Source organism: Enoplosus armatus, chromosome 2 (assembly GCF_043641665.1).
Source record: "Enoplosus armatus isolate fEnoArm2 chromosome 2, fEnoArm2.hap1, whole genome shotgun sequence".
NCBI lineage: Eukaryota > Metazoa > Chordata > Actinopteri > Centrarchiformes > Enoplosidae > Enoplosus > Enoplosus armatus.
The window spans coordinates 26,037,610-26,180,363 of record NC_092181.1 but is presented as its reverse complement, the minus strand read 5'-3'; the positions used below and the strand labels follow the sequence as shown (position 1 = coordinate 26,180,363).

At 41.8% G+C, this 142,754-nt stretch overlaps 9 protein-coding genes across 9 annotated transcripts in view; 6 read left to right on the top strand and 3 right to left on the bottom strand.

Annotated features, from left to right (window-relative positions):
* Window positions 1-7,267: 7,267 nt before the first annotated feature.
* LOC139293888 (mitoferrin-2-like) lies at window positions 7,268-16,816 on the bottom strand. The gene is made up of 4 exons (XM_070915555.1): window positions 16,363-16,816; window positions 11,559-11,787; window positions 11,289-11,345; window positions 7,268-10,415 (listed from the first exon to the last, which is right to left on the bottom strand). Exons 1-4 carry the CDS (start codon window positions 16,702-16,704, stop codon window positions 9,823-9,825), a joined length of 1,221 nt encoding a protein of 406 aa, XP_070771656.1. The 5' UTR covers window positions 16,705-16,816; the 3' UTR covers window positions 7,268-9,822.
* A 2,124-nt stretch (window positions 16,817-18,940) lies between these two features.
* On the top strand, window positions 18,941-26,374 carry LOC139293083 (ectonucleoside triphosphate diphosphohydrolase 7-like). Its single transcript, XM_070915374.1, has 13 exons — window positions 18,941-18,946; window positions 19,312-19,526; window positions 20,584-20,789; window positions 22,425-22,575; window positions 23,096-23,199; window positions 23,394-23,453; window positions 23,571-23,719; window positions 23,825-23,991; window positions 24,429-24,630; window positions 24,902-25,021; window positions 25,125-25,210; window positions 25,421-25,582; window positions 26,158-26,374. Exons 1-13 carry the CDS (start codon window positions 18,941-18,943, stop codon window positions 26,372-26,374), a joined length of 1,845 nt encoding a protein of 614 aa, XP_070771475.1.
* Window positions 26,375-33,632: 7,258 nt separating this feature from the next.
* LOC139293067 (CREB3 regulatory factor-like) lies at window positions 33,633-57,382 on the bottom strand. The gene is made up of 10 exons (XM_070915373.1): window positions 57,296-57,382; window positions 51,904-51,982; window positions 51,720-51,784; window positions 51,493-51,609; window positions 49,870-50,686; window positions 46,100-46,273; window positions 45,226-45,415; window positions 41,951-42,024; window positions 38,282-38,410; window positions 33,633-38,065 (listed from the first exon to the last, which is right to left on the bottom strand). Exons 3-10 carry the CDS (start codon window positions 51,726-51,728, stop codon window positions 37,950-37,952), a joined length of 1,626 nt encoding a protein of 541 aa, XP_070771474.1. The 5' UTR covers window positions 51,729-51,784; window positions 51,904-51,982; window positions 57,296-57,382; the 3' UTR covers window positions 33,633-37,949.
* Window positions 57,383-67,097: 9,715 nt separating this feature from the next.
* On the bottom strand, window positions 67,098-71,147 carry atpv0e2 (ATPase H+ transporting V0 subunit e2). The gene is made up of 3 exons (XM_070923862.1): window positions 71,044-71,147; window positions 69,852-69,899; window positions 67,098-67,191 (listed from the first exon to the last, which is right to left on the bottom strand). The coding sequence occupies exons 1-3, from the start codon at window positions 71,145-71,147 to the stop codon at window positions 67,098-67,100; spliced, it is 246 nt and encodes an 81-aa protein (XP_070779963.1).
* A 2,993-nt stretch (window positions 71,148-74,140) lies between these two features.
* LOC139298553 (stress-induced-phosphoprotein 1-like) lies at window positions 74,141-95,972 on the top strand. The gene is made up of 16 exons (XM_070921205.1): window positions 74,141-74,265; window positions 86,884-86,966; window positions 87,825-87,905; window positions 88,588-88,647; window positions 89,238-89,408; window positions 90,754-90,882; window positions 90,991-91,036; window positions 91,562-91,652; window positions 91,799-91,940; window positions 92,183-92,287; window positions 92,888-92,975; window positions 93,548-93,581; window positions 93,908-93,982; window positions 94,395-94,497; window positions 94,624-94,763; window positions 95,252-95,972. The coding sequence occupies exons 1-16, from the start codon at window positions 74,220-74,222 to the stop codon at window positions 95,376-95,378; spliced, it is 1,521 nt and encodes a 506-aa protein (XP_070777306.1). The 5' UTR covers window positions 74,141-74,219; the 3' UTR covers window positions 95,379-95,972.
* A 1,628-nt stretch (window positions 95,973-97,600) lies between these two features.
* Window positions 97,601-104,623, top strand: LOC139293051 (Fc receptor-like protein 2). The gene is made up of 11 exons (XM_070915372.1): window positions 97,601-97,655; window positions 98,941-99,291; window positions 99,426-99,638; window positions 99,747-100,100; window positions 101,167-101,424; window positions 102,033-102,287; window positions 103,252-103,512; window positions 103,742-103,823; window positions 103,917-103,977; window positions 104,209-104,426; window positions 104,557-104,623. Exons 1-11 carry the CDS (start codon window positions 97,601-97,603, stop codon window positions 104,621-104,623), a joined length of 2,175 nt encoding a protein of 724 aa, XP_070771473.1.
* Window positions 104,624-106,809: 2,186 nt separating this feature from the next.
* Window positions 106,810-114,679, top strand: LOC139293035 (Schwann cell myelin protein-like). The gene is made up of 12 exons (XM_070915371.1): window positions 106,810-106,924; window positions 108,215-108,571; window positions 108,673-108,903; window positions 109,076-109,429; window positions 109,687-109,893; window positions 110,826-111,083; window positions 111,456-111,716; window positions 112,050-112,310; window positions 112,793-112,874; window positions 112,967-113,027; window positions 114,146-114,366; window positions 114,481-114,679. The coding sequence occupies exons 1-12, from the start codon at window positions 106,810-106,812 to the stop codon at window positions 114,557-114,559; spliced, it is 2,487 nt and encodes an 828-aa protein (XP_070771472.1). The 3' UTR covers window positions 114,560-114,679.
* Window positions 114,680-116,816: 2,137 nt separating this feature from the next.
* LOC139293019 (Fc receptor-like protein 5) lies at window positions 116,817-133,782 on the top strand. The gene is made up of 20 exons (XM_070915370.1): window positions 116,817-116,829; window positions 117,460-117,541; window positions 117,807-117,826; window positions 120,559-120,915; window positions 121,007-121,240; window positions 121,594-121,950; window positions 122,288-122,512; window positions 122,660-122,917; window positions 123,132-123,392; window positions 124,270-124,530; window positions 124,629-124,876; window positions 125,681-125,852; window positions 128,965-129,312; window positions 129,445-129,672; window positions 130,438-130,692; window positions 131,229-131,489; window positions 132,249-132,330; window positions 132,435-132,495; window positions 132,877-133,049; window positions 133,140-133,782. Exons 1-20 carry the CDS (start codon window positions 116,817-116,819, stop codon window positions 133,168-133,170), a joined length of 3,927 nt encoding a protein of 1,308 aa, XP_070771471.1. The 3' UTR covers window positions 133,171-133,782.
* A 6,787-nt stretch (window positions 133,783-140,569) lies between these two features.
* LOC139293003 (B-cell receptor CD22-like) overlaps window positions 140,570-142,754 on the top strand; it is a 19,207-nt gene continuing 17,022 nt past the window's right edge. Inside the window, exons 1-3 of the mRNA XM_070915368.1 lie at window positions 140,570-140,690; window positions 142,082-142,432; window positions 142,528-142,754. The exon at window positions 142,528-142,754 is cut by the window's right edge and continues 28 nt beyond it. Of these exons, the coding sequence (XP_070771469.1) occupies window positions 140,624-140,690; window positions 142,082-142,432; window positions 142,528-142,754 (645 nt within the window). The 5' untranslated portion in view covers window positions 140,570-140,623. The remainder of the gene's footprint in view (window positions 140,691-142,081; window positions 142,433-142,527) is intronic.

Below are 142,754 nucleotides of genomic sequence, written 5' to 3'. Positions count from 1 at the left end.
ACCAAGTATAAAGTTACAGAAAATGGGACAAACCCAACTAAAGTAAAAGTATCTTGAAGGTAAATGAATAGAGTTGATAATTAAAAATTCCCACTCACTCACACAAACGTGCATCACAGTTTTTATGATTTGCTCCATCTGTTAGCTCGCTGATCTGTTTACACTCCAGCCAGTATACAGTGTGTGTGTGTGTGTGTGTGTGTGTGTGTGTGTGTGTGTGTGTGTGTGTGTGTCAGACTCTGATTTGTTGAACCACTCGTAGATTCTTTTAAACTGACTTCACATTTCTTTTAAATTGACACAGATTGAAAGGTGTGTGTTTCACCTGGGGGTCTTGGGGGGTCTTGGGGGGTCTTGAGGGGTCTTGGGGGGTTTGGGGAGGTGTGTGTGTGTGATCAAACACAGGTCACGCTGATACTAAACTGTGTGTACACGGCTCGATCTAGATGAGGCTCTTAATCTCTTAATCTAACCTCCACCAGCACCATTTGTTACAAGAAATCTCTGCTCTTAAGGATGTTTCCAAATGTTTATCATCAAGTCAAATTATATATATATATATTTTTATTTCAACAACACATAAAACCTCCGTGTTTATAAAACACTTACCTTGGCTCATCGTTGATTCATAAAACCTCCCAGTTGGCATTTACAGAACATTTGTACCCACATCAGTTAGTAAGCAGCACTCTTGGCCTCTGGTTGCACCCGTCACACACCCTGAAGGCAGATAATGATATTCTGTGGGAGTAGATGTGTACACAAGTGAGATACAATGAATTTATGACCTATTTTAATATTATTATTATTATTATTATTACCCTGAATCCATGTCCCAGAGGGGGGAAACATTAACCATTGTTAATGTGAATTGGCCTCAAAGACCTCAAGGAGTTTCCAGAACCTGGAAGAAAATGTCAGTTTTGTTTTCCTGTGATGTGAAAGTCAATCACAGCTGGAACGACTGAGCAAATAAAACAATCCATCCATTGGAAATGTTCCCTCTCTCATATCCCAGAGTGCAATTTGAAAAGAAAGAAAGAAGAAGAAACAAACAAACAAACAAACAAACAGTTTTTACAACTAAATCTGTGAATTCATAATGTGAAAGTTTTGATTTGGATACAAACACTTTGTCGATACTCTTAAAACACATATTATGTCTATTATCACGTGTGTTTTACGGTTAAACTTCATCATATTTTGGGGGGAGCAAAACATGAATCTTGATTAGACTTGAGATGCTGTAGGAACAGAAGAAAACATTACAACCAAACACCAGAGTTTGATTCTTATTATTCTGTTAAAGAGCAAGAAGTCACTGTTTTTTCTCTTACATGCTGTATAATTAACTATGAACAACAAACATGCACAGAAGCTCTGTGGAGAACTTAAAATGTTTGTTTTCCCATTTTAGAAAAATATAATGTTTCTGACCAAACATATTTTCTATGAGATCATTGCTAAAATCTTGAATCTCAACGTGTCACATTAAATGTTTGACGTCACAATTTCAGGAGACACTCTTCAAACGTTTTTTTTTAAAGAAAAACACAAAACAAACAATCAGCTAGTCCCTATCAGCCGACCATGTGAAGATAGTCATATTAAAATGTACATTATGTCTCTCGCAGGCTTGACTCTAACATGCTTTAGTTTAATTCAGTGTCCCACAGAAAACATTTAAGTGCTCTGTTGACTCTAATAAAAGGAAAAAGAATGTGTTAAAAGTTCCTCAGTCAGTTCGGAGAGTGTTTCTTGGCTCGCTCTCTGTTTCTGTCATAACACCCGCATGTGGTTGCAGAAGCTGCTGCATGTGCTGCTGCCTCCGCTCACACGGCTCGTGTGATTGGTCATCGGGGAGCAACGCTCCGCCCGTCAGAGGACGATCAATGAGCAGCTCAGGCTGCAGTACTGACAGGCCCGGACAGGCTGCATCCACGCACAGACACACTTCAACCTACAGCAGAGGCCCCACAACATGTATATTACAGTATTATTACTGCTACTACAACTCCTGTCACAGTACCACCACTACACACCCCTGCTTGTAATACTGCCATGATTACTGCTACAGCAGCTGCTTCGGCTGCAACTGCTGCTACCACTACTGCTATTCATGGCCGGATAACCTGCTAGAAAGTCCTGGGGTAAAAATTAGCTGCTGCTACCCTATTGACCCCCCCCCCTTTACCCCCACTCTCCAGCAATATGAACACGTTTTCTATGCTGGAATTGTTCCTGGACCCAGGACTCAGGGATCCTTCTCAAGATTAGGTGATAAAGCAGGACCTGCCTTAGTGGATTGAAACTATGCAAGGGGGCTGCCGCACTGGTGGGGGGGGGCACGGTGCTTCAGTGCACCAGTGTGACATAAACGATCCAGGAAGTCCAGTTTGAGAACAGATCTGTGAGGCTTCATCAGACACTAAAACACACAGTTTATAAAACTCACAGACAGGATTTTACAGCTGTTTCAGCACGAGGTGAACAGTAGAAATACAGCGTCCACTCTACAAAGTCATCTTACAGCAAAATCAATTCATCTCAATGAATTGAAATCAGTGGACTCGCTTACGGGGCGAAGTAATTCCATGCAAATTAGTTTTTTCAACTCGGGTGAACTTTGAGCTTGACCTTTGAGGGAGCCATCGTTGCTTATTAGCAGCGTTGCACCATCCACTTATATCTAACCTCCTCTGTCGGAGTACAAACGGCTCCACAGAAGAGCAATGGTTTGCAGACATTCATGAGACAGCAGTCTCATAACACAGCTAATAAGCTACGATAGCTTCCTCCATTTTGGACCTTCCAGCTCTCGTTCCATCAAAGCTCAGCTGTCAGGCTTTGCAAACACGTAGTGCAGATTTACTTCGCCCGCTGACTGCAGTGATTCCATTGGAATGAACTGATGTTGCCACCAAATTTCACTGTTTCAGATATTAGCGTTAGCGAGCCTAAGTCTCTTCCTAAAATGGCCGATGGTTTTTCTCCATTTAGTAGCCTGTTGCTGTTTCCTGCACTGCACAGGAACACTGCACTACACTATTAAACGGTCCAATTTAAAATCTAAATTTGTCCAGGCTGCTAAATTTCACAGTAAACCCGGTGCTGCTGTCTGTGGATCGCAGCCTGTGGGAGTTTGGCTCTTAAATGAGATATCCACCAATTGAAAATTTGACACCTACAAGCTTTAGTGTAAAGTGCTCTTCGGAGACTGCACAGTGTCTCCTGAGTCAGCTCACATGTAATGCTTACTGACGTCAGCGTAATAGATTTTGCAATGGACGTGGATGTTTGGAAATGTCTTCTTAACTGGTTTCCCGTGTCCCGGGATGGGAGACGGGAGGAAGGCCAGCCAAGAGAACGGCTTCGGCTCGTCCATCAGCCCGAGATATCTAAATATTTATCCTGTGATCCACATTTATCCATTCACTGGTGCAGCTTTCTGGGTCAAAAACGTTATGTTTTCTGGGAAGATACACGAGTATACAGTGTTTACCCAATGCTACCCACAGAGATTTATCCTAAACTGTCAGGGTTTACAATAACACACATAAATTGTGGTGAGTGTCTCACTAAAAATCATTAGAATCATTAATTTGAGTCCTGCACCAGCTGGGGAAATCTGGGCAGGAGAAGTGAATGAGTAACGCTTTCGCTTCCATCACTGATGCTGATGCTCTTTAGCAAGGCACATTTTTAAGAGGCAATTATTGGGCTTTCATCCATGGGCAGGCTGTGGCACAAAGAGTCCAACTCAAAGCAGTCAAGCGAGTGGCTGAGAATAAAAAGTACTTTTGATGCCCCACCCTGTCCATGGATATATTTATATTTGCATTTAGGCACTGTAGCACCTTGTTACATGCATCTGGTTAGCGTTCAGAAATCAGGATCTTGTGCACACAGAGCTGCAACTTATCTAAACAAACATCTACATGTGTTCTGTAGAAAAGTCACTTGTAAAACTGCTTATTTACACTGTTACTTCCCTTCAAAATGAATTTGTTTTTTCCTGGTGAACAGAAAGCCATGCAGTATATTTCACATCAAACCGACTCTTTGGTTCAGTTAGTTAGTTGTCTGCAGAAGTCATCCCAGCATTTTTACTTAATTCTACTTATTTGTACTAACAAAACACAAAGAAAGTAGCAAACGACCGCTAGAGGCTGCGTCTACACTGAAAGATCTGGATTGAAGTGACATTTTGTACAGATTTTCATGGTTCTCTGGGGATGAATCCTGCTGATTTTGGATGATCCTCTGATGCCCTGAGGTTGACATTTGTGTGTACACTGTGTTTAGTGCTAGTAAGAAAATGTTAAGTCACTAAACTAAGCTTGTGAACATGGCAAAAAAAAGAGAGAGAGAGTAACTGTACCATTCGATTTTAAAGGTGTGTACATGTTTTTTTTGGTCTGATGGTGGCAGACAGGGAATCACTAAAATGACTGGGATTGGTCCTCTGGGGATCATGAATATTCACACTACATTTGATAGAGATGTGGCCAGTAATGGAGAAGAACTAGTCGCTAAAGCTGGTGGCATTCTCATATTTTGTTTTAGTCAATATGAAAGATTTGAATCTCATCAGCCAACATGCCCGACAAATCTAGACTCAATTATGTGATAAAAGATGCACAAACGTGTGTAAACTGTATACTGCTTTGTTGTCAATGGAGTGTAACATATCACTGCACGGGAAAACACATTCATCATCCTCGGGGGGGTTCAGGGTGTGTTTCTTTGGAGTGGTCTGACTGTAAAACATGCAGGCACGTGGGGGCACTACCACTGCGACATGCCACATTGCTAAAGTGAATTATGATTAATGCTGTTTATACTAATCCTTACAGTTATATGAAGTGCTGTATCGCCTATATTTGTGTGACCTGCAGGCGGAGCGTCACCGATGGAGAGATTAGAAACTCATCCCACATTTAAACACCAACAAAAAAAAGACCATTTATCAAACCGAGAGGACGGTCGGGAAGCGTGTTGGTTTCAAATCTCGTCGTCTTCTGTCTTTTCCAGCTAAACATACACACATTTACTCTGTGGGTATTTGTGAAGAGGATGTGCAGAATGCGAGTTGGGTTTCCGTCATCTCGTTTGTCTTTTGTATTTCACCTACACACACGCCTGATGTTGACCTTGGCTCTGATCAGACCTGCTGCCATGCGCCCTCCAGACGAGGGCCTGACCTCTCTTGCCAAGACCTTCCTGTCGGACTAAATGGATCGCCTTACGTTTCAGAGCACCGACGCTGAAAAAGAACAACAGAGGGAGGAAAAGGGTGGCGGGGGGCGGGCGGGGGGGTGAAGTTAGACGAGAGACATGAAAGACAACATTTTAGCTTGTAGGCCGCAGGGAATGACAACAAACACGGGGCCTGGAGTGAAACAGGATCTGCTGCAGAGGGAAGGTGGAGGTGCTGCTTTCTGTCAGTCTGCTTGTGTCTCTCCGTGGAGGCCCGTCTGTCAGCTTTCAACCAGGCAGCACGGAGGCTTCATCTCTACAGAAAACTGCAGTTTATCTAAAGAAGGCCTGAGAGGACACTAAATCATTAGTTTGTGATCTCAACCAACTTTTGTTGTTCCGTCACCAATAAAGCAATTATTCTGCAACGCCGTTGTTGTTTTTGTTTATGAAGTGAACACAAATCGAGATCTGGAAATGATTACAAGATAAGTTATTTTGTTTATGTTTATGTCGAGAATATAACCACTTAGTTTAGTCCAGTACGCCCAAGAACTGAGCACATAAAAAAAGTTTTGTTATAGGGACAAAACTAAAGATTATTTATTATTATTTAACCTATCAGTAATTTTCATACATCAATTTATTCATTTGGTCCATAAAATAAATAAAAAAAAGTTAAAATCTCAAATCTCAAACTTGCATGTTTCGTCCGAACAACAGTCCACAAGATATTCACTTTGCAATAATACGGAACTGAACGAAGCAATTCTGCTTGATAAATGCCTCAAACAGTTGATCAATTATCATAATTGTTGTCAACTTTCTGCCAATCGATTAATCAACGTATTGTTTTAGCATTACAAAATAATAGTAAAAAAAACAAAAACTCTCTGCTTTGTCACCTCCGGCCTTCCGTAGATTCCATCAAGATCTTTTCTGCCTTGAGCAAAACACACAAAACACAAAACTACTGCTGCAAGTTGATATTGTCAGCTACTGTAAATCTTTTTTTACAACCTGGGATCTGACCATCATTCCTATTGCTGACATCTGTGCACACCAACCAACAGATTCGGCAGTGCTTGTGGCCGGAGTGGGCTGCCCCCGTGTTAGCGACACCTGCTGGTTGGTTGCGACGCCTGCGTTACACTTGTGCTGGCCGTCTTGCGCATGTTGTCGACTCAACATCTTTGAGAGTGTCCGATATTTATTAAGGCTCTGTATCGATCTCGACGCTCTCTTCGTACTGACCAAATCACTGTCAAAAACTGCCAAGTAGTGAAAGTTGGCATCGAACGTCTGCTCAGATTTGATCAGTTTCATTTTTGATGGAAGTAAAATGTTTGACTCTTTTGTTCAAGCAAAACATTTAACAATTCAGAACTTGGACTCTTTGTTTTAAATGGAAAAAAAGCGTTTTGTGAATCATGTTTATATTAAGTATGGTATCATTTTGTATAGGAACTGATTAAAAATGTAGTCCATAAAAGAAAAATGGTGACAGATGGTCAGAATTTCCTAATCTAAAAAGGTGATCAGTCCGATCACTCAAAACCCCAAAGACACTCAATTTACTATCACATGAGATGAAGAAAAGCAGCAAATACTGGAGCTGGAGCAAGGCAGCGTTTGCTTGATACATTTAATTGATTATCACAATTGCTGCCAATTAATCTTCTGTCAATAAATTGATCGACTTTCATTATTAGTATTGAAAATGTCCAAACAGCCCAGCCCCATTCTCGTCAGTTTGCACCCACTGCCATCTTTAACTTCATCAGTGTTTTTAATTTGCTTGTCAAAGTGTTGTTTTTGGGGTAAAGTTGTAACAAGCTTCTAGGGAAAGAAATTGTTCAACGTAACATAACTGATACCTCGGTAATAAAATTGAAAATGACATTAAAAGCCAAAGCAACCCTGACGATCTGGACTAAAATAAAAAACAGCAGAAGCTCAAGTTTAGAACTCTTGTGCCTGGAAAGAAAAAGTTCAACATGTCAAACACCTCTGGGGCTTTTTTTTTTTCTTGCATCCTTCTGAGGAAAAGTAAGACAAGTAGACAAACTGAAGTTCTCTCAGCGCTTGGAGAGCCAGCACCAAGAGAAGACCCTGCTTCTGCGAGGAGCTGCCTTAGCGAGTTTATTTACAATTCACAAAATACAGGTGTCGCTGTCAAACAGTGTTCAAGCATTTCACATTAGTGTCGTCATCTGACAAACCACCAGTTCCTCTCCTATTTCTCTCTCTATTGCTCTCAGTCTTTGGTTTCCTGTCTTGAAACTTGCCTTCACTCCTCCAATCATGTTTTCAATACTTTTTACCCAATTAATTTTTTCCTCACTCATATGGGCTGAATTTTAAAATAATCCAGGTTTTCCTTTGTTGCTACCTTCCAGGTGCGCTTTCTTCAAAAACTTGAATTTTTGCAGCGCGTTCTTGATAAAACTTGTACAGTTTCATACTTGTATAATTCAACATACAGGTTAGCTTCAAAACGTAGCTGGTTAGTGAGTTTGGGCTTATCTATATTTGTTCATATTCTTATATATATATATATATATATATATATATTTTATGTACAATTTAATCCTGTTTTATGGCTTCAAAACACAATATTACATCTCTATCTGAGGATCTCTTTGTAGTAGTTTGTGCGTTGGATGTACGGCGGCTAACTGAAGGCATGTGTAGAAGTTATTTTATTCTCTGCACTTGTTTTAATGTCAAAGTTCCTTTTTTTTTTCTCGTCCTAACAATGATAAAGAAGTTGCTGCTAAGTGCTAGGATGCTGTGCGGTTTTAAAGAAAAAAATTAAATAAAAGTAAACAAAAAAAAGTGATTGTCTGCAGTGAATATTCTTGCGTGTTTTGTTTTGACTGTAATAAAAGATTCTTGTTCCAAAACTCTTAAAATGCAGCGTGGGAAAAAATGCTTAGTTTATAAACACTTTTCTGCATGAAATATGAAAAGTTCCACTTTGTAAGAGTGTTTACATTTTGTTAACCAAGAAAAGCTGTAGCATTATTTTTTTTTACAGTGAATGTTTCAGATGCAGTATGTGGCATCTTCCATATGATGGATATGTTGGTTTAGAACAAAAAAATCTCTTGAAATTGACCAGTCTACAAGTCTGTAATGTGTACGCCACTCTAACGGCTCCGACCACAGACGACCTGCAGCCTGCAGATGAGCGTGGATCTGACAGCACTTGCAAAGATAACATGTTATAACTGCAATAACCTCTTTCATATTGTCCTTCAAAGAAATCTTACTGAGGAAAGAAACAACGCTAATTTACTTTGACCCAATTTTACTTTACGTTACTGCGTTTTCCCTCTGAAGGACGACACAAAGTGGACAGCTCAGTTAGGCCGAGTTGAGATCAAATCTGGTCACCGCTGAGCTCTATGAAACCCTATTTCCACTCATCCAGTCAGTCACACACACACACACACACCTCAAGTGTTGAATACTTGAGTATTTTAAATCCAAAACTAATTCTAACTTTCTTAAAAGAAAAAAAAAAAAAAGAGGATAAATTACAGGCCAACATAACTTTGAATTTGAGTAATTTCAAGTAATTCATTATATAACGAACTTAAATGTTTTTTGTTCCTTCCTCTGAATACCTCTGCTGTGTACAGTGACACTCAAACTAATTTGAAATTGCTGATTCTGTAACCTCCAGGTGTTTTTCCATTGTTTAGTACGGTGGTTGAGCTGTACGCCCCCCAGCGGTCAGAAGGAATATGGTAGCAATACTTTCCAGAAGTGCAACATGTGCAGTTAAGAGAGGGGCGTTAACCCAGTTCACAGTGCAGTTTAAGTACTTGGACAGGGATACATTTTTGTCTTGGCTCTGTGCGCAAACACACGGGACTGTAACTGTGAGGTTAAAGTGCCGACTTTGAGCTTTAAGGGTATTTGAGCCGTTTCCCCATCAGTGAAGGACTTCTAGCCCTTTTTATAAAGAATGCTACAGTTTCAACACAGTTCACTGGAAGTGAACGTAAACACCCTCAAATTAAAGCTCAAAGTCAGCACTTCATTTTTAATTTTTTTTTTAATCCAGTGTACTTGAGTTCAGGGCCAAAACAAAACGGTTTAAACACTAACAGACTGCACTTTAGGTGGTTAAGGGGAAGTGAGCATTTCTTTGATCAAAGAGCCAAAATCAACTTTACTTTTACTGTGTAACCCCCCATAAATCACTTCCTTTGTGAAAAGGAGTTTGTTGAGCTGAACACTAAAATGGAAAATAGTTTAAGCAACAGAATTTAGTGGGGTGAGTTTATGGAACCAGGACTGCCTGTCTGCAATGTCCAGGCCCTTTTCCTAGAGACGGGTATTGATGGACATTTTGTCAACCCCACATCTAATAATCAAGTATTCAAAACAAGCTGTCTCCTAACAGTTGTACGTGTCCTCACGCGCTATGAACTAGATCAGATCCAGTTTAACTGGAGTCAGTAAACAAAGTAAAAGTTGACTTTTTGCTCTAAAATTCTGGAACTTCACATGAACAAACCTTCAGATGTTTAGAAATCAATACCGATAACAGTGATCGGTACGGTGCAATAAACCTTTGTGTTGCCGATACACTATCCCACTGTCAGGTGTTCATTTGTCTCCGTCACGATCTCCACGCAGCCGTCTCTCATGCTGCCGCTTGGTGATGATATATTTGAAGAATTCATAGACGGACCAGCTGATGGCTGTGGAGGGCATCTGGTAGATGACCCGCGCTTGAACACCTTTGAAGAAGGCCGGCATGCCTCCCATCCTGTACACCGTCCGAAAAGCCTCGCCCAGACCAGAGATGTGGCGGCTGCCGGGGGCTGAGGCAGTGGCTGCCCCAACCGCTCCAGCTGCTGTCGCAGCCTCGGCCTGGATCACATGTATGGCCTGAGCCTCCTGTGTGTTGAGGAGGGTCTTGCAGACGTCGAGGGGAGTGGTGACGGCGGCGGCCAGGGCACCAGCCAGCGCGCCAGACACAACGTGGGAGGAAGGGTTGTACTGTCTGTGGGGGTTGAGGAGCTCCTGGAGGTACTCATAGGTCATGAAGTGGAGTGCCTGGAAGGGCACGTTCATAGTCAGCTGGGTGGTGTAGCTGCGGTAGAAAGCAGCCGAGCCCTCGTGCTTCAGCAAAGACCCCATACAGTCAAGCACGCCACGGTAAGGAGAGTTGAACATCTGCATTCGCTGTTTCACAACTGAAGAGGAGAAAGAGGGGAAGGAGAGGAAAGACACCAAGAACATATTGTGATCAGAATCAGAGAGGGAACTGAAAACAAGAACTGGAAGGAAGACAGGAAGGAGTATAACCTCTGCCTCAAAACAACAAGCACTGGGTGGGTGGATGAAGCAAGCAACACCGATCACGGATTCGGGATTATCATTTGCCGAAGTTGTCCGCAGTTGTCCTGCAACTTCACGCGAGTAAATACGCAAGGAAAAACAGATCTGTGAAATAAACAACATTTGGAAGTTCCATCTTTACACAAAGATGGTAGGTATTCTTCTTCCTGGAGGCGGGCCTTACTAAGACACCTGACAGAGATATTAACGTTTTAATCAGTGTCATTATATTGAAGTAAGTGAACACATGCGGACCATACATTTAATACAATGGCAACAATGGGTGGAATATGTGGGTCAAAAGTTCCATAAATAAACTAAAAACTAAGTCATCAATTGAACAATACAAACAAATTAGAATTATTAAACACCGTAATATCGAGGAATAACAGCAGGCCACCTTCATTTATCATATTCAATAAGATCTGATCACTTTTGAGTTCACCATAATGTGCTGCTAGTCTTATTATCTATAGCTACATATTTCATGTAATTATGTCACTCATAGACCGACAGCTCTACAGTAGCCGAGTCTGTAGCTCCACCAAGTGTCCTGATGGTAGAATAGCACCATCAGAGGGATTTATAACTGTCTCTGAAGGAGGTTGAGAGCGTCTATAAATACACCAACAGTAAGTCTTCACTGTGCAGAATGAATCGCTTGTGTGTGTGTGTTCGTGTGTGTGTGTGCGTGTCAGGTGAGCTGACATAAGAAGAGGAGGTTTTACCTTCGGCTGGGTTCATGATGGCGTCGTGCAGCACTGTGGCCATGCAGCCCGCCACTCCTGCAGAACAGAGACAACAGTGAAGAGGAAGTTAAAGCCTCAAACACGAGGAGATCAGGTTTCCTCCGTGTTTGCAAGCACTATTAACATTCATTTTCTTTCTATTCCATCAGTCAGAACTGTGGCATTTTAGTACAGTATGTAAATTTGAGCATCATGTATGAAGAGCATCATTTTCATTCAGGCGCATGCGTGTCTGTTGGCAGATCTTACCATTAGCAAAGTGGCTGTTGGCGCCGGGGTGAATGGCGTCACTGAGCGAAAACTTGATCTTCTCATAGCAGGCAAAGTAGAGCGCGTGTGCAGGCCCCGCCCCCACCGCCAGCACATTCACACCCCTGATTGGCCGCCAGACACCTTCAGTCCGCACAATCTGCCGCAGGGCGTCCATCACGTTCCTGTAGCGCGCTCCCGGCTCCGGGTGCAAGCTCTGCATACGCGTCTGGGGTGAGAGGGACAAACACAGACACATTAATAAATGAGATATTACTCCAAATTATTTTCATAGATCATCAGCAGGGTTCGTAGTCATAATTCCTAACTGTAAAGAACTAGTGAATTTTTTATAGGTATCTGATGTTCTCACAAAGAAAAGCTTATTGAGAACAGAACAATTTGCATTTCCAGCATCATCGAAACATGCAGACAAAAATCAGGATGTCAACAGTCCTAATAATACTCAAACAGCCACACGACTGATCTTATAACAGCAAAGTGCAAAAAATAGAAGTCAAAAAAAAGATCTATTGAGAGAAATACAAAACGTTTTTTACACTAACTTTAATCACAAGATATCTATAAAAAATACATCTGACAGGTGTGCTGTAATGTGTGAAGGGAAGTAAACATGACAAGACAGCATCTTGCACTTTGTCAAAGCCTTCAACTCAAACTGACAGTGTGGGGATTCTGTCCTGGGGCAAATATAACTCCTATTACAGTAAACAAGCAGTGTCTGTATCTTACTCTGACAGCCCGTCAACTAGAAATGACACTTGCGTCTATGTTTATTTAAAGGTTTATGACTGGGCCTCGACTTCAAACTCAGACAGAAACGACTGCATTCAAGTTGGCAACCACAAACCACAAATGAACCCAAGTGCTGCAACCAGGAAGTGGTGCAAATGAAAACATTCCTGACACTTGCATTGCTCAGATAAGCACTACTGTTTGCACTGTTGCCGTTTGTGTGCACGAGTGACTAAAGCGACAAAATACCACAACAATTCGAGTTCAAAAGTTCCAGACCAAGGTGGCGCAATCCTCGAACTTTTCATAACATGCAACATTTGAATTGCTCCAGCTTACATCATCTCCTCAGGGGTAAATATTTACAGCAGGGGAGGGAGCACGGATATTCATGGACATTCCCGCTCCCTGTTTCTGGGAAATGATAACTCACATGGAATGTGCTCAGTCATCCACAGTGAATTCAAGTCTTTTTTTCCCTTTTCTTTTGTTTTTGGAGCGTCAAGCCAAGAGACCCAGACAGTTGCGCCAAAAACAGAATCAGGTGTCAGTGAACAAAAGACAACACATAGGGCTTTGTGCTCGTGTCACTTTTCCCCTTTAGTGGCTCAATGAACCCACTATGGCTGCTCTAAACACCGGGAGGAAAATGAATAAAGCAAAAGTCCACAGAAACAATCCATGAGAAGTACCAGAGAGTCACTGGTCTATGGACGTTGACATAAAAATGTACATGTAACTTATTTTGGCTATGAGGAAGTACAGTAGTTGATGCTTGAATGCAAACAAGACGAGTGGTGCTATTTTAAAGCTGCATTTGTCAAGAAATAAAAATCACGAGGTCTGCCGTCATACAAACAACAGCTAAAAGGCAATTAGATGGAGCCATTGACCCACTCGTGTGACATATAGTGTTATGTATTACCAATTGCTAAGGGGAAGTGAAGAGGGCATGTTAAATATGTCTGAACAACACTTGTTTTTACATTTGGTAGCTTCATGCTCAAGATTTTTGTGCCTTCAAAATGTACTAAGCATTGTCAATTTGTTATCTTGTTGTGTACCAATATTTCAGTTACATCCCCCCCGCCATGTTGGAGGTTTGGCTTTGCCTTGACCTCCGAGACCGAAACAATGATCTCTGAGGGACTAATCTTCAACCTGGCTTAGTAACAAATGGTCCTTGAATTGATTGGATGACAAAGCGGTAATACTGTTAACATCTGCTATCCACAGCCTGGAGAGACACGTCTCTGCAGTCAAGTTGGTAAAGCAAATCTAATAAGTGAGATAACGGACAGTACGAATGTTTTATTTTTATCTTTGTGCCACATGTCGTATACTACTTCTTATTCCTGTTGGTGTCTCACCGGCCACTGTAACAGGGGTTGTTTTCTTTTAATTACAAGACAACCTGGTGCCCTTTATTTTTGTGCAGTATAAGAAAACAATTTACACACAGCAAGATAAACAGTTTGTTTTCTACAGACGCTCTTCTTATGCCCAAGTTTTATACTGGAGACATATTACATTGTGCTTTGCTAAAAGTCAATCAGATTGTTACAGGAAGCGAGACACATTTCTGCAAGGAGAAAAATCTCAGAAAAACACGTCTTTACAGACATTCAGTCACATCAGTTTCCTCATATTTACTGTGTCGCAGTGTCGTAGTTAAGTGCTACACCACACCTGTTTCAAGCTTTTGAAAAAAATATCTTGTCGCAATGTGTTAAAAGTTTGGTTTTACACACCCAAATCTCCAAACAAACTGTCAGAGGTCAGGTTGCATTGTGGGTAATGTAGGTTCCAGGTTTTGACAAGGAAGCAGAATGTGTTGAATAAAAAAAGATGATATCTCTGGTTCTGCTGCCTCAATTTTGATCCTTTTTTTAAAAACTGTCCATCATTAGTCCAACAATGTTATAGGAGGTCAAAGCTAAATTGGTGGAGTACTCATAAAGAGCAAATCAACACCAGCTGAAAATCCTTTTGCTAACATGAAGTGGTTGAAGTTCTCCCTGCAGTAAAGAAGGAGAGTATTCAGGGTGTGGTCAGTATACTTTCACAAAGCTATTGGATTTGGTCAGAGATGCAGCAGAGCTGAAACTGAAAGCTTGGTTTTAAGTTACTCTTTCCTTTGAAGACCTTCTAGCAATGAGGAAACAACTTCTGAAATTAGTGGAAAGACTGAACTAGTAGATAAAGATGTTGGCCAACCTGCTGTGGCAGCAACAGGAAACTAAGATTGTGAAAATAAAGAATTCCCAGGATTAAGGAAGCTGTCCACAAAACACTGCTATAAAGAAAAACCAAACAGACTTCCTTAAGTTAAAAGATTATTGGCCAAAGAAAATGTTGTAATGTACTTCCTCCTCCTAGTTTGACTTTGTGGCTGCCTGTTTCAGCCACAATCTGGACAGAAGGGGGAACAGCAATGTAAAAAGAAGTTACAATCACACCTACAGTTCACTTTGAATATGGCATTTCTTCAGTTTTACACTAAATGAATTCAGGTTTATGGTGCCAAAAAAGGGCACCAGGGTTAGTTTTGCCTAAATAAATGCTATTAACTGCGGAAGCTAATCATCAAGGAATTGGTAGTGAACAAGACCTTTGTTTGATTTAGGAACTTAACTTAAGTCTGGATAAAGAGCACTAATGTCTAAACATAACGAATGACCAGTTATCGACATCAAGACTACTCTGAGTTTGGTCTTGGTGTCAACAACTGCATTTTAACTAGTTAGGTTAATAATTTTGACACGTAATTTCTTATTCTAATTCATGGGTCCTTGGTGTAAAAGGGGTTGCAGTGTCAGCCCAACAGCTTTTGGTATTTTTTAGGATCATTTAGCCAAATCAACACGAAGTTCTGAGGAGCGTTAACTCGCCAAATGAGTAATGAGTGAGTCAGAGTGAGTGGCTAGCTTGGTCAGCTCATGTTCAGGCCCAATAAATCATTTGACACAGATAATCCGTGTTGCAATTCCAAACTAATACTGTACAGTCTGTGCTATTATGCTTCTCTTCATGGTATAATGTTTTCGCAGTTCGTGTACAGGAAATCAATTTCCGCTCTGTACAACAGGAAATAATAAACACAAATCACTAGAAGTAAGCTAAACTTTTCCCCCCCAAAAGATGAGCAGAGAGGGGTTAAGGTCAAATTTCAGAGATCTGTTACAAAGGGACCCCACAGACACAGCTGTCATATTACATAACAATTATCTCCTCAAATATTGCACTTACATAAGTTAGTATAACACCTTAAGTTCAAAGCACTACTCTTGATGCAGGAAAACTAAAATGAACAGGATGAACAATGAATCTGTGTCCACTCCCCTGTTGGTATGAAGTTTAGTTTTTATATTAGCGTGTATTGATGTGGCTGGGTAGCCATAAAACCATTCAGTTATGCCATCTATACTGGTTTACATTAAATACCTACAAGCAGAAATGGGTTGGTAAGACTCTCGACCGATGGTCTAGTGACTGACGACCCATCCGTGTTAATCATCTACTACTTCTATCTCCTCACAGTGAACTTTCTACATGACTTTCTCAGACAGTTTTCGCCACATTAAATCCTCAGTGATGTCCTCTGCTAATATATTTGGTACGTTGGACCGCTGACTGTCCGATAATGGAGGCATGTTAGCCAGAGGGAGCAATTGGTGCTTTTGCTGACGCTAGAGTAGTTAGCGTGCTAGCTAGGTAAGTGAGAGGAGACGCAACTGTCAAACATAACAGTTTTATGGTCACACAAACATACTCCTAAATGCAAGCTAAATTAAGTTAAACACACCCAGTCCACCCGTATTCAGATTTTCAATTAGACCACCTCGTGTTGCGTTGTTTCCTGTTTAAATAACGTTTGTTGGTTAGCTGACCTCTGTTAGCTTGTAGCCTAACGTTAATAGAGCTCAGGCTTGTATTGAGGCCTACGTTAGCTCGAGGTTTATGCAACCAGTGGCTGCGTTTAGTGTGACATGAACGGGGCCTGGACGTTTCAAAGTAAGCGGTGTGCTGCATATATTTGCTCTGATACCTTGACACAGTCGATGGGGTACATCAGGCAGTGCTCCATGATTCCAGCCACGGATCCTGCCAGCATGTGTGTGCTGGTGGCTACTCCCTGAGGCAGCCCTTCATAGTCTATTTCTGGTTCGACAGAGGTCGAGGTCTCCGGAGTCGCTCGATGCAACACTGGGGTAAAGTCCTGTTCCCCTGCCATTCTCGGAGAAAGAGACCCGACAATTCCCCCCGTGGCGTCCAGTAGCCTGCCGCCCAACCATCGAAACTCTGCCCCAGCTGCAGCGCTTGTGATCCGGCTGTCGACGCCCGGTGTTTCCACGGACGTTCGCCGGGACACGAAACCGTCCGCTTCCATTCAAGTGAGAAAGAGTTTAGTCCGTTAAGTCTATTCAAATCGACGACTCGGACGACTCGCCTGTATTCTTCCCGGCAGTTTAATCAGTGTCCCAGCCGGCCAGGTCAAGTCTTGGCGGGTTGCGGCAACTGCGCGTTCGGCAGCTGTGGAGTCCGGGAACCGGGAGTTGAGGCGGGTTGGGACCTTGGTGGGTTTGTCAGTGACTCACGCCAGACGTTAAAGCTGATTCGACCAGTCGACTGTCACTCACTGACAGTCCCTTCAATTGGTCAATTCTGTTTTAAAATGAGGCGGGCATGTAAAGTGGGCGGAGATTCAGCGTCAGTGGGTGTTGACAATTTTGTAACATCAGGATGTCACATGTATGTACCATGTTGTCTACGGGAAATGTTTTAAACAGGACGTCCCAAGTTGGAATTTTCACCTTAAAAATACATAGTTTGGGAGTTAAAATGTAGAATTAAAGGTCAAATATCTTAACTTGTCCACTTAATTATCTGAACGTATTTAAAACTGTTCACATTGTATGATCTAACATTTAGCCTAAGTAATGTAAAATAAAATTAGAGCAGGATATAAGCTTTTTCCTCATACACAACCCTCAGTAAATTAAAATTGACTAAATGTTTCAATAGTAGCAGCAATTATGAGGACACTGAGACAACTGCGTAGTTTGTTAATTTTGTGAATCTGATACTACTCCTTTTAGATACATTTTGGGATATGCTATTCACACTATATTCACATTGGCCTTATTGATATGTTAACTTCTATCTCTATACTCATAAAAATGTCTACTGTTGTGGTTGGACTCAATGAAGGGACTAATAACAATCATAAACTCTGGAAGTTGGCAAATCATTTACAGCATGTTCTCACGTCTCCACATGGTGGCATATGTTGCCTTCAGGTGTTGCCCGAGATCCCAAATAATCAATCCAAAATATGTAACGTTAGACAGGCTGTTATACTGTGTAGGCTGTAGCCTACATACGCCAGTTTATTGTGTGTATTGTTTATAATAGCATGTAAATATATATGATGCCACACACACACACACACACACACACACAGTTGCACCTATGATGCCACGCGTTTATACTATCAAGATAACAAGGTTCATTCGTTGTCATTTTACAACACAACACAGGATTTCACCAAGTTGTAGCCCCTTCATGCTACACACACATAGAACACATACAAATATTTAGATTTGAATAGAATAAAATAAAATAAAACAATATATGCAGGTACTCGCTATGATATTGCTATAATAAAGAAACGATATACATATATGGCAGTAGTACATTTTACCTTTTTACAATATCAATTAACCAGAAATACAGGTGCCTCTGATCAGTCAATAAGATGCATTAGTTTTCCAAATTACCGAATTTTACTGTACAATTTCCCCCCGGGGATCAATAAAGTATTTCTGATTCTGATTCTGATTCTGATTTCCAAAATTCTACCAGCATGAAGTTTTTGAAAGTCTTAAAAAATGACTTTATCAATGAAATCCAAATTCAGAATCCATCATGGAATAAAAAGTGGAAACATATTATAAACAAAAAAAAGCCAAAGAGTAGTGTATTTTATTCTCCCTAATTCCCAGTCACCACTTGTTCGGGCAGTGGTAGCTCACATGCTGAGTTTGATTTTTCCTACAGCACTTGAATGCAGCGGGCGCCCCTAGCCCCAGACACGTATGTGATGACGTAGCCACGCGGGCCGACCGGAAGTCCGTTGGATTCTTTAGTTCCTCTTCTTCGCCTCGTCGTCTTCTTAAATCTCCGTTAAGTACAGTGAGAGAAGAAAACATTTTATCGTCGTCTCTGTCGAAGGAGCAACGAATGTAACTGACGGACTGTACTGTCATGGCGGACGATAGGAATATCTAGGTACGTTTGTGTCAGAGAGTGATAGCATATGGATACACTAACGTTATCAATAGTTCACGAACGTATCGTTTAGCTCGTTTGTAACGGAACGGCTGCCCACTTAGCGTTACAAGCTACATTAACACGTACAATATTAGCCACTGTTGTAGCTAAGGCGGAACATGCAGCTATATAATGTACGCTTTGTGTGTTGTCCCAAAGGCCAGCTAATCTGTTTTTTTATGCAACAGTTTAATCTTATATAACTCAGAAATAAGCCCGTTACTCTTCCAATGGAAAAGAACTGGGGTAATACTAGATACTACAGCATTTTAGAAGGATGTCACACAAATATCATGGAGGTATACCATAAGGAGATTAGGCACAATACGGTCATTGTATAGATAGATTAGAGTAATGGAGTAGTTTATTGATACCACTTGGAAATTGCAGTGTTGCTACAAGCTACAAGCGGCGTTGAGCCTTTTCTCCATCTTCTTCGCTTCAGGCAGAAGAAAAGTCACAACTCTGGACAGTATCCCAGTCAGACTGCAGGCACCATGAGGTGACGACTGTGACATCTTGTGTTTTTGCCAACGTGGACATATGGCAAGGTAATAAACTGATAACGGCCTCTTCTATGAGATAATTCTTGAGAAGCCCTGATGTTTGGTGCTTCATGATGTGCACTGTCACTTGCCTGATTTAAGTCAGTCACGCTCCTCAGTTGTTGTTTACCGTCGTTTTTCGTTGTGTTCTCCACAGGATCACTTTTTCCTGCCTGCCGGCCTCCTGGTACTGCAGCGTGTCCCTGCTGTCTCTGGGCTGTGCTCCCAGGCAGAGACTGCTGCTGCTGCTCTTCATCACTTCCGCCCTCCTCCTGGTAACCTACCAGAGGCAGCAGTGGAGCCCACAGCGACGGCCCGGGGCCCGAGTCAACAAGTGAGTAGACAGGTTCACTGAAAACTGTTGGAACGAGGCGAGCCGGAGAGTTCTGCACAAATGTGATCTTCAGGACTTGTTATGTTTGAGCTGAGAGGCAGTCTGGCCTGTAAAAGCAAGTGTAAGGTGTCTGTCGAAAAGAACTACTAGGTCGCTGGTCGACATGCACCATCAGCAAGGATCAACAGTGGTTCCACAGCTGATAGATTTGAACAGGTTTTGCAAGTTTCATTGGCAGGAAAAGTGATCTTTCTTTGTAAAGTAATATACACAGAAGGACAAGGACTATTAGTTCATATGTAAATCAAACCGTAGGGTATTGTCACCTCACCATCCTGTGAGGCGACATGCTGTAACATGCTGTAACTGTGCCTGTATGATGAGAATAACTGACAGAGAGGAGGTGCTGGAATCACACATCACAACACTGCTCCAACAATAACACTAATTTGCAGTTTATTATTCAAGAAATATATCTTATTGATTAAAAAAAAACAAACATGCATCATGGACGATTTCGTCTTTGCATGTCATTGGCTGTTTTGTACACCCCCATCTCTTTCATGGGAACCTGAAAACATTTGTAGCTAGACTGGAAAGTTCTTGGTTGAGAGCCAGCTGATAACCAGCTGTGTGAGAACAGTTATCAAATTTGTTTTTGAAGCGTGGCAGCTCAAAGTGACTTGAACTCACTCTGTGTGACTGACTGCAGGTGCTTTCTTTAGAAACCAAGGACAGATAGAGATACAGAGATGACTTGTATCAGTTGTAGGTGCTCTGTAGTTTTATTTGCAGCTCCCTTACAACAGGTTCTGAGCATTTCTTAGTGTGTCTCTAGTATGTGTTGTTACACATTTTAGTTTAATCAGACATGGATGTTTTAGATCTCCTGTATCAATGTTGGTGTGGCCTGTGGGAAGCAAACCTGCAAGCCTTCCTGTTGCCAGACATTAAAATAAAACTATTCATCCATTCACTTCTTTTGAATACAGTAACCAAACACTGTTCATACACATATTCTTCTTCTCGTAATGTCTCTGTGTTTATTCTCCTCCAGGTACCTCTCCATCGCAGAGTCCATGGAGGCCACTGATGTCCTCAACCCGGCTCTGAATTATGGGATCGTGGTGGACTGTGGCAGCAGTGGCTCTCGGGTCTTTGTTTACTACTGGCCCCCCCACAACGGGAACCCTCACACCCTGCTGGACATCAGACAGATGAGGGACCGTGACCGTAAACCAGTTGTCAAGAAGATCAAACCTGGTGAGGAAGTGGAGCTCAGTTGTAGCTGAGTTTATCACAGACATTTTCTTTTTGTTTTTTGTCACGTGTCATCTGTAATTTTTCTCTTTGATCATCATGAAACTGTCACACGTGTTTGTGCTTCCTTGTCGAAGTATGTTAGATTTTTTTAGTGTTGGCTCTTGGCTTGCTGAGGACTAAAATCTTTATATTCATGCATGAATGTTTCTACTGTCCTTGGACAACTGTACTTCCTTTGTGCATTGTGCAGACTCATTCTTTCCAGTGCATTCTGGGAAAGAAAATCGAACAGTTTTTGATCAAGAATTAGCCAAGTCAAAAGCAGCAACTCTCAGTATCTCCATTTATTTAATTTCAGTGTTTTTAATCATCTAAACCAAACTTAAACCACGATTATATGTGCTGGGCAAATGCAGGAAAATGAGGACAAAATTTCTATGGAGATTTGGTCAAACATCATCTTTTAAACTTGTTGGAACAATCCCTGTTTTCTTATTGCGTGAGTTTACAATGGTGCCACTGAGACACAGATAGGTACTCAGAATTCACATTTTCTGTCCCTTTGCCTCACAGCCAAACAAGTGAAACACAGAGTTTGTGAAAGAGATAGGAAAGAGCATTCGTAGAAAACAGAAAGAAGGAAAAGTAATAGAAGAGAAAACAGGAAACACTCTGAGCTGTTTTCATTGTATGCCAAACTTACTTTCATCATGTTGAGTTGAGGAGAATTTCTGATGATGTTTGTTAATGAATTAGTTGTACCAGCAGAAAGGACCATTCAGTCCATGTGACTTTGTTTTATCTCAGTCACAACAAGCAGATTAGATACACTGGCTTTGTTCCAGGAGCAGCAGTTAAAGACTACGTGGCACTTTGAACCCTGGGACAAGATGTAACGACCTTCATGGAAGAACCAGTTCTTACTAATTAGTCAGATAATGCGATCGTGATCATTGGTTTTGGGAAGCTAGTGATCGTTCTGTTTCAACTCGAGCCCGACCGATAAATTGGCCTGGCTGATAGAGTTGGTTCAATTCAGAATTCAGAATGAAAGCTCTAAAAGCCTTCTGTACACGACCTGCTCACGGCTGACAGACACAGTTAGCGACTAGCTGGTGAACATAGTGCAGCATTTAGCAGCTACAGAGCCAGATAATGTCCCTCAGGCGTTGGTAGAGACCAAAAACGGAGCTAAAAGAGAGAGAATATTGGACTTACATTCACCAGGTGACACAAACACGACTCTAAATGAATTATAATGTTGTTCCGTAACTGCTGGATGTGTTAAGTGTTAGGTTCATCAAATCAACTTAAAAGGTGATGATATTGTCAGTGTTGTGTTCACAACTTGTCTCCACTGCCCCCAAGTGACCCGGAATTCATATATTGCAGGTTTAAATATCAATATCAGCATTGGCCTCAAAAACCCAGAACTGGTCAGGCTATAATGTCAAACAACACTTTCAGAGCTGCTGTCTGTTCCACGATGACATCTTATCTCGGCAGCTTTAAAGAGGGATCATTTCATTTCAGTGTGGACATTATAATTGTTGTTCTATATGTGTCCGTATAAATAACAAATGTGCATCTAGTTTTGTTTTGCACCTGAAACGTGTGTGTTGGTGGTCCTCTCAGGTATCTCCACCCTGGCAAAGACACCAACGCAGGCCAGCGAATACCTGGATCCTCTCCTCAGCTTCGCTGCCGCTCACGTCCCCAAGAGCAAACACAAAGAGACGCCTCTCTACATCCTCTGCACTGCTGGCATGAGGCTGCTGCCGGAGGGGTAGACAGAACAACCTGTGATAGTGTTGCATCCATTATTAAAAGTGATCCAATTAAATGATGTGATGTATTATTATGCACACTAGCTTAAAACGAATGCAGTCTGATACAACAGTCCTGCAATAAATCCTCCTTCATGAAGTTATAATGTTCAGTTTTTGTTGAGTTCAACTTTACAATCATTTTGGAGGTTTGTGGTGCTGTTGAACTGTCTTGCGTCATACTGAGAGGTGTTTCTGTTCTTTAGCCTGCTCCCAGTGACATAAATGGGGTGGACAGAATGATAGAAACATCCGTCAGTATAATGCAGTACAATTCAACAGCACCACAAACGCAACACCTCTCTCTCTTGTCTAATGAAGTATTTCTGATTCTGATTCTGATATTACAACCATGAAGTTGGGATTTATTGCAGGACTGTTGTATTAGACTGCACTAGTTTTAGCTAGGTGGACCTTGAGTGTCTATAGTAGCGTATATAACTTCATTTTGTGTTATATTTCTCGTTTCTCTACGTGCAGCCAGCAGGTGGACATTTTGGAGGACCTGGTCACTGATGTTCCCCTGGGGTTTGACTTTCTGTTTTCCCGTTCCCATGCTGAGGTCATCTCTGGGAAACAGGAAGGTGAGATGGCACGCTGGCTTACTATGTTGCTATTACTTACTGGCTTGAGTATATATTTACTGAATTAAGAGAATGTAACTCTCACTATGGCTGGAATTATCCTTGAACCTGTCATTTCTAACTGCTGCCTGCCTGTTTTTTGTGTCTCCCCATCGTGGTTGTGATAACATGTTCCTGTTGCCTCCACACTGAAGGAGTGTATGCATGGATTGGCATTAACTTTGTGTTGGGCCGCTTTGATCATGCTGATGAGGGTGAGTGTGATGGTGCAATGTTAGCAAGACGTATCTTCCTTCAGATGTGAAACACTCTTTTACAGTAGTAAAGTACAAAATTATGTAATAATACCATAATTCCTTCATCTTCCTCAGAGGACGCCACGGTTGAGGTGACAACGGGGTCTCAGAACCAGCAGCCAATCAGCAGGCGGCGCACAGTGGGCATCATGGATATGGGTGGAGCTTCACTGCAGATTGCCTATGAGGTGCCCAGTGCCATCACCTTCAGTTCACCACAAGAAGTAAGGAAGTGCAGTGAGACATCGGACGAATAATCAACCAGCGAGATCGTTTCTGTGCATCGACGTACGGAGTCGGCAGTAATGTGATGTCTCTGTGTTTTGTAGGAGGAGGCAGGGAAGAGTGTTCTCGCAGAGTTTAATCTGGGCTGCGATGTTGAGCACACACAACATGTTTACAGAGTCTACGTCACTACGTTCCTCGGCTTCGGAGGAAACATGGCCAGGCAGCGCTACGTGGACCAGCTGGTCAACAACACACTGGCCAAGAACAGGTTCAGACTCCCACTTTCATACCTTCAATGTGTTTATTGGGCCACTGTGCATGCCTCTATATGTTATTGCTGCTTAGGTAAGTTTATAATGAGAGAATTTGCTTCTGTGGTCAAAGGTTTTCAGAAGGGTTAGAACCAGAAAGGTTCAGCTGTGTTTTCCCCCTGGAAACAGCTCCCTCCTTCGGCTTTGAGCCATAAAGCAGAATGCATATTTTCTGTGAAATCCAGCCAGGTGGTACCTGATGTAAAACAAAATATAGTTTACAAGCTGGTCAGCACTGGCAGTCTGTTGTTTATGGCAATTATACTGATATCTCCAAATGTTTAATGTTTAATTAAATCTTGTAAAGATGCTGATGATGTCTATGGTAGATAATCCTATTACTGATTAAAAGTCTAAATGATGTAAATTTGTTTTCATGCTCCTGTTTCTCCAGGTTTCTAACCACCCAGACGGGCCTGAGTGAGGACAAACCGTACCTGGACCCTTGTCTGCCAGCCGGTCTGTCAGACTCAGTTGTGAGGGACAACCACACATTGTACCTGAGGGGTCAGGGGGACTGGACTCGGTGTCAAGAGGCCGTACGACCCTTCCTGGGCCTCCACAACGGCACCATGTCACCTGGGGGCGTCTACCAGGTACGGACCTTCATGTCAATACAAAGCTTTTATGACAGAGGAAGAATTTCTCTGAGCTGCATGATGCTGCACAGAAACTGAAAATAAGCTTAAAAAAAACCTGTTCATTACGATCCACTTCCTTCATTCAATATCTTGTTTTTAAAGGGGAGTTCTTTATTCATGAAGTCATATTGAAGTCACTGCTCACTGGACTCTCTGCGTTTGAGTCTTCTCAAAGCAGAAACGCCAGAAAATAACTTTTAATGCTTTGTTTTTAATGTGTTTTCAGGCTCCCATCAACTTCAGCAACAGCGAGTTCTACGGCTTCTCAGAGTTTTTTTACTGTACAGAGGACGTGCTGAGGTTAGGAGGACAGTATGACAGTGAGAAGTACTCCCGAGCTGCTGTGGTATGCAGACACACACCACTCACTCTTTTCATGAGTAACTTTACTGAAACTTAGTTTAGTTGTTCATAAAAAAGTTTACTGTGTTGGTTTTGTTTTTCTGCAGGACTACTGCTCCACCAAGTGGTCGACACTGAAACAGCGTCTGGACAACAAGCTTTTCTCTCAGCAGGCCGACATCAGCAGACTCAAGTAAGTTCATCTCTCTTCTCCAGATGTCTCAACACATCTACACATTTGCCTGTAGGTGGCGCTCATTGGCATGTCTACGTCTGCAGGTCTGAACAGCTGCTACTTTTCTTGCCTGTAGGTGGCGCAGGGTGGACTGATATTCACCGTCCCTCTGCAGACACCTGTTCTCTGATCCCTCTCTGACACGTCATCCCGCTCTTGTTAAACCAGGTATCAGTGCTTCAAGTCGGCCTGGATGTACGAGGTGTTGCACTCCGGCTTCCGTTTCCCCACCGACTACCCGAGTCTGAAAACAGCCCAGCTGGTTTATGACAAGGAGGTCCAGTGGACTCTGGGAGCCATCCTGTTTAAAACCCGCTTCCTGCCTCTCCGGTAACTCCATCAATACAACACACACATACACACGGACCAGGACAGCCCCTCCCGGTTAAATATATCATGCTTTCACCTCATAACACCGTCATCACAGTAGTTAGTGTTTAATCTGAATCGAGTCGCCTTTTAACCTCGAGGTTCAGGAAACAAATCACAATATGCATGTTTTTCAGAGGAATATGGAAAGTGTGACATAATGAAAGAAAATATAGTGACCCTCCATCTTCCATAATTATTATCATTAATTAATCATTATTATCTACCATCTTTTGACGCTGATGTACCGATTTTGAACGTTTTTGAATTTGAAAGTTACGCCTGTAATAACTTTTTAATCAATAAGCGGTGACTCTGCTTACTTTAGATAACGCTAGTCACTGACAGTCAAATGAAGAGGATGACTTTCCTACACAGGATCAATAAAGTAGCTTAAGCACCTCTGTTTAAACTTCTAAATAAAATGAATTTAGGCCTTTATGCTGTTACTATTGTTCTGTGAGGATTAGCGTTCATTAGAAACATGTGCCAGCCTGTCTGTTCATGTCGTCTGCTGCCCCTCCTGTCGTCTCCAGGGACCTGCAGCAGGAAACGTTGCGGCAGAGCCACCCCAGCTGGCTGCGCTCCTCCTTCGTCTACAACCACCACCTGTTCTCGCTCTGCATCCTGGTGGTGGTGCTGGCCATCCTGCTCTACATCCTGCGCCTGCGGAGGATCCACCAGCGGGAGCAGCGGCAGGCCGAGGCCCTGAACCTCCTCTGGGCTGAAGAGGGAGAGGCCCTCCTCCCCTGACAAAAATAAGTCCTGTAATGGGAGGTTACCTGCAGGGTCTTGTGTCCTCCATGACATATGTTTGACTCACCTGGAACCTGAGCTGAGCGTGTGACTTGGCCACTGAGGATATATAAGAAGAAGAAGATTTTACTGCGTGGAACAGCATCACCGAGACGGTTTAATGAGCCTGGAAATCAAACTCCTCTGTATACTGTTTGATCGTGCAGCTTTAAACACAGAGCCCATCTCAGACTGGAAAGATGTTCTCTGTGTACTCTTTCTTGGCATAACAGGACTGAACAACTGTCATTAGTTTGCTACCCATTTCTCCTGAAAGCCATGTTCGTGTGTAGGTAGTTAACCTGGATTCAGTGGACTGACACTTGTCGCAACTGCTGAGCGAGAAGACAGGTGGTAATAATCTCCGGCAGAGACAATCTAACATCAGAATATGGATTTTGTTGACCATTCAACATCCATTTAAGAGAAGCTTCTCTGAAGGCACGTAAGAAAGAAATGTGGCCCCATTAGGAGTCATTTCTTTCCATGAAAAATATTCATGTGCTAGAAAGGTCATTGCAACACCTGCTAGCAGCGTGGCTCTTATTGAAGGCCGTAGTAATCAGTCTGTCAGCAGTGAAAATGCATCTCAACCAATCCCAAGGCGATGGAGTTGGGCATCGACACTCATCTTCGCTAGAGAATTCATTCTAATGACTTCGGTGACTCCCGTCCATGTGTCCTGTTCATGACAGGATACCTCCAAAACAGATCCAGTTTGCCTCAGCTGGACTTTGAGATTAAGGCTAACACAGCAGGTCGTGTTCATGTCATGGAGATGGGAAAAGACTCCCATGTTTTTCACTTCAAGCGTTCACGTCATACAGAGCATTGACAATATAACATTAATTTAATTAACGATATAACCTTAAATGTGGGTTTAATTTACTTGAATGACAAACTACCAACGTCTTCTGGTACTTCTGTATCATAACGTGCAGAGTCGGATATATATCACACCTCGGATGGATTATTAAGTTAAAAAGTTAAAAACTGTTATTTATTACAGTCACTCCGATATGACGCGAGTGTGGAATAACATAACATGCTAAATATTAGCTTGTGAACATGCCAGCTGCACCACATGTTAATGCTAAACATTAACATGCTAATGTTAGCTTCTGGACTGTAACAGGACCGTGACTGAACTTTTAGCATGTTAGCGTGCTAATGTTGTCACTAAAATACCGTACAGGTGTTCAGGTAACAGCTTAACCTTTCATCTGGCGCCACCCTGAGGCCAAACCTCACATATTTGCCACAAGTGGTAAGGATCCAAAGTTTTCCCTCCTTTTTTTTTCTCTAGTTATTTAACAGCTTTGGCTTGAGGCTTGTTTCCTGGTTATATAAATGTCTCCTTCACTTCAACATGTACATGTGACCTTTGAGTAACAGATTTAAACTCGAACCTGCAAACTAAAGGTGAAGAAGGTGTCACTTTTAGTTTCACCTTAAATCTTAGGGATGAGTCACCTCCTCAGAATCCGTCCTCTACCTCCATCTAGCGGTTTCAATGATCACACTGGAGATGTGATTCAACGTTACGCTTCAGTGCGCGGTGATGTCACGGCGGAGTGCAGCAGTGCTTCTCTGCCATCAAAGAGAGCGTTTCATCTGCACCCCTGTTCGATCCCGATGGGAAGATTTCCTCGAAAGAAATCAGACCGATGATGTCAGCTGCAGAGCTCGGGACTCGCATTCTGCCTTGATACTTGAATGCCACTGTTGTCCTACCAAGACCCCCGTCCAGCACAGATTTTTATCAGCGCAAAGCCAGAGCCAAGAGGAATTTTAACTGAAATAAGCAGGGAGATCTGCCCAGTGTTTGGATGAAGGCGCTGAAAGCAGATGAAGACCCCCCCGGAGGCCTGATTTGAGCAGATTGCGTCTGATTTCTTCAATAACTCCATGAAAGGGAAGAAACTTGTCTTATGCCACTGGCCAAAATGTCAAAAATACAGAAAAGATCTCAATATGTGTTGAACATCTAATATGGTTTTCAAAATGAACTACTTTAAAGCCATTTTTGAGGGGGAAAAAAGCCTTACCCCGAGAAAAGTGGGTCTATTTTATTCTGTTTTTACTTCTACTGTAAATCATAGCTGTAAATGAAGCCACTGTTTTGGCTGTTATGTTGGCATTGTGTTATGTGCTGTCACACTGACAGAGCTGTGCAACAAACCATGACGATGCAAACGTGTGTCTGAGTAGCACCCGGTGAAACTTCGTGCGGAGTTAAATAATGTGTTGATCCCACAGTGGGATGATTTTTTTTTTTTATGTCCAAAATTCGGATTTGTAATTAATTTAGCTGCTTTCAATCAGAGGGGCGCGATCCATGAAACGAAATAATGACTGTTTGTTTTAAAGGAGTTTTGTAAGCCTGTAACTGTGGTGCTTACGTGAATGTTTAAGTTGTTAAAAGAGAGGAGGAAACAGTTTGGGAGCTTTCTACGACTTAAAAAAATGTGATTCCACTTGTGTTGAATATGTTCTGTACACACTCGTTCTCCTTTTTTCTTTTCTGTTCGTCTGACGCAGATGAGTTCTGACACGTCCTTGTCAAACTGTCAGTGTGTGTTTGTAACGTTCGTCTCCTCGTCTGTACTTCAAAAATACTTTTCCACTTGTGAATCCTGAACCAGTAACCGTACGAGTTTCTGAAATCTGAACGCTGACGGATTAATTTGTGTTTTATTTCCGACGCCCTCACATCCTTCACACTGTGAGGTCACCGTGGACCTCCGTCTGGTTCATCCCGATGTGGTCTACAGGATGTTCTGCTGCTCCTCTGATGTTTTGACTCCTGACAAGGGACCAGTGTTGGAGTGTGTCTTTCCAGAGCTGGGCATTGTGCAATGTTGAACTGTAATTCACTGAAGGGGACACTTGACTTTGATGTTTTTAATTGAGGTACCTTTTAACATCAATGTGAATGGAAACTATTCCAATCCAATAAAGGATCCTTTTGTAATAAAATCAGTTTTTGGTGTCGTCGCTATCGATCACCTGGCTCCACCAATCCAATGGCTTAACTCTGGGTATGAAGTCAGAAACCCTCGGTGTTGTGGTGAAAACAGGAATCTGACCTTTGAGAAAACAATCTCACCACAAGATCCATTTAGTGGTTCCTCTGGAGCTTTTGATCATAAAGTCTTAAAAGTGCTCGGGGGGGGAAAAAATGGAAATCTGAACATCTACTGACAACTGGCCATCTGCTGGTGAAGATGATCGAAAGCTCCAGAACTGCTACTAAATGGAACCTGTGATGAGAATGTTTCCAAAGGTCGAGAATGATCTACGAACCTGAATAATGTCGCCTAGTTTTATACCGAAATCTATTTATGCTTTAGATTAGAGATGTGGTTGAAGAGTCACTTCACCGTCATTACACGATGACACATTTTCTCACTTTGCGTCTAGTGGTGTCTGGCTTTGTAGATAGTTTTGACTTTATGTACGCAGGTTCAGAGATTTCATCTCTGAAGTGCTCGTCAGATGGTTCAATTGTGTCTGAACTTCTATTTTCATTTTTTCGAAACACTGAATGCCTTCCAGAAAAAGACTGAAAGTCATCCCTTCTTCTTTTTGAGTGTTGCTGCTCTGAACAGCTATGAACTCCTTTGCTTTCAGATTTCTGCCACCATCGGGGATTTTTCAGTTCCAACGAAAACTGTCCATAGTGAGCTTTGATGATGTGAGAACCACTAACACAATTCTAGCCACTTCCACCATACTGGGCAAATAAAACAAAAACTGTCCACATAGTTTGATCCCGTTAAAGGAAAGTGAAAAAACTGAGCTGACCTTTTAAAACAGATTTAGTGAGTTTAGCTCAGGGTAAACTGGAACAGGGAGTAAGTATAATGGTTGCTCCTCTGTAAGACAACACTGAGGGCTAAAATGCCCCAGCGCCTGAAGGAGGAGACTGATTAGCAGTTGGTCCTTTTCAACATAAAGCTGGTATGAGTTGGATCCTGCTGTGAGTCGTTGGCAGCCTGTAAAACAATCATTGCCAGTGCATGCCAAACCTTCCAAAGGGCCCATCCTCGCCTTCATTCCTTCAAGATGAAGTTATATAAAAGCTACTTTCATAACGGATGCAGTGACTCCGTGCGGCCTGCTGGTGGTGCTGTGCAGCATTTATGAGCCGGTGATCCCCACAGTGGAAACACACTTCCTGTCCTCTGCTGCTACAAGGTGCTGCAAGATGTAATGAACAAAGCAACACCTTAAATTTGATCACGCTGTCACCTCGCCGTCTCACACCTGAAACGCCGACTTTTCGTCAGAGAATGGATTATAATATATCAGAAAGGCTGATTTTGATCATATTCAATAATCAGTTTTACCTTCGTCACAGGGTTGATTTTAAGAAAATGTCACCACATACTTCAGCGAATCTTTTCTAAGCTGACACACTGCATGTTTAAAAGGAACACAGCCCCGTTTTTTTTTATTTTAAAAATATACTTTAATACAACAGCTGCATATAAATATTAAAATATACATTATACAGGTGTACAGTACACTCACACAAAACCAAAACAAAAAATATTAGGCTTCTATTTGTACGGCACTTCTTGTATTTTTTTTTTTTTTTTAATCATTTTTTGTACTATTTTCTTAAAGGTTACTTACTGACGAAGGAGTTGTACATAAAGATGTGTTAATGTGTTAACAGGTCCGAAGTATTACTGTAGTATTGTGATTACTGGGTTACAGAAAGACAGACGGGGGGGGGAGGGAGGGGGGGAGTAAGGGTTGCTGTACAGTATATGACATGGCATTGTGGAATGTTTGCTAGTCTCTTGATTTTCCTTTCCTTCCATTCAACGTGTTTTCAGATAGATTAAAGAACCAGCAGGGATGTGATTATTCAGTCTTTATTCTCTCCGCAGGACGTCTTTGTCAGAAAGTGTCATGTAATTTCTAACGAGACGCCGTGTCTTTGTCCTTTTCCCGCTCACATCCACAACCGGCCTTTAATCTCGACTCATCGAGCTCGACAGCAACGACTGACTCGGTTTTGGTTAAAGCCACGAGGCGTCCGTCTCTCAGCTGCCTCTCGTACATCAGGATTACATTTCAGATGCAGAGCTGAGCATCTGTGTTTCAAATCTCTGGCAATATTTCAAAACCCAAAGAGGTCTGTTAACCTTTTATCACCCACTCTTCTCCCAGGGGAACCTCGCAGCATGCAGAACCTCCACAGACTGCTGGCTGCATGAATGTGAACATGTAATATACATAAATATATTACTCTCTCATAAAATAAAACCCCCACTCCGGCCAAGAAAAAGTCCCTCACATAACACCCATAAACCCACAGATTGTAATTTTTACTGTTTTTGTACAAATTAAATGACATACAACAGGTTATTAGTGAGCTTTAGAAGTGCTGGCAGCTTTGCACAGAGCCAGGCTAGCTGTTTCCCCCTGTTTCCAGTCTTTATGCTAAGCTAAGCTAACCGGCTGCCGGCGGTAGCTTCATATTTAGCGGACAGATATGGGAGTGGTGTCGATCGTCTCATCGAACTCTCAGCACAAAAGGTTAGGTTTTGTTTATTAAGAGTTTAACAGTCATTAGGACAGTGTGGGTGTGGCTTTATCAGATTTGATTGACAGTGGCCAAACAAACCAAAAATTTAACGGCCTTCTGGGTTTTTGAACGACCGCCAGAGATTTACATTTCATAAAGACAGATGCTCAGCTCTGTGACGTGAACATAGTGATAAGACTTGAGAGGCTCAAACTGGAGCTAGCTTCAGCCAGCTTCCTCCACCTCAGCTTCACTGATAAGAAAACTCCATGTGGACCCGCAGGTCTAAACTGACACCTTCCCCCATCTGGCTCCTTCCCAGATGAAGGCTTCCAGGTCAGTGACAAAGGAGACGGGGGCATCAAGATGCAGGCCGCCACAGCAAGCGGCAGCGATTCCTCCTCCTCCTCCTCTGCAGCTGTCAGAGTGTGAAAGGGGGCGGAGGTGGTGGAGGAGATTAAAAGGTTTCAGATAAACTATTCCGAGGCCCTGGCTAAGTGCTGTTTCCCCCGGCCTCCTCTGCCCGGAGGCCCGTCGCCTTTGAAACCGGAGAAGCCTGAGTGTCTCCGACACTGTGATCGCTGTGGTAGAGAGGGGACGGGCACCCGGAGGTCAGCAGCGTCCCACCAGTGTAGGCTTACTGATGGGTCTATTCAGCCCGCCGGTCCACAACGCCTCAACGCCTGGTCCAAAAACCCCACTGCGCTCACGTGAAAGGTGGCGAGGGAGGGAGGCTCAACAGCTTCTCCCCGTCTTCGTCACTCCGGCGCTACATCTCCATTTGTCTTACTCGACTCAACTTAGTGTTCTCCTAAGCAGGGACTATTTTAGACCCTGGAAATCTTAACCCAAACATACCAGCGCAGGCACAAGTGGAGGGAAATGTCTGGATTTAACACAAGCAGCTGCTCAACGTCAAACCTTTCCAGCCAGTAACAGTCAGTTTATCTATTAATTGTCAATAAAATGTCCGTGAAAGATATTAAGATATTCAGTTTATAATGTCAAACAGAAGCAGATCCTCACATCACGGAGGCTGGAAACAGCTAATGTTTTTTAAATGACTTGAATGATTAATCGATTATCAAAATTGTTGCTTCGTTGATTGATTAACCCCAGATGCCTCCCCAATCGGGAGCTGCCCCGCCTTCCGGTTGTCACGTGTCCGTCACAGATCAGATGTCCACCAGAAGCATTTCAGAAGCGGAAATCTTTGGTGTTTTACGAGCAGAACGGAAACACAGGTAGCAGCTCATTTATAATCGATGTGGGTGTTTTAGTTACGGTACAACAACATCTTTACTTAATAGTTTATACTAGCTGAAGGAAAACAACATTTCTTATCCTGCGTCACAGACTTTGGAGACGTAATCAGTGAATTTTGGGAGATTTGCTTATTTACTTTTTTTGCCTGTAGTTAGATAAGAAGATTGAAACCACTTTCATGGGCGGGATAGCTTAGCTTAGCTTAGCTTAAAGACTGGAAACAGGGGGAAACAGCTAGCCTGCTCTGTCCAAAAGCACCCAAAGCTGACTAATACCACGGCCGGGTGCAGTGACTTCCTGGAGGCTTGTCATCACTGTCGGGTTCCAACCAGTGGAGACTCAAGGAAGTCAATCTAGCCAGCTGCCCCCCCCCCCCCCCCCCCCCCCGTTTCCAGTCTTTATGCTAAGCTAAGCTAACGGACTGCTGGCTGTAGCTGTTTATTCACCGCACAGACGTGACGTGGCGTCAATCTCTTCATCCAAGTGAACACGGGGATTTCTGAAAATGTCGAACTACTCCTTTAAATATTAACAATAAATATCGGTATTTATACAGACTTGCCAGTGAACTGTATTGGTGGACACTGGCACGTTGGCAGACGGGTGTTCGGTGGACATTGGGGATACTCAATTATTCGACTACTTGTTTCAGCACAACAGCCACAGGCAGAGGAAAGCAGGTCCTCCAGATACGGAGTAGTTATCCACTGAGGTGACTGACAGAAGAAAGCCTTGTGGGTCACAGCTAAATGTTACCGGACTTGAGTTAATGCATTAAAAACAGATTTCTTCATCCGCAGCCCTACTTAAACACTCGACGTCTAAGTGAGCTAAATCTCTTCTGTCTGTGTACATTCGACTTTGAGTGTGCTCTTAGGGGTTTCAAGCTGTCACCGTCCCCCAAAACAGCTGAGGTGGATCCAGCTTCCACTATGAGGACAGAGAAAAACTCTCTTACCCCATGACTTTCTCTTTCCCAGAAAGAGCCAGTGAGCACGTCAGTGACAGTTGCAGGACTGTTTACTTCTCTGGCCGTCGGTGACACCCAGCGAGGAAGTAACTCAGATAAGAATGATCCAGATTTGCAAAGTCATTGTCCATATTAGGTCAGAGTTGGCTATTTGTGAGCTGACAGCATCAGTTCTGTGTTCTTTAAATCCCAGCAGTTCTGTGTTTGACCTGGGCCAAGCTCACTCTGTAATGACCGTCATGAAAACAGCTACAGAAACGTGACCTAACAGCAGACATCTTTGGGTCATTCCAGTTTCCCCCCCCTCACATATCTGCCTCCTGCTTACAGGTACACACAAACAGAAACTTTCTGGGAAACTGATTCAGGAATGTGAGCAGAGACGTGGCCTTGCCAAAACTGGCCACTCCCCATTAAAGCTTTACAGTTAAAGGGATATTCCATGATACAAAAATGTTTCTTTAAAGAGGAACGATGCTACAGAATCAACTGAAGCACGAGCTCACTAGCTGCGTGAAATCCGGCGTTAGAAATGTCTTGTTTGTTGTTTGGATCTGTGGCAGGAATGCACCGTGTTACAACAGTTTTCTCTTCAGTTCAGTTTTTGGCATATAGATGAATGTACACAGCAGATGGTGTTTTGTGTTACGTAACACCACTTTGGAGGAAGGAACACATCAGGACAAACTTGTGCATTCAGAGCGGAATCCCTCTTAAACCCAAAGACCTCGTCCTCCTCCGGCGTGACAGATGGGTCGCACAGCATTTGAAACTTCAGCGATATGTACAGTTGTTTTCTGCTGTTTCCTCTCTTGTTGTTTGTTGTTGCGTGAGGGCATGTGAAGGAAGCTGCTGCCAGCATGAGATCCTGTGACTCTGCTGGCAGCGCCGCCGGCTTCCCAAGCCCCGAGAGAAAGTGGGAGGAGGGAGGAACCACGTCTCAGCAGCAGAAAGAGTGCAGAGTGCACCTTTAACCAACAGAGCTTTATTCTACTGGCCTCGGTGACATTGTCCAAGGATCGTCTGTCTTTTTCTTTACAGTGAAATGTTCACATGAAAACCTGACCAGGTTTCTGTGGTCTCAGTGACATCAGAGCCTCCTGCTGCTGCATCAGGCATCTTTTCCTGCAAAGCCACAGTCCATCTGTCTTTAACATCAGAGCTTACAAGCTCGGTTCACCAGCGGCAGAACAACGCCATGAAACCATTCCAGCTGAACGACAGGAATCCTCCGTTTACAGTACAGGTCTACACTCGAATGACCGTGAGCAACGTTTCCCAGAATTAAAAAGGAAACAGAAACTTAAACAGGAGCAAGAGAAAACTGCCTTGGACTCGTGTATCCACAGCTTTCAAAAATGACCACGAGCGAGACCTCAAGGAGGTGAAGAGTTTAAGGTTCACTGCTCCTCTCCTGGTTGAGACAGGAAATAGAGTTTCCATAGGAGGGGAACAGCGTGTTATAGAGCAGCAGCTTTGGAACGCAGCCCAGACGGGAGCTCGTCAAGGTTGAAAAACAAAAGGGGATTGCTTCTCCTCTACTTATATTTCCCAGAGATGATGTTCACAGAAACCGGTGCCAGCTACTGTTTCCGTGTATAGGTTTTAATCTGACAGAAAATATTTTGGTTTGGTTGACTTTTGGCTGAATGTGTGATAGGAGCTAACACAGGCCTGCAGTTTTTTTTTCTCCACTAAGTAAAGTCAAGTGAGGCCAAGCTCGGAGCAGTAGTCACGGGTTACACTTTACCTTGTAATAGGCTTTAAGATCAGGCATAATAACACAGGTCCCTGTGGCTTCAAGCTTCAGGCACTTCAGAAAGGCGTCATTATGCAAACAAACTGCCGATTACAACAGTACGTGTTCGCAGGCCAAAACCCAGTCAGCAGTTACTGCCTGATGCCTCCGCTCAGGTTTGCATTGCTTTTTATTCACCATCTCACAGTAGCACCATACCGAAACAAACCGAGACCGCCAGTCCGTCAAAAAGCGCTGAGCGCCCACAACAAGTCTCTCAATCAATATCTGTCTTCAGACAAAGGTGCCAAGAGTCTTTTTTTTTTTTTTCTCTTTTGGAGGATCTGAAGCCCTCTTCGAAGGTGCTTAGTTACTTTTACCACAGTGCAATTCAAAGGGTCCTTGACTTTTTTTTTTTATGTCCACATTTAGAGACCTTGGACAGGTTGGTCTTCAGCTTCAGCAAAGACCAAAGAAGAAAGGCAGATTTCCAAAACTCTCAAGACTGACACCCACCATGTGGGCCTGTGGCATTGCCAAATAACAACAAAACCATAATAAAAATACAAATCAAACTTATTTGCTTTCTAGATCTACAAGTGTTTTTCTCTATTTGTCATTGCAATTCAGGAAGGTGCGCTACATAATCAGGTCAGGGGTTGAGGAGAGGGCTTGGGGAAGGCATTGAGGACACTTCCCTTTTGTGGGTAAAAATAAAGCCACTGCAGATAAGCTAAAGGAGCACCAGGCTGCAGAGCTAAAAGGCTGACCAAAAACGAAACTGTCAGTCATTTCCTGTCTGTCACACCACGGCCTCTCAGGTCCATGATAGTAGTGCATTTAGGTGAGGGGGATTAAAGTCCGCTCAGTGACGTCATCCTTTAAGGATGCATGTGGGTAAACATGACAACAATCAAAATATTTCACTCATTTTTACTCCCCAAAACAAAATGATGTGTTTATGGTTGGCAGCATCTGAAGCAGTGAGAGGTTTTGGTGTCCGAGGGGTTCAGCAGTATCAGTTATCTTTGGTCAGTTTGAATTAAGGTGCAGTTTTCTCTTTCATTTTTAACTTTGCTTACATTTTGATGGGGTGAGGGGCTGTTAAAGAGGGGATGGAGGTGGGGGGGGGGTATTAAAGCTCCAAGGACTTTTCCACAACAAACAGGCTGTTGTTTCCACCAACAGCTGGTCTGGCATCAGGACTCCCATCACTTGTTGTGTGTCACAACACTTACTGACATTTCAGCTGCCGATGCAATCCGAATGGTATGCAGTGCTTCTATAGGAGCCCGGCCAAATAAAAAACAAAACAAAACACACACCCGCTTCTTTGTCCTCCAGGCCTGGGCTCCTCCCACTTCCTTATTTTAGCACTTCCTCTATCCTCAAATGCCCCCTCGCCCTCGGCTCACTACCGGTCCCCTGCCGGCAACTACGACCATCTACAAAACAGTGCAATGTCTATTCATAGGCACACTGGGATACAAATACAGCACACAGAGGGAGAGAGGAACACTATACACGCTCATACAGTATGTTACATGTCCAACACACACGCACACGCACACACACACACACACACACACACACACACACAGACAGACAGACAGACAGACAGACAGACAGACAGACAGACAGACAGACAGAACACAGAATACAGAGACGTCAGCAGCAGCAGCTCTGGCCTGGTGGTGGTTGTGGTGCAGCCTGCAGAGACAGAGCGGTGAAGACGGCTGCTGTTTGGAGGGCCAACAGGAGAGGACCAGGAGCAGGGTGGCAATTTACTCCCATTTTGTTTAGGCTACTCCTTCCTCCTCCTCCTCTTCCTCTTCTTCTTTCCCAGCATCTCCACCTCTTTGTCTCTTTGCTCTTACTCAAATGTGTATGTGAGAGTGGAGGCGGTGTAGAGAAGCTTGGTCAGGTCAGGTTGGTTGATGGTGCTGGGAGGCGAAGGCGTGGAAGAGGGAGAGGGAGGAGGAGGAGGAGGAGGAGGGGAGGGGGATGCTGGGTGAGTTTAACCCGCCTCCTCATCATCTCCCTGCGTGGGCTCTTTGCGCTGGTTCTGACCGCCTGCGCTGGCCGCCAAAATCCTCTGCACAAAGTCTTTGGTCCGCCCGGCAACTAAAGGACCTGCAGTTGTCATGGAAATAAATTAGGAAGTGTGACGGACAGAAAAGGACGACACAGAAATAACTCCTTACAAGAAGCCTACAAAACCTACAAAACACATTGTTTTAGTGATTGTCATGCTGCTTTCTTTGTTGTTAATTGTTGTGACAGCATTGTTCATCCAGGGATACATTAAGAAGGATTTGTATGGGGTGTTGGTGTGTTTGTGTTTCTCACCGCTGGACTCTCGGAGGATGTCTTCCAGGCGTTGGGTCATCCCTCGCTCGTCCGTGTCTTCTTCCTCGCTGCTCTCCACCCGCAGTCGGATCACCTCCTTGATCCGCAACAGAGCTCCCAACAGGTTCTCTGTGCGAGGAAAAAAAAAAAATCATCCTCAAAACACTTAATCAGCTCTATGGGGCAGAAAACCGATGCCGAAGCAGGTAGCCTGCAACTGAAAGTAGATGAAAAACACCTGCAATGACGTCACAGATTGAAAGTTTCAACCTGTGGAGAGCAGCGCCACGGCAATATGCTAGAAGCTACAAGGAGGTCTGGAAATTTATTGACATGTTCCAATACCACTGATGCCAAAAACAAGCCAAACTATACGTACAAGAAACAAAGAAAAGAGAGGATGTTTGTTTTACAGCGCAAAAAGGGGGAAGTACAGGGAAATAAAATGAAAGTAAACTTCAGCTCAAACTAAGAGAAGTGAAAGTGGAATGAGGTCAGAGAAGTGGGCTTGTGACCAGAAGGATAGATTTAGGTGGTGAAAGTGAAAGAGCTGCTGCTGAGGTGCCCTTGAGCATGACCCACCACCCCCAACTGCCCCCAGTGGAGCTGATCAGCGGTCAACAGATCACACTGGGCAGCTTCCAGGCGTGAATGTTGCGATGATGAGAGTGGGTGTTCCTGTTCCTGGATTAAATAAAGGTTTAAAAGCGCGTGTAGTCTTTGCAAAGTAAACGCGTTTCCTGTTTTCGTGCTGTGAAAAAAACCCTCAAAACAGTCCAGAGACACGTTCACATTAGAGCTGAAATGAGAAACTTTCATAATTTATTCATTTTTCCAGTAAAAAGCTCCAAACAGTCTTTGGTTCCAGCTTCTCCAATGTGAAGATTTTCTCTCCCTTTTTTAAATGTCACTGTAACCTTAATAGAAGAGGGACAAAACAAACACCTCTCTGGGAAACTGTGATGGATATTTTGGGGTATTTTACATCAACAATGAAGATAATGCAGTGTAGTGGTGACTGAGAACTTTTCCGGTTTGTTTACAGTTACATGATTTATGACGATGAGTTTCACATCATGCATCTTGACGGCAGAGAAGTGGAACATACAACATATTAATATGACAGGATTTGCTCGAGGTTTATCTCTGATGATACACGCCATCAGCACCTTCTGTGACTCTGGCTCCTCCCCCCTGTGGGGTCATGTGACCTGATGGCACCTTGACAACCCTCCTGTCAGTGTACATTAATCTCGTAAGGATCTGATTCCTCTGTTGTCCGGCGCTCGCCTCAGCAGGGAGTGTGTGTGTGTGTGTGTGTGTGTGTGTGTGTGTGTGTGTGTGTGTGTGTGTGGGTGAAGGACCACAGCAGGTCTGACTATTTCTTATTTTCTGAAACCCCCCAAACTCTATCTCTCACACACACACACACACTCACACACACTCACACACACTCACACACACACACACACACACACACACACACAACACACACACACACACACACACACACACACACACACACACACAGTAACTGCAGTCCGGAGGCTTCCCGGCACTGGCATGGTGCCAAAGTCCTACTTGTTTGAAGTTTCCTGTTGAATCTGCTGCTCAGCATGTAAAGTGTGTTTTGTATAAATGCAAATTACAGCGACGGACAGAGAGAGAGAGCGAGAGAGAGAGTCACAGGAGCGAGAGGAGGGAAAGAGGAAGCGAGGGGATGTGTGAGGTTAAGCCCTGTGTGTTTTGGCTTTCTGCCAGCAGGACAAAAAAAAAATAGCGGGAGCCACAACTAAAGCCTTCGCAATGAAATGCCGGTCCGGGATCAGGAATGACTGGAATGTTAAAAAATGGGAGGAAAAAAAAAGGAAAAGGACAAAGGAAGTCGGACGCTGTTTGCGGTTAAATTCAAAGACGCTGAATCAAACCAGACGAGGAGGAGGAGGAGGAGGAGGAGGAGGAGGCAGGATCAGGCTGACAGATTTGGCAGAGCAGAGGTGTTGATTATCAGGAACTAGGTGAAGTCACTCTTCTCAGATTTGTGTATGCTCCTCTGTGATCTTGTTATTATCATCTTTCCGCAGTAACCCCGTTTCTTAAACAAGGCCTCTTCAAAGTGGCCTTGAAAAGATGGTTTCTCCGTCGTTTGTAGCTCGATTTGTGTTTTATTCTTATTATAAAGAGAGGTGGGAACATGCCAGCTTTACCACTCGTGTTATTTGTTGTATTAACACGGCTACATTTCTGCTGAAGACATCTGATTTCTAATAAATACACTAAGTCTTAGTAAGTTATTTCTAAAATGTAGACAAATACAGTGAGACAAAACTGGGTGCTCTCTTCCTGCAACCCCTGTTCTTGAGTATTATTTTATGAAAAATAACATTAACCTTGAGGGAAAGAGAGCAGAAGCTCTACATCACACAGCAAACGTCAAATACTTCACGAGTGATGCTGCTGTTTGGACTCATCTAGACAAAGAGACAAAGCATCAGGGTCTGTCTGGTTCAGCGCAGGAGGTGACGGTGGTTGATCAATTCACAGATCGGAGCAGCACAACGCAAAGAAAAACAGAAAACAGGAAACAAACAGCTCAATAACACCATCAGTTAATTAATAACACGATTCCAGAGGCAAACCGCACCAGCAGAGAAGCACAAGCAGCACCAGGACGGCTCAGTCTGATAATCACCAGCAGGAAACACGTTTTACACAACGGAGTCTGCATCCAGCTGAAGTCAGTTTGACCGACCACTTCCCAGTTTCCAGAGGAAACATGTCATCAGTCCAAATGCTCCATGGAAAAAGATCCAGGTGGCTTTGCGTTGCCTGGTTGTGCAGAGGACTGATGGGTCGGGGAAGTCACATTGGACTGGTAATTATGGGTTGTCGGGTTGGATAGAAGCACGGCTGGTACTGACAATAAAGACAAGGGCACTAATGTGATATTGCATGATATCACAGTATGTCGAGATTAAATGAATTACAAAAGGTCAAAGACTGCTAACTGGATCAAACAACAGAGCTCAAATAACCCTCTTTCCAGCCTCTTCACGCTGGCTTCCAGTTAACTTCAGCATCGATTCAAAGCTTTTACTCATGACTGTAAAACACAACATGGTGGAGCTCCAGCATACATCTGTGAACTTTTATGTCTCTACCTGCACGCAACCTCAGATCTCACAACAAAACTTAACTAATGCCCCCCCCTCCCAGATCTAGACTTAAAACTAAAGGAGACCGTCTTCCTGTTGAGATTCATCTTGCAACCTCACATTTCACATCGCTATTAAAAACTCATTTTTATAAACTTGCAACTGTTTTGTTTAGTATTTCTTCTGCCATGGGGAGGAGTATATGTTATAATTTGTATAATTTGTGAAGCACTTTATAACGCTGTCTTGAAAGGTGCTAATTAAATAAAGGTATTATTATCATTATGTATATTAAGTAATAGTCTCTGACCTCAGTCGGTTCTCTCGTGGCCAGACTGACCGCAGTGCATTTCTGAGTTTATCTAATTTGATCTAACAAGTTTAATAAAGCCAACACATTGTACACATTTCTGAACAGAGAAAGAAGAACGTACTCCTTCAGTTGGAGTTAAAACATGAAAATCATCAAAACAGGAGTGAGATGTGTGGCATGTGTCCAGTCTGCAGTACTGACCGTACTCCTGGTTGAGCCCCCACAGCTTGATCTTGTTAGCTTCATGCTGGGCCTTCTTCTTCAGCCGGCAGGCCCTGGAAACAGAGAAGAAGAAGAAGAAGAGAGCACCGTCAGTCTCTGGCTGAGGAAACTCTGCTCTAGTGCTCCCATTCTCCACGTGATGCTGTTACTGCGTCTGCTGGTTCGCACTGAACCCAGCTGGAGAGCGACGAGTGGAGGATGCATTTCCACACTGTGAGGGAGATTGACTGGAAAGCTCCCTCATCGCTCCACTCCTCCAGCAACCGTTTGACACCCCGACTCTGAAGGCACACGGCCGGTTTGGTTTCAGAGTATTTGGGGTTGAAGAACGGCGGCAGAGAATGACTCAATCAATGCATGTTAAATATTAATGCGTCTCATGGGGACTATTCTCTGCAGCGGGCAGAGAATTTCTCTTTTCCTGTTGCTGTGAGTCAGCTAAATGAAACTCAAGGAAACAAAACACTTGCAGGCCAGTAGTAGTAGTTGGACAGAAAACTACTTCTGTGTTTCTCTGCATGTTGAAATGCTGGATTTTGCCTCTCAGCCACATTTTTCTCGTGTAAATTCCCAATTTGTACCATAATCCCTGCTGGTTTGAGGTGGATGTAGACGCCGACGCGATCATTTTTTTTGAATTTGTGATTGTGTTTCCCTACCTTCCCACAAGCCCCTAAACACACCATCATTATAGAGGTTTCATAAAACCCTGCTCTCAATTCAAAACCAAACAAAGCCCCAAAGAAGACATGCTGTTGGTTGTGATGGCTTACCTACAGCTGCAAATGGATTTAAGTGGCTGCCTGGAAGGAAAAATGGCTGCTGTGGTTTGTCTTTATGATACTTGGACGTGTATTCAAACCTGAGGCTTCACCTTTACCTTTTTGAGATCACACCTAGCAATCAATCACATGACGAGAGAAATAAAGACTCAGAAGTCGCACAGCTGATGTGGACAACGTTGCAGAAACAGATTAAAGGAATACTGCAACATTTTGGGAAACATGCTCATTTGCTTATTTCTACCACCAGCGAGTCCGGTCTCAAACCACACTGCAACTCTTTTGTGGAGCAACTTATACTCCAGCAGCGATACTGTACATTTAGACCGTGTGAAAAGCTAATATATCAGCTATAGATTGCTGCTTTTGTTCCATCAAAAAGGTCAGCACTGTGAAACCTGCAGGAAATGGGTCAACAGCACCAAATTACGTTTATCATGTCATCAAAGTTTACCAACATTTTTGCGCCTTTGTGAGCAAATCCACAGATTATGGACATTCAAAAGCAGTAGTGCAAAGTAATTTTGCTGCTATTACTGAGATTAAATCCCAAAACAATAACAATTGTTCAACATGTGTGTGTGTGTTCAGGACATGTTTAGCCTAGCTTAGCACAAAGACTGGAGGCCCGGGAAAACGTTGAAGAATAAACTGGGTTCTGGTCAGAGTTCAGGAATGTGAGACGCTGACAGCTTCACCACAAGACAAAACTTTTGAGTTAGCGTGTGCGGTCACTGTGGCTATCTGTTGTTGCTCCAGTGCACAAGCTAACTACTACATATCCAGCCACAGCAGATCAAGACAAAGCCTTCAAGAATAAGTGCCTCAACATTTAGTTCCACATCCCCCAACAAGGCTGCAGGTGCATGAAGTTCATTTAAGTGCCAAGCAAATGGTGAGGAAGTTCTCTCAGAAGAGGTTGGTCTTGCTTGAAGACAGAGAGACCACACAGGAGAAGTTGGATTGAGCGTTCCTGCCTCGCAGCGAGACGGCAGGACGAGTCGTCGTTCATTTGCAGATCGTAATGAACGAGAAGGTTCATATACATTGTGTTTATACAATAGCTTTAAGGCACCTTTGATGAGCTAGGCTAACACCTGCTTGCAGTCTTTGAGCTAAGCTAAGCCAAACATGCCTTGAACCAGCCTTTGCACTGAACACGCAGAGATTAAAATCGATAACAATCTCCTCACGTAACTCCCGCTAAGAAAGTAAACAATCATATTTTGCACAAACGACGGAGTATTCTTGTAACTAGATCAGTGACCAGGACGTGACCTTTGCACAGCCAACTGTGGAGGCACCACAGCGAAGAACTGGGCGACTGTTTTTCCTCTACGCCGCCTGAACGCCCCGGGCTCGTTTTTTTTTTGGTTTTTTTTGACAACATCGAGAAAAGGACGGGAGACTGGAGGCGGTTGGGATAATCCCACTGCTAACTTTGACCTGTTCTCAGGCAGCCACAGGAATGACAGTCCAAAGAGACGTGAATCTTCACAGAGGAAATTCCTGCATATTAAATTAAAGCATGAACTCAGTCACATTTCAGCATGAGCGACTTTAACTGTACGCTTCCCGTCTACCCTCACTGTAGCTTTCTCTTCACCCCCCCCTCAACTTTCTATCTGATGGTGTTTGTATCGTGTCTAATATATGTTTAGAATAATAAGATATTCCCAAAATCCCTCTCCTGTAATAATGGCTGTAATAATTCTCCCCCTCCCTCCCTCTCCGCACATGAACTCTCTATGACCCTCCTCTCCCTCCTCGTCTGCCTCCTCAAACCTGCCCTAATTTCCTCCTATTCAGCCTTTCATCCTGCTTCCTTCCATCTCATCTCCTCTGTTGTTTTCCTCAGCTTCCCTCCATCTTTCCCTCGTTTATTCCATCACGCTCAGGTCCAAAGTAAACTCATTAAAAAGGGCCAATCGACTCAAAAATACACTCCTGACCTAAATTTAAATCATTTGTGTTGTGTCTCTTTGAAAAGTCTTTAAATGTCATTTTAAAATGGATAAAAGCTTGTTATAGCAGCTTCCTCAGAGGTTGAGTTTTAAAAGGTCACCTTCAGTATGGGACACTGTGTTCCACTGTTGAAGAGTTGAAATCAAATGCTTCCTGACGCTGCAATTAAGACCATTTTCCAGCAAGTCGAATCAACAATGCCGTAAATTCCACTAAGATTAAATGATATCTCAATGTATTCTTCTCTCGATGTTTCCTCCAGAAACATTGCTAGAAGGTCGACTACTTCAATGCACCACGTATTTGAAAATCTCGACAGGGCTAAAGACTGCAGACACCAAACCACAGAGCCCCGCAGGATTCGCTTCTATTTTCTTCTGCAAACAATTTACAAACACTGAAAATCTCTCAAAATGCCCACTCATGCCGGACGAATCGATACAGAGAGCCTCCTGGGAGCTGACTTGGTGCAGAGGATGTAGGAGGGCAGTAAGTGGAGTCTGGTACCTGGAGGCCAGCTTATTCTTCTCCTTACGGGACCGAGCTCGGGCCACGGCGGGCAGGTCGTTGACCGGACCCATGCCGTCGATGGCGGCGTTGAGCTTCTGCAGCTGCTCCCCGATGTTGTGGAGCTTCTGGGGGTTTGGTGTCAAGTCGCTGGCGTCGGTCTTGCGAGCTTTGCGGCGCCCTTTTTTGCCTGGACAAAAGGACGATAGAATGAATTCAATACCGTTCTGTAGAAGCCTTTCAATCCTCTTTGGTTCACTCTTTTCAACACCCACCAGTGTTGCCTCCTCTTGTGCGGCCAAACATTGCTCAGATGCACCTAACTTAGTCTCAGTGAAAGGTTATAATATAAGAAGAAGAAGAAGAAATATGTGCATTTTTGAAGCAGTAGTTTGTGATTTTACTGTACCGGATTAGATTAATGGACTGTATCGTGTGGCTGCCACACTGCTGCACAGCTACAGTTGCTCCTGACTTAAACTCACTTATCAGGGAAATGCTGAAAAATTCAGATTTTGACATAAAAGTTGTATGTAGGGCACATGCCTGAGGGTCCCGATCCGATTTGTGTCACATGAGAGAAAAGAAATGGGACACTGCAGAGTGAATGTCTGTTTAATGACTCCTGCTGCTAAAAGGCTCTCATTCAGTGGCTCTCCAGCTTCACGTCTATGTGATTAGGGATGGAACTATCAATTAATCTATCAATTATCTTTGTGATTAATCAGTTCATCAAAGTGCCAAATCGCTTACTTTTACTGACCACACCAAAACAGATTATCTTTAGTGAGTAAATTAATCAAAACGTCCATAAATAAATTGTCTCGTTCGTTGCCTGATCTTTTCAGCACTATGAGAGCGAAGCGGTTCTCACCCTCTCTGCGGTACAGTGTGCTGGGAAGAGTGCTGGAGCTCCAGGACAGAGACCAGTGGACGTCTCCGCCCAGCTTCTTCTTTGTGGCCGACTCTCGAGCGCGCCGGTACTCCCAGAAACAGCGTCGCTTCGCCGGGCGCTCGCCTGGCTGCCTCACTGTCTCGGCCTCCACCTCTGAGGGGAAACACATCCAAACACTCAGCATTTTGAATTCGTACAGAAATGCAAATGCAGTAAAGGTTTTGCCGTTGTGTCACATGTGATTTCCATGATGTGAAAATGTTTAAAATTCAGACAACAATCATCCAACAAGGAGAAAAACTGCCCTTAAATGTGACACTAATGTAAAGCATGACTTTGGTTAGAGCCCAGCGAAGTGTTGGGGTGACAAAACGTTATTATGTCTTCAAAATGATCAGAAGTCATCCTCTGAGTGCCATGAATGTCTGTACCAAGTTTCATGGCAATCCATCAAACAGTGGTTGAGACATTTCCCTCTGATGTTGGCCCACCAGAGAGACATCACCGCTAATCTGGCTACAACAACAACAAAGTCAACCCTGTGACTTTGTTGTTGTTGTCAAAAGGTTTTACTGTCAGCACTTCACAAACGACAGTTTCTCTCTGGCTCTGGTTCTCATGTCCGATTCTTATCTTCTGTTTATATTTCACTGTGAAGCACACTGCACTCCATTACAATTAACTATGTATATAAGTGACAGAAGTGCTGAACCTTCAAAGAGTTTGTTTAAACTCTGATTGACCTGCGATAACATTTCATAACATCTCTCTCAGATTAGGGAGATTACTGTATCTCACTCTGCTGCAATCGCTTTGATTCCAGCAACACAACTAGAGTTCAATAAATAGAGTTTAATACCCATATTTTTGGCCTCTATCTGCCAACATTCAACATCTCTAAATTCTAACATTTTCAGTTCTGATTATTGTTTCCAAAATGTATTCTTAGCACGGCAGAAATGTAAAGCTTGACAAACGGCATTCAGAAAATGAAATATTTAATCAATGTGCCTTTTTTTGATCAAAGAAATAATAATTATTGAATGTAATCTGGTCCAGATGTTGTATCAATATCACTTGAGGTTTGGGACCTGCCATAGAGAACCAGTGATGCAATGATGCAAATACAAAAATCAATACTCCGGGCGGTTACATTAATATATGATGAGGAAAACAGACTCTCATCCATTGTTACGGAGGTGGACAACATTGACAGGAATATATAAGATGTTTAATAGAGGAGAAGTTAATATGACAGATGAACCCTAATCATAACTGACAGGTATTAATGTTTATGTTTGCCTGGTATGAAATCACGCTGTGAACCCTAATCCACAAACACATGCTGTATGTCCTAATGACAAAGCCACCACCGGCTAAAACTGTACGCATGTATGCTGTTTCAGAGGCAGACACCTACACGAGCACACAGACGTCACAGCAGATTAGCCTCAGGCGCGCAGAGCCATGAATAATGGTATCATAAATAATACAACATGCAAAGCTCCACCAGCAGGAGAAGAGAGGAGACGCGTCTTCAAACCCACCAGAGCCCAGTTAAAAGAAAATCAAAAAAAAAACAAACACGCTACAAATAATGAAAATAGCAGCGGGATTAAATCACACTGAAAGTTAATAACCATGAAGTCCTATCCTAGCCGTCATCCAGGGCCGTCTACGTTTACTTAGGTCACTTCTGGGGACGTCACATAGACTTACATTCATTTCCTGGAGACTTACCCTAACCTTAACCTTGACCGCTGAATCAAAAAATCTGCCTTCTTTTTTGGGGACACAGTCCCCAATTGGACAAGCCGTCCCCAATTAACTGGTCTTTGGTTTGAGATGTGTCCCCGAAGGTAGCCTAAGTCAGACACACACACACACACACACACACAGGCTTATGTAATGTCGTCTGGTCCAGTCTGCAGATAGCGCCATTGTCTGCACCCTCCCCTCAGCTCGATCTTTCGCTGCATGGCTCTTTTTCTTATTGTTTTATATATACACCCATAAACAATCACACACACACACACACACACACACACACACACACACACACACACACTATGCTTCCTAAACCCTCTGTCAAAGTCTCCTAAACTCACTCTCCCTCACACTCTCCCTCACACTTTTCCATCCATCACACAGCCCTTTTGTGATCGCCATGGGCTAATGGTAAGAATAGCTCGGCTGGACAAACACACACACACACACACACACACACACACACACACACACACACACACACACACAGCCACAACAATAGAGAGCGACAATGGTGTCTTGCGACCGTCGAAATACGACCCAGGCCGGTCGCATTACCATTACCTTGCAACAAGAGGCCTGAGATTTGTTTATCTAACGCGAGGACGATCAGAGAGAGAGAGAGAGAGAGAGAGAGAGAGAGCCTGGGAAAAGATGGTAATCTGAAGTGATGTCAATTTACATGTGTGTTATCTAATATACGTGTTTAGATTTCCTCTCCTGTGGTCTGGATGTGAAATCACCGCTGACTTTTAAGCCCTGTAGCAGAAGCTCTAAGCTAACAGCAACCAGCAACTTCATCTGTTCATTAATGTGGAATAATGCCGCTTTAATGTCCTAATGGATGTGTAGGAAAAAATGCACAACATCTTAAAACACAATTCAATGGAGGGGACGCTCCAGGCAATTATTGTTGTACTTCCATAAAGCTGGAGGACTCAAAAGAGAGAAAAGATTAAAAACAGAATTGTCAAAACTGATCCAGCAGAGGCTCAGATATCCTGACTTTTAGTATCAATTCATTGTTTGTCTATAAAATATGAGAAACTAATGAAAAATGCCCAGTTTCTTTTGTCCGACCAACAGTCGGCGATGACTCGATTAATCGATTGAAAAGAAAATGAGTTGCCAACTATTTTAATAATCTACATATATCGTTTCAGTCAAGGGTTTTTGAGGATTTGCTGCTTTTCTGGACCGTTGGTTGGACAAAAGAAGCAATGTGAAGGCGTCACTTTGGTCTCTGGGCAACATTTTATAGACTAAACGATTAATCGTGACGATAATTGCCAGATTAATCGATAATGAAAATAATCGTTAGTTGCAGCCCTACTTCAGTGTGATACAAGACAGAGCAGCATTTTCACTTAATAATTCAAACGATTAATCAATCATCAAAATAACTGCAGATTTGACTTATAAAGGTGTATAAGGCTTCAGCCCTCCTGTGTACCTAAACTATTTGTGAATGAGAGATAAGTGAGGTATAAAGAAATAATGAGGCAGGAAAAACAATATGTTTGGTAATGAGCCACCAGCTGAGTGCTGCAGTTTGTAGCTGGCATGTTTGTGTTGCTTTTGAAGCTACTTAAAAATCTGGTGCTACTGTAACGGTTGTTTAACGATCTGTACCAACTTTCATACCCTATTTAACATGTTCAACTACAAGCCCCCGCTCCCCGAACAAAGACAGAGCAGCGTGGCGGTTACAGATGGTATTTGAATACATGAAGAGGCTCCAACCCTCAAAGCCATTTCGTAACAGTGAAGCTGCAGCCACTGAAGCGGTATGTTGTCCGGGAATTACACCCGCAACTTTGGTATTTAATGTGCCTCTGCTCAGCCAACCAAGTCTGAGGTCTCGTCTGGACCTGAGACAGACTGAAATGGTTTCCGTGTGGGCCGACGGGCTGCTGGCAGCGCCGGGATGAGCTGAGATGTCCTCGCCACACAGATACAGACACACTGAGAGCAGAACTCACCACATTCAGTTTCTGAGGAGCTGGAGAGTTCAGCTTCCACCGCCGTCTCCTCCGCTCCCTCCTCTCCTTCTTCCTCCTCCTCTTCCTCCTCCTCCTCTTCTTCTTCTTCCTCCTCCTCCTCCTCCTCTTGCTCCTCGTCCTCGTCCTCCAGATCTAGCTCAGTCTTGGCCTGGCTCTCCTCCCTGCCCCGCACCTCCTGCTGTGTCTCCACCACCCGCACCCCCTCTGTCTGGGAGCTGTGACCGGGCCCTGCCCCCAGCTCCTCTCCCTGGCTCAGGGAGTAGTTGTGCTCCTCGCTGCAGTGCTCCAGAGCCAAACCTGCCGCCGCCGCTGCTGCCGCCACCACCTCCTCTTCCTCCTGCGCCACCTGATACACCTCCACTGTACGCTCCCTCGACATCCCCCCATCCTGTCCTCCTCCAGCCGCTCTTCCTGCAACACATAACTCCCTCTCTGTTGTCGTGGCAACAGAGATACGCCCCTCCTCCCTGCCTGCAGCAGTGGGCTGGACTTCCTGTGTGAAGGGAGGTGCCGTGTGTCTGTTCCTCCTCCTCCTCTCCTCTTCCTCTTCCTCCTCCTGCTCCTCCCGGCTTCTCCCCCAGCGGCCCATCAGGACGGCCTCCTCTGAGCAGGCCAGCAGCTCCCCTCCCACCCCGAGGCCCAGCTTGGTGTAGCGAGCCATCTCGTCCAGCGAAGACACGTCCCAGCGCTCCGGGTGCAGGTCCTCGCCGAAGCCGCCGTCGTCCACCAGGTCGCTTAGCAACTCAAAGGGCCGTTTCCTTGGCGATGCTGGGGAGCCCAGCATGAGGAGCACGCTCTAAAAGGGGACAGACAGATATTCAAATATGACTGACTTGAAAAACAAAAGTGTTACCAAATACTGTATTTACCATTACTCCTGTATCACATGTCAGCATGTACTATAACATCATTGGGGGGGGGGGGGACAGCTATTTTTGAATGTCTATGCTGTATGTAGCTCAATACACGAACAGTAATCAGTCCAGCTGCAGTTACACCATCTGAGGTCCGCGGCCATGACATCTTCTGTGGGCTCCCTTCTGAATTTTCAGTGATTTTGATAAAGTGAATTCTAAAATTAGACATTGCGTAGACCAAATGTTGTGTTCATTATTATAAAGGAGAGGCCTCCAAGTGACACGTCACAGTAGGAAAGGCGCAGGCGTAAATAACAAAATGAATGAATGCTGAATTCCATTTAGCTGCTCTGGCTTCAGTGTCCTGGCTCGACTGTGAGATCTGAATAGAATGGAGCCATTGTTAATGTTATTAGTAACACCTGTGCTTTTTCTTACTATAACAGGTGAAAATGACTCCCGTTAAAAAGGCTTATATCAAACATACCCAACCTAATGAAGAGGACTAATGCCGTGGGTCTTAATTCACTGGTTTTTCCACTCCTGGCCCTCGTACACTGATTCACACCTGACATGCCAGACTTTCAACAGGATGTGTGTGAATCCACTCTTGAGGCATATTGGTGAATTTGAGTTTAAATCTAAAATAAATCACACCACTAAAACTCCAGGCCATACTTTGATCTTCTCAAACAAGGGGCGTCTCAGTATGAGCCACGGGATTCCTGAAATTTACGGCTCTCACCTGGTCGTACTCAGTCCTGCCACCTTGTGGCGACATGGCCAGAGGGTAGGGACTCAGCAGACCCCTGTGCCCCCCGTAGGCCTCGCCAAACGCAGGCTCCATCCCATTCATACCCGGCTGAGAGGGAGGAAACACAGACACAAAGTGAGAAAGGAAGACCGTGGGGAGTATGATTCAGAGGTGATGGGTGACAGCGACTGCAGGTTTCAGCGGCGTTCCTACTTTACCTGAGGCATGCCCGAGGCGTGAGGGTGTCAGGTCGCAGTCACAACGTCAGTTCAAGCGAGTTCTGCTGCAAGAAACACAACCAGGTTCAGATTCGAACATCGAGAGATGAAACGAGGAGACGGGAGAGGAAAAGAAGAGTGGGAAGATTACAGGAGAGGAAGAGGAGGTGAGGATGTAATTTACCTAAAGGTTGAGAGTTGAGAGGGTCAAGGGGTGGAGCTCCTTTCACATGTCGCAGCCCTGCAGCTCTCAGCCTCCCAGCCTGGGGGGAGGAAGAAGTAGAGGAGGGACAGAGAAGGAGGAAATCAGACATGAGTTCAACAGAGGCCACAATACAAATTACATAGCAATAAAACAGTGAAAGTAAACACATCATTAAAGCAGGGAGAGACGTATGAGGATGATATCTGAGTCTCGAGTGTGAAGACAATATGGACACTGTTCAACACTTATTTTGTTTTACACCACAACTTTGTCAGTTGTCACTGAACTCAAGTTTGTTTGATCGGCACAATAAGAAGAGATGACAATAGGAAAGAAGATAAAATACAGTTTCGTTTTTTAAACCTTAGTGTGCTTTTTCTTGTATTCCATGCTTATGAAGTTTAACATTAATGAGGTTGGAGCTCTTTTTTGTCGGTTCAGCCGTGGCAGATATTGTTGCTTACATTAGCTGGCTAGTTTTTCTATTAATACATCTATTTATTCAACATGAAAAAAAAACCATGGTGCTGCTGCTGCCAGAAATGTAGGACATATCATTTCCTGAGAAAGACCTGCCAACAGTCAGCATTTAAAATAGCAAACGCAGAAGCTTTTATGCACTAGATAAAGGTTGAATTGTACTTTGCAGAGCAGCAAAGTATTCATGTAACATTTCTAGATGAACATGTGGATAATTACCAGCTAGCATTTGTCATTTCAGTACTATGTGCTGTTACTATCACAAGCTGCATCAAAGAATAACTTTTGTGTTAATTTGTTAAAAAATTACACAATCTGCACAGGAGGAAATAAGGAAACAATGAGGAGGCAGGAAAGGAGGAGAGTTTCGAAAAAATAAGGACAAAGATGACAACAGATTTCTCAGAGGCCAAAATCATCTCAGTGTTTGAGTTAAACCTCAATGGGAGGAGTAAAAAGCAGCTTTCTTGTTGTGTAGGTGCTGTAGTGAAAGGTCCAATCAAAAGGGTAAAGGGGCAGGAGAGGAGGAAGCTAATATTCTGAGAGCTAAACATTAGCGCTCCTCCAGTTCACTGGTAAATATGCTAAGCTACAGCAGCTAAGTTAGCCGAGTGAGAGGTTGAATTTAGCAGTATTAGCTTGTATCATGACTGCCATTCTTGTGAATGAACAAAAAAAAAAAAGAGAAGTCATAACCATTTATATTTTAGAGGTCCTTCTTTACCACACAGATTTTTATCTATTTCTTATATTGTCAACAAATCCCATGAAAAGACCAAAACGCTACTCAAACATAGTGCACTCGTTTGGGACTATTTTCAAAGGCGGATTAATCCACATTTGGTGCCGAGTATTTGGGGCAGCAGGACGGTGTGTGTGTGTGTGTGGGATTGAGTCAAAATACTACAGTGTGTGTGTGTTCATGGTGATGATGTCACCCAGTGCAACAGTGGGGCTCCCTGACGTGTTTTTAATGGTTTCTGGACAACAATGGAGCTCTATGGCACAGAGGAAGAAGACACATCAGGCTGTGATACACACACACACACAATACTTGATAATAGGATCAATTCATTGTTGGGTTTGGTCTTTTTGTGGCATTTCTTGACAGCCCTTTATCCTCATCCTTTAACCTAGCTGACTTCCTTCTTCGACTCCACCCAATACGGTTACACCCGGCCAATGAGATCTCCTCTGCCTGCGGAGCAGCTCTGCGTGAGTTAATGTTTGTGTAACCAAAACTCCAATTCTCCATTAGAGACGAGGCCACAGTGCAAACTACTGATCAGACCGAGCTCCTTTCAGACGGCGACATGATGAAACACTGAGCAACACTACTGCGTATACACACACACACACACACACACACACACACTGAGGGAACAATGCTGACCTACTGTTCAGTACCTGTGGAAAACCAGGAGAAAGCAGCTCACACTGACCCCGGTTCAGTGATTCGAGAACAATGCCATAATACGTTCTCTGTGGATTGACCTCAGGCACACAAGAATGAGGAAATGAGGATTGGCTGGGCGGTTATGACACTACCTTGGCATGCCACATGGAAAACTGGTATTTGGCACACAGAGCAAGCCAGCTACCAACATGCTGCGTACACAAACACTTATCAGACACATACAGTGCTTTGAAGTAGATAAAAAGCTGGTGGAAGGAATTAAATAATCCCAGCAAGCTAAGAAGGCACAAAGGATACACCTCTTTATCGTAGAGTTTCGGCAGTAGTGCTAAGAGCAGGAGCATTTTAGATACGACGCAGTGTAACTTTACACAGGGATTAAGACTATGTACATTTTATGTCAGATGTCTTCTTGTATCAACAGAACAAATTGCTTAGGTGCTGATTGTGAGTGTTTCTTTCCTTACAGAAAGAGACTTCTACATGCAAATATGTCCCTTAGTGCAAACATGAATGTAACATTCATGCAAACTCTTTCACCTCAATGATGCACTGTCCGCCATTTCCTTTAATCTCCTTTATCTGACTACATTGCTCTTCTAGGTATTTTCTCCAAGGTAAATTTACACAGCGAAGCTGATGCACCAAACAGAGTCTTATTTATATTTGCTCATACTCCGGCTGATATAGGGGGCCAGGCATGCCTCCGTACAATAACAATCCTGCAATCATTTATTGTGTGTTGGTTCAACATAGGCTTGGTCCAAAGGTCTCCGTGCTCATAAACACACTCTGACAGGTAGAGTTCACTGTAACAGGGAAACAAAAGGAAATTGCTTCAACTCAAACCACTGTGGGTCAATAACCACCAATAACCATTGGCTTTACGTTCAGCCAACAATCCATTTAGCCCTTTGTAAACAAGACTCCGCAAGCAAAGTGGATGCCAACACAACTGCGGCTTATGTAACGACTACACCAAATACATACTGACAAAACAAACACGTATGCATACGTTCACAGTGCGGTAAGATCGTGGCTCATGTTTGTGCATGACAGAAGCTACTTTTACTTGTTATATAGACCAATCCACAGAGGAGAGAGGAACGCCCTGTCAACATTACGAGTGTGGTCACATCCAGTGTACAGGTGTATTAGTAAAAATGACCCCATATCCCTGCAGCTTGTTATGTAAAACAGTGCAGGGTATTCAAATACAATTTGTATCACGCCACAATGTGCCGGACCAAAACGATGCTACAACCAAAGATTATGTTTATTTTCTCAACTGATCTAGCAATTGTTTGGTCTATAAAACGTCTGACAAAAAGGTAAAACGAGGTCATCACAATTTCCTCATCACAAAGTCCGAGGTGACGTCATTAAATTGCTTGTTTTGTCCAAACAAATATATTGTTTAGCATCACATAAGACAAAGAAAAGAACAAGAAACTGTATTAAACAATGAATCAATTATCAAAAATAGTTGTAGATTCATTCTAATTGGTATCCCAATAAGAGGTAAATGGTATATAAAAGTCAGTTTTTATACTTTATCATTAGTACTCTGAGGTGTGTGTTGATTCTCATAAGCTTTTAGTACTTTAAGGTGTTCCTATCCCATATGGTATCACTTCTTAGTGAAAACTTGTTTCTATCTAGTAACTTTCAAAATAAAAAGGTGTTATAGGATGACTGTAGCTGATTATAACGCACAAATTCCTTTCATCCGAACATGTGCCAAAAATATCTGAGAGTGGAAGCAAGTCATTCTGACAGTGGACCATGAGGCACATTTAGAGCATGGACAGTCTGACCAGACAATGAACCTTAAGCAGCTGGAGGCCTCTTTAGAAAAAAAACAAACCCTCCAGTATGATAGAGGACACCACGGTTACCGATGGATGGAGGTTACGCACGGAGAGGCGAGAACCGGGTTAGGAAAAAAGTAAATTAGGCAGGAGTCCATAAAGAGGCTGTGATGGCGGAGAGTGTGCCCGAAAACAGCGAGGAGGAGACGGGAGAGCAGGGGAGGAGGGACGGTCTGGCTGTCGGTCTGTCTGGGAGGCCAATTTGCCAAATTAAAGCTCCAAAAATCTGGGCGGCGGACAAAGCTCCGTCTCGCCTGGGAAATCTCCTTCTCTCCTCTAATTAAACAAAAAAAAAAGACTTGAATTACAGCAAAGAGGGGGGAAAAAGAACAAACACTATAAACGACCTGGATGCGCCCCCTGTCTCTCCTCTTCGTGTCCTTGGAGCTCCATTTCCCGTAACGATGGAGAGCCAAAGTGGCCCCGTCTGCCGCCCCTCGCCTCGCTCCGTGTCCATCCGGTGCGCGTCCCGCTCTCCCCGAAAAAAAACTCTCAATCTGCCGATAAACCGATCCGTGCAACAGAACTGGCGGGGCATGACGGTGCTGTGAGTCCGCACAGCTGGATAGAACAACAGCAGCGCATACAGAGGCAGAGCGGGGAAGGGAAGGTGCCATGGTGGCAGCCAGCAGTGTGTCCCGCATGGCACGGCGAGCGGAGGAGCCGCACTTCCACATGCAGACCCCCTTTTTCCATTTCATACTGCACAATCACAATTCATGCATTTTTATTTTTACTAAATAAAGCACAAATTCCTACCAAAAGCAGCCGCCACGCGTCGCGAAGTATCCAGCCGAGACAACAGGGATCCTTTCAGCGCAAGACAACAATAAAAATGGGGCGCAGCTGGCAGTGCCACCGGATGTCCAATATTAATTGTTAATACGGCCGATTTCTGAGCATGTGGATCAGCGTTTAACAGGTCCAGCAACATGCGGGTATAAAGTCTGTTTTCTGTCCGCACTCCCTCGGACTTTTATTAAATATCAAAGTTGACGCGAAGAATAAATCCCAGAACAAGTTTGGCTGCTGTTTGTCCACCTGCAGGTGCTGCTGCCGATCGGCGGTGGTAATGTTACAGGCCCAGGCAAGTTATAGCCTACTCAACATGACATGCAGGTTTATTACAATAAAACTGCAAAGTTTGCGAGGAAAAAAAAAACACACTGGGAGCGATTTTATCTTCCTACACATGCGCAGGAATATGGGGGCATATAAGCAAAACAATTTGGGCTAATACAAGTATAAATGTATAATGTGTCGTGAAAAAGGGGGTTTGTAGAAATGTAATAAGACACCGGTTTTAAAATACAAAGACGTTACCGATATTGGCGAATAATGTTTCCTGTGCTCCGGCTCATATTTCCAATCAATCCTTGGATATGGTGCATTTAAAATATTCCAAGTGTAGTTCTGTGCCATGCATGCTACTGTGTGTAAATCCGTGTGAAAGTAGCCATTTTTATCATAGAAGACCGTTAAAAGCCAACATAATTTCCTCTCTCTCTGTTCTAAATATTTGTCAATAACTTCTCACCCGTTGAACTCGACGCAAATGCGCATTTATTTGCCTATAGGCAGAAAGCTGCGAGGTGGGCTTTACCTTATCGCGTGTCCTCGGATGTCCCCTAGGAGTTAAGGCTCCTCCGGACCGGGGTAAAATGTCGGCCTCGGCCTCTCCAGATGATATTATTACGCACCATCCACAGAGAGGAGAGGAGCCCGCATGGACACCAGCAGCGGCCGCTCAGCCCAGAAAGCCCGTCCGACCTACAGCCACATGCAGGAAGTTAGTTTACAGTAGTACCGAGCTGGCCTGTATGGCGGATAAACGGGACAGAAAATATGGTTGTAGGACTGTTAAACACACCCCTCGCCTCCTCCTCCTCCTCCTCCACCACCTCCTCCTCCTCACGTCGCTCCCTCCCCTCCATTGGTGCAGGAGCCTACCGTTTAAGAGATGAGCGGGTGGGAGAATAACAGCAGTCATCTCTCCCTCCCTGAAGCTAATTCCTTTATTAATAAAAGTTTTACAGGCTTGCACGGACGACCCCCCCCCCCCCCCGTCTCCCCAACTCCTCCCCCCTTGTTTGACATGGTGCAGGAGGACACTTTCTCTACCGGTTCCGCGGTTTAAAGCCACTTTGGACAGAGAAGGAGACGCAGCCGTAAAGAGGGAGATGGAGGGCGTGTTGTACAGGCTATGGGCGCTCTTTGTTGATGTTGTTGTTGTTGTTGTTGTGTACCAGTGTTGTTGTTGTTTACGCAGGAGTTAGCTAGCTACATATTTCAGGGTTCGGCGGGCCGTAAAGGTGCAGGAAGGAGTTGTGAGTGACTGACCTGGTCGAAACGGGAAGTGTGTCAGCTGTAAAAACAGTTGCAGCTCTCATCGGCGGGTTGGGGGGCACTTGAGTTCACGAATAATCCCGTGGATCGACTGTCAATCTCGAGAGATTATCGTTTCAGACTTCTGGCCGGTGTTTCAAAATAAAGGTCGCGTTGAGCGATACAAAGCAAAACCTGAATATCCAAATTCAAATTCAAGTTTTAATTTACGTTGAGATTATTGGGTTTTTTTTTTTAAATGATAATGACGGTCTAGATAAATAGATTAAAAGTACAATTTAGCAGAAATTATAATTTAATTTAATAATAATTTACAAGATTTCAGTCATATTCATATAATATTTGTCAGTGTTTTCCTTATTTTTTTAAAGGATGGTTTTTTTTTTCTTGTTATACATACATGTCATCTTCCATCATATCTTCCAACAGCAATCAAGTATCATGATACATTTAAAATTGAATTTGTAAAATAGTCTTCCACAGAACTTGCATCAACAGGGTCTGATCATTGGCTCAAACATTATGATGCTGAAATGCAGGAAAACACAGAGGTGCATTTTACATCCCCCAGAACCTCATGACCACCTAGAAACCAATCTGGTGAAGGACATTTGTTAATAGGCTAGGTATACCTCAGAATGAGCAGAATTTGAGTATAGACAGTTTTATAACTGTTGCAAACATTTACCTCCTCCAGTGTTCAGTGTTTATAGGGAGTAGTTCTGCTATTGGTCCTATATTTATTGGTATAGGTATTGAATGAGCTTTGTTTTATAGAAGTTGATTTGTATGGCTTGAATAGTGATTGACATTGAATGAACAAGTATGTATTTTATATTAAACTATGCTAAACGTGACCTAAAAGCTTACCTTAACCATAAAGCCGGCATAATTTACCATAACCTTAAAATCTTTCGTCTTTTATTGTGAAAAGCATACTACCGTGTTTCCGGTTCTGTGCTCGTTGACTGTTGCTAGTTTGAAGCCAGTGAAAACGGATATGGTTTGTATCTACGACACGGCGTCGTCAGAGGGGCGGGGTCACACGACCCGTCTTTAAGGACACCGGGAGGAATGGGGCAGTGAACCCGCTGACCCCTGCAGGCCCCCGGGTTGCTTCAGACCAGAGCCCCGCTGGAACCGCTTCACCTCCTTACCGACATGTTTAACAACTTTAACAGCCACCATACAACTACTTAGTTGTTGTACTACTTAGAAGTTTACTTTTAGTTGAATAAAAGGGGCGAATCTATACCCTCATGAATAATAATGAGGTGGACAAAATATTAGAAACACCTCTCAGTATGATCATACAGTTGAATCAACACCTTTAAAACAACAAAAACTTCATTAATACTTTACGAAGGAAGGTTTTATTGCAGGGCTGTGCTAACTTTAACTAGGTGCACCTAACAAATTTGGAGTTTGGAGGTTATATATACAGTATATTCTAATAATAATACTATATTTATTTGTATCAGAGCACAACCAATACATCATCCGGGCATCCAATATTCACTGATTTTATCTTATCACAAATACTGCTTGTTGTAAGTAAAATAGAAGTACAGAATCGCTATGATATGTTTAGAAATGTATTTAATGTTCATCATGCAGCTTGGCCACACCTCAAACTGTACTTCATTTAAAATGTACTGTAGTTCAGTAAAGTTCAGATTTTTTTTTTATTTGAGTTATAGTTTCCTCATCTAAACTGTAGTATATTGTTGTATTCGTGATGTTGCTTATAGTTGTCATTAGTGTTGGATGATATGACGATAAATACCATGAGATAGAAATTAGTCAACTGTCTCTCGTGGACAAATCAATGAGCAGGACTGCTGGATATGAATAATGGATTTTTATTGATTTTTGCATCAATGTGATGTATAAGTATATTGAATGTTCTCTATCACATTATGTATCTATACATCATGATATACATATCAGTATGAAAATATGTATATCATGATCGATGACTTCAGTCATATCACCCACTCCTTATTGTTGCTCATAATAATTTAATTTCCAGTGAAAGTCATATCTGCTGTCATGCTTTTGAGATTCATTTTTAAACGGTAACATATCAAGTTCTCAGTCACAATCCTTTAATAACCACATTTATGAGATCTTTATCAAAATGTTGGCGTTATTTGTTTTATTTTTAAAAAAAGAAAATCGCCCAGTGTATTATTATTGGGTTATATTCAACTATCAAATATTCATACCGGTATCAGCCTAAAAATCCTTTATCTGTCAGGCTCTACTTATACAGTATATTTTTAAATTGCGAGATTAAAATATGCATCAACAGACTTGCAGCTGGTCCCTTGTGATGAAAAGATGTGTTATTCAGGCCAGCTCATATATCTGTTTGCATAAATATTGTTAAATCTTAATGTACTGTTGGAGAAAAGTAGGTTGTCATGGTGCATGAACACATTAAGCCACATTTTATGAATATTACAGAGGATAAGCTGTGGGGTGTTTGTGCTTATCTGTGTCTGTCAGTTAAAGCCTATATGTGTAGGCCTGTAGGCTATGTGTGTGTGTGTGCGCCCTTAAATAATGCGTATTAATTCGGCATATGTTTAAACAGAAATGTAGGCCAAGGCTTGGATATATTATACTTAAAGTACAATACCACTATTTTTGGTGTGTGGGCTCTTACAGAGAATCAGAGTGAATATAATATTATCTTTCTTTCTCAGTTGTGACACAAATCACTCTGACGGTCAATCAGTCACAAAAACAACAGCTGCTTTTTCAAAATGTCATATAGATTTTATGAGCTGTTTACTCATTAATCTGCATCCATAATGGCACTGCAGTGCTGCGCCACCTCTCATTTATTCATGTTTGTCCTCGTAGGTGCTAATGAAACGAGATTAATTTTTTAAAATGAAGATAAATGTAATCCAGAACAACAACTTCTGCTGAGCCTGCAGGCACCTTACTGCTACATTTTCTCCAACAGTAAATATTAATAATTGCACACATTCAACATGTTGGGTCATCATTTTGTTTCTGAACTGGGATTGCTAGCTGCTCTTGAACGTTCATTAAATTCACCACTCTGATAAAACGTTGATTTTAAGGAAACAGTTATGGTTCTTATTAAAATCTCATTAAAATTACAATGAACTAATGTCGTCCTGTGGATTAAAAATACATTGATGGAGGAAAAAGATTAAAGTTGAGGCCGTGTGTTAAGCTAACGTTAGCCCCGATGCAGGACCGCCATACTAACGTTACTTAATACGATCCTGTCGTGCTATCTAGCATTTGATGTTCAAAACGAACTCATCGGGGGAAAAGTAAACTTCTCAACGAAAGTCGGCAATAGTGTAAACTAACAAAAACACAGTTTACTCTGGTGGAATGAGAGTGATTTCCTTAGGAATCAAAACAGGGCAGGTAAGAAATAAATTCAAGATGGCAGATAATTTCTTCCTCGTTCACTGGCTGGAGTTCAGTCAGTGCAGCTAAAAATAAAAATAAAAATAAACTGTGAAATAAATTGAAATTCAAAGAACCCTCATTAAGTATGAACCCTGCAATGGAACTGCAATTTTGCAATTAGAAAACTTTAATTTATCAACTGTCTGCTAATCAGGTCTTAATTTAAATGTACCAGTTTCAGTGAAGTCCTAGTGTTATATGATGGTGTAAATTCACTTTTCTCTTGATTAAATTCTAGAAGAAACACTGAATCCTTGTTTTGTTTTGTCAAATTTATTGATGAATATTTGCTCAAATTATCAGCCATATTGGCAGCTTCAGTGAGCTACAGGACTTATAGACCATCATCTGATGCACACACATAAGTATATATTGATATTATTGTAAATATAGTTAATTCCTGAATGTGACAATGAAGTATTTGAATGGTCTTAAATCTTTGCGTATTGTGTTACAGGTCTCTTCCAGCAAAATGCCTGCACCTGACAGATGAGATGCGTGAGTGCCTTCCTGTGCTATTGTGAGAATCTCATGTTGGGGAGTCAACCTTGTCCTTGATTGCCAAGGTAACTTGAACAAACTGCCTCGGCCCTTCACCTGGGCCCCCTCCCTCTCACAGGCAGCGCAACAACATCGGCGGAGATCCAACCAGGAAGGTCGACAAGCATCATATTTATTTTTCTCTTTTGCACAAACACGCAGGACTCAAAGTGGTACAATTAACCTCCAACAAACCTAAGTTTTGGAGCGAAGTGTTAGTGCTAGTTTGTGTACTTGTTATTGTACCCTTGTTAGATAAGATTAAGTCTGTATCAGGGTAAAGGGTTCAGTTTAGATCTTTGTGAAACGCTGAGTCATGCAGAAAATCTTGATCCTCTAGTCAAATGGCATTGCAGTGTTTCTGTTGACACCACAGCATATAGGTGTGCACTGTGTATGTCTTTGTGTGTTTCATTCACAATGTAAACACGTATTCCAGCCCGCTCAGGAGGAATGTTAACAATGTCAACAGAGCAAAAAGATTGTATGAGACATTTCTTTTCTTTTTATTGGGTGTTCACATACGACAGCACTCACAGAAGCATTTACTTCACATAATACAAGGTCACATATAGGATCTCATCTCCACCCACCATCAGATCTGTGATTTAGTAGATTTTTGTAACCATGGTGACTCTTCACACACCAAAAGAAAATCTATCTCTATTTCCATCTACGTTGCCAGGAATATTTAACAGATAGACAGCAGCCAGTTATCAAAAGAACTGAACAGATACATAAGAAAAAGAAGAAACCCAAGATTTTGACATGTTTAGGGTCAGTTCACAGCCAGCGTGTTCGGAGGGGTTTATTTAAAGTGTGGCGTGTTCACTACTTTAGCTCAGTTTGAGAGAACAATGCCATTTGTTGTCACCGACACTGAATATGTGACTGTCCTGTTGCAAGCTAACTGTAACACGTTTCATTACGAGCGGGGTGGGGAATGTGATCCAAACCAACTACGGAAACAAACCCAAAACACAAGGGTTTATGGGTAAAATCCGATAGCCAGCAGTTAATGGTTGGAAAGCCTGACAGAAGAAAATAAAGTGAGAGCAAACCGCAGTCTGGACTGATGCGCATATTCAGCTTCTTCTTCCTGTGCTCTCCACTGGTATGAACAACAGAGACCTAAACACAACACTGAGCTTGACTCTCCGCCGGCGCCAACATCTCTAACCTGGAAGGTTGACAGGTTACCAAAACTCTGTCCAATAACTGAGCTTCTTACGAGTCCATGTGACTTTTGTTTACAAACTCTGGTTCACGTGAAATCACAACAGAGTGAAACTAAACACCAGTATTCTGCCAAGAAAAGCCTCTCCTTTGTTGTGTGTGATCAGGTGTGATCACAGTCTTGTTTGTATTCATGCTGTCACCACTCGTGTAACTGACTGTGTATCCACTTTTACATGCTCGCCACCACCACAACTACCGAAGAGGGCTGGAGGAAAAGATACAACGTAATTTGGTCTTTCTAAAAAGTAGCTGTATATTGATTTTGATTCTTTTTGGCTGAAGCAAAGTGGTTTTAGAGAGGAGGGCGAGGGTGGGGGTGGGGGGGGGGCTGAGTTAAGGAAGGAGGGAGGGAGGGGTTCTCAGGGTAGACGTAGTTGTGGTAGTGGCTTGCAGCTCAGACTCTTAAAGCATCGGGAGGAGGCAGGTGTGTCACATGTTTCAAAAAAGATCAACCTTTCTGAGGCAAGTTATGTAAGTGTAACCGCTGGAGAGGAAAGCTAAACCATGCTGTTACGCCGATGTACCCAAGAGCGACCACGAACGCTAGCAGTGTTAGCATCTGTTAATGTTCAGACTGCCACGAAGCACATCACCTTTCTGTTTCTCTGCCCGATGAGCTGGTGCTTTTGCGGCACAGATAGCTGACGGAGGAGACCACGGTCAACAGAAATAACCCTGACCTCTCGACCTCTTGACCTCTGGCGACTGACTTTTCCCAAACGCACACAAACTTGCTCCATACTCAAATGCATGTGCACAGACGAGCGTGCACGGGGCAGTACAGCTAGCACATGCTGTACTTGTTCACGAATATTAATTACTTGATTAGTCTTGTTCTTAGGACAATCTTACTTTCTAACGGCAGAAAATAAATCATTATGCATCTCTACAAACAACAAACGATGATATACAAATCTGATATACTGTTTGTCTTTGATTAAATATCCAACATCAGCCAGTCAGAAACATCCACCACTCATATGATGGAAGTTTCTAACAGATTACAGCTACTGAAAAACAGGCAATGAAAACACGCTTTTTGTTATTACATGTACTTTTTTCTTTGCTTTGTTTCCTGGTATATAGAAGCAGCTATATTCTCTCAGCGACTGAAAAGACGTGCGGGGTCACTCTGCCTTGAAGAGCTCCTAACCCCGAACGAATTCATTAGCTGAAGCTTAAATGAGGGATTCTGTGTAACTGCCACTTCAAACGGCTGATTCGAAGGGAAAATGTTTCAAACTAATTATTTTTTTGGGGGGGGGGGATGACATTTTTAAGAGAGTGGATTTTATCACCAAAATCTATCAGCAGCTACCAGCAGCTTCAATCCAAAAACACGTCCCTACAGTAACACCTACAGTACATCTGTACACAAGCAGGCGAGAACGGGCAGGATTTCATCAAAAGGGGTCGAGTGGAGAGGGACTGAATTGGGCGATGAGATCACCATGGCAACGAGGACCTCCGCGGTGTAGAGCATGAGGGGAATGTGGGAGGGAGTTTCATGCTGAAGTGGTCTAAAGTGGAGGGAATCGCTCTTCACTTTTATGGTTTTGGGAGATTCTCATGGCCGCGGTCCAAACACTCACAGTAATGAACTCTTCACACACACTCTCTCACACACACACACACCATTACATCACAGATAATAACAGTTATATAACAAGACCGCGTGGACACTGAGGTAATTACAATGCGCTTACATCAGTGCCCGCAGGCCAAATAAATACAAACACTTAGAAGTTCATGTTCCCTGATGGCAGCATCACAAAACCAAAAAATGTAAACAAACACAAAACAAACTAAAGTGTCTGAGGATTGCACATTTCAGAGATGGAAGATTAATATCTAATCCTAACAGAGGATGTTACGCTTTCACTGGAAATCCTTCTTATCAGTAACAGACAAAAAAAAAAAAAAAAACACTCAGCGCTTTCCTTACTTTTGTTCACGAATCATTAACTAAGTCACAACTTGCATTGTTTCGGGGTCACAAGACGAATTTAAGTTTATCCTCCTTGTTTTAAAAACCCACAACGTAGGTCTTCATAAACTCTACATCCTAAATCCCAGGTACTGTACATAAATGTAAATATTTCCAAAGATTGCAAAGAAAACTGACGATGACTTTTCAGTTGTCGTCTCATCAATTCTGCAGATCCGGGGAATGTTTAATGGTGAGGAAATAAGTTGAATGGTTAAGTTGAAATAAAAAGTCCAGCCGACCGCGGCGGGAGGAATGATGGGAGGCATCCCGTCACACCGCCCTGAAGCAGAAAGAAAAAGTAGGATTATCTTAAATGTCCTCAATGAGCATTGACTGTGACGGTCAAAGTAAGATGCGAGACAGCTCAGTAATCTAAAGTACTGCGTGGTCCAAAAGCACGAGTGGCTCAGAGCAAACATGCCTTTAAAAAAAGTGCATTTCAAGCAGCTCATTTTTTTCATGGAGTTAAAAAGATAAATATACACGGCTGAATGCTACTTCTGTCACTGTAGGCAGTTTAGAGGCAGAGATTTTTTTCCCCACAGAAAACTGGAGTGGTTTCAGATTTGCAAACATGCAAGTACAGTACGCAGCCCGAAGGATCAGATACTGTTGGTGCAAAGAAGCCAGCAGCCAGCAGAAAAGAAGATATACAAATGTATAATGGCTCTCATTTTCTTTCAAATCTCTGTATTTCTTCTTATAGTGTAGTCTCCTTTTAGTAATTCTTACGGATTCTCAGGACATCACATACATTTATCCATAAACATGGTACGAATACGCACCGATATGTTTGCATAAATTGGCACATAGCAAAGGTTTCTGAGATTTTATAATTTATAAAGATATCAGAATGAGAATCAGAAATACTTTATTGATGCCCGGGGGGGGACTTATACAGTACCGGTGCTCCCATTCGAGAGTAGAAAGTAGCATAAATTTAGAAGTAAGAGTATATACAAAAATAAGATATAAAAAATAAGAAATAGAAAATAAAAAATATACACATTTACAATATTTAAGTGAAAAATAAATGGTAAAATATATACATTGTATATGTATGTATGTATATATATATATATATATATATATATATATATATATATATGTACTGCACTTGTGACACTAAAAATAAATAATGAGGTAGTAGTTGCTGACAGAGGTGAATCAGATATATATTGTGATATAGCACAATATTCTATTATATATATATATATATATTATTTCTTTACTATTAGGTGAAATTATTTCGTGTTTGGGAAAATTAAGTATTGAATAATTGTTGCTAATAGTTTCAGCTTTACTCCTTCACTATTATTGATGACATCATGGTCAGTAGCTCTAAGCTGGAGCTGATTAGTCTGTGGAGCAAGAAAGAGACAATGACTGGATCAATACACTTTGGGAATGGAGTTACTGGCTTCAGGAGGTTCATTTTGAGACGTTGCTTTTACACAGACTTAAACTCAGTCATGGTGATTAAAAAAAATAAAAAAGGGGGGGGTTGTTGGCTTTTGTTTTGAAGGGGCCGTGTTCAATGTGTGGGTGCAGGCTAAGATCTAAATCTAAATCTGCAGCTTTTAATGTATTTTAGGGACATAATTCTACTCACAGTACTATATTCAATCTTTACATGTTTGAAAAGTTCACCAGATTGTTTTGTTTTTTAGTTTTTAGCTATCTGTTGTAGTTTACAGTGGATCTAGATGAACAGTGAGAACGGCTGGATGCGTCTTTCAGGTTAAACAACGAGTCATGCCAGGGAGCCAGTGATCCTTATGTTTAGATCGTGATCACAGGTTGCGTTCTTCTTCCAAACTCACCTTGTTTACTCCCAGAAGTAGCGCAGATACCATATAGTCTCATTCTTCAGCTGTGGGCCGAACAGAGGGTTGGTTTGGGCCAGAATGGCTATCAACCAACTGAGTAAAGACAGAAAGAGAGAAATGATGATTTTAAAGGCTTGTTGCTGTACTTTTTGGCAATACACCAACAGATCATATAACCATCACCACCATTACACATTACACACAGCACAGGAAACAGCTCAGCAACAAGTCCAAAGAGGACACATTATTTTATCAACCTGTTAATCCCACATGATTGTCTATTGCCTTGCAAAGCTGCTAATCAGTTCAACCTGCAGGCTGACCTGGATGCAGCTGTGTTTCCTTAACGACGTGGCAATCACCACTGTGAATTCACACACAATGAGACGCCGTGCAGATGGTTCAGAAGGTGTTCCCCGCTGGACTCGGCAGCTTCTCGTGCTCATGTTCAAAGTCTCTACAATGATGGTGGTGACACAGTGCTACTGTAACGTTTAGGTATTTCAATAGGCAGAAAGGAAAAGATGACCGTAAGCTTCTTCACTATTTACCGGACTTTAAGTCAGGCAGATTGTGGGCCACCTGTAACAAGGCTCAGCTTGGGTGAATCTACAAAAGGACCCTCAGATCACCTGTGTCATGTGCTTTTCAGGCAAAGTTTAGTCCTGTTGAGTCCTTCTGATGATAAACGCTATCCTGTGTAGCTTTGTTTGTGCTGCAAACTGTAAGCGCCTTCACCTGTTTCTCTTTCTGATTTTAGTAGTTTGATTCAAGCTAGTAGACGGTAGCAACTGTCACGCTAGCTTCATGTGATTATACCACTTGTTATTTAAAATGCTGTAACAGATTTATGGGTTGTTTGTCAATGGATGTAAATCTGATGGTAAGGTGTTCTGTGCTTATTTTTGCAAGCTAACAGGCTAAATGCTAATGCTACAAACGAAGGGAAGATGGCTACACTGGGTTTGACCCAACTGATTTAAGCACTGTTTTTTTTATCATTTTATTATTATTATTTCATCTTCATGCCAAATAAATAAATAAATATATAAATATATATATATATATATATATGTATTTTTGTGAATGTTTGTATTTCATTTGTAGAATCACAAACGGACAAGAACAGCAGGATTTCTGGAATTAATCTAAATTGAGAGGCGCATGTAAAGATTACAAGAAGTCTGCAATAAATGTCACATTTTCTAATTTTTCTTAACAGATAATCTGAATAGTTGTCAGTAACTGGCTTAAGGTCACGGTTGAATACAGTATAGATGCAGGACTTTTTCATTTCTTTAAAGTACAACACATAATAATAATCTATATATAATGTTAACAGCTTGTTCTAAGCCTTTTTTTACTATATTTTATGAGTTTTTTTAAATAGTTCCAACGTATAAAAGTGACAAAGCAAGAACAACAAGAGCTGATGCACACAACTTTAACAATACAGAGCTCAGAAGTAACAAATGATACCTTCATTTGTTGATAAGGCATGCTGTATGCTACATAAAAACATGGTCTTTAAGATATAACGTAAGTGATCCATATTATCCTTTACTCAGTGGTAAGTAATCCTAAAATTGCATATATTCTGCACCATAAATCAATCCGTATTTCATCATTATCCCTCTGCTTCTATTCAAGCTCCTCCTAAAGTTTAGAATCTACTATCGTCTGTGGTTTCTGTTAGTTAGTGAGGAGACAGTCACCCCCCCGAAGGAGCTGCGGCTCCCTCTAGTGGTGGGATGATAATCTCGTGTGCACATCCTACTTCTCCTGGCTCTCTGTTTCTTCATCACCTCATCTGCATAGTCATGGTTGCAACAAACATCCCTAACGTAGATCTTTTTCCAGGCTCTTTTGGGATCATTTTATTTCCCATTTCAAACTGCAGAATATTCCTGGCGATGGACCTCAGCTTTTTGTGTTCTTTGAGCCTGTTTTGGAGGTAAACTTCATCAGAAAGAAAAAGCTCAGTGTTTAGTAGTTTTTTTCAACACACAATCATCAAAATGCCTCCTCTGGCGCACCTTAAATCTATTATCTATCTTGTATCTACTGTCCAGATCCGTCACTTTCTCCTGCAGCTTGTTATTGTACAGAAGGAGCAGCAGAGCTGCTGATACTCCTCTCTTTGACTTGGCTAATAGCCTAGCCTTGAGCTTGTAAGGCTGCTGCGGTCTCAGTAAGCCTCTGAATAATATCGCGTTTCAGTGTATTTAGATTCATGTCTATTCATGTCTCTTGTAAGATCCACTTGGCAGTTGGCAGGAGCCTCATGCATGTCGTGTTTGAATTCTTGCAGATCCTTTGCGATTGATGTTAAATACTGGAGTGACTCGTCTCTTCCTCCCCTCCCAGCGGCCTATTCTCTTGCTAGAAACCCATTACAGTCATTTTTGGAGGTCTCCTTTTCATGTTGCTTGTTAAATGCTAATTTCCCTGCTTTTTTAAAGCCTTGAGACTTGTTATTGTTCTCCCCTTCTCATCATGCACAGTTACAGTCAATCGTCAATCTTCAAGTGAGAGACAATCGACTGAAACACAGTTTGTAACTTCTGTACGCTTACCGTAACATACAGCCTCACCAGACGCCATTTTATATTTCAAATACTGGAAAAGCCCAACTGTTTTTAAAGAAAGGCTACACTCACTGGTCGCTCATAAAGCTTTGGGAAAACATGCTGGAAAACAAGCAAAATGACAGCAGCTTCACTCTGAGGAAGAGGAGGAGAGTTTGTACTTACAATAAGTAACAGCAGACCGCCGTGAGGATGAGACTGGTGACAATCACACTGTCAAAGAAAACAGAGACGGAGTTACGTTCATGCATCTCTGTCCACACTCTGTAGTACTTCATTTACGTCTGTGGGATGCACAGGGTTACTTTTACCTTTTGATTTAGAATACTTTAATAAATAGCGCATTGATAATTCCTGCGGTATTAGTTAAGTCTACATGTCCCACTCCTAATTTAAAGTAGCAACGCACCAAACTGCATAGCCGTATAATAGGGCTGGGCGATGTGATGGTTTAAATATGTCAGCTGGCAGGGATTTTGCCAGAAAGTTTATACTGAGGTAGTTATTTCTGTAATCAGGGTCAGTGAGCAGGACTATGTTATGGAGATATTGCATTTAGAAAATTGTAGTACCTTGATTTCTCAGGTATTCTCTTTGCAGGATTATCCCAATACTGATATTTCTGTGTGCTTATTTGATCTATAACCAGTTTCTTGAATTACCACGTCCTTTACTATATCACAATACCTAATTATCAATAGCACAACATACAATCGCACATACTGTGAAAGACTTTTATCCATATCACCCACTCCCATCTTACAGTCTGTTTTTTAAATAAAATAAATAATGCAACAGTCATCCAGATAAATGCAGTGGAATATATCACGTGGACTAAGTGTCATGCAAAACAGAAACACATACAGGCTAACTGAAGAATTCCTGATAAAATAATGAACTAAATTCACTTATTTGGTAACTTGGCTGCACAGCCTGTGGACCACTGTGATGGCTTCAGCATCGCTGTTATTCCCATGAAGCCCACAAGACTCACCATTCAAAACCGAACATTAACAAAACTGTCTTCACATTATTCACCCAAATGATCTTTTCATGTTTATCTGTTACTGAATTGACCCTTTAACCTTACTGCCGTGTTGGGATGGATGGAGGGAGGGAGGGATGGATGGATGGATGGATGGACGCAAGATGACGCGCAGGGCCTCCATCACATCAGCAGGAGCACGCTCGTTGTATTTGTGAATATACTATGCAGCTGAATACAGAGCAAACACCGACTTTTAATGATTAAAAAAAAAGCCTAATATCTGGACTGTAATGTTAGTGTATACAATGAAAGGAAACGCCAAATAATCGCCGTAAATTGTAGCCAATTAACGGCAGCTAGATCACCTACCCTCGGTTGGGTCCTTTGGGCACTAAAAATGGAGCCACGACCCCCACCAGCGCCCATAACGTGGTGAAGCAGATCATCGGCAGGGCGAGAGAGTGAGAAACCATGGCTTCAGTCCTCAGAAAACCGCAGATATGGAAGAATTAATCTGTTCGTCCTCTTGGAAATAAAGCGCATCAATGGCTGCTGAGCCAGCCCGTCGCTTCCGCAATGTCCTCGCCCAATTAAGCGAATGCGACATATGATTGGTCCAGACCCAGGAGACGGCGGTTTCTGATTGGTGTAGCCGACTGTCTATCAGTATTACAGGGAGAGGGATTGGACGGATGTTTGTGCCAGCAGATTGCATTTTTTTTTTCATCTTCATTCCATCTGTGATTTTATTCCCTGAACAGGAAAAATCAAAACAATTAAACTATTTTACAGTCTTCAGCAGTTTTTCATTAAATTCAAATATTTAATGATTTATTCTTTTCTTTCATTTTCAGCAGTAAATACATGCCCGTGTTCTAAAATAATTGTTTAAAAAAAGAAACAAGCACAGTTCACATAGACGTACACATATGAGACTGCAGAGTTACATGCTGATCTTACAAATATGAACTCGTAATATCAGTCTCTTTCTCATTTCTTCGTTCTTAAACATATGAAGATATTTATTTCTCCCATGTTTATAGCCTGTTTATATGTTTATATAGTATTGTATAGTAAGTACAATAAGTCTCAAGCCTTTTTTGGACCTTAATCTGCATTTCTGTATCACGCAGCACACAATGCCACAACCACGACTTCCCTTGTAGCATTTAGTGTTAAGTTAATAATGCGATTTCTGCCAGTTTTTCATAAAAATGCTATTGGTGGTCCGACACTATAGTGCTGCTTACCAGTTTCTGTCTTGATAAAAAATACTTTTTGCATTCTGATGAGTTTTCAAATCTATGATGCACCTGATTGAGCAGTAATTTTATTCTCCGTGGCCCTTAACTTCCACTTTATTTTCTACTGCACCATGTTTTATTTAGTTTTACAACACAACGGTGAACTGACTAAGTTTTCACCCATCAACAGTATCAGCTTTGTCATGTAGTTACATATAGTGCTTTGTAAATTTAGATTTTATGGACTCTTTGCGGTGTAATCAGTGGCTTCATGTGGCTTTAAAATGGTCTCAATTGTGACAATATTACGTCTTAAGAAGTATTGAATTTGAAATAGCTGATATCTGCTTTAACTTTAACTTTAACACAGATGTGTTCAACACATAGCACACTAAATTATGCTATTAAAGAACAAGATGTGCAGGTACCGGGTTTGTAGAAATACACACATTGCATACTCCATCATACCCCCATCCATACACAACACCGTCTGATATCACCTGGGTGAAATGATGTGAAAGTATATAGATTTATTTGGAGTTCTGTGTCCTCTGGGTTGTTACATATCTATGGGGGAAAAAAGAAATGGGGTCACCCAAAACAACACTTCGTCATCACAATATAATGCAGAACAAACTGTTGATACCTAATGTTGATACCTTCAACACCACATGCAAAGGTGGCCTCTTTGTTGAACCTCCTCACTATACTGTGACAGTGCAGTATTACCACCCAGTGGACAAAAGTGCGGTCTACATTCCTTGTGCAGTTTCGTGCAATTCATGCCGGTCTTATCTATACCCACAAATATCCATTCCATCCAGACCAGAGACCACTGCTCTCCAGTTTTAAGTAGGTCAACTTGCCAGGAAATACCAGATGGCTTACAGTCTGTTGTTCCCAGGATATTTCTCATTACTTGGCTAGACTGGTTGATTTGTCCCTTATGGGAAAAAAAGAGACAAAGTTCTGAAGCAGTTGTGTTGAGTTTATGAGCTTTTTGGATTTAATAATTAATTATTGGAAAGTTTTCATATTTGATGAATTGTATGCTAACATCTTTGCATGTGGCGTACCTGCCTCTGCACTGAGTAATTAATTCCAGAGTGTGTACCATCTCCCTTTTCCCTATGATATATACTAATTTATACCAAATTACGGAGTTTTAACCAGAATCATCCAAAGAATTTTCAGATACAAATCAGTTCCTTTCTAGGAAATTACAGCAAACTGTGGGATCCATAAAAGTGTTACCAAAGATAAAATACATAAAAATAGAATAAAATGAAATGGAATACAAGGAGACAAAAAGACTAAACTATAGTTTCAGTGCAGCGATTCAGTTCAGTAATAAGTTGTGAAGAAAATAAAACTATAGTAGAGAAATGAATCAATGAAAGGCACAGCAGAACAGGAGCACTTTTAATTTAGAAAAGGACAGATTTAATTAGAAATTGCATTTACTGTCTAAATCCTAAATCATTTGATATTAAACTGTGGTTAATTTCTTCTTAATTCCCAGAGGTAGGCGATGATCCAATGATGGAAGGAAACTCCGCTGATACTGACTTTTCACATAATATAGTTTATTTGCATCAAAGATCAGGATCAACAGGCATGCGCATCTAGACCTGTGCAGCACCTGTAGCCGAATCAGTACTGCTGCCTCGAACACTGTTCAAACTCGTCTTTTATACCTTTAGGCATACATGGGGTCCTACAATAACACATGAGTCTGTAAACCTCTGTTTCCAATCTAGGGGTCAGGAAAAGAGGCCTCTCAGAATGACCTTTCCCCTACCCTGACCTCTATCGCATAAACTCCCACATAGCGAGGGAGACCACATCCAAACAGTAATAAATCTTATCAGTATGGGGCCCCAACATCTGCTAGTTGTTTACCTGGAACATTGCATACGTGGCAACTTTGTACTGCATATCTACTTTTATGATTAGTATCAAATAATACACATCAAAACCAAATGGAAAGTTATGATCAGAAGGATAATTTCAATCCTTGTGTGGTTTTACTGTGATGGTGCCGACCGGAAGTCCTCTTCAAATTCTGCCTGTCATTGTTTTATTGTGGAAGTGCCTTCCGGAAGTTGCGGTTGTCGTGTCGGCGGTTGGTTCGACGGCGGTGACTGGACGGGACCAACAGGCGAAATTTCACATGAACCGGCAGGCTCACCGGCGAGCTGTCAGCGCTAAATGAAGGCTGAAAACGTGTCGTACTTGTACGGTGTGACAGTTTAAGTTGTATTTAGAGTGTGGGCCGATCATGCTGGACGGTAAAACCTGATGAAGTTCACCAGAGATATCTGCCGGCTGCTGGGCTTAGGAGGCGGTGAGTAGAACTGCCAGTCAGCCGTTACCAACTTTTTGGTTTTTCAGTTAAGTTAGTGCCACAGGGTGTTATGTGGAGTTTAACGTTAGCAGCGATGTGTAATTTTATATCACAACCTCGGCCAGGTTGTGACAGCACTGATAACCCCATGCTGAAACATTTCACATAATAACCTCTAAATAACGTTAGACAAATGGATAAAAAAAGACAAGATTTAGAATATATACTGAGCATGTATGCTTGTGTTGTTTGCTAACAGCTAACTACATACAGTATATAGCTAATTTATCTGCTCACAGGTAAATGGCTAAAATGAATGAATGCCAATGACATTTAGTGGATTTTTATAGGGTTTTTTTTAATCTTACCTAATTAGCCTGGCAAAATATGAATTTCCAATGTTTACTTCACTGTATTTCGTTTTTGTTTGTGTTCTGGGGGAAGAAGAGACAGCTAGTTCTGGTTAAATGTCAGACTTTTTCATTATTTTAACACCCATATATTTGTTTTATATAGTGATTATAGCAAACTTTGGATGACAGTGACTGTGTACCACTTTCTTTTTAACTGCAACATGCAGTGTTTCCCAGTGAAAGGCTGATCCTATTTGCCTCTGCTGTAAGAGTGTAGAAGTTGATGCCACCAGAGCTAGCTTTAGCTTTAGCTCTGAGTTCATTAAAGCCCTGTTTTGGAGAAAAATGGTGATCACTGTTAACAGTAGTTTTTGCACCAACCCTTATGGTGCCTGTGTGTCATATGGGAATTACTGTAAATACAAGTTTTCAACTTCAGGGTGTTCATGTCAGCATTTAAGTCATAATAACAACAGGGAAATTCATGTTCTCTTACCAACATGAACCCCAACTAATCATCGCTGCAATGGCAAACTATAACCTGGCATTAACCTATAGTAAGCCCTTACTCCAACCATGGAGGTCAGCGCTAGGGGACATACTACTGGAGAGGGACTGTGATACAAGACCTGTTACTACTGAAGAACAGGACGGATATTTTGCAGCATATTTAGTTTTGGGCTGCTGTTATTGTGGTTTCTTTTTCTGTTTTGATACTGAAAAATGAATTTGATCAGAGCTAAATTGTGTTGGTGTTTAATATGTTTAGACTCAGCTGGCAGCAGCTCATAAAACCCAACCAAAAATATTTGACTGGCAAATGGGTTGTGCACTAACCCTGCAAGAATGTACAGAAACTGGTCTGACCACATGTGCAGTTTTAAGTCTCTCTTATGGTCAACCCTGAAAATACATCATGGAACGAAGGTTGAATTAAAGCTTTATTGAGATCTTAACAAAACCAAAATGTAATATTACACAAACTTTGTTTCTATATTCAAAATACAGTACATCCCCGACACTATTGAGTATTAATAACTACTGTTGATTTTGTTATTGAATGAATGTGGCTATTGAAGAAATTTACATCACCCAGTCTTGTCCCATGAAATAAGCATGTCCTAAAATAAAAGTCTCAAACATCTGTAATGGAAGTGCAGAGCTGGACAGGGTTAGCTGAAGGAGACTACAAATAAAACACAAATAAAATTGAAACACCTTGAAACAAAACAACACTCCTGTCACTGCACACAATCCTTCAGGACCAATTTGTTGACAGAAACTTGTAAATCATGCTAACAATGTTTATTTTTATTTTTTCAAATGACTAATAGCTTTAATGAGTAGTTGTGCAGTAAGCGGGTTATGTACAGGAAGCCGGTCATAGTAACAGGGAAATTATCTTCCATGGACATGACAATACATTTCTTGTCTGATGTAACATTAAAAAGTCAGCTGAAATCAGAAGCAATATCAGATGGAAGTGACTCATTTAAAAACAGTAAAAATCATCAGTCAAATGTTGACCTCTGGTGCCTGCAGCAGGATTTTGGTTTCTGGTTAGACAAACACCAACATCCTAACCACAGTCTGCTCTTCCTGTCATTTATTTCTTCCTGACACAAATTAGTTTTATTTCAAATCAGGGAGAGTTTCCTTCAGTGTTCATCATACCTCTTGTCCTTGGACTGTTTGGCTCTGGTACATCACTCTCCTCACTTTTCTCTCACTTCATCTCCTCACACGACTCAAGGCCAACTTACTAGCTTTTTGCATCGCTTTCAATCTCATGGTCTTCATCATTATTACAGCTTTAGAGTTTTAAAAACCTTTAGAGGTATGAAAGATGTGTCGATTTATCTCGATCGCTGATGCATTATGATCACTGACTCAAGGTCTGCTTCCTAGCTTTTTTTTCAGTGCTTTCAACTGCATCTCGGAGTCCTATTTAGTGGCGTTTGAGCTGTCACTTCACAAAACAACAGCACAGTTATAAATGCCAAAGTCTGTCTGTATGTATTTAACATACTGATAAACTTAAACATTTACCTCTAAGAGAGTTTGGTTCCATGAAGACTGTGAGATTCAGTTGAAAGCCCAGAAAAAAAGCTAGTAAGGTGACCTTTCATACCTCAAAGCGTTTTTAAAAAAAACTTTCCAGCTTGCGTGAATTGAAATCAGAATTATACAAGTAATTATGACATCTAGTAAAAGTTAGTGGGCCTCAGCAGACGTCAGGTGACCTCATGTGATCTCACCACACTTTGTCTTGTTTCAGCACAGAGCAAGTTGATGTCGCTGAGTCAGCGGGAGAGCACAGCCTGAACCTACACACCTTTATGTGTGTGTGTTTATGTTTCGGTGTCTTTGGGTGTGCCTGTGCATGTGTGTGAGCTCTGTTTGGTGACGAGGCCAGATGAGGGGCAGATGACACAGTGTCCGGGACAGACTTGAGCTTCCGTTTCCTTGAAATGATTTAGCTAATGAGAGAGAGACAGAGAGGCAGCCACGCCCTTTTAATGTTAATGCTATTGTTACAGTTTGTGTCAATGAAAATCAAATAACCTTTTGGTTTGTGTGTGCTATGCATGTAGCAAGGCTCTCTATGGTTTTTAATATTTAATTTGACTTTAGTTGTCATAGCTGTTGTTCATTCATTCATTTCTAACCTTTCTTTATTCAGGTAAGTTTCACTGAGAGGGCTGATTTGCTTGCCACTGAGCAGGTACACTGGGGGGGGGGGGATTGCTCAAGGGCAGCTCAGTGGTGGTAATGATGGTGGTGGCGCTCGCGTGTTTTAAAATATGTTGTATTTTGAGCTCTTGTGTAGGCGTTTAAAGACTCAGTAATTAATGACCATGTAAATTACAGGTATATTCACTTGTATATGTAATTAGAAGAGTTTGACTTTGGGGTGGGTGGTGAAAAAAATCCTCCAATACTGTATATGTAATTTAACTAAATATTAATATAATTGATATTCATTTTCTGGAAAATCAATTGAGGAATTGTTAATGAATAAAATAACCAGATGAACGTGTCTTTTATGGCTAATCCAGCAAATTAATTACCTCACAAACCAAAGTATTTCATCATATTAATCTAAAAATCATGTATTAATATAAAACTTTTTTTTGCAGTATATGTATTTATTTGTATATACAGTATATATACATATATATTTTTGTGCAAATTTTCAAATAGTGGCCTTTATTTGAGACAGGAAAGGGTTTGTTGCAGTGTTTGAAGATGGAGAAGGTCCACCTTATCTTAAAGAAAGACTTTCTCCACTGACATAAAAACGTATTTGCATGTACTTTTATGAAATATAACATTAACCTTTTTAGGAAAAATGGAGGAGCTATTTCACACAGAAAAGGCCATTATATTTAGCTTTGCTGTTGTCTAGGTCGTTAACGACTCATAAGATGAGATGTGTAGGAATCTGCGTTGCTTATCATGCTGCTTAAGTAAAGTCCTGCAGCATGTTGTCTGACCTTTACTTCTTATGTTTTGCAAGTATTTGTTTTATCATAGTTTAGTAAGAAGCCTCTGTTTTCTGAAGTGCTCCCATTGCTGCTGTTTGGTTTTAAAGCAAAGTCATCATTTCTTTCATCTTTTCTCACATTGAAACCCTTCCAGCAGTTCAGGGGGCGTAATGCCTTCACTTCCACCTAATAAAGTTGAGTTTAGCTTAATACTGAGAAAAACTGCACAATAGAATCAGTTGAAATTGTGTAAATGGTGTGTGAGAACAGTACTTCTGTCAAGCAGATCTGGAGTTAAAGTACTGATGGCCAGGCCTTACATGATGCACACTCACATCAGCCTCAGCGCCATAAATACAAAACATCACAGCCTCAATGTCAGCGTGTTGACAGCCAGCTCGTGGATCAGTGTCCTAATTTAGTCCTCCCTTCACTCTCCCCTGCCTCACCTCTTTTTGGATTCTCTCATAAAATGGAAGTGCTAGTTAGTGCTGCCGTTAAATTCACCCCCCAGTCACTGCCACGTCGTCTGCCTCCACCCCGACCAAGCACGTTGTGTAACACCAACCTTGCAGATAACGAAGCTCTCTCTCCTGCCCGGGCTGAAGAGACTGATAAGGCCTCTGGATTTAAATATCTCCAAGAGTCTTGACATTTCTAAGGCTGTGGTGACTGACGTTGCTCCCTCATCCATGTGTTTTCTTTGAGATGACTATCTCAGAAAACAGTACATCACTGAAAACACACACTGAATTGTTCATTCAGGCGTTCTCTTCCACATCTGCCCTTACTTGGGTCTCCATCAATGATCTTATAAATAATGTCAGTTCTAAAATTACACGTTATTGATGCAGTTGCCCCCTCTAAGGTAAAGGCAGTCACGCTAAACATGCTGGTGAAAATTAACGAAAGTGTGTCGAAAAGCTGAACTCGCGAAAAAACAAATCTCCGGGCACATTATAGCGTCTTTAAAGAGAGACTTTGCATTTATAACTGTCCTCGTCTGACATAATTACCAAAAACTATTGCACGTTTTAATTGCTGCTGTTGACGGGCTGACGCACCCCCCTGTGTCAGCAGCCCCTGAACCTGTATTCACTAAGTCATGCACTGAATTCGCTTTCTTCTTCACTGAGAAAAGTCTGAAAATGAGACAAGCTGTCGGTTCCTCCAGTATCCGGTATGAGGTCTGCATTGCTCTTGCGTCCACTTGAAACCAGTTCAACTAGCATGACACAATTTGATCAGCTTTGAAACCTTGGAAGAAATTGTCCAACATCTGAAATCCTCCTGCTGCCTTTGATAATCTGCCTACAGGCTTTTTCAAAAATGTTTTAACTGCATGGCATCAGATCTTCTGCAAATAGTCAACACACCTCTACTCTCAAGCTTTCCACAGGCTGCAGTTATTAAGCCATTCTTAAAAAACAACAATCTGGAACAAACTCTCAGAAAACTTGAGATCTGCTCCAACTCTCAGTTTGCCACTGCATGTTATTAAGTTAAACTAGGGACTCTATTCATATCTTGCACTGTACATTTTATTCAGTTTGATTTGTCTCATTTTACTTTAGCTTATTGTTATCTTCGGTTTTATTGTCTTACTCTTTTTAAAATCCTATTTATGTCTTTTTATATTGCCCTATGTTTCTTTCATATCTTTTCTTCTCTTAAGTGAAGCACAAATAAACTTGCCGTGCCTTGCTTAAAAAGATAAAGTACCTTGTGCATGTTTATTGTGATCAACAGCAAAACATTTTCCGACACCATACCACTGTATGCAAACAGTTCCGTATTATTAGAAGTTATGTGTATTACCATAATTATACATTTTATAAATTTTGGTGTATCGCATCAAAGTTTGAGGTCCTTCACGTGGCATTTTGAATATTAATATATTATATATATAATATATATTATTAATATCTGTTAAAAGTGTAGATCTAGTCCTTATTCTCTTCTTTTGCTTTTGAGAGGTGTGTGTGTTTAAAAGAGGGGAGGAAACTGTCAAGGCCACCCTGTCTGGGAGCCTTGAGAACCAGATTTCACCGCATTTGGCTTTCATATCAAACACATGGTTTGTTACTCAGAGCTTATTCTTGACTACCCCCCCCCCCCCCAACATTTTTGCAGTTGAAATAAAACAGCAGACATCAAGCCTCTTTACTTTAACGTCAGATGCAATCCATTATGCCAGTACTTAAGTCTGTTGACATTTTGTCAATTATGCATAAGGTCCCATGCAAATAGCTTTGTGCTGCTTGTGGAAACCTGGCAAGAGCTTTTTTGTTGTCCTTCATAGTTGTTGTGAAAGTTTCCATGGTGTATAATCTGCTGAGTAAATATGGTGAACCTGAGCTGAATGAAAACCAGTAAGACGTCACTGAATCATGTCAAAGTGATCGTCAGAGAGGTGTTTTTCAGTCGTCTTCTGACAGCAGCAGCTATTCAATCGAAATCTGGCAACAGATAAATACAAAAAGCTTCTGATTGTTCCCCTGGCCTGTTCTGTTGATGGCTTTGGGCTGGTCTGTATTAAAATGGTCATGGTAATTGTGATCAGAAATACTTGTGTGCTTGTGTGGATAAATGTGTGTGACTGTTTGGAAGCAATAAAAGTCAGACTTGCAGTGAAACTAACAATTATTCTTCCAGGAAAGTTGAATGAGCTGGTTTCCAGTAGGTGATGTCCTTTACATTCACAGACTGAACTCTTGACACACGTGGCATTATTGCATAGATGTGGGTTTTCTGTAGGTGAAGACTCAAAATGCTTAAACTTGACCGGAAAACGTATGCTTATCCCAAAGCTGTATGATGGTACGTTTGAAGGTACAGAGACGAAAGTAAAACGGAGCAGTTCAGGAGGAAGATAACAGCAACAACTTATCAAGACAGAATGAACAATCCACCGGACTGAAATTGTAGACTTGAAGATGTTTCGTCGCTCATCCAAGAGGCTTTTTTAGTTCTGCTGACGAGTGGGGAGTCCCAGGTATTTCTGTCTCCTGGAGTTGTTTACACCATGCTGTTACATGAGATGTGAAGGCCAGACGGCAGTGGATAATTTTGTCTCGACGTTCTACTTCCTGAATGAATGAGAACAATCTACAAGTGGAGGTTTTTCAGATGGGTTGGGCTCTGAGGCATCAAACACACACAGACACACACGTTCACAGTCAGCGCATGTTCTCTGTAAAAACACTCAAGGCCTAAAACTCACCATGTGTTCAGTCTGAAAGCACCTTAACCCTAACCCTAACCCACCTTACAGTCCACATGTTCCCACCCGGGAGCTGAAACCTACAGAGTTGAGAGCTTCTTTATGCCCACGGTACTAGGGATGAATACTGGGAATTGAGATCCTGGTATTTCCTGGTAATTCTTTCCAAAATCTGCGCCCATTTCCTGAGAATGTGATGTTGTGGCATGTGTCGTCTTGTATGTCTGTGTGCAACTGAGTGTTTGCAAACAACTGTATGTAGTGAAACAAAGGCCTTCTGCAAACCTCCAGCTGTCGTAGCTAAAGTCCAGCCTTGATATGACGTTACAGTGGGATCCACTTTGTAGCACCTGCTGTTTCTACTGTTCAGCTGTGTAGTGAAATATCTTTAAGAATAAGTGTGAAGCAAATGAAATCTGTAAATGAAATGACTCTGCAGGTAATTCAACGGTCTTAATCAAATCAGAGAGCAGAGTGGAGCCCGACAGATGGGTCATCGAGCGCATAGAAAGCAGTAACATTAAACTTTCAACGAAAAAAGCTCCCGTTTCTCAAAGCACCAAAGATAACTTCCCAAAATGGATGCGGCTGTTCAACAATAGTCTGAATGGGAGACCTCTGAATTGTTGAGTGCGTCAGCAACTTGAATAAACACCATTTTATGATTAATTATCTGCAGGTCAATTTATGGTGAGAAATCTCAGGATTTCTGGGAAAAGGGTGATATATTCCCTGGGAGTAATAATTTTAAAATCAGGGGGAAAACCTTCAGTACTATTGATTCACTCACACAGGTGTTTTCACTGAATTACCTAAGAAAGACCTCCTCTCAGGACTGTGTAGGTGTGTGCAGACTGTCCTTATTTGACCCCCCAGTGTTTTGTTCCAGCTGTTAAGAGATGACAACTTGTACCGTTATCTGTTTGTTCTTATGTCAAAGCTGCATGCTGGTCATAGCTGATCTCAGGCTAGTGATTTTAGACTGCATACCATCCACATTCTGCTTTTACGTTCAGTGAAACGGCGTTCAGTTTGAATCTGCTGCTGCATTAATGAGAGAGCACAATACATACTGTACAAAAGCTGGAGTATTCCATAGGTTCATGTGAGTGATTCTGTGTCGGGGAATGAGTTTCAGGAACAAACCTATAATTTGTAATGGGCTAAATGTGGATGATTATCCAAAACAAGCATGTTATTCTCTCAAACATCCTCCCTCCTTCCCTCCGGTTACTCCTCCTTTCCATCTGCCTTTGGTCTTGCTGTGAGTCAGGTGGTGTTGTGGCTCTTAATGCCAAACAGATTCAGTTTCTACTCATTCCAAAAGTTTCTGAACGAGCCGTCTATTCCTGGACAGAGTTTTCCCCCCCTCGCCTTTCATCTGTCAGCGTCGTGTGTTTGAGGGAAAAGAATGTTGGCTTGAGACCGAATAGATAAAAAGTACTTGTGGAGAGATGTACTGTCATTTATCCAGAACATGCCGCCTGTTTCTCAAAACCAGCAGTTTTATTTCATAAAAGCAATGCAGCCTGCTGATGAAAGTGATGTGTATTATTTGATACTAATCATAAAAGTAGTCTTTTCATAAAATGATATACAGTACAAAGTTGTCACGTATGCAATGTTCCAGTTAAATGACTAGCAGATGTTGGGGCCCCATACTGACAAGATTCATTATTGTTGGATGAAGTCTTCTTGGTATGTGGGAGTTATGGGGGTCTCTTTCCCCCTTTCCTCTTGGCTGCTGTCCAAATAACTTCTATATCATCGGTTTTGGGGTACTGAGGGACCCTAGGGAGATATAAGTTTACAGATTCATGAGTTATAGTAGGACCCCATGTATGCCTAAATGTATAAAAGACGAGCTTGAACAGTGTTCGGGGCAGCAGTACTGATTCGGCTACGGGTGCTGTACAGGTCAAGATGCGCATGCCTGTTGATCCTGATCTTTGACGCAAATAAAGAATATTATGTGAAAAGTCAGTATCAGCGGAGTTTCCTTCCATCATTGAATCATCGCCTACATCTGGGGAATGAAGAAGAAATTAACAACAAAAGCTTTTACACTTGGTACATGGTTCTAAACAATAATCCTGCTCGAGGCTTATCAATGCCTCTCTAATTAGCTGTTTAGAATTAGAACCCAGCTGATACTGGATCTGTAAGGCGAATACTAACATTTATATTTGATAAGTTAAACATTTTGATAAAGATCCCTTAAAGAATTCTGACCAAGATACAGTATGTACCGAGCTGCACATTTTACAGTTGAATAAACTTGTCAGTGTCTTATATTGGACAAACTATGTAATGGTGAGAGGTTTCTCACTCAAATGCAGTGCAAATTCTAGAAAATTGGCAAAGCAAATGCAAATATGTGAACGTGTTTCCATCAAACCTCAAACAATGGAAACAATGTAGAAAACGTGATTAAGATAATGCGTTCATGTTTGATGTATTAATCTGAGGGACGTTACACTCTCATCAGGCCACACACATCTGAGGTTTTCGCCTGTCGCTAATTTTAATCTCGTCAGTGAAACAGAAGCTTCAGTGGACGTTAAAGTCAAATACTTCACGTACGTCATGATTTATTCGCTAAATCTGTTTCCGTTGCACTTTGTCGCAATTTGCTGTCATCAATACACAACCTTTTTAACCTCAGCCAAACGAAAAACTAGTGCCGTTTCCATTCAGCAAATTAAAAATGTGGATAAAAACGCACTTATTGTTTCTAAATGACCTGAAACATCTGAGGGATTTCTAGTAGACGTAGCATGTCATATGGAACGGATGGGTCCTCTAGCAATTGCATGAAAACTACCGGCTGCTGTGTCTCTCTGGCTGCCTCTGGTGTGAATGCATGGCAACCGATCTGCTTCAGCAAAGTGAGCCCTCATCAGCTGAGTGTAAATTTACCACCATCCAAGTTCCGATAACCTAGCTGGGTTCTACCAAAGGCTGGATGGAAAATGTGTCAACTCACACCTTGAAAATAGAATGAATCTCAGTGGAATAACGTTGTGAAGTTGAAATTTAAACATGAATGAGAGCGAACTATTTCTCTGTAGAATATTTCAAGAATTCTTCCGGGTACCTGAGCACTATTTCTGTCCAGAGGCTCTGAGATATTTCTGGCATGGTGACCTCTTAGCGTGGTATGAGGGGCCACATTAACACCCACTAAAAACTCAATTCAATTCTCAATTCAAACACCCACTAAAGTTTCACCTTGGTTGGTTTGTGTGTTGTTAAATTATTAATTAATAATTGATACATCCTGACTGCTCAGATAGCTTTGATCAAACTGCTTTGTTACTTGTTTTTATAATTTGCAACTTTAATATTTTTTTATATTATAATATTATTATTATTATTATTTTTAAAATATTTTTGGAATAATTAATCTCTGACAACACATTACAGAAGCAGTGAGCAAAACATGTCAATGTTTGGATTCAAATCTTTCAATTGATTCCTTATTAATGACCCTCAAATATCAATGAATTATCAGAAAAATCTTGTGGCGTGCAAGATTTTCTAATTTTAACAATAATTTTATTTATGTTTGACATGAAATTAGTCAGATAGATTGTGCCCAAAAGACAAATAAACAGCCAGTTTGTGACAGCATGCATTAGGTGTAAAAAACATTTCTGAAGGATTGAACCTAAAGCCTTAAATCACAATATGTCAGTTCATCGCGTCTTTCTGTCAAGTGATGTCAGGTAAACTGGTGGCAGGCTATGAGCTAAACATAGTTAGCATGTTGACCAAACAAACATATAATTGGTCAAGTGGTTTAATCCGCTTACCAGTACAAAACAGACTGATGCGACGACTGGCAGAATAGAGCAGATAAAAAAAAAAAAAAAAAAGTTTTACATTTTAATAAATAAATGATAAACTAGAATTTGGTGAATTTATTGTCATTTAAATTTCAAACTGACACAGTTTGTGTCGACTGATAAGTGATGCTTTGTTGCACATGAATCATCACTCTTTAAAAAACAGCTGTTCATGCTGCTGGATGGGCTACTGGCCGCTGTGCAGATTATGCTGAGTGTACCATTGTGTGTCATTAAAGTAGTATATTAGTGCTTTTATTTGGGACAGACCATTACTTGTTTGAACAGACAACGTCTCTGGATAATATTTGTATAACAGCCTTTATTTGACTAAATGGGCTTTTATTTGAATATTTGCAGTGAATATGTTTTGTTGAATGGTGTACCTCCTGCTCTCTGAGCTAAACTGCTGCTCACAAAGCTGAATGTTTCCACACTCATTCTTCACCTCTGTTTCCATCATCCAATCACAGGCTGCCACGAGATCACCTGTGCAGTTTTGCATTGGAAATGTGTCACACACTCACACACACACACACACACACACTCTAAACAAGCAAACATTATGAAGACTCTCTGTGTCTTTAAAGAGATGCATTTAAACCTACTGCCAGAGAAACTGAGAGCAGGGAGGCGTGTTTATCTTTCCATGACATACCTTGTGTTTCATCTCTTACAGCAAAACACAGATGCCATGAATATATATTCATTGTGTGTGTGTATGTGTGTGTGTGTGTGTGTGTGTGTGTGTGTGTGTATGTATGTATATGTGTATATATACACATATACATGTATGTATACATTTGTTTTGAATGTAATACTATTTTTTTCATTACGAATGATAATATCATCTTAATAATTTGAGTGAAAAGTTGAATCTTTGAAAAATGTACAGGAATTTAAAAAGATCTTAGTGTTTTGGTATGCCCCCATAAATGTTTAATGGGTTGAGGTCAGGTGACTGTGGAGGAAAGACCATGACAGTCAGTCTTCTTTGGTCTTCAAGGTGTTCTTGCAAAACTTTGAGGTGTGTTTGGGGTCATCATCCTGCTGCAGCATGAATCCCTCTCCAAAAACTGCAAACCAGGCCTTGTTTCTCCTTCTGAGAAGTGGTTAGAAACTGCTACCCTTCTATCTCTCAGGGAACTAAGCTTGATGTATTGATCTTCTGATGGTGTGGTCACTTTTGGTCTGCCTGATCGTGCTTTGGATACAACTGATCCCGTTTCTGTAAAGCCTTGTTAGAGGTCCGTGCACTGCCTCCTCAGCAACACACCATGTCGTCTTGCCATGATTTGACGCTGAGAAAGCCCCTCTTTGCCCAGAATAGCAATTTGACTTCTGACACTTTCACTTAGTTTGGATGTCATGTTTCCCACTGTCACAATGCTACTTATTAAGCAATGATCTGCTGGGACTTGAGGCACAGCCATATTTATAACAGGTGAACACTGGCTTCGATGGAAGGGACACAACTCAAAGAAATCTGACCTTTGGTACGAAGGAGTTGGTCAACAAATTTGCTTAAATTTGATTGCTGACCTAAAAATAGTGCAGAATAAAAATATTTCTTCTTTATTTTACATGTCATAACTTCTTGTGTTTTTAAATGTTTCTGAATCCTCAAACTTTGTGATTTTCAATGTGGTCTCAGACTTTTGGACCCCACTGTATATATATTGTTTTGTGTGTGTGTGTGTCTCTAGATGGGCCAGGTGAGGAGGAGATGGAGGTTCAGGATGGAGCTTCTGACCCGACAGACAGAAGAAAAGACCAAGACCCATCACAGGTAGTCTGAAAGATATGTATCTATGTAAACTATGGATCAGTTTGTGCTCAGTTATATAAATACTGTGTTGGAGAAAATAGGTGGATTACTCGTGAAACACATACCCTAAATGAACTAGTTTGGTACTGTAAAAACATAGATCACAGTTATCTCATGCAAGCTAATGCTGAAGTGCCTTGAGATGCAGTATCACTACTGGCCAGTAGATGCTGGTTTCATGGGGAGCCATTCAATAGATGATTTTTGAAGGCCAACCCAGACGTTGGCATCTCCCGGGTTCCCTCAACAAAAAGCCAATGTTTTTTTTTCCTTTGGGTTATTGCAGAAAATAAGCTCCGTGGTTAACCTCTGTAGTCTCGTTTAGCCACTAGTGAGCAACCGCCTTTTTTAAGACATGCAAAAGCTTCAATATTCACAAGAGGGGTATTTACTGAAGTTTTTTATGTTGAAGAACAAAATGTGAAAATCTCGTAACCTTGTGTTAACCACAGACCTTATTTCAGGCATCTAACCAAAAAGCCATTCAGAAAACCCACTGACTTCGAGACGAGGGATCCGGAAGTGCAAAAATGCTAACTCATTTCCTGGTTTTAGGACTCATCCCTGCAGCACTGTATAGTCGCCAGCTTTTCTACAAGCATGCAAAGTATTTTTGTCTCAAAAGCTTTTTTTCTCTCTGAGGATTATTGCTGCACTTAATAAACTACAGCAATCATTCTGAAGTTTAATCATTTCGTTTAAGTCAGTTAAGAAGTGACTTCTGAAAGAAATGTGCTTATGTAAGTAAGCTGAATATTGTCTGTGTGTGTGTGTGTGTGTGTGTGTGTGTGTGTGTGTCTGGTACTATGTCTTGAGCAGGCGATGCTGAACAGTGAGGAGGGTTTGGATGATGAGGAGAGAACAAGAAGGAGGGCAGAGAGGAGGAGAGCTAAAAGGAAAGTGAGTAAAAAGAATTAAATATGACGGAAATGACCAAACACACGGCTCATCAGCTGCAACGACGAAAGATAATAAAATTCAGGGCTGGTATCGGTAACAAAATATAAAAAAATAAAAGGACAGCAAATAAGTTAACAATTGTATTGACTGCTTAAAATGCAAAAAAAGGATTATATTTAAAATAGGGACAGGGATATCTGACATAAGAAATCCTCTTCATCTGGTAGTTGTGTCTTTTATATTTTTGAGAAACGTCTGAAGTTAGAAACGTCATACAGAATGCGTGCAAGTGTTTAGTAAAATGACATACTATGACATCCCCACACCACATCCACTGTAAATTGCTCTGAAAAATGATCGACTGTCACAAAATGGAAATGTGAGGATGAACGTATGTTGTCCATGTTGCAGCTCATGTCTTTATTGTTGTCGGTTCCTCTGCTAACTGAAATTAATGTGTCTCCTACATTCCACTCATCACCACACCTGTTGCAACACCTTTATTTACTCATGTCACCTGATGCCCCGCCTGTCCTCACACCTTTTTAACAGCTGTTAACATTTTACCACACCCTCTTCATAGCCGTTTCCACACATTTTTATGACACACCTGCTTCCACACCTGTGTCCATACATGTCTCTGTGCCATCCCACAGCCACCATGTCCATGCTCTCCTTTCAGAGGCAGAAAGAACGGAAGAAGCTGGAGAGAGAGGGGAGGATGGAGGATGCCTCAAAGCAGGTGACTACATAAGGGCCTAAATTAAATCTGCCATCTGCTGTTCATTCCCCGATTCTTAAATGTACAAAGCCTTGCAGAGTTTGTACGTTGCCGTATGTTCATACAATCATCTATCTGTCCATATGTATGCACGCATTCATGTGTATATGCACACAAAGACCTGGATGTGCACGTGTTTGAATGTCTGCTCATTTATTCTATAAATTCATTAGTGATATTTCCATTAAATTGTTGCACAGATTTCAAGCAATTTTCTGAAATCTCAGCAAAATAAAAAAGTGAGTTCAGTTTCCATTAACTAACTTAATGAAAGCATCAGTTTGTACTGAGGAACCAGATCCAACATGAAGTTACTTTAAGACTTCATCCAAACAATCCTACTCATCCAACAGGGGTTTGGACTGAAATACGACAAATATAAATAACTAAGAAGTACACTTATTTTAAATGCATTGCTCGACGTTCCATTTTGAAAACAATTCTTCTGATAGCTTTTGCCCTTGTGTTACATAATACCTCCGTAAACCCCATTAAGAGTATGTGACCTCTTCAGGGATATTTTTTAAATAATGCTTTTTAACTTCTAACAGGAAGAGGAAGTAGCTGGAGCGGTATCAGACAGCGACAGTGAGGAGGAATTGAAAGAGGAGGAGGAATGGACCGCCGTTCGTCCCAGAAACAAATGCAGCCCTGAGTCAGTCCCTGCCCTTGTGACGACAGAGAACAAGAGCAACCAGCTGCCCCACAGGACCTCTGAGGAGGTGGGTTGAACCCGGGCCGGCATGCTTTGCATATCATTCATCTTTAAATTAAATAAATAATAGTGAAGCGTCAGAGTGACCCGATGGTTCGACAGTCCTGCAAAGTGTTCTTGAACAGTAGAAATATCCTGTTGAAGTGAATGAGACATCGAATCCTTCCTCTCACCGACTGTAAAATTGGATGTATACTGTAATTGTAATGTAATCGCCTCAGGAAATTTCAAACTTGTTTGAGTGTGGATGGCGTAAAACAAATAGATCTCAAGAGACATTGACATTTGAGTGAAGGATAATTCTGGTCTTTTTAAACCTGGGCCTTATTTATACATATTTTGGGGTCTAAATGGCTTCCCAATAGCCCCCAGGTTGATGCGCTCTAGGGTTCAGAGTTGGGTTGGGTGCTTGGACTCCACTATACTTCAGATGCAAGTCTAGTTTTCTTCTTTCTTGGTCTGGTCCAGAGTAGAAAAGTTCAATTAGACTTTTTGTATGTGGTTTGTTTATGTTCACGCTGTTAAGTTCTAAACAGACTGGGATTTATAATTTATAGGGATGAAAACTTGTCACCTTTCGCTGAAAATCGCCGTTTTTAATCCAAAATAGATCATTTGTGTCATTCATGTAGGTCCAATGAAATGAGAACCATGCCTTCTGGCTTCTGTGTGAATGCCTGCGTGCCTTAAGGCCTTTGGATTTGTTTTGGAACATGAGACTAATTCATGAGACAGCTGTGTAGACATTTAGCTAAAATTGACCTACGTTACTTACGATGTAGTTAAACGGGACGCTTGTGGCCTAAAGTGATGTCGCCAAGCTCACTGAAAACAGCAGAAGCTGAACTGAAATGACCTTGTGACAGTTTCTCTTTTAGTTGTAGTGGTTGTGAAATCAGTTTATAAACTGTCTTTTAATTGACCAAAACTGATGCCCCCTTACTTTTGTAGCAGTGACATAACATACTGGAGTTTTTCCCTATATCCTCATACTAAAATCAACTGTAAATCCACGTTTTAAAGCAGATATTTATTTATTTTGTATTAACAAAGATCACATGGTCTTGCAAGTTCTGTAAAACCTAGGCTAAAATGTTCGGTACTTATAACTTAAACTAAACATTACAGTCTGTACTCTCTGCCGTAATTCACCATCTCTTGTGTTCATACCGGTTAATAACATGAATGAACCTGAATGAAGCACACCACATTTTACCTGTCGATCCTTGTTGTCTCTCTGAAATGTTTAACGAGACTGCAGCGGCGTGGGATGATGTTAGAGCGGTCTGGTGTGTGTTGAGACGTGTTGTCATCTTGTGTTGAGTGTTCTGTGTTACTTCCTGGTGTTTCAGGAGCCAGAGTGGGATGTCAGAAGTGCATTTGTGGCAAAAGCTGCAAGCCACATCAAACTGAAAACCCTGAAGAACAGAGCAACACAGATCTCCAGAGAGAACAAGGAGAACGAGACCAGGAGCAGCCAGGTACCCCCCCCCACCCCCCCCACACACACACATGGTATCTGTAAACAATGAAACACATTTTATTGATTTGATTTGATTAGGTCTTTTACTGAAGATGTGTAATTTCAGATGGAGAGCACAGAAGAAATGAAGAGGAGGGGGGAGTCTTTTACAGGTGAGTCTATTTATTTATTGTTCCTTAGATACACCTTGTGCCCTTTTAATAACTCATTATTTGGTTTAAGTAAGTTCAGTCATCCTTTTGTTGATGCTCATTTCATCCTCCAATCATAATTAATATAATTAAGTTATGAAACTATTTTACCCTAAAAGAACTTTACTTTTCAAAATAATTTGAATGGTTCACTGACTTGTAAAAGGGAGAATGGCGGCTCTTTCATTCCCACTCTGCGCCCTGAACTCTTCCCACATGAGTCTAGCTCGGTATTCTCGGTACTGGCATCACGGCAGAGGAGAAGAAACTGAAGAGGACGTTGATATTTAAATTTAGAATAGAATAAAATGATGAAATAAAACGATAAATGAACTCATAGCTTTAAATGACAAATATTGAAATGTAGATCTCTGTGCTGCTCAAAGAAGTGTTCCTATTCTCAAACTGATTTTAAGTATGTGTGAGGGAATGCATTATGTCTTAAGTTTAGAAGTGCAAATGTGTGCGTGTGTTCACGTTCACCAGTGCAGGGCATTCAGATGTTCGAGCGAGGCCAGTACAGCCAGGCGGTGGACATGTTTACAGAAGCCATCTACTGTGACCCCAAGGACCACAGGTGAGCTGAAATGTGAACTCAACTACACTAACCCTGTTCTCGCCCGATCGTGCCACCTCATTCTCCTCTTCCTCTTCTTCACGTTCACTTTGGTTTAAATCGGTGTCTCCGTCTTTGTCTCTACGTGGCTCTCTCTTGTCTCTCAGGCTCTATGGAAATCGGTCTTACTGTTATTGGTTTCTGGAGCAGTACTCCTCTGCCCTAACAGACGCTCAGAGGTCCATTCAGCTGGCTCCTGATTGGCCGATGGGATACTTCCGTAAGGGGTGTGCTCTGATGGGGTTAAAGGTCAGCACCTGCTGTACAACAGACTGATACATTCCAACAAAAAAGTAATAATTTCCGTTCTGTGATTTAATATTTGTGTTTGCTGCCTGCTTGTAAAAGGTGATAATCCTTCATCAAGTAGTGTAACGTCACGTGTTTTGATTTTGTGTGTGTGTGTGTGTGTGTGTGTGTGTGTGTGTGTGTGTGTGTGTGTGTGTGTGTGTGTGTGTGTGTGTGTGTGTGTGTGTGTGTGTGCATTCCAGCGGTACAGCGAAGCAGAGAAGGCCATTGAGCAGGTATTGAAGTTGGATCAGCACTGTAAGGAAGCATCCAGTAAACTCTTTACCTGCCGGGTCCTGCAGCTCACGGTGAGGAAGACCGAGGCTGCCGTCAAGTTTTATGAATTCAAGTGAACTGCACTTAAAACCAGGAACCAGGAGCAAAATGAAAACAAAAAAAGCAAGCCTGCAGTGTTGAAATGAACTGATTCATTTCAACACTGCAGGCTTGCTTTTTTTGTTTTCATTTTGTGGGGGTGATTTACTAAAACGTTCAAGCGAATCATTGTCAGATTGATTTAAGAACATCATATCAACGATAGATTAAACCAGAATTATCTGGGGCTAAAAAAGACATGAACGCATGCTGAGAACACCTAAAGAAGGCTATAGTCCTTTTGCTAGGGTCAAAGGGCACGACAGCAAATGCCTGTGACCATAAATGAACTCTTCAGGGTGAGAAAGGACGGTGTTGTATTTTCCCACTACACTGCTATTAATAGGTCAAGCTGGACCGCAGTCTGGAGGAGCTCTGATGACCAGTGTCAGTTTTTTGTGTGGAGTGGATTTGATTTCTTTTTTTAGACAAGAGGTGAGTGTTGTCTAAATGTTGGTTTAGTGTCTTGCTTCAGGGCATTTTGAGGAGAGTGCGTACGCATGAGGTAATTCATTTCATTTCCTTTACTTTAGGGGTTGGGTTTTGACGAAGCGCAGAGTAAACTGCTGCTGGAGAAGTTCACCACCGTTCAGGCGGTCGTCACCTCACCCGAGGCCAAAAGTGAGAGCCAGCTGCAGTACCACTTCTGTCCACACCGTGACAGCATGCTCTCAGTTACAGTCATATCAGAAACATGCTGCCACTACTAGCAAGATGTAAATGTAAAGAGACATTATTAAATACATGGACAGTAAATTATAGAGTTACTGCTATATTATCAACAGCAGTATATGGAAGTTAGCTATTAAGGGGCAGAGAAATATGTTTGCACAGTGAGATATAATCCGTATATTGGATATAAAGACATGAATGTCAGAATGGCAGTCTTTATCTTTATACTAAAGTAGACATGCAGAACTTTCCTATGAGTAAACACACTTTGTTTTAACGTGTGTTTAAAGTATGTGTGGCGCCATGATGAAGGTCCAGTGGGGGATGAGCTGTTTGCAAATTAAGTTTATTTATATGACGTTACAGTTAATACAGCGTCGGCACATTAGTGTAACTAGCCATAGAAAGATATGTAAAAGCAGACCACAGTGGTTAAACGTTTTAAATACATCTCATTAATGCTCTGTTTTTATTCTTTTGTCATTACATGACCTCTACTTCCTGTCTCCTCTTACTTCCAGCACTGAAGCACACATCTCAGCAGGACCAGAGTGGGTAGGTTGTATAGGCAACACACATAATCACACCAATCAATGTGTCGTTTCAAACATGAATCAAACCAATCATCTATTTTTCCATAGAAATCTATAAAATATATACACAGTGTGAAATAATTTTAATGTAAATCCACACAAATGTAAAAATGACATTTGGTGTCTTTGTCTAATTGCATCTGTTGAACAAATAATCAAAGAATGGACAAATAATCCCTCTCTCTCATGATCCACTCCTGTGCTCTTTTACTTCTCTTCCTGTTCACATCCTTCGCTCGTTTTCTTCTCTCTCTTTTCTCCCACTGTCTTCCCTTGTCTGTCTCCCAGGAGCTGTCGCTCTCTATGGGTTGGGAACATTACATTGGACGTTACAGAGAAAGACCTCTGGGAGCTCTTCAAAATGTAAAAACACTGTGTGTGCGTGTGTGAGGACAAATTGTAGCTGTAGCATTTTTAGACAAGCGTTATAAGGGAACCAGTGAACCACAAATGAATGAAACGCTAATAAAAGCACCAACTGTAATAGCAGCAGTAGTTGCAGGTACTATTATTTCTACAGTTAGTATAACTATTAGTAATAACCGTGTTAGTTTTAGCAACAGTAAAAGCAGCAGTTGATATAGCTACAGTAGTAGTAGTAGCACTAGTGCTTCTAGTTGTAGTGGCATCACTACCAGCAGCAGTGGAAGGGGTCGGTGGACTACTGTAATTTATTATAATCACAATATCAAGTTGTCAGCCCTGGATCTGAAGCACAACCAGCATCACTTTGCAGATTGTGCCTCACTGCTTTGCTGCGTTTCCATGGTTACAGGTTTGGTGAGATAGAGAGCATCAGAGTTCTTCACGAGCGTTTCTGTGCCTTCGTCAACTTCAAGAATGCCAACATGGCTGCCAAAGCCCTGGAGAAGCTGCAGGTGAGTAATAGGTAAACTCGACCGTCTTTGTCAGAGTCCGAGCGCGTTAACGTGCAGTTTTGAGTTACAACATCGAGCCAGACAGTATGTAAAATTGGATCAACTCTGCTGTTTCATCCTGTCCAGGGAGTGGAGCTGGGGAGCAGCAAGCTGGTGGTGAGGTACCCAGACCGTTGGATCCAGCGGACCCTGCCCTCCATACAAAGGACCAACACCAGCCTCAGCTCCGTCGCTGCAGGAACACAGCAGAGCTTAGCTGCCATAGCGTACAGAGCAACTTACTCATAACATGTACATCTGTGTGGTGTTTCCACTCTGCAGGTGTAAACTCAGATTGGTCCCTCACACGGAAAGGGCATTTTTTACATCTTATCCCTTGTCACATCTTTGAGTTGTAGTCAACGTCAAATGAAACCGTTCACTCAACAAATTTCATTATGCTGGTGACTGAAATTGAAAGTGAAGACTTTCCAAGAAAATCCCAGTTCCTTTTTGCTTACGGTTCAGGTTCAGTTGTCCAACAACTTCTCTCGTCCAACCATCCACACGAATCAGTGATTTGAAAACATACCATAAGTATAATCCTTTTAACTCAGAAGTGGAATTGTTCAGTGGTTACTGGCAGAAAATAATCTTGTGTGCTTTATTGCCTCCTGTTGCACTATTAGCATCCCATTATTTACCTGCATGTACTGTATGTGCATTTTTCTGTGAACATGATGCAGGATCTTCTCCTCTGGTTCTGTCCATGCAGGTCCAGACGGTGTGTTCCTATAGATGGAGACGAGTGCTTCTACTGGAGGACCACAGGCTGCTTCTATGGCGACAAGTGCCGCTTCAAGCACATACCTGAAAAACAAGGTCGAGACAAGAAACCATGACAACCCTAACTGCGTCCCCTACCCTCCCAACCCCAGCACCAAGGCACACTAAAGGATTTACAAAGAAAAAGGAGGAACAAGGAACAAGAGAGTGGAGGACCGAGGACGAGGAGATGGTCTGCCTGAGACAACTGAATGTGTGTGTGAGAACGAGACAGTCAGATATGGTATGTATGTGATAGCCAGTCAGGGGTTGTGACTCTGACATGATGAGGGATTTTACGGCATCCAGAGCCTCAGAGAGAAGTTTCAAGAATAAACGAATGTGATACCGCAAACCTTCTAATGTAAGGAGGTCCTCAAAGGAATTTAATTTATTTGAAATGTCACCGAGGAGTCTCTTTGCTCGATTGGGATCCTAGAAAAACCCTGATGAACTGGTTTCTGCATGGAGATCCCTGCTCTGTGGGAAGTACGTCAAGGATTTTTTACTTTGACAAATACGTTTGGTTGAACCATGTTGGAAACATTTCCAAAACTTTTGTCTCTTTAACACCACTGTTCAATGGCTTTAAAGTGAGTAAAAGAGTTATTTTCATATCATAGAGTTGAAACATTTGAAATATGTTCTGTACATATTTGCACAAAACAATAAATCAGTGTAACTAAAATTAAAATGTTTTCGGGTTCACTCAACACAATTGTTGTGGTTGCTGCAGTGAATGTGGGGCAAAACATATTCACACACATTAACGAATGTAAGGTCACGTACTAATTTGCACATGTGCAAAGATCATATGTTGCACTCTAACTTATTTAAGGCAAGTTGTCATTTTCCAGGACTTTCTCATCAGGAAGATACTGCTAACTGCTAGCTAATGCTTCAATATAAAGTGCTAAATGCTAACCCAGATGCTAATTATACCTGGTGCAAGACTCACCAAAAGCACCAGGACTCACCATCACTGACTTCAAACATAAAGACAAGAGGACGCTGTCCTTAAATCAGCTTGTTGTGGCAGGTCAGTTTTACTCATTCACCAACACACATGCCCATTTATTGCAGATTTTACCATAGCGGCCCACCGCACTCAGGGGTCTCTCATATACGCTTCACCTTACCTAAACTACCAAGACAGTTTTAGCCTTCTGTATAACCATAATCATCCAGTTTGACAGCTAATCGCAGCTTGCAACGCTTAAATGACCTAAATGCAAGATCATAAACACAGCGTTGATTGACCAGGAAGGGGCTGGGTGGCACACAACATTCAATTCAACTGTTTTAACTGCGCTACATTTGGTACCTAGAACGAATGTTTTGGTAGGAAATGTACATGTTACACCATCCAAATTACACACCAAATGACACCATCAGTTATTTAGCACACTGAAATATCTCAACAACTATTGAACGGATTGCCATGAAAAGTTTTATAGACGTTTGTTTTCCCCTGAGGATGAATCCTACTGACTTTGTTGATCCCCTAACTTTTCCTCTAGTGCCACCACGAAGGTTCATATATGTGGTTTTGAGTGAATAACTTTGGTGCTCCCCTGACTTTTAATTTAATTGATCACACTTTGGCTTATGACCAAATTCGACACTAAAGAAATTCCCATCATCCTCGGCTGTACTTTGTGTTTACTGCCAATTATCAAATGTTAGCATGCTAACACGGTAAACAACATACTTGCTGTTATGTTGTTTACTGTTATGTTAGCATGCTGATGTTAGCATTTAGCTTAAAGCACAGCTGTACAGCCTCACAGAGCCCTTTTTTTAAACACATTTTTATCAGCTTGGCTTCCTGTTCTGTGATTGTTTTGCATAGCAATGATCTTGTCATGTCAACACCACATAGTATGTTAGTCACCACAACAGGCCCATCATCATGCTGGATGGACTGGGGCTGTAAATACATTGAATCTGGCTGGTGATATATTAAAAAGGAGTGATTGAAAACATGTCCTGTGTTTACCCTGAAATCTCTACCAGGATACAAAATGAGTCTCTCATTGTCATTTCTATAAACTATATTTTAAGAAGTTCATGTTACATAACAGTAAGAATCATTTCTTCATTTCAACTTGGGGATTTACAGACATTTGTCTGCTCATGCATATTAATGGTGTAAAGAGGAAGGAAGCCAGGCAGCTTTTAATATTTCGATGCCTGTGGAACACAACTATACCAAGCACATAGTGACAAACTGTCTTCAAAGATCACACCCTCCCTTTTTGAGAAGCTCTGAGCTCTAACAGAGACGTGAGGAGCAGCTATGAGTTTAACAGCAGCAGCGAGTGGATTTGTTGTCTTCCTTCTGTCTGTACAAGGTACTGTACATCTGTGTTTACATTGTGAGGCAGTTAGCACACCTCAGAAAGTCAGGTGGGTTTTTTTATTTCTTTTTAGTAAAGATTTGATGTGTGATGTTTTGCAATGTGGTGTGATCACTGCAGCAACAGACATTCACTTATTTTTCTTCAAGTCTTCACAAGACGACCAACAGAAAGCTGGGTATAATGTTTACACCAGCAGCATCTCTGCACACACACCTTAACATTATAAAGTTTATTAACTGAAGTGTTGAACAGTAAAGCTGCATTTGTGTGAATGGAAGTAAGGTTTAAAATAAAATGAGCTATCATGTCTTTCATGTCACTGCAAGGTGGATAACAAAACTTGAAGTCGCACTAATGAACACTTTTATATCAACTATGGGTCAAGTGGCTTTATAATGTTAAAGATGTTGCTTATAGTAATGAAGCCACAGAGAATTATCACCCGACTCTGCAGGTCCCTTCAGCTCTACAGAGCGTTTTAGCATCTTTCTGCTAATTGTTTTGGTTTTCTGGACTTTACTGGTTAGTTCACTCTCGCAGCTCTCATCAGCCTTGTTTCCAGCAGTAGCAGCACGTAGCTGTTTTTAGCACTAAGGAGTTAACAAGTTAGCAACTAGCTGGTGAAGAGCTCAGTTACAGCAAATCGTACTCCAGATATCTTTGAACATGTCAGATTCACTGCCAGATGCTGGTAGTTCACATTTCTTGGTTTGAGAAGAAACGTTTTTTGGGTTTTTTTTGTGTTTGTGTCGACTTTTGAGAGCCATTACCAGTCAGCTAAAGTTCCTCAGTAGTCTCTCTAGAGTATGTGTGTTATCTACATATCAGAATCACTGCCCACGCCTCAGTATTCTGCATTTCTCTAGTTTCCATTCCCGCCCTGCAGCAGCCTGACCAGAGAAACGAAAGCAATCAAGCAAAGCATTAAGCATTTAAGCGTTAAAATGTTCCTTCACTGCACCGCCTGTGCCTCAGTGCACTTACAGATTAAGAGATCAAGTGTACATATTCGACTGCTCCTTTGTGTTATATATTCTCATGTAAAACTGAATGATTTGTAGATTTCTCCGTACCTCTGTTCACTTTAGCATAACCCAGAAGTAATTAGAACTTGATTTGCAGCATATACTTAAATATGACTTAAAGTCTGATAGCATGGGAGCCAAAGTAGTTTTGGGAAATGTAGCTTCACACACTAAAGCACCTCCTCCACAAATGGAAGTCTGTCCTCTGATGTTGTTATGAGCCTGATTGTAGTTTCTGCTCTGTGTTACAGTGATACAGGGCAAGAATGACTGGGAAGTGACCTACAACTCTACTCAGATCTGTGCCTTAAAAGGATCAACAGTGGAAATAAACTGCACCTTCAGATACCCATCCAGAGTAAACGGCCGTAATATTACAGTTGATAAAACATTCTGGTTTACTCAAATGAATGGAAATGTACCTGTGGATCTGAGAACAGACTCAAAGTATTTAGGTCGTGTGCAGTACAGCTGTTATGAGATGAGCTGCACTCTGAGAATCACAGACCTGAGAGAGAGCGACTCATCTGAGTACAAGTTCAGGTTCATAACAAACTGTGGGAGTTGGACTGGTTGGACTGGTGTCACTTTGAATGTCACAGGTAACATTTTAAATTATATGTTAGTTATTTCCAGATGTTCAACATCCAGAAAACAATAATATAAATGTGTTGTATGTGTGTTTTTTGACAGTTTTGTCTAAAATATAATTCCTGTTCCTTCTTCACAAATCCAGGTCTCCAGGTGAGCAGATCCGAAACTAAAAGGGGAGAGCTGGAGTGTCAAAGCAGATGTCATCCACCTGGTCATCCGTTCTATGTCTGGTACAAAAATGGACAGAAGACTCCGAAAGAAACATATTTTTCTTATTATTCAGACTACTTCAGTTACACAGAAAGCTATTCCTGTGCTGTGAAAGAACATGAAGATTTCCCTTCTCCTTCAGTGTGTGAGTTTACTCCACAATCTTCCACTAACATCATCCCCTATAGACACCCGTTGTGACTCCTCACCAACTCTGGTTAAAAAATGATCAGAAAATTGTTTTATCTTTCAGGTGTCAATCGTCAAAACTGCAACAGAGTGACGTACTCTGACAGAAGCGTCTGTGCCTTCAAAGGCTCATCAGTGGACATTTCTTGTACCTACAACAGTTATAACAGTTATGGAATATCAACATTCTGGTTCAGTCCTGAACGACACCACCACTGGTGGCACTCACAGCCTGATGATCTTAGAAAAGACCCCCAGTATACGCGTCGTGTTCACGTCATTGCAGGAAGGGCAGGACGCTCCACTCTGAGAATCACTGACCTGAGAGAGAGCGACTCAGCCGAGTATCGCTTCAAATTCTCAGCAGGAAGCTTTGAATGGACGAGTAGTTTACCTGGTACAACTCTGACTGTCACAGGTACTGATGGACACAAACTGTAGCATTTAAACAATAGTGAGTAGTGATCCTAATGGGAGAGAATGTTTATGTGTGATGAAGTGATTACACGCTGGTCACAGTTTTACATTGCTGCATATATTTTTGTTAGATCTTGTACCAGTTTAGCTTATAGTAGTTCAGTAGTTCACTTACATGAATTGTATCTATTATTTTGACTCTGTGTGTGACAAGTATTTTTGCTTTTTCTTCACAGATCCAGATCTCCAGGTGCTGGTGACCAGAACAACAGTCGGCCAGTCTTATACCGAGGCGGAGCTGCTTTGTCACAGCAACTGTCGTTTACACAAAGATTCTTCCTACGTCTGGTACAAGAACAAAAGGAAAATATGGGGGCCGCAGACATCTTCATATGAAGGCCGTATTTCTCATGGAGACCACATCTCCTGTGCTGTAAAAAGCCATGAGAAATTCCCCTCTCCTTCAGTGTGTGAGTTCAACTGTGTCAGAAAAGAAGAACATGCATACACACTGACATCACAAATTCAGACGTAACCTCTTTTCAGCCTTTTAAATCTTTATGTAGATGCAGCAGAATTATTTGTACAAACTACTATTGTACCAGTGGAAGAGCCATCGTAAGAAAATCAATATTCAGATACATGTTTGTCATTAATTTTTCATTGTAAAACTTTATAATGGAGCAGTTTCTGACGATTTATTCATGACAGACTCGACACACAGACTCAGTAATGGTAATTCATCAGTGCTACGACAACCACAAATTGCTGGATAAAATAATACGAAACTGGCCGGCAACATTTGCAAACTATTACAACAAAACTAAAACAGGATCTGAACACAAACAAGATCGAAGTCAAATGATTAAGGGCTTGTTATTGGCTGTCAGTTTCCACCAGCAGGAGTCTAACCAGGATCAGCTCCGGGATCAGCTCTCTGGACAAATACTAGAGACAATCATAAAAATAAAAAAACAAAAACAAAGAGAACTTTCAATTAAAAATAGTCAATCAACTACGATAACATATACTAACCTGTAAGTAACGCATGTTCATTTCTTCTCCAGATGCTCCAAAGCCTCCCTCTGCGTCAGTGAGTCCCTCTGCTGAGATAGTGGAGGGCAGTTCAGTGACTCTGACCTGCAGCAGTGATGCTAACCCAGCAGCTAAATACACCTGGTACAAGGAGAGCCGAACGCTGCTCACTAAAGACCGACAGCTGGTCTTGAGCTCCGTCCAGTCCTCCGACTCTGGAGAGTATTACTGTGCAGCTGAGAACGAGCTGGGGAGGAGGACGTCTGAAAACGTCTCTATTAATGTGAAATGTGAGTGAAACAGTTCATTTGAAAACAGCTTAAGTCTGTCCTGTAAATCGGCCTCCTGATTTTAGGAGTTTCATACAGTTTTGGGACTCAGATTCACCTCCATCAGCTCTGAGAACAGGGGAAACTACTGCTGCAAGTCGGAGAATCAACGTGGATGCATCAACTCATATCAGAAAATTAATACTTGCTACTTTTTACTTTTACCACTAGTCAGACAAAATGTCTTTAGGCCCATTTTTCCTGAAACTGGGCAAAAGCTTAAACTTAAAAAAGTGCAGTCAACGTGGAGGAGAGGCGGACTACATTATCAGTAGGAGGAACACGGAAACATCAGGTGGAGTCGGAGCAAGCCTCAGTAACATCCGGTCATACGAGTACTTCTCATCCTCTTATGAGTTGAATTTAGGTTTCAGGAAGATCCCTGTTTTTGTGAAACGGTCTGTCTCTTGAAGCAGGATTTCTAAAGTAGGTGGATATCATAGTAACCCCTGGGGCATCCGAATAATGAATCAGAATAATTGTATTGCTCCTTCTCATTCAAGGCAGTCTTCTTAAAAAAAAAAAAAAAGGCCTGTGAACAACAAAGTTGTCTCTTTTTTGTCCACCAGATCCTCCAAAGCCTCCCTCTGTGTCAGTGAGTCCCTCTGGGGAGATAGTGGAGGGCACTTCAGTGAATCTGAGCTGCAGCAGTGATGCTAACCCAGCAGCTACTTACACCTGGTACAAGGAGAACCAAACACTGATTCAAGAAGACCTTTATCTTTTCCCCTTTATCGGTTTAGAGGACACTGGGATCTACTACTGCAAGTCTGAGAATGAGTACGGCCAGATCAGCTCCACATCTGTACACATAAATGTCCTGTGTAAGTACAAAACATCAACCAATCACCTCCACACTCAGTGTGTTGAAGTACAGACAGTGGATGTTGGCGTTGGCGTTTAAAGGATATTTTAGGATATCTTAATACTATACTCGCATGCCATCTGTGTGTTAAAATGTTTTTTGTAATCGTTCCTTCTGTCCGTGCTGGCTGTGAAGTGATACCTTCATGGAGCTGAACTGGATGTCCAATGTCCACCAATGTCCACTGTCTGTTGAGGAAGATAAAATGTTTGCCCAGGGCGAAACCATCGTTTCAATCCAACATTCCCACAAACTGTAACTTCCAACAAACAAGGAGAATAGAGCAGAGTGGCACAATCCAGTACTGGATTTAAACATTGGCTTTGCTTAAACATTTTGACTTATCTACGAAGATATGCAAAGAACATGAACCAAATCAGGGAGTAACACAGGGAGCGCCGAGGTCACAAATGGGGCCTAGGAGGGCTATGTCCTGATAGCATGTAGGTTTATTATTTATTAGTGTTTTGTCTTGGAAAGAAACCTACATACTATCGCAACTGCCAGGACAGAGACCCATTCAGTTAGCCTAACTGAGACCACCAAGACCTCATGTCTGATTGACAGCCAGCTGTAGGGCTGGTGAGTGGAGTGATAGCGAGTTCTCATTTTTCCATGCGTTTGGTGGCATGTTGCGTTTTTGGTTTAGATACGTGTCATGTGAAATAAAGACATGCTTTCTGTTCTGTGTTGGTTCGTTTTAGATATTTTCAGTGTTAACAAAGCTTACAGCTGTGCTTGTTCTGATATAATGAAACATGTTAGTACTGTGTTTTCACTAAAAGCCATAGATGCACGTTACTTACTACAGTTTCTCCCCTACCATGTTCAGAAATCATGCTCCTCCCAGTAGGTGGCACTCAAAACGACAACCTAGTTTGAATTTGTCTCAAAATTCAGTTTTTGTATTTCTATACATGCAGATCCTCCAAAGCCTCCCTCTGTGTCGGTGAGTCCCTCTGCTGAGATAATGGAGGGCAGTTCAGTGACTCTGAGCTGCAGCAGTGATGCTAACCCAGCAGCTACTTACACCTGGTACAAGGAGAATGAAGACTCACCGAAAGCATCAGGACAGAACTTCTCCATCACTGACATCAGAGCTGAACACAGCGGGAGTTATTACTGCGAAGCCCAGAACAGCAGAGGACGTCATAACTCCACCTTACACCTGACTGTTGTGGCAGGTGAGTCATGCTCATTAACCAAGACACACACCTCCACATCGTCTCAACCATCCAGTTAAACAAGCCTGCTTTAGTTACGCCACTTAATTTAGCAAAACAGTTAGTCAGTATTTAGAATGCTTCTGTCTGATATATGATTGTATGTCCAGTTATCAGTTGCTAATGAACTGAAACAACCTGTAATTCCATAATTAATATTCAGTCTTTCCGTTTGATCACTGTTTTCCAGGTTCAATGAAATCAGTAGCTGCTGGATCAATCACTGCTATTTTTCTGGCTATCATATTCCTCTGTGCCTTCCTATTGATTAGGTGAGCAGTTTTGCTTTGATTGTATTCAGTAACGCACCCTTATATTCTGTCGGTTGTTGGTAATTTCATTTGACGATTCATTCTCTTATCCAGAAGAAAGAGGTCCTCGAAACAAAGCGCAGAGCCAGGAGAGAGGCCAGACCACAAAGCACAGGTGAGAAAGAAGACTCCAGGTCCACATGAAAACACCCGTTCTGTCTGCATCCTGTTCATTTCCATGTGATAAATAAACTCCTTGAACTTTGTTGGCCAGCAGGAATTGCAATGACAAAAACAGAAGTGACCTCAAACCTCTGGTTCACTTTTTGGCTTTTAAACTGAGGCTTGTGGTTCCACAACAGAGAACATGAAACAAATATTGACTCTTGTCATTATTACCCTTCAGCTAAACATGGGTTCAGCTGCATTACAGAGAAAACCAGCGGAGGAGCCGGACGACCTTTTCTATACCAGTGTGAGCTTCTCTGTAAACCAGGAAGATCCTCTTTACTCCAACATCGGGTCAGCTCGGCCCAACAGACACATTAGTGAAGAGGAGGAGGAGGACGAGGATGGCGTGGAGTACACTATTGTCAACGTCAAGAGTGCTCGTGCTCCCCAAGAGTGAGTCCGTGAGAATTTTTCAGCAGGTTTATTCCCACCGTTTTATTGCTGTTGCATCTGCCAGTTATTTTCAACCTGTTCTTAGTTGATATTGTCGTGATATAAATCTCGTAATTCTTTTCGTTCACAGATTAAGACGTCAAGAGGAGGATTCATCTGCACTGTACAGCACAGTCACTAAGAAACCAAGCTTATGAGCGTTTAAGCAGGTTTCCACATTTCTCAGGACTGACTTGGTCACTAATGCGGCATAAAGGCAACTGTAAAAATCGAACGCAGTTAGCTTCTCTTACAACCAACATGTTCTCGTAAAACTTTGTTCGGGGGGAAAATTAAAGGAATTCCAACATCCCGGAGACAAAACGAGATCTTTTATCTGAATTCATCATTTCAGGCATCCATTAACACTCATCGCCAGTTTCTTAAAAATCTTAAATTATTTAGTAAACTAGTGAATCCACCAGTTTCAGAAGTTTGTCAGTTTATACTCTAGTACACAATATCATGGTCGCTGGTTGTGATTGGATTCCTCAAACCTGGTCAACAGTATGTTAAACTGCTGCTAACTTAATAACGTGTGAATATTAGGTTCGAGTTGATATACTGTATTAGCTGTATCTGGAGTATTAGTATCAGTTAGCTGTAATTTATAAATACTAATACAGAATTCGGTTACAAATGTTACTAAGGAGCAATATTGTATTGCTAGTGCTAACAAACATCTTGTCAAGTAGATTTCTCTGTACACAGTACATCTTTACCACAATCTGTCTCTGCACAGCAGTTTATTCAGTTTAATTATCCGTTTTTATTCCCAAATATTGCAAATATTCCTTTCTCAATTTTTAGTTTTGGTTGAGTACTCATTTTACAACTTCAATTGTTCTTTTACTGTGGTTTTGTCTTGTCTTGTCTTAAGCCTGCGACTTCAGCTCACACTGTGTCCATCCTTTGCAATGACTGATGTTGTTTAAATAACCTGATATTTTATTGAATAAAGATATTCTCCTGACAAATTCCTTCTCCGGGCTGTTCCAACCGTCAACATGTTCATGCAAGTGTTCAGATTACGGATTAGAAGAGACTAAAGCTCCCCTGAAAACAACAAAAGTTGATGATGATGATGTGATTGTGTTAAGTGATATCAAAGTCACAACCTGTGCTGCATCACGTGGATCCTGCAGGTTTGTTGAGAGATCAGATTTGAAACTCTTCCTGAGGAGAGCCAGGTGCAGACTGTGTTCTGTCAGCTCTCTGGTCTCTGGCACCACAATGGGCCTTGAGGGTAGTGATTAAATAGCTTTTCTGCGTTTTACTAATGCTTCATATGCAATTGTGTTCTTCCCTGTTTAACTTCTGCACTTGAAGTAAACAAGCGTGCACGCCTAACGACAAACTCTAGTGAAAATGAAGCCTTGGTTACTAGTTTACTGCAGTTTTAGTGGGGTTAGAGGTTATTCAACCCTGACCCTTGGCCAATGATCAATTGTTTGAATCCCCCCCCCCCCCCAAGTTTTTTCAACTTTAAAGACAACAGGCACGACTTTGGACAAGTGGACCTACGTCTACTGTAACTCAAAGCAAAATAAGTCAGTTTTTACCAAAACTGATGACCCCAGCCAAACAGCACAATATTGATGATGAGTTGGCTAAAATGGTAGCTTCTGATTTTCAACCCTTTTCCATTTTGGAGGACAAAGGAATGAAAAACTTTGTCAAAGCCCTAAATCCCACATACACTCTACCCAGTAGAAAAACACTTTCCCAAACAATGATCCCAAAACTATATGACACAGAACGTGCATTATGGCAAGAAAAGTTTATTGTTAATTTGTGCAATAAAAAAGTTTAATTGAAATAAACAAATGTAAGAGTGATTTTGTCACAGAATAAATGCACAGAATTAGGCAATTATAAGGTCTCTCATAAAAACACTGAAAGCAAAAGGGTTTTCAACACATAAACCATGATTTTTTTGCAAAGTTAAGGTAAAATATAGGCTACAAAAGATCCTAAATAAAGAGCCGTTCGGGAGTCGAAAGAGCCGGCTCTTCTTTGGGAGCTGAGTCAAAAGAGCCGGCTCTCGGAAAAGAGCCGAACTTCCCATCACTACTAGAGGTGAGACAGTGCTTTCCAAAGTCAAGAAATATCTTTCAGTCCAATTCCAACAGGCCACGTAGTCTACGATATATTTGGAAGTTCATGCAAAGTTGACAGCTTGGGGATGTACAAACGTTCATGCATGTTAATGATCTAAAGAGGAAGGAGGTCAGGCCAGATCAGACCAGTTGTCTCAAAAGAAGACATACATTTGTCTGCACTTCGTTGAGAGCTGTATATTGATTTGAACTTGATCTTGAATGGCTGTACTGTACAGTACGGTATGCACAGTATCTTGCATCTGACATGTTGTAACAGAGGAGCAGCTATGAGTGTAACAGCAGCAGCAGCAGCGAGTGGGTGCGTGGTCTCCCTCGTCTTCCTCGTCTCTGTGTCAGGTACTGTACATCTACATTTACATTTTAGAGTATTTAGCACACTCATTTTTGTTGAAGGACTTCAAGGGAAGGTAGGTTTAAGCTAAATTTATTGAGTAATTAGTCACGATTTGATATGTACCTTTTAAACAACAGACATTTGCTTGCCATAAAATTGGAAATGTAAAATTGATTATTATTATTTGAGGTGTTAAAGTTATTTTTTCAAACTATCATGTCGGTGTTTTAGGACACAGAAACTTTAAAATAGTTGGTGGAAGAAAACCGAGAGTCTTCATTCTGCTCAGTTGGTTGGACTGAATGTACGTCACTGTCAGCCAGCTAGATTATCGCTGATACCAGGTCAAATTATAAGCAAAGAGAAACCGATGCCAATATATAGCAGGAAGTGAGTGTTTCTTTGTTTAATTTACAGCTATCACTCACCGAATAGCTTTGGCTATTTCTCATTTTCTTTTCCTCTACTTGCGGATGAACATTTCCATCATCATTTAACATGGTTACTAAACCTTGTGAGTCCAGCTAACATGAAGATATCGTGACCTTAGAGTGCCAGGTCTGCAACACTACAGCAATAAGACTTCATATTACCACCATGCCGACAGTGAAGAGTTTCACATCCGTGTTCTGCACTTCTCTGAAGTTTCACCCGCCTGATCAGACCACAGACAGGAAACCGAACCTGTCTAATAATTAATATTCAGTTTCTTTTCCTCTTTAGTAAAAGTGCATGAAAGTTTCCGTTCCTTCACCGCCCTCTTCAGACAAGAATGGCCGATGGTCCAGCACAGATAAGGCTGAGTGAAAAGAGAGGATGAGGAAGAGAAACTAGGGTGGATGGAGAGAGATAAGCAAACAGAGGGTTAGAGAGAGAATCATTTGCCTGGTTAGTGAGCTAACATGCTACCATTCAACTTGCAAGCCACAGGAGTTAGATCAGTCAGATTTCCTTTCCCTCTGAACCAGTGATTCTCAACCACGCCGAGAACTGATTCAGATTCTCAATCTGAGTCAGTGGAATGAATGCAATCGTTTTTAGTCATCAATTCCACCCGCGCTTTTCCCGCTATGACATGCCAAAATGGAAAAAAAGGTCTATTATCCCAGTTCAAAGTCAAAAATGATCTCAAGCTTTTAAAGGTGTATCATAAAAACACCTTGTGACAGGGGCTGCAGTAAAGAGGATTCTGGGCTGTTTGAAGCTGGTTCCAGGTTACCTGCACACATTCACACTGTTCTCTGATGTTCTTTTGAGTCTGATTGTGGTTTCTGATGTGCTCTGTGTTACAGTGGTACAGGGCCAGAATGGCTGGGGAGTGACTTACCCCTCTTCTAAGATCTGTGCCTTAAAAGGATCAACAGTGGAAATGAGCTGCGTCTTCAGATACCCATCCAGAATACATGGCCGTGATACCGCGGCTGAGAAAACATTCTGGTATACTAATGTGCAGGCTAAAGAGGCTGTGGATCTGAGAACAGACCCAGGGTATGCAGGTCGTGTGCAGTACAAGTGTAATGAGAAGATATGCACTCTGAGGATCACAGACCTGAGAGAGAGCGACTCAGCTGAGTACAAGTTCAGGTTCATAACAAACCAACCAAATGGGAGTTATACTGGTTCACCTGGAGTCACTTTGTCTGTCACAGGTAACATTTTTGTAGGTCAGCTCCAAATGTTCAACATTAGGAAACAGTACCGTGACTCTTGGCGTGCCTAAATGTATGCTTTTGTTTCCTTCCAAATCAAGGTTTCCAGGTGCAGACGGTCAGGAAACAATCATGCAAAACTGAAACCTGTACATGGTCGCAGCTTAACTGTCACAGCATTTGTCATCTGCCTCGTCAAACTTCCTACATCTGGTACAAGAATGGAAAGGAAATTCAGGAAAAAACATCTTCTTATTCGGGCTACTTTTATCCTGCAGAGAGCTGTTCCTGTGCTGTGCGCGGATATGAGGACTCCCCCTCTCCTTCAGTGTGTGAGTTTACTGACATGACGCCGTTAAGAGCTTTAATATATCTGTACCATGACGCCATGTATCTTTTAAATGAGCGGTCCCGTCCGCGGCAACACAACCACGTGTGAATTACGGCAGTAAAGACTATAGTTTTCACGATAATCAATTTTATATTTTTCATTTCATTTTCCAGGTGTCCATGATGATTCATGCAACAGAGTGACGTACACCGACAGACGCATCTGTGCCTTCAAAGGCTCATCAGTGGACATTTCTTGCACTTACAACAATTATTACAAATATTATCAAACATTCTGGGTCAGACTTGAACGTAGTCACCAGAGGTGGTATAGCTCAGTGTCTGGGGACCTGAGTACAGACTCTCAGTTCGCAGGTCGTGTTCAGGTCCTTGAGACTGAGGGAGGACGCTCCACTCTGAGAATCACTGACCTGAGAGGGAGCGACTCAGCCGAGTATCGCTTCAAATTCACAGCAGGAAGCTTTGAATGGACGAGTAGTTTACCTGGTACAACTCTGACTGTCGCAGGTACTGATGGACACAAACTGATCATGTAATATTGAAACATACAGTGTGTATTCATCATGAGATTATGTGCTTTCTAAATGATGATCTTTTTTTATATATGCATGGGAAGGTAAAAGTTTAACACAAGGGAAAATATTAAACAAGTAAATGCAATTTTAAGCAAATATGGAGCAAAACTAACGTGAAGGCCAGAAGGGGGAGAAGTTGTGTGGGCAAACTAGTTCATTTTATATGACATTCCTGTTCTTCGCTCACAGATCCAGATTTACAGGTGCAGGTGATCTGGTCTTCTACTGGTCCAAAGCTGATTTGTCACAGCAGCTGTCTCCGTGGTCGTTCCTCCTTCGTTTGGTACAAGAATAAAACGGAAATTGAGGATGAAACATCTGCTTGTTATAGAGGATACGTTGATTCTGCAGACAGGTATTCCTGTGCTCACCAGGATTACCACTCTCTACCAGTGTGTGAGTCCACTGTGCTACGAACAAAATGTCATCTGGCGTGTTGTGATGTGATGTGATATATATTAGCTGCGAAAGAAATTTCCGTCAGGACTTTGTGGAAACAAAAACAGCTAAATGGAGGGTGAATATTGGACTTACTTACTCATCAGCTGGACACAAACACAACTCTAAATGAATGCTAGTGTGGCTTTGTATCTTCTGAATGTGTAAATAGGCAACTAGCAAGTCAACTTCAGAGAGTGATCATATCAGTCTTGCGTTTACAGCTTGTTTCTGCTGCCACCAAGTGGCAAAATGTGGGCATTTTGGGGGGAAATCAGAGGCAAAGTTCCAGCACATTGCACGCCCATCCATCACCCCAGCCTCCACGGTCTCACTAAACATCAGGCTACTGCAAACATGTACTGCAGAATCATCTATGACATCCATAGAGACTTCTAGTAGTAGTAGTAGTTTCATAATCATGTCCTTGCACATATGTTGTCAAGGGCCTAAAGGGTTGTATAGAGTATAAAATAAATCAGAGTGCATGGTAATCAAATATTAGTCACATTGCTCCTTTCAAAACATTTAAACAGCTCTGCAAAACAATTTGACACAGCTGCAAACAGTTCAAGTTTATTAACATTGAAATCTGATTGCGCAGATCCTGAAAGTCTGGTTACCAGTCATGTTTATAATATATAATTGCACAATTTATAATTATTTGTGATAAAAGTACGGCATGGTACACTGAAAGTAAAAATTAAAGGTACCCAGTGGAGTTTTTGACCACTAGTAGCGCTATAGAGCAATGTTTTATGAGTGTATTCTTGTTTTGTTTGTGTGCACAAGGACCAACAATTAAGTAATTTGTATTGTTGGTGCATGACAGTAACGCGCAGTGAATAACACACTCTCTTATTAATGTATGTTCATATTATCTCCTCCAGATGCTCCAGTGGTTCCCTTAGTATTGATGAGAGCCCCTGGTGACATTATGAAGAGCAGTTCAGTGACTCTGACCTGTAGCAGTGATGCTAACCCAGCTGCTAACTACACCTGGTACAAGGAGAACCAAACACTGCCCAATAAAGACCCACAGCTGGTCTTCAGCTCCATCCGGTCCTCCGACTCTGGAGAGTATTACTGTGCAGCTGAGAACGAGCTGGGGAGGAGGACGTCTGAATATGTCTTTGTTAATGTGAAATGTGAGTAAAAACAGCTTATTTAAAAGGAACAAATAGCTTAAATCTGGCTTAAACAAAGGGCAGCTTTAGCAGATTATGTCTGCTTTCTTCACATTTACAGTCTCTTCAGTGAGCAACTCCGGTAGATGTTGAAGAGGCAACTTTGATCACGATTGACATTCATATTTACTGCGCTGTTGGGTGATTCAAACCATCATATTCATCACTTCATGACTTTTTCAAGACGTTTCAGATGCTGCAACACACTTCAAGTCATAAAAAATATATGTTGATACATCTCCTCCAGATGGTCAAAAAGACGTCCACTGTGTCAGTTTGTTCTATTTTTAACGATTCACAGTTTAAGTCCTGTACGTATGTATTGTCCTGCAGATGCTCCAGAGGTTTCCTCTGCATCAGTGAGTCCCTCTGCTGAGATAGTGGAGGGCACTTCAGTGACTCTGACCTGCAGCAGTGATGCTAACCCAGCAGCTAACTACACCTGGTACAAGGGGAATAAAACACTGCTTCAAGGGCCACAAGGCATATATCATTTCACCCCCATCAGCTCTGAGGACAGGGGGATCTACTACTGCAAGTCTGAGAACCAACATGGACAGATCAACTCTACTCTTCTAGTCTTAGATGTCCAGTGTGAGTAGAAAACATCAGCAAATCACGTAGAGACAGTGGAAGTAAAAGGGCTTCCAGAAACAACAGTAAGACCTCAACAGTCCTACCAGCTGTAGAAAGTTTGCAGTTACCTCCCTCACACATAGCCGTGGTTGGGGTCTACCATGGATCTAGATAGTGAACATCTGTCACGGTGGAAAAAGGTTGAAATGTTCATAGAAACAGTTTTTACTGCTTTGCACCTGCCAGATGGTGACCCACTCAGAGAGCCCACACAATGTTAATGAGTTTATATATATTTTTAAGTCCTTCAAAAGCATGCACGTCAATATCTCTGTTCATATTGTCCTGCAGATCCTCCAAAGCCTCCGTCTGTGTCGGTGAGTCCCTCTGCTGAGATAGTGGAGGGCAGTTCAGTCAATCTGACCTGCAGCAGTGATGCTAACCCAGCAGCTAACTACACCTGGTACAAGGAGAATGAAGACTCACCGAAAGCTTCAGGACAGATCTTCACCATCACTGACATCAGAGCTGAACACAGCGGGAGTTATTACTGCGAAGCCCAGAACAGCAGAGGACGTCACAGCTCCACCTTACACCTGACTGCTGGAGCAGGTGAGTTATGTGTACCTCTTTATTACAGATTTCAGGCAGGACATAACGCTGGGAAGAATTTGATTTGACACGCTGACCTGCTGTTGCTGGCTAGCTAGCTAACGAGTGAATGTTAGCTCTGTGCTGCTGAAAGTTGAAGATTGATTGATGGGTGGATGTCGTGATATTATTGGTTGAAACTGGTGTGTTCAAGATCACCTAAGCACAAGTCATATTTTGTTTTACAGGAAGAAAACATGACTGGATTAAATTTGATTTGGCATATATTGTTAGATAGGTGGCGTTTTTTTATTTCATCTCGATTCGATAAAACACGCTTCACAGTTTCTAACCTTATACAGATGGGTGACAAAAACCTCAATGAATGGGTGTTGACAATTTTCAAATGAAGCATTTTCATACAGGGCAGGAAAATGATCTCTACACAGTTGAACACCTGTGGGAGGTTTTGTATGAATCTGCATTTCCTTCTGATCATCCAGGTGCAAGGAAAGCAGCAGCTATAGGAACGATCACTGCGGTCATCCTGGTCATCGTACTCCTCGCTGTCTTCCTGTGGATCAGGTGAGCAGTTTTCACTGATGCGTCTAAGATTTTGTCATCCGTTTTCCTAAATGTATACGTTAACTCGTTCTATTGCTCATCCTCCTAACCAGGAGAAATAGGTCCGTCACACAGCAGTCACAGGCTGGAGAGAGACCCGGCAACAGACCCCAGGTGAGAAAGGAAGAGTTCAAGGATTCAAGTGCAAAAGAAAACATGCTCATCTGAAAAGTGCTGCTTTTCCCTCTTTAGTCTAATTTCTTCTTCTCACACCTTCTCAGTGTTATTTCACAAAGGATGGTTCGATTATTCCAATAACAAAAGTATTTTTAGGCCCCAATTTCGAGATGCCTCTTATAGTACTACCCAAATATAATAATGGTGAATTTAATTTTGTATGCATCACTTAAAGCTTGGAAACCTGTAGTGACTTTTTCCTTTAGAAAGTAGTTCAAATGAAGACTGTGTTCTGGGGATTATTGCGTACTGGGGACACTGTTTCTGGAGAGACACACCGCTGCTTAATTCTTTAAACAATGCGATCGAAACTCAACATTGCCACGACATGGTGGTGGAAATCTCAGGGCAGAAATCTCAATTGCATGTCCGTCTACACACGTGCTGTTGAATTGATTACTGTTGTAACAAAGTGCAGTTTAGCATCTAACCAGAAGTGCAAAAAAAAAGCATTGAAGTTGTTGAAGGAAACCAAGTTATTTACATAATCAATTTTATATTTGTTCATTTTAATCAAATCACCTCCAAGTGGGTAAAAGTGTAATGGCATGAGCTCTAGTCTTTAATTCATAACCAATCAGAGAGTCTTAGTGACTTCCGTGTTTTGATTAAGGACCAATCAGGAAGATATCAACCCATCAGGGGGAGCGCAACATGGAGGTTTAAAAACTGATACCAGGAGAGATGTCCGACGTCCCTTCGTATTCCAGATTTGTACCTGAAGAATAAACTACTTCGTACTAAATGAAGTAGACGAAGTAGTTTTGTCCTGCTGTATCTCAGTGTTTGGTCCCCTCGAGCCTGATGGTGGTTATTTATTTAAAGCTTCAGGATTACGGTTGTTTGGCTCAGCAAAGTAGGATTAGTTTCACAACAAAGACCACCAAGTGTTGTGCCCAGAAATCTTCACTACCTGGTGAAGAAATTGTAAATAACAACATATACAACGATAACAACCTCCTCCAATCCCATCACAAATCCAACAGGTATTTTAATGTAAGGTCATTTTATGCAACAGGGCAATAAAAATGTAGTTTTGCTGTTTGTCCCGTCAGCTCAACGTGCGTCCAGTGCATGACAACCCGTCAGCTGCAGCACAGAGGCAACCAGCAGAGCAGCAGGATGACCTTCACTACGCCAGCATCTTTTTCTCCCGGCACCACACAGAGTGTCTCTACTCCAACGTCAGGCCAGCCGGGCCCCGCGGACCAACAGAGGAAGAGGACGAGGAGGATGGTGTTGAATACACTACCATTAAAACTGACAATGTCCCAGGGTGAGCGGCTCCTCCCGCATTAACGGTTTAATTGATATACGTTTTAATAGATATACACACGGGGTTAGAAACAGAAACAGTCACAGTGTGAATGCTTTATTTTTCCCTTCACAGAACAAGACGTCAAGAAGATGGAGAGGATTCATTTGCACTGTACAGCACGGTCAACAAAAGCAATGTGAACCCAACATGAATCTGTGGACTGTCCGATATAATGAAAAATGTTAGAAATACTGTGCACTCCTCAGGACAGACCCGCTCAGTGCAGCATTAAGGCAACCGTCAAAAATAAAACATGTGGGATATGTAAAGACTTGTTTGTTTGGTTGGTTACTTAAAGAGTTGGTTGACCAAAATTACAAAAGAAACAAACATATTTTCTCACTTTGCACCAGTGCTTTAAACCTGCCTTCTGTCTAGTGACCAGCAGGGGGCGACTCCAGGGCGATTGTATAGAAGTCTATGAGAAAATGACTACTTCTCATTTGATTTATTACCTCAGTAAACATTTTACTGATGAGTTTATGATCTCAATCGCTAGTTTCAAGTCTTCTTCGATACAGCATGATGTTCGTTTTGTAAATTATGGTCCCATTTAGAGTAAAATAGACGATAAAACAGGGTATGCTTTCGGGGCATGGCTACCTTGTGATTGACAAGTCGCCGCCACGGCGACAGGATAGTGGCACTCTAGGAGTCGGCTGTTCATTTTTTCCCTTAAGTGCATTTACAAGCTAACTTTGTTAGCAGCTACTTAGCACGGCGTAGCCAGGAGCCAGGTGCAGTCAGGTTGCAGGTACAGGTAGGCGTGCATACTCCAGCCCCACCTTCTCGTCCAAATATGGTCACTTCAGGTTCCAAATAAACAAGGTGGCGACCAAAATGCCAAAGTCTAGGCTTCAAAGTGGTAGTTCACAAACCAATGGATGACGTCACGGTGGCTACGTCCACTTCTGTTATACAGCCTATAGCCAAATAACCACTATGGGTTTTCATTTGTTTTTCTGATTTGGGTGAACTGAGCCTTTAACGTAAGTTTGCTCTAAAAAATGTAGGAAGACACCTCTGTATGACTTACTGCCATTCAAAAAATGTTTGGGTAGGAGCGCTTCCTGGACTCAGAGTTAGTTTGTTTGAGGTGTGATGTTCAAGTTTAAACCCATAACGTTAGACTGTGTATGGCAAGATAGGAATTAGCATCAATGCAGGTTGTCGTGTTGGCTTCTTCCAATAACTCGTGTTATGGCTTTTATTACACATCACTCCAACTGCATTCAGACAGTAACTTAATCGTGACTGAGGGTGACCCCTGAACTCTCGTAGGATCTCAGTCGTAACTTAGATCACATCTCTCTCTTTCCTAGAAATAATGTCAGCTTTGCTTAACATAAGCGTACAGCAACCAAAACATGTCACATTATTTCACCCTATATGATAGAACAATCATTTTCTTTCATCATATTAACAAATTAGGCACGCGTCTTTTTTCACCCCCTTTTTTTAATATCATGGTTTATTTGTATCAACGGCCTCGACACCTCGTGTTCCTGCAGCTCTACTCTCAACGAAGTCCACAAAGGACAAGTAGACTGAAAGGACAGAGTTGAAAGATGGTCCGTTGTTCTGTGTATGGTGGAACAACCCTCTGCATCTTGGCTCGTCATGCATATTGATAATGTGAAAAGGTCTCTGTCTCATACTAGATGACCACAGAGGAAAGTTGTCTTTCAAGAGCACATCATTCTCAAATTGTTTATTGAGGCAACTTTCTGCTGTGTTTATTGTCTTCCGAACTTAAAAGCTTCCAAAGCTTTAAAACTTGCAACTTCTGTTTCTGTGACACGTCTATGTTGTTGATTTTATTTTGAAAGTTTATTTTGTTATGTCACATAAATCACACACACAGTGCCTTTATTATTATTACGTCCTCAGATCTGTTTTCAATATGTTTCCACGTATTCAAAATCTTACAATGTCTTGTAACCTTACAAATGTAAGTAGAAGTGTCGCGTGTCTTTAGAGGCACAAACGATTCATCAAGCTGAATGTGCAGCTCGAGCTGTGTCAGCATTTCATCTGATGAATCTACATATCCAGTTCCAGAGAAACGACATTGTTAGAGAACTCTAACTTCTACAGAAACAAAAAGTCTGCCCGGCACATCGCAGCTGACCTCAGTGTGATGTTTCCATGCATTGTATGGTTGGCAGTATTCTCTGGCAGCGTGTTTCTTATCTGTATATCATGTTGCAGCTGTTGCAGCCTCTTAATTTCTCTGCAGATTTCACACTGGGTGTGAACAGAGAGGAAGCTAACTAAGAATAGCACGTTGATACTTTATCTCTTATAGCTTTAAGGTTCACTGATCTAATGCATTCTTGTTCCTTCACAGCACCAGGTTCATAATAGACCAACCAGGGGGCGCTTTTACTGGTTCACCTGGAGTCACTATGACTGTCACAGGTAACATTTTCATCTGAATGTTTGTTTCTAATTGTTCAGCTTTTATTTAACTATTGTGAAAAATTGATGGTTTAGTTTGAAATGACGTTTCTTTTCTTTCCTGACTCGTCCAGACCTCCAGGTGCAGGTGGAAAGATCATCAGCCCAGTTAATGCTGAAGTGTCACAGCAGTTGTAAAGTCACTGATCATCTTTCATATGTCTGGTACAATAATGGACTGAAAATGGATGAGGAAACCTCTTCTCATAGAGTCTCTGTTAATGATAACAACAACAACAACTATTCCTGTGCTATTGAAGGACTCGCGGGTTACTGCTCTCCTCCAGTGTGTGAGTTTACTCCACAGTGTCTCTAATTAAATGTGACACTGATCAAATTTCCAAGACAGACAAACTCCCCGCTACGACATAAACTACCCACTTTATGTCTAATATTTATTCCACTGTTGTATCAACTATTTACCACTTAATATTCACTTCGACTGTGAAAACTCAAACAGACTTTAAAGTTAAAACTCGGAAATGTTTCCTCCACCAGATGCCACACCGTTACTCATGATATGAATTATTTTCCATATAGCGATTCTCTTTTAATTCAATGAAATGTGTCTTTATACATATTGTCCTGCAGATGCTCCAAAGCCTCCCTCTGCGTCAGTGAGTCCCTCTGCTGAGATAGTGGAGGGCAGTTTAGTGACTCTGGGCTGTGGCTGGTGAATCAAAACTCTTCTTCACTACAAAATGAACCCGTAAAGAGTTTCACCTTTCACAGCAGCCGCAGTCTGCTCAGAAAACAATCGTCCATGCATAATACAAAACAAAACCCTTGAGAAACTCCTGTGTTTCTATCTGCTCCATGTGTGATGGACGGTGCTCCCGAAAAGTCCTCCAGTCGTGTGTCTCTTGGGACGGCCATAATTCTTGAATTTTTGTCAAAAGAAAACAAATTTAGTTGTATGAATGTGTTGTTTTATGGAGTAACTTCCTAATTGACAGTCCTTTCATTCGATCACTGCTTTCTAGGAGCCTGGACATGAACAGCTGCCGCCACAGCCCCTGCTATCTTCCTGGCTGCATTATGCAAGAACCCCGTTTTAGCTCAAACATTTGACCTGGATGGGCTGGAAAATCCTGGAAATTGCGGTCTGTTGTGTTGATCGATTTGATCAAGGAACCTCAACTACAGTGGAAGAAAGCAGTACATTTCGATGGACCGCGCAATAGATGTGCCAACGAGCAGCCAATGGCGCCTTGCAGCCTGACTGCATCTGTTGTCTCTTTAACCACATTTGCTTGTACGTGCTCCTGGGAGCCTTTGAATGTGAGGGATCCTTTCACGTATCAGCAGCTCGGCACCACCTCACCCTGAGTCATTTTGCGTTTGTTGCAGGTGTTGTTGCCAGAGAAATATTTATTTTACATTAACAAGGCTGAAATAAAACCCAGCCTCCAGACTTCTCTCTGGAGTTCTGTATCAGTCACTTACTTAAAACACACACCACACGATCACTGGCGTTTTGGAGGAGAATCTCCATTTACTCATCTAGTTGTAGTTCCCTCCTGCAGCCACTAGATGCTAGTGAAGAGACGTTGTAAACAGAATCATTCCGACATCCTGTCAAGTACTTTTTTATTTTACCAGTTTAACCCTGTAAAGCCTGAACCATGAAATAATTGCCAGAAGTGTTTATTGAACCTTCTGACAAATAAAAAAAAAAAGAAATTAAATATCAATTTGCATATATGAGTTTAAATTTGTATTATTTTTGTACAAAAACATTTAAAACACAACATTTTTAACCCATTAAACTTTGAGTTTCAATGCCGTCCTTTCTCACATCAGGGGGCACACTAGAGGTTGGCCTTTTGCAGGGGGGGGGGGGGGGGGGGGTGTTCCTCCTGCTTCTGGAGAGGATAGTGGTCTGCCACACTTGATTTTCACACTGATGATGTAGAGGTCTCAAACACTCATGTATCAGATATGATACACTTACGTTACAGGGTTAGTTATCTTTTTTTTTTTCACTTGAATATTTATTGTCAGTATCTTTACACACATTGTCTGAATCATTTTGAATTATTATTGTATTACAGATTACATGGCTCGCCTGTTTTTGTATATATGTGGGCATTTGTCTTCTGCTTTCTATTGTTTGTATCTGTATTATGAATATTAACAACATGAAGTGACAAAACATGACAAGCTGCATCGCGTGGCTGCAGTTCCCTTTGATGGAAGATGAAGATACGGGTTTATCTGTAATCATTTTACCATGTGACATGTTTTTACCTGTGCTGAAACGTGATGGTGCTGGAGTGCACTCCAGTCTAAAGTTCAGTTGGTCACCACTGTATCGTCATGTCAGTGCTGGTCACATTGAATGAAGTTCCCTGTCTGTCCAGGAACGTTCATCACAGTTAATGCAGACTGCAGCTTCCCTGAGTGTGTGTGTGTGTGTGTGTGTGTGTGTGTGTGTGTTTGTGGGTTTAACACAACCTCAAACACAACAGCTGTTTTCTAAATTCTGAAAACAAACGTTGACAAAAATGGTGTTGTTTGGCCAGGCCAACAAAACAGCCCTGTCATGCTCTTCTACATGGAACATCGTCAAAAGTTAATTTGCAGAACAACAAACTGCTCATCTTCTTCTTCTTTTTTTTTGGGACTCGGTATCAATTTACATGCATCATGCATGTAAATAATATAAAGAGGAAGGAAGGTGGGCGGACCGGTTGTTAACAACCATCTTTTTCTCTACTTCATCTACTTCTTTCTAACGTATCGATGTGACCGGTTTATTTCATGTGCACAGTATTCACCTGTTGATGTTTTATTGTCTCTGAAGTCAGACAAAGAGACAAGAGGAGCAGCTATGGGCTTGACAGCAGCAGCTGGTGGATTTGTTGTTGTCTTCCTCCTCTCTGTGCCAGGTACTGTAAATCTGCATTTGCACTGTAGGTTATTTAGCACAATTATTTGAAGCACCTTCTTGTGGGTTTAAGAAAAAGAAAATCTCAGATAATCTACTGTTAACGATATTATGCATACCTTTAAAACCCCGCACCCAATGTTCTTGCTTGAAAAAGGAAGTAAACATGCAAATAAAATAAACAACAAACATAATACAGAACAAGCCTGCCCTACTTAACAAGGACGCGTCCAAAAGCATTCATTTAATGTTTTTCTCATATGTTCAGTCGACAGCACCTGAGGAGCCAGAATGTTTTATCATTTAACTTCAACTAACTGTTAAAAAAAGTGGAAACTCATTCTTAATTTCACCTAGCTTGTACAATTTCCCCCCGGGGATCAAAACAGTCCGTCCTCTGGAGTGACAATAAACCTGCCGTCTCTACTGTTCCTGAACGTAACTGTTGCACATAGGGATCTTTGTCTACCATGTCTTTACTTAAAACTGCCATAGAAATAGAGAGTCCTCTGAAGTGCAGCACTCAGTGCATCAAAACTACAAATAAAGTACCTACTTGTATCTGTGACTTCAGTAGACCCTTAAAAAGTGGTCATAGCCACCAGAAGCAGAACCTGTCCTGCACATCATTATTAATCCCTGTGAATCTACACATTACACCTGTTTTAGACATTTGTTGGCCTCCAAAACAAGAGCTGGATAAAAGTCGCGAAGGTGTCCGTGTCCGAGCTGCTCTGCCGCTGCAAGAATGTGAAACTCTGTCGTCTGTTGTGATGCATCTGAATCTCTGATGGTGGTTTGTGTTACAGCGGTACAGAGTCAGAACGGCTGGGGAGTGACTTACTCTTCTACTCAGATCTGTGCCTTCAAAGGATCAACAGTGGACATGCACTGCACCTACACACACCCGCCCAGAATAAATGGCCTTGATGTCAAAGTTGAGGAAAGATTCTGGTTTAAAGGCGATGCATTTGTGGATCTGGAAACAATCTCGAAGTATTCAGGTCGCGTGGAGCATATCTGTGAGGAGAACGGCTGCACTCTGAGGATCACAGACCTGAGAGAGAGCGACTCAGGTCTGTACAGGTTCAGGTTCATAACAAACCATCCATCGGGGAGATATGCGGGTAAACCTGGAGTCATGCTGTCTGTCACAGGTAACATGAAGGGTTATTAAGTTTGTTTCAAACGTTGAGTGTGTGTGTATATCAACAGTTTAGTTAAATTTGTTTTTGTTTTTTTTTACATATCCAGATCTCCAGGTGCAGGTCCGGAGACCAGACTCAGTCCTGTTTCCCTCCCGGGCAGAGCTGAAGTGTCACAGCAGTTGTCCAGCTGGTCATTCTTCCTACATTTGGTACAAGAACGGACAGAAAATAAAGGAGGACACGTCTCCTACTTATGCAGACGACATTTATTATTCCAACGACAGCTATTCGTGTGCTGTAAAAGGAAACGAGGACTTCCCCTCTCCTTCAGTGTGTGAGTTTACTCCACAGTTTTCCACTGACAAAACACCATCTGGTGGAGCCTGTAATCTATTGTATCATGACTGAGTGTAAATTAGAGCTAGCAGTTGATTAAAACATGACACATTTTTCTAGTGAAATACTGGAGACCTGGTTACCTCTTTGAATTCCTAAAATTACACAATTGGAGAAGGGAGAACAAGTGCTCACAACTTAGACGTGCACCCTGTGACGGTGTATTAAGGGGGATAAAGGCAAACAACATTGGGAACCACTGATCTACAGTAACGTATATGGCTTGAGTTGCACACACAGACAAAAGATTCAGTGCTAACTGTGCTGTTTTGAATTAATTTTATCTTTCAGGTGTCCATGATCAAACCTGCAACAGAGTGACTTACGATGAAAGAAGCATCTGCGCCTTCAAAGGCTCATCGGTGAACATTTCTTGCAGTTACAATAGTTCTGAAAATTACGTCGAATCAAAATTCTGGTTCAGTCCTGAACGTAGCGACGAGTGGCAAAATCACTCACAGCCTGAGGACCTTAGTGAAGACTGTCAGTACGCAGGTCGTGTTCAGGTCCTGGAGGCAGAGGGAGGACGCTCCACTCTGAGAGTCACTGACCTGAGAGAGAGCGACTCAGCCGAGTATCGCTTCAAATTCACAGCAGGAAGCTTTGAATGGGGGAGTAGTTTACGTGGTACAGCTCTGACTGTCGCAGGTACTGATGAACTTAAAATAATATACAAACAGCACAAAGAGTTCACAGCCACACTAGCGGCTGTAGTCTTGGTGTAGCGTGTTCTTAACATTTGCTAATTAGCAGTAAAGGTACAGCTGAGGCTCATCAATTCTGCAGGTTTTTGGGAATAAAGAAGTATTTATATTTTGGCCTGATGATGGTGCTAGATAAAAAGTTTATTTAAAGTTGAGTGGGTCATGATTATGATTATATGAAGTACTTTGCTAATCCAATCAAAAGTTTTAGTAATGCAACCTGTTACAGTTGTTTTGACGTGCGTGTTTCTAGTAACCAACGTACTTCCTCACATATCCAGCTCTCCAGGTGCAGCTGACCAAAATAACAGTCAGTCAGCCTCATATCGAGGCAGAGCTGAAGTGTCACAGCCGCTGCAGTCCGGATGGTCTTCTGTCTTATGTCTGGTTCAAGAATGGACAGAAAGTTCCTGAAGAAACGTCTTCCTATACAGTCCAGCTTGATCCTAGAGACAACGTATCCTGTGCTTTGAAAGGACATGCGGATTACCGCTCTCCTTTGCTGTGTGAGTTCACTTGTCAACATCCACTACCTGCTTTGTTTAATGTTTATGCAAACTACTGGCCGTTCACAGGTGAACGTCCACTGTGAAAACTTGTTCTCATCTTTTAAGCATGTGGATTTGTTTTTTGCATGTTTTTTCCCCCCCCAGACGCTCCAAAGCCTCCCTCTGCGTCAGTGAGTCCCTCTGGTGAGATAGTGGAGGGCCGTTCAGTGAATCTGACCTGTAGCAGTGATGCTAACCCAGCAGCTAAATACACCTGGTACAAGGAGAACCAAACACTGCCCAATAAAGACCCACAGCTGGTCTTCAGCTCCATCCGGTCCTCCGACTCTGGAGAGTATTACTGTGCAGCTGAGAACGAGCTGGGGAGGAGGACGTCTGAAAACGTCTCTATTAATGTGAAATGTGAGTGATGAATGAAGCTTGATTTGTTGTTGCAGCTCTGAGCAGCTGTAGTAGATAGTTGAGGGGCAGTTTTAGTGCCTAGCAGCATCCAGATTTGCCTGCTTCCTACTGCTGCCACACGAGTTGTGTGACAACATAATTATTTAATTATATGTGGAAGTAAAGCTACACATCCTCCCTTTATAGCTAATTTATGTTATCACGTTTCCTCCAGACGCTCCAAAGCCTCCCTCTGTGTCAGTGAGTCCCTCTGGGGAGATAGTGGAGGGCAGTTCAGTGACTCTGACCTGCAGCAGTGATGCTAACCCAGCAGCTAACTACACCTGGTACAAGGAGAACCAAACACTGCCTCATGGACCAGGCGGCATTTATGATTTCACCTCCGTCAGCTCAGAGGACAGAGGGACCTACCACTGCAAGTCTGAGAACCAATATGGACAGATCAACTCTTCACCTCAACATATAAATGTCCAGTGTAAGTAAGTGTAAATCCACCTGTACTTTTAAAGTACTTTTAAAGTACTTTTTGGATGTTGCCCCCAATTCAAAATGTCCTAGACGCTCTACATAGCTTTGTACGACAGAGTATTCGGCTCGAGCATAAAGGAGAAAGAAATGAAAGGAGGAAGATTTCTTTATTTTGTATTTTGAGAATAAAGTTGTGTACTTCTGGGCTGATTCCATTACATGTGCATGTTTTACTCCAGGATGCTTCCCATTGAAAAGCTCAGGGAAGCGGCACTGAGGTTAACATTTGATATCTATGCCTGATTAGAAGTGGTTTCAAACAGTTAGTCTCTGCACGGCCGCTTCCCTAAACTCACTCATCCAGACAGGGTCAGGGGTCAGGTGTCTGTCAGGCGGTCTGATGGGAAAAACATCTTCCTCCTCTAACTTAGTTTTTCTTTATGCCTGGCACTGATACTGAAAGTTTGACTTTATTCTCGAAATGCAAAATAAAAAAATAATCTTACCCGGCCCGAATACTCTTCCACAGCTTTGAGTGTCTACGTCACAAGAAAAACATCTACTCTTTGGTAGCCTAGCTTTCAGGAAATTTAAGATTTGTTTTTAGATAAAGTGTAGTTGACTTTACCTCTGTGTTCTTTCTTGATTTCCTGGAGCGTCTTGCGACACACAAAAAGTGTGATCTTGCATACAAGAAGAAACTATCAGTGCAGCAAGAGCCTGTTGAAATAAATGTAACACAAATGCATATTGGACTTGTGGCCGCTACAAAGCCATGTAACAAGCATGTGATTAACAAGTTTATTGTATTCCTCGTGATACAAAAGTCTGTCTCTACCATGCATGCTAATTTTATTGAAATATATCTCTATATTGTCTGCCAGATGCTCCAAAGCCTCCCTCTGTGTCGGTGAGTCCCTCTGCTGAGACAGTGGAGGACAGTTCAGTGACTCTGACCTGCAGCAGTGATGCTAACCCAGCAGCTAACTACACCTGGTACAAGGAGAACCAAACACTGCTTCAAGGGCCAGAAGGAAAGTATTATTTCACCTCCATCAGCCACCAGGACAGCGGATACTACAACTGCAAATCTGAGAACCAATATGGACAGATGAACTCTTCATCTCTATTTATAGATGTTCAGTGTAAGTCAAACTTTATTTTTAATGCTACAAAAGTCCAAATCATGCATGCTAATATTAATGGCAATTGTCTTTATACATATTGTTTAATTGTTTACCAGATCCTCCAAAGCCTCCCTCTGTGTCGGTGAGTCCCTCTGCTGAGACAGTGGAGGACAGTTCAGTGACTCTGACCTGCAGCAGTGATGCTAACCCAGCAGCTAACTACACCTGGTACAAGGAGAATGAAGACTCACCAAAAGCATCAGGACAGATCTTCACCATCACTGACATCAGAGCTGAACACAGCGGGAGTTATTACTGCGAAGCCCAGAACAGCAGAGGACGTCACAGCTCCACCTTATATCTGGTTGTTGTGACTGGTATGTTTTTCCATTGCATCTGATGCTTGTAGTATTGTTGAATCTTGAAGTTCTCTCTTTGGATTTAAGGGACTTTTTGTCATTGTATGGTGCCAGTGGGCCCAAGCATCCTGTAACAACCTGAGTGTGTTTGATTTTATTTGATTTCCCAGGAAAATGGATATTAATAGCTGCTGGAATAATGTCTGCTATTTTAATTGTCACCATACTCATCTTGGTCTTGCTATGGATTAGGTGAGCAGTAAATCATTTATTATTGAAACACTGCAAATTCATCAGTCAACAAAATTCATCATTCTACAATTAATTTATTTGTCCATTTGTTTTTTTTTTCATTCGTTCTTCCAACCAGGAAAACGAGGGCCCCTAAGCAACCGTCTGAACCCATAGAGAACCCAGACAAAAGTGCACAGGTGAGGGAGATCAGTTCAAGTACAAAATATGGTTCCCCACCTCACACAGCACCGGGAAAGTGAACTTGCAGTAGTACTCCAAGGACAGATAGTATATCTACAACTAGACAGGACAAAGTACTTTTTTTATAGGTTACCAGATTCTGATTCCTTCCTCTTCTTATGTGAGCTAAAAGTTTGACTTTTAGACTGTTAGAGTCTGGAGGGAGAAAACATCACTGAGCTAGTAAGAGAGCTGATTGACGATTAATTGAGAAATATTTATGTTATTAAAAATCCTTCCTACTGGTGTTTGAAGTTACAGTTGCTGTGGTTTCTGTTGGTCAGAGGGTCGGCTACACAAATATACAAGTAATCTGATTTGTCTAATTTTTATAGAAACAACCAGCAGAGCAGGAGGATTTCTTCATTCACTATGCCAGCGTCAACTTCACTAAGAAACAAGAAGATCCTCTCGGCTCCAATGTCAGACCAGCTCGGAAGAAGGCAGAGGAAGTGGACAGTGTGGTGTATGCTACTGTCAAATTTAACAGTGGCAGTACTGCCTCAGGTGAGCTCATCACACAGGAACATGATCAACATTGTAAGACTGAACTTCCAGAAGATGTTTGAGTGTTCTGGCCTTTTCTCCAACGTTTCTGTTGATCAGGACTTTGTTGGGTGGATTTCAGCTGCTGTATTCTGCCCCAGAAAATCTAGTTTGTGTCAATGGTCACATACAGTATATCTTAACCTTTTGCCCTTGAGAGAGGACCATGCTAGGAGTGCCCTGTGTCACTGCATCTCTTTATGTTGATCTTTGAACAATTGTCAAGTGATATAAGATGATAATGATGAGTTAAAGTCATTAAATGTCCCCATATGCAGATGATGCATTTGTGTATCTATCTAAACCTTTACATTTTTTTCCATGACTGATGGATTGCATGGCTGTATTTGGTAAGGTTTCAAGGTATGACGTCAGTGTTACTAAAACAACAGCCTAGACATTAAACCCACACATACAGTAGTGTCACACCTGAGATTAAAGCTGTGTTCTTGTGTTCAAGTGGCCAATAGATGACATGAAACACCATATCTCATTATTAAAAACATGTTCTAAACTTCAGACTGGTTAGCCTGTAAATTAAGGGTTATTAAAATTTGGATTACAGATAAAACAGATACAAGATGGTTTCATATTGACAACAGCGTTAGCATCTAGTGGCTAGTAAATCAATGTACATATGAGCGTGTGAGTGGTGTCATAAGATAGACGGTTCAGATTTTGTCAAGTCTATCTTTACATATCTAATTGCATATTTGATAAACAATTTGAGTTTAGTTTAATGATGACTGTTGGACTGCTTGTATCTTGCATGCATGTATCAAATCTTTATAATATCAGATCCTCTCATTCAGTCAAACTGTTGTGGATACTTCTGTGCTAATTTCTGAATTGTAATGTCCACTGCATGTGTAACAGAGTCTGTATGATGTGATTCCACTTGCTATTTCATGTAGATTTGTCGGCTCAAGGGCGCCCTCTCTCAGGGGTGGTAAATGCCACTGGCACCTTAGAGGCGTTGCCAGTAAGTTGCTGTGCACAGCACTGGTGCATTAATGTCTGTATGTCCGCCGGTTTACGGAAACGTTAATGAGAAGAGTTACAAATGGGTCGCTGTACTTTTTAAGTGCTAAAAATATCCAATTAACGGTATAGCACGTTTGTTAAGTTAGCTAGCTAGCGTCTGTGTTAAAATAACTTGCCGATCTTTTGTAGTGTGCTGTGTGTGAGCATCACAACTCATTTCAAACAGTCATTTTTGCTTCCGTATAGATATTATTATGGCCCATATATTGTTCTGTATGTCCTTCTGTCCTGAACACCACGTGTTTACATGTGTCTCTGGTTTGTCTTCTTTAAAGAAAGAAAACAGAGTTATTATGTCAAGAGAATAAAAGTGTCTTTGGTTGGTGTGATGAGTCACCAACTTCCGGGTCTGAAAAGTGTAAAAGTTAAGGAAGTGAACTGAACCTGCATTCTCTGACGTCACCACACAATTTATATCCATTTGGTGGCAAACTCCGCCCAACTACCTCCATATCACACCGGGCGCCACCTGGGCGGTGTGGTGGCGCAGTGGTGGGAGGTACCTCCGGAGGTTGCCGCCCCCCCCCCAGATGGAGACCGGCACCTTGCATGGCAGCTCGGTCTGCGTCAGTGTGTGAATGAGACCTGATCTGTGAAGCACTGTGTGAACCGTTAAGGTGGAAAAGCGCCACCACCACCACCACCACCTGTTCTCCACCCTCTTGTTGGTTAACATGCAGCAATAAGCACTAATATATATGTCGTGTGAATTTTCCTCTGTGTTCAAACTGTGACTGTAAAATGTATTTAAACCCTTATTTCTGTCATTATTCTTAAACATGTTTCTCAATACTTAGAATAAACACTGCGCCCAGCATGTGAGGTTTTAGTTTTTTTTGGTGTTTCCTGGCGTTTTTCTCATCATGTGCACTAATAATCTAAAGCGGAAGGGAATCTGATCGTCGATAACAGCCTGACGTCCGTCTTCTGCCGGCGGAGGAAAGACATCTTCACAGACGACGTCCGTCTTCATCGTAAGTAGACCCGCTCGCTGATGTGACTGATACAGGAAACACCTCCTGTGCAGCTTTCTGTGTCCGCTGACATTGTTGTATTTTCTCTGAGGCCACAGAGAGAGAGAGAGAGATGCGAGGAGCAGCCGTGAGTCTCACCGCAGCGCTGCGTGGATGTGTCGCGGTCCTCCTCTCCGCGTCAGGTACTGTGTGTCTGCGGTCACGCTCAGCGCCGAAAGAGGGGACTCTGGGGTCATGTGGGGCCGTAAAAGTAGGACGAAGGTCACTGGTGGAAACTTTTGTTCTTGTATCAGTTGTAATGAATATTAGGAAGATCTCGTTGTTGTGTGTCAAACACTTTTACATGCTGTAAACTGAGAATATTATGGATTGTATTCATAATTGATTACATGTATTATTCTGCTGTGTGTTTCTGCACCTTTCTGTCTTTGCTGCTGTGACTTATAAATAAAGTCTATCTTAATCTTAATCTTAATCTTACACTGAAAACACGTTGCCCTGTTATGTTTGTTCGGAGGTCGAGCCTGGTTACAGAAGCGCCAGCTTGTGTTAGTTTCTATCCGCAGCTATTTTTTACAACTGTGAAGTTTTCTAGAAGGATATTTCGAAATGACGTGACAACATACGGACTCAGTTTCTCTTCTATCGCCACGCATCTGCACCAAACCCTGCTAGTTCCTCTTTTGTGCTGCCTGACCTCAGCGTGACTTCCAGTTTGCAGGCTCTGTGCCGTGTTGTTCGCAGTTTCAGCTTTAATCTTCTTTTCATCTTCATCTTTACATCTCAGCTGCTGGAAAGTGGTTTCTCACACTTAACTCGAGAGAGAGAGAGAGAGTGTGTTCCTGTTAGAGACTCTCTAATAATTCATATTTCTCCTCTTATCCTGGTCAGTAAACTGCATCGAAGGTCCAATACATTCCTGCAGAACCTTTTATGACAATGTGCAGACAATCGGTCAGATAATTGAAGACTTTAAAGCTTGTCCAGGTTACCTTTCCCCGAAATCATATTGGTCTGTCTTATTAACCGATTGCCGTATGTGCTCTGTGTTACAGTGTTACAGGGCCAGAATGACTGGGGAGTGACTTACATTTCTACTGAGATGTGTGCCTTAAAGGGATCCACAGTGGAGATAAGCTGCAGCTACATATACCCACCCAGAGTAAATGGCCTTCCTACCATCGTGGAGAAAACATTCTGGTTTAATGGCAATGAATTTGTGGATCTGAGAACAGACCCGGAGTATTCAGGTCGAGTGCAGTATCTCTGTGATGTGAGTCGCTGCACTCTGAGGATCACGGACCTGAGAGAGAGCGACTCAGCTGAGTACAGGTTCAGGTTCATAACAAATCAGCCAGATGGGGCATATTTCGGTTCACCCGGAGTCACTCTGACTGTCACAGGTAACGTTTCCATCTGAATATTTATTCATTTAGTGTTCAACGTCTGATGAAGGTCGCTTGCGTCTGTGTGCGTCTGTATGTTGGACAGTGCAGTCTAAAATGAAGACGTCTGTTCCTTATTCACATATTCAGGCCTCCAGGTGCAGGTGAGCAGATTAGGGGTCTATCAGTCTTATAACTGGGCAGAGCTGAAGTGTCACGGCAAGTGTCATCTACCTGGTTATCTTCAGTACGTCTGGTACAAGAATAAATGGAACCTTGGTGGAAGAACAACTGATCGATATTCAGACTACTTTGGTTCTGCAGACAGCTTTTCCTGTGCTGTACGAGGATATGAGAAGCTCCGCTCTCCTGCAGTGTGTGAGTTTACTTACAGTCTTCCACTGACATGACACCACCTGATGGAGCCTTTAAGCTTTTGTACTACACCTTAACTGCATGTAACTCAAATCACTGCCCCATGAGACTGCAGACATGTTGCATTATTATCTCTTATTCCCTGTCTTCACTGCAAAATGAAGCTGTAAACTTTAAACTGTGTTAATTCTTTAGATCACAAAAAAAACCCTACATGTTTCATTCTGGTCCATCCACAAAAACAGGAGGGAAAAGAATGAAGTCAGATATTTGCCAAGTTTGGAAGAATTACAAGTGATTAGTGTTATAAGATCTGTCCGATCAGGTTTCCTTGTTGTGGACGTGATGATGTCAGAAAATGTCACAGTAGGAAAAAATGTCTGATACAAATCTTCTTACATGTTTGTACATATATATTTTTAATGCTCTAATTTAGCTTTTTTTTTTACCAACGAGATGAAATCAGTATCATATCCTTGGTCCTGTGCCTCACACACACACACACACACACACACACACACACACACACACACACTACAGCAGCTGCAGTCCAAAGGATGAATGAAAGAAACGTCTTAAAGGACGTGAAGATGACCTCTGTCCTTCAGTGTGTGTTCACTTCACTGCGTCAGTAACAAAACTTGGACATCATGTAGTTTCTGATACGGGAGGAAATGAAGCTCCACCACCAACGTAGTGTTTGTCTGAACTGTGATCCATTTGAAATGTGCTCCTCGTTGTTAAATGTGTTCATGTTTTGTCCTCCAGACGCTCCAAAGCCTCCCTCTGTGTCAGTGAGTCCCTCTGCTGAGATAGTGGAGGACAGTTCAGTGACTCTGAGCTGCAGCAGTGATGCTAACCCAGCAGCTAAATACACCTGGTACAAGAAGAACCAAACACTGCCCAATAAAGAACCACAGCTGGTCTTCAGCTCCATCCGGTCCTCCGACTCTGGAGAGTATTACTGTGCAGCTGAGAACGAGCTGGGGAGGACTATTAAACTCATCTCTATTAGTGTGGAATGTGAGTAAAGCTTTATTACCCATAATTTCCGCAGTTCTGCCTGTTTCACATTCACAGTCTGCTGCTGTAGTTCAGCAGATGATGAAAAGGGATGCACGGATGTTCAGGGGATTCAAACCATCAGTAATCCAGAAAACCATCTCTAAAGTTTCAGATTCTCCCCCACATAAATATATATATCCAACATGAAAATGATCTTCATGTACTTGTAATTCACTGGGGAACACTAATGTAGAGGACACCTTCACTGCAGAAAATCAGATTTATGTTCTTTTTTGAGATAAAACGAGACCATGAAAGCACACGTCAAAACATCAAGGAAATATAAACGATATTGATTTCTTAGCTTGTACTAACCAGGAGTGTAATCAATAACTATAGACCAAACTCTCATCGATAGTCAATCAGGGCCATCACTCCAATATTTTCAACACATTTAAAACATATTTGTGTAATGATTTACGTCTCTGTTTACCCTTAAAAATGTGAGAACATTCTTCTAGTCTCCTCTCCTCCTCTGATTTGATCTTTTCCAGATCCTCCAAAGCCTCCCTCTGTGTCGGTGAGTCCCTCTGCTGAGATAGTGGAGGGCAGTTCAGTCAATCTGAGCTGCAGCAGTGATGCTAACCCAGCAGCTAACTACACCTGGTACAAGGAGAATGAAGACTCACCGAAAGCTTCAGGACAGAACTTCTCCATCACTGACATCAGAGCTGAACACAGCGGGAGTTATTACTGCGAAGCCCAGAACAGGAGAGGACGTCACAGCTCCACCTTACACCTGATTGATGTGGCAGGTGAGTTTTACACACATTCTGCGCCAGAAGTCTACATATAATTAATTTGTCTTTAATCTCTTTAACCTCTGGATAGGAGGCAGACTGCTCTGCCTTCCTAGAAAAGCTGATATCAAGATCCACAGAAGAGAACTCGAGAGGCCAGAGTGCCTAAAACTAATGCAGGCCTTTGTATTTTGGTTGCGTCAATCACAAGGTCACCCCACCTTGACGCGTGCCCTGCTTTAGCGTTTATTTTACTCTAAATGGGACCATAATTTACTAAATGAACATCCTGCTGTATTGAAGAAGACTTGAAACTAGAGACTGAGGTCATAAACTCCTTAGGAAAATGTTTACTGAGGTAATGAATCAAGAGAGAAGTCGGGTCATTTTTTCTCATAGACTTCTGTACAATCGGACTTCTTTTTGCAACCAGTGTAGTCGCCCCCTGCTGGCCATTAGATAGAATGCAGGTTTAAGGCACTTCTGCTTTGGCTTCACTTTTCAGACGTCGGTGCTTGATTGAGACACAGCACAGGAAGCTGAGGTGTCTCAGGGCATCCTCGATCGGCCTGAAAAATCCAGTATTGGTCAGGCTGTACTGCATGGGCCCACAGGCAGGAAATGAACCATGAATGTAATACGTACATATACACCGTGGACCCGGACAGGCGTTTTGCTTGTTTTGTCATATATCACTCTATGGGACCATTGAGTCCAAACATGCTGTAACACCCTAAGTAACTGTTTTTTTTTTTTTTAATCACCATTTCTCAGGAACAGATAAATTAATAGCTGCTGGAACAATCACTGTTGTTCTCCTGGCTATCATATTCCTCTCTGTCTTCCTGTGCATCAGGTGAGCAGTTCTGTTTTAACTGAATCACTGAAAGTTAAATAATTGAAAGTATACTTGCCTAAAACATTCAACCATTTATTTTCTGAATTATTTCTCCTAACCAGAAAAAAGAGGACTTCCAAGGAATCCTCTGAGGCTGAAGAAAGACCAGACAACATGGAACTAGTTACGAATATTATTCTATTGCAAAAGAAAGAAACGTTTCCTGTTCATTCATACTGCTGAGTCACTCTCTGACTTTAAGCGCTTCTAGAAAACGCATCTGAGAAGGACTTCATGTTGCTCTTTTGACATCCGTCTTCACAGAAATGAATTTCTATTATGCTCTCTTTGATTCTCCTCTTGTCTTGTCTTGTGACTAAATTCCTAATACGTCCAATCCTGTCACGCAGCAGCATGTTGGCGAAGCAAGCAATTTGTTGCCATCATTACCACCGCTGCTTTGGCCCTTTCCGTCCTGGTTGCGATCCTCTGCAAGATTGCACCATTCACGTGACCTTGTCATGTGAAATGCGCAGCTGCAAGTAATTTTGTCCACCTGAACAGGGACAGGCGGAGGAGCAGGATAACCTTCAGTATGCCAGCATCCACATCTCCAACATCCAGGCAGACCCTCTCTACTGCAACATCAGACCAGCTCAGCCCCTCAGACACGTGGAGCAACAAGAAGTCATTGAGTACGTTGCTGTCAAATTTAACAGTGGCAGTACGGCACAGAGGTGAGCGGCTCTTCTACGTTTGTTGCTTTTGCATTTGATGTATGATGGAAATTATATTACTTCACACTATACCTTCTTTGTTTTTCTCAGAACCAGAGAAACTGGAGTCAACACAACCTGATGACCACAACAGGCAGCGCATTTATAGTCTGATATTTCTTCCTTTCTTTATAAACTTTGTATTCAAGCGGATAACTATTGATTTTTAAAATATATTTCTCAGAACGGACGTCTCCAAGAATGTACCAATTAATTATATGCCTTTTTTAAATGTAACATACATTGTTCAGCTTAGTTTTATTTATTTTTTTGATTTTTACAACTTGACAAAGAAGAAAAACAATTACATGTTGAACAAAACAAACCGAGTTTATGAAGGGGTCCCAGATCTGATGGAAATGATGTTGTTGATGTTTCATTGTATAAGTAATTTTCTCTAAAGGGAGAGTTGTAGGTAGCTCGGACAACCATCTGCTTACTCTTGGTCTTCTGATGTTTTTCCCATGAGAGGGTTATTACTCCTTTTGCCAATAATATGCTTAAATCTACAAATACTTTCCAATTATTTGGGTATAAAGCTAATAGAAACAGCTGTGGGACTAAGGGTACTGGAATCTGTAAAATGTCTTGGATGCTTTGTTTAAACTTCTTGCCAGAATTTTTGTGCCAAATACAGTGGAACAGTGTACCATTTTCCTTCTCACATTTGGTACAGATATCGGGGATGACTCTATTATATCTGTTGCGTTTTTCCGGGGTTATATATACGTTCGCATCGACCAGTTATATTGCAGTAACTTGATGAGTATTAGTAGTTCTCGATTGTGCTTTGGTACATGCCTCCTCCCACTCTTCCACTGAGACGTCTTCATGCCTCCAGCCTCTCCACGGATCACTCTGTACATCCATCTACCAGCCGCTGATATATTTTGGAAATTAAGCCCTTCCCTAAACAATTCATGGTCATTAGTTTTTCTATGGTAGACAGTGAGGGGATGCATAAAGTTTGATTTTGTTGTGTTCCAATGAAGCTTCTCAGCTGCAGGTATTTAAAGAAGTGTTTACGGGGTACGTTAAATTTATCAACTATTTCTTCAAATGTCATCAGCACCTTTTGCGGGTTGTAAAGAGTCATTTCTTTAGTGAACTGGGACATTTAAGCCCCCCTCTGTCATAGTACAACAGTGACAGTCATGTTCGGGAACGTCTATTATTCCACAAAAATCTAACAACCAGTCTTTTTAGTTGGGTGAACAGGTTACTTGGAGGAGGAAGTGGAAGATTTTGAAACAAATACAATAGTTTAGGCAGTATATTCATCTTAAGGACATTTATTTTCCCTATTAGTGACATTGGTATGGGTGTCCACCTACCCAGTAGTTTTGAGATTTCTTGCGTTAATGGTTCGTAATTACTGGCTACCATATCTTTAAGTCGTGGGACAATTTGAATGCCCAGATATGTGAAGCAATCTACTATTTTAAATTGAGTGACTTTTTCGGGAGGAACATTATTGATGATTTAGATTTGTTCAATTTATAGCCTGAGATTTTCCCAAATACATTAATGAGTCCTAATAATTCAGAAATCAGCAACTGTTTATTGCCAAGTAACATACATTACAAACATATAACATATAGCATATAATCTGACAGACAACAAGCATGTAAAAATATAAAGGCAAAAGAATAAGATAAGATAAATAGCAAACAGTGCAGTGACCAAAATAAAGTGTCCAGATAAAGTGTCCAGTAGGGGGTGTGTGCGTTAATGTAATGCAGGGGGGACAGGGACTCTGATGGTGAGGATGGACTCTGTGATGGTACACATTTTAAAAACACTACTGTTACAGAACTCTTAGAGACAAAAGGTGTACGACAAATCTGGTCTGTGCCTTACATGCCTGAAACTAATGGAGTTGCTGAAAGAGCTGTCAGAGCTGCAAAGGATTGGATCCGAAACTTAGGAAAAAGGACACGGAGTCTCGACCTAACGCGAGTACTCTTCCTTTTCAGGTGGGTGATAAAGTCTGGGTGAGCAGGAGGAAGTAGGATCTTGAAAAACACTGATAATGAGTGGACCTGAGACTGAACACCATGGCACCTACATGAGGATTATAGTTACAAGTAAATACTTACACATAGCCAAAGCCTGAGACGCCTACAAGATGTTTTAAGAATGAAAAATGGCCGTAATGGCCTCAAGGTTAAGAAATGTGCAGATATCATGCAGGTTCAGCCTAATGGGGTTAGCTTGCTATCACGTGACATGTCATATAGTCATGTCTTTCCATCAATATGTATCGACTACTAATACTTCTACTGCTGCTGCAAATATAGATGCTGCTCTGGTAAATACTATACAGAGAAAGAGAAAGGTGACAGGACAGCTATTGATATAAATAAATGATGATGAATGCTCCTCCTCTGCTGAGAGCAGCCCTGCCTCTTGCTCCTCAGTCCTCTAACTGACTGTGGCCTCCTATAAAAAGTGTTTCTTGCCTGCTGAGACCACAACAAAAATCCACTCAGGTTTAGTTCAGGCAAGAACTAAAGCCTGGAAAAAGCCCTGAGTCTTTCTTGAAGTGAGCTGATTTTATCTCACTATCTCACTAAGTCACTATCAAGTCTGCACATGATACCATGGTGATGGGATCAGATCTGCATCGATGGAGCAGAGGTGGAGTGGACCTCTCCTGGACCATCGATGCCTCCACCTGGGTCACAAACCCCCAACAGCCGCTCCACTTCCTGAGGAGACTTTCCCTCCTGCCCTCCAGGAGGCGCTACAAATAAATAACAACTAAAATGATATTATTGTTTCATTGCATTGATTTATATTTGTGTGTGTAGATTATATCTTTTATCTAATATTGCTTGTTGAACTCCAATTAGTCCAGTTGCATATGAATAACTCTAGACGGGTATAGTCTGTATATGACCATGATGTCCTGTATGTGATCTTAATCATGAAAAATGAATCAATCTTTGAATAAAATAATATAGTTGAGTTACCATAAAGCTTCATATCTATTTTCAAAAATGTAATTTTCAGTGTAAATAGACAGTTAAGAACAGTGGAATGGAAAAACTTACACAAACTGACCAGCAGGTGTCGCACTGTGTCTGAACTCTTCATTAACAGGTCGAGCTATAGTGCTGAAAAATAATGTTTTATGGTTTGTAATAATGGAAAACTTCTTTTTGTATAATTTAAAAATGATAAGTGTGGTTTCATCACACAAATCGAAGTTCTTAGCCCCACCACATAATTATGGAACCACTCACCCAGATGTGGCCCAGATGTATTATTCGCCTTCATTAGTACTTTTTGTTGCTTCATTTCAAATTTAAAAGGTTCATTATTTACTTATTTAATTGTGTTTATTCACCATGGCTGCCTTTTTCCAACTCAGAAACATCTCCAAAGTCAGAGGCTTTCTTTTTTAGTCTGACTCAGAGAAACTCGTGTATTCACTGAGTCTTCCAAACAAAAACACTCCATAGATTACAATTTATCCAGGACTCAGCCGCACGAGGAGGGCCAACTAACCAGGACAAGAAACTAAATCAGACCACATAACTGCAGAAACCTTCACTGGCTGCCTGTTGATTTCAGAATGCAACTCAAAGCCCTCCTCTTGACTGACGCTGGCTCCACAGTACATTTCAGACATGCTGTCAGTATTTACAATCCCAGCAGATCTCTCCGCTCACAAAGTGGAAATCTCCTCCGTGAGCCTTCAGCGTTTATGCCCCTAAGGAATGAAACAGTTTGCCTGCTGGTCTTTGACTCGCTCCAACACTGTGCTGGTTCAAAACCAAACTAAAGACTTTTCACTGGAGCATTTCACATCTTAAAGGTTCTATATGGAGTTTTCAGAAAGTCTGTGATTTTACTGACACCGGTGGCCGTTAAGGTGGAGGCAGAAATTGTATTTTGGGTGGGCCATCTTTTCCCAGAAAACTGTATGAAACGTTAGAAGAAGAAAAAAGAACAAACATAGAGCAAATGAAAAACAAGCGACCCGTTTACTTTGCAAAGTTCTGCATCACAAAGGCAGCAACAGCAAAACACTGCCTGTCCAACAGAGCAGCAGTCTGTAAAGGCTGAACACAACAGGTCACACAAAAAGTGTCTTTTAGGTGTCTTTATAACCAGCCGGCTGCACATTGGCTCTACAGCCACTGTTCATTATATTCTATAGCACAAAGTGGCGACTAAACATGGATCCAGACAGCAGGAGAAGGTGTTCACTTACACAGAAATCCCTCGTGCATTCATTGCAGCCTACAGACACTGTTGCTTCAGTACCGGTCAGCTCACGAAAAACAAATCAGCACAATTTAAAGGAAACTGCGCCCCCTGACACTCTGTTCCACCAAGAAAACTACGCCACCTCAATGAGAAGCGCCTTGGTTTTCCATTCTGTGCGGGGAAACACAGACACATCCGGCTGTGAATGTGTTGTTGTTTTCTTAGTTTATTAAATACTGCCATCCCACCACAGCAGCAGAAACCTGATGAAGCCTGAGCTCCATCTGTTCCGTCATCTCCATCTCCAGCTGTCTTAAGAAAATATATAGAGCTGAAAGTTTCCTTGGTTAGTAGACCGGAGACAAGTCTTACCGGCATGTGTCAACTTCCCCACTTCACCATCTTTACAAGCAGGGGCAGCCACCTGGAGCGACGAGGTCTGCACTCGCTTACTGTCAGTAGTTAACATCAGGACTCGTTGGTGTGGTGTGAGAAGCCTGACCTGGGTATCGTTTGCTCTATTTACACTTTAAAGGACTTTGTAAAACTTTGAACTTTTTACATGTCTGTTGTCCCAAACATTGTCTCTACAAAATGACTAATGCTCCGCGCAATAACATGATAATAATAATAATATCGCTGCTTTTTAAAGCTCATTATTGTTCGATATCGTTGAGGTTTTGTCAGTGAGACGTGGGCTCGACTCTTTCAGCTTCAGAGCGTCACAGTGTTTGATCTTTGTGCTGTTTTGCCTTAAAGTCCTGTGCTGACACACGACAGTCAGACGTTCATGGACACTATAATAAATCCAGTGTAACACCACAAACCACAGCACAAGAAATAGCAGCCTCACAGATGTGGTGTTTGCCATACAGATGTTATGTTAGCCAAGCTGACAACAATAAAGTTCACAATTTCACAATAAATAGTGCGTCGTTCCCTCTCACCTCTCCCGTCTGTCTGGATTCAGAGTCGCAGTGTTTAGCGCCTGGAATGCACAGATTTGATTGGCTGAGTAGCGTCACGTGGGCTGGCGTAACTCGTGTGCAGTTGGTCTGTGAGCTTTATTTTTCCACCTTCTCCTGGAGCTCAGTTATCTTGTCCTCTGTTGTTGAGGTGACTCTTTCTGAACAGTCTGTAATGTCTTTCCTTACATTTTCAACCGCAGCGAGAATGCCGTCAAATTTAGACGAAAACTCGGACTTCATGTTGTTAATAGCTGCCGGTATTACTGTCAAAGTGGTACCGGACCCCTCAGTTACAGTCGTGCTGCCCCCCTCCGGCTGTTTCTCGGCGCTAGCATTAGCATCATATTAGCTTCCATGCAGTGTTGCCAACTTGGCGACTTTCCAAATCCTCTTTACGACTTTTTATTTTTGTCGAAAGCTACTAGCGACAAATCTAGCTACTTTTTCTGGTGTTATTGGAGACTTTTCTGGTGTTTTGGAGACTCTGACGTGCTTTTTGGTCCATTTAGATTGTTAATGTTGTCAAGTTAAATACAAAAAAAATGTTTTACTGTGACTTGTTGTAGGCTCCTAAGTGGAGCATAAGGTTAGAAACTAAAACAAACTTAAGAAAACTAAACAACCCCCCCCCCCCCTAACATTTCTAACATTTAACAATACAGGACAAAATTGATTTATGTAATGTGGGTCTAGACAAAGCGTTTAAGTCAGTTATTTTGAGAAGTGATGGCCTATTTCAACGGCAAAATTAAAAAAAACAAAAAAAACACGAGAATCAACAGAAGAAAGTTCATTTGTAGTTCTAAACATATTTAGGGTGTTTTTTTACTCACTTTTTTGTCTCTCCCATGGCTTTATTCTTCTCTCCCACAGCGTCCATTGCAATTGCATGCAAACAATTATGCAAATTAGGCAATGACGTAATTTAGCGACTTTTAGGACAGCCAATAGCTACTTTCCTTACTGCTCATTATTAGCAGTTAGCTTGGACTTGACACTCTGTGTTGTAAAACCCTCTAGGCTAGACTGGAGTGCCCGGCCGCGACCCGTCCTCCCTTCAGCAAGCCGCCATAACCGGAAGTCATCTCAGCTTAGTTTTTTACTCTGCATGTGTCAGCTTTAAGTATTTCATGACACATTGCATTCAGTTCTAAATATATGCCTCCTACGGCCACCTGATTAAGTAAAAGTTCAATATCCAGTGACCTTTTATCTCTGGTTTATCTCCAATAACTCGTCTTCCTCCCAGACCTCTTCGTGCAGGCGCCAAAGAGTGCCTGAAGTAGTTGTTCGGGCAACAAGAGATGTGATGACTCTCAGACTTGGAGCTGAAATACTTTGTGAATTACGCTTAGACTAAAAAAAAATAGGAGTCTTAAAGTTAGGACTGACGCAGCACTTACTTTTAAGGGTTTCATCGAACTCGGCCAGTTAGGAGCTACTTTTAGCCTAAAGATGTTTTGTGAACGTGACACCACTTTTAGTTCAGGAGAAGTAGATAAGGAGTCTCTGCCGATCACAGTCGAACTGCAAGTGATAAACCAAAATAAAGAGCTGCATTGAAAGACTGAGGCTGTCCGTAAGAAACGCTCTCATGTAGTCCAGAGTGTTGTAATGTATAGAATCTGTGTAGCTTTTTAATGCCATCCCTCTAATTTAAACAGTTCTTTATGTGTTTGGCCTGTCTCTTGTGCCGCTGTAACGTGGATCAATAAAGATTATATTATCTCATCATTAGTTTCACTCACTGGTTCCCTCAACTGAAAAAAAACTTCAGGCCTGAAGAGGTTAAACTACAGAGTTTGCACTACTTTCCTCTTTGAAAGCGATTTAGGCCTTTCATCAGTATTTTAATATCTAAAATAACAAACAGATTCCCTCTTTTAAAAATTGGAAATATGTTTTATACTATCAATAAGACTGCATCATGTGACCTTTATCAGCCCATACTGATGCAGCGAATCTCTCTGACCCTGTGGTTTGCATGCTGTGCTTCCAAGCGATGCATCAAACTGTCTGTCACATGTGTCACTTCAGTTCCTGTTCAGTTGAGCACCACTGACCAACCAGACCACACCTAAAAAAAGGTCTCTTCTTCTTCTTGTGTTAGTGGGGTGTTTTACTGGTTTCTCACACTCTCTGAAGTAGATTGTATTAAAAAAAACTTTCTGTTCTGTGTTTCCAGCTAAATCATCTGGCACTTGGTCAATCATGCATGTAAATAATGTAAAGAGGAAGGAAGTTAAGTGTATTTTTATCTTCAACTTGACTTCTGCTTTCACACCACATCGTCAAGTTGTCTTATCCTTCCACGTTTGGTTGAGGTGTTTTTGATGTGTGTACAGAGGGATGAGAGGAGCAGCTATGAGTTGGATTTGGAGGAGTGGATTTGTCGCCCTTCTCCTCACCGGACCAGGTACTGTATATCTACATGTATGTCGCGGGGTATTTACACTCAGCAAGAGAACCCTAAAGTGAGTATAAGAAACAGCGTTTAATTCATTCACTCTCGGATCACCGTGTTCCTACATTTGACCTGTAAAGTGATGCATTGCCTCTCCTTAAAACACCAAACATTAACATTTGGACATCTGAAGTGCACTCAGTACTTCTACTTGGGTGTATAAATGTAAATAAATAAAAATGGTTTGTGGATTTTCACATGTTTTTCACAAAAATCTGTCTTTTTACCCGGATACTGTAAATGTAAGTGTTGTGTACGGTAAGAGCAGCAGGGGGGACAAAACATCTTGGCTGAATGGAAACCTACTCGCCTCTGCCTGTTGGCACTTTTATAGCAATGAAGTAACATTTTTGATAGAAAACTGTATTCCTGTTTTAGTTACAGAGATGAGTTTTTGTGACAATGATTGCAGTAAATCAAATTCTGAGGTTGTTAAAGCTTTAAAGCTAAAAAATAATTCAAATAACTAAAAGGAAAAGCAACACACCAATTATCAGAATAATACATCATTTTAAAAAAGCTCTCTGACAGTAGATTAATCAGTTCAGCTGTACTTGTATATACTGTTGGGTAATTTATGACAAAAATCATATTTCATAAGCTTTGCATGTTTTGTATGCAAAAATCTTGATTTGTAAAGTAACTAGTAACTAAAGCTGTCAAATAATTGTGAATTTAAAAGCACAATATTTCCCTCTGAAATGTGATGAAGTAGAAGTAGAAAGTGGCTTCAAAAGAAATGACTTAAGTAACTCAAATTCGCAGTACAGCGCTTGAGTAAAGCTACTTCCCTGTCTGTGTTTTAGTATTGCATAAAATATCTTTAATGTTACTGCTGCATTGATGTTGCATCATATTCCATTCTCTGTGATGATGCATTTTCCAGCAGAGGGTTTTTCAATACTTTATTTATCTTAAGAAGAATTTTCTCCGCCCATAAAGGAACACTTGAGAAACACTCAAATTCAAAATCAACAAATTTGAAGATACATAGTTTTCACTGGACAGGAAGGGTATGAACAATAGTAATCTGCAAAGAAACTAGTAACTAAAGTTAGCTAGCAAGTAAAGTACCTTGAACGTGTACTTAAGTACAGTACTTGAGTAAATGTACTTAGTTACTTTCCACCGCTGCTTACAGAATAACGGGAGAGCCAACAGTCTACAGGTTTTCATTCCTCCCTGTTGAGCGATTGTTGAGTTTCTAAAATGAAATGAGAACCTGCAGACTGTCGGTTCTTCATGACAAATGGGTTGGAACCCCTGGAAGAAGTAAAAATAAGTCTGTTCTCTGGTGTTGTTATGAATCTGATGGTGGTTCCTGTTCTTCTTCTGTGTTACAGCGGTGCAGAGTCAGAATGGCTGGGAAGTGACTTACTCTTCTAATCAGGTCTGTGCCTTCAAAGGATCAACAGTGGACATAAGCTGCACCTACAGACACCCGCTCACAATAAACCCTGTTACTATAGTTGATGCATTCTGGTTTAGTGAAGAGAGCAACACTGTTTATGTGGATCTGAGAACAGACCCGGAGTATTCAGGTCGAGTGCAGTATCTCTGTGATGTGAGTCGCTGCACTCTGAGGATCAAGGACCTGAGAGAGAGCGACTCAGCTGAGTACAGGTTCAGGTTCATAACAGATCAGCCAGATGGGAGATATACTGGTTCACCCGGAGTCACTCTGACTGTCACAGGTAACGTTTCCATCTGAATATTTATTCATTTAGTGTTCAACGTCTGATGAAGGTCGCTTGCGTCTGTATGTTGGACAGTGCAGTCTAAAATGAAGACGTCTGTCCCTTATTCACATATTCAGGTCTCCAGGTGCAGGTGAGCAGATTAGAGGTCGATCAGTCTTATAACTGGGCAGAGCTGAAGTGTCACGGCAAGTGTCATCTACCTGGTTATCTTCAGTACGTCTGGTACAAGAATGAAGAGAACCTTGGTGGAAGTACATCTGATCGATATTCAGCCAACTTTGGTTCTGCAGACAACTTTTCCTGTGCTGTACGAGGA

What these genes read in the sequence shown, in the direction of transcription:
- LOC139293888 (XM_070915555.1), bottom strand. Translation starts at nt 16,704, where the DNA reads ATGGAAGCGGACGGTTTCGTGTCCCGGCGAACGTCCGTGGAAACACCG. An exon ending in ACCCCATCGACTGTGTCAAG is followed by an intron (nt 11,788 to 16,362) that starts GTATCAGAGCAA and finishes CTCTCACCCCAG; the next exon opens with ACGCGTATGCAGAGCTTGCA. An exon ending in CATCATGAACCCAGCCGAAG is followed by an intron (nt 10,416 to 11,288) that starts GTAAAACCTCCT and finishes TCTCCTCTTCAG; the next exon opens with TTGTGAAACAGCGAATGCAG.
- LOC139293083 (XM_070915374.1), top strand. An exon ending in AACACACTGGCCAAGAACAG is followed by an intron (nt 23,992 to 24,428) that starts GTTCAGACTCCC and finishes CTGTTTCTCCAG; the next exon opens with GTTTCTAACCACCCAGACGG. An exon ending in CACCTGGGGGCGTCTACCAG is followed by an intron (nt 24,631 to 24,901) that starts GTACGGACCTTC and finishes ATGTGTTTTCAG; the next exon opens with GCTCCCATCAACTTCAGCAA.
- LOC139293067 (XM_070915373.1), bottom strand. An exon ending in GCAGGACTGAGTACGACCAG is followed by an intron (nt 50,687 to 51,492) that starts GTGAGAGCCGTA and finishes GTCCCCTTTTAG; the next exon opens with AGCGTGCTCCTCATGCTGGG. An exon ending in CTCCTCAGAAACTGAATGTG is followed by an intron (nt 46,274 to 49,869) that starts GTGAGTTCTGCT and finishes GTTTCCCCTCAG; the next exon opens with AGGTGGAGGCCGAGACAGTG.
- atpv0e2 (XM_070923862.1), bottom strand. Translation starts at nt 71,147, where the DNA reads ATGGTTTCTCACTCTCTCGCCCTGCCGATGATCTGCTTCACCACGTTA. An exon ending in CCCAAAGGACCCAACCGAGG is followed by an intron (nt 69,900 to 71,043) that starts GTAGGTGATCTA and finishes TTTCTTTGACAG; the next exon opens with TGTGATTGTCACCAGTCTCA. An exon ending in GCGGTCTGCTGTTACTTATT is followed by an intron (nt 67,192 to 69,851) that starts GTAAGTACAAAC and finishes GTCTTTACTCAG; the next exon opens with TTGGTTGATAGCCATTCTGG.
- LOC139298553 (XM_070921205.1), top strand. Translation starts at nt 74,220, where the DNA reads ATGAAGTTCACCAGAGATATCTGCCGGCTGCTGGGCTTAGGAGGCG. An exon ending in AAGACCAAGACCCATCACAG is followed by an intron (nt 86,967 to 87,824) that starts GTAGTCTGAAAG and finishes TGTCTTGAGCAG; the next exon opens with GCGATGCTGAACAGTGAGGA. An exon ending in GTGCTCTGATGGGGTTAAAG is followed by an intron (nt 91,941 to 92,182) that starts GTCAGCACCTGC and finishes TGTGCATTCCAG; the next exon opens with CGGTACAGCGAAGCAGAGAA.
- LOC139293051 (XM_070915372.1), top strand. Translation starts at nt 97,601, where the DNA reads ATGAGTTTAACAGCAGCAGCGAGTGGATTTGTTGTCTTCCTTCTGTCT. An exon ending in CTTCCTTCTGTCTGTACAAG is followed by an intron (nt 97,656 to 98,940) that starts GTACTGTACATC and finishes TCTGTGTTACAG; the next exon opens with TGATACAGGGCAAGAATGAC. An exon ending in AGTGCTCGTGCTCCCCAAGA is followed by an intron (nt 104,427 to 104,556) that starts GTGAGTCCGTGA and finishes TTTCGTTCACAG; the next exon opens with ATTAAGACGTCAAGAGGAGG.
- LOC139293035 (XM_070915371.1), top strand. Translation starts at nt 106,810, where the DNA reads ATGCACAGTATCTTGCATCTGACATGTTGTAACAGAGGAGCAGCTATG. An exon ending in TGTCTTTGTTAATGTGAAAT is followed by an intron (nt 111,084 to 111,455) that starts GTGAGTAAAAAC and finishes ATTGTCCTGCAG; the next exon opens with ATGCTCCAGAGGTTTCCTCT. An exon ending in GCTGTCTTCCTGTGGATCAG is followed by an intron (nt 112,875 to 112,966) that starts GTGAGCAGTTTT and finishes CCTCCTAACCAG; the next exon opens with GAGAAATAGGTCCGTCACAC.
- LOC139293019 (XM_070915370.1), top strand. An exon ending in AGTCACTCTGACTGTCACAG is followed by an intron (nt 129,313 to 129,444) that starts GTAACGTTTCCA and finishes TCACATATTCAG; the next exon opens with GCCTCCAGGTGCAGGTGAGC. An exon ending in TCTGTCTTCCTGTGCATCAG is followed by an intron (nt 132,331 to 132,434) that starts GTGAGCAGTTCT and finishes TCTCCTAACCAG; the next exon opens with AAAAAAGAGGACTTCCAAGG.